Source organism: Gossypium hirsutum, chromosome D10, assembly GCF_007990345.1.
Source record: "Gossypium hirsutum isolate 1008001.06 chromosome D10, Gossypium_hirsutum_v2.1, whole genome shotgun sequence".
Taxonomy (NCBI): domain Eukaryota; kingdom Viridiplantae; phylum Streptophyta; class Magnoliopsida; order Malvales; family Malvaceae; genus Gossypium; species Gossypium hirsutum.
Genome location: NC_053446.1, coordinates 53,770,120 through 53,914,298, shown reverse-complemented (window position 1 = coordinate 53,914,298; position 144,179 = coordinate 53,770,120). Strand labels below are relative to the sequence as shown.

Genomic DNA, 144,179 nt, shown 5'->3' with positions numbered 1-144,179 from the left:
GAACAGGAAAACATTATCTTCCGAATTTGAGGATGTTGACTCTGGGAATGATCCAAGTGCCGATGCTCCTGACCAACCCATATATGGTTCCAAGTCTTGTACTGCTTCAGTGGAGCCTGAAGTTGCTGGTAAGGTCAATTCCACATTGAAACCCATGATATGTCGTTATCAACTTTAAAATAATAATCAAGCACCCTAAAACACGGGTCTTTAGTACTTTATTTTAGCAATCTTTAAAATCATGTAAAATCTTTGCTGATCACCCACCATTTTTCAGGTTTTCCAGAATCAGGGAGGAATCCTCCTGGTTCATGGCTTGGAGAATCTAATTTTAATCACAACACTGTGTATGGGTCATCTTTCTGGCCTGGCAGCCATCACTTGGCCACCAATAACATTAGTATGCTAGATCATAAGCTCTATGTTGAACAGCCTACGACATCTGACTTTATAATTAAGGAAGCACAGGTGAGACTGCATGATGTCTCAGATGCTGTAACATGTGGAGATAAGTTAATCAATGATGGAGATGTCCAAGCAGTTGGAGAATATCCGGAGAAACTAATCCAGGTCTGTTATGCTTAGTATATAGGACATCTGCATTATAGCATTGGGTCTTAGAACTTAGACCTATGTATGACAAATGCTTTACAGAAGTATGCAATTTGTGCTTGGAGTTGTATAGCATGTAAATGCAAATCATGCCTTTTGTAACTTTTTGTAGCTTCAGTTTTGAAGTAAACACAAATGACTAGTATAATACTGTTCTTCTGTGTCTATTAACATAAGCCATCATCTTATCAGCTATGATATTGAGATGATGTCTAGAATCAATCCAATTTCCATTGTATGTTTTTCCAGGTATGTTGAAAATTTATCAATTGATAGTTGACCTCCTGCAGGAGCTACAGGGGCATGATTTCAATTTCATAGGTTTGCAGTCTCAGAATTATTCTGGTCCTCAAAAGGTAGTCTCCACTTCCATGCAAAACGAGAAGGAACCCAAAGGCATTGATAAAAATAATGATGAACCAGGAGAGCTGAAGAAACTTGATAGCTTTGGAAGATGGATGGATAAAGAAATTGGTGCAGATTGTGATGATTCCTTGATGGCTTCTGACTCTGCCAATTATTGGAGTACACTTAACACTGAGACTGATGACAAGGAAGTATCCAGTTTATCACGCCATATGCAGTTGGATATTGATTCCTTGGGTCCTTCTCTTTCTCAGGAACAGTTATTTAGCATTGTTGACTTCTCACCTGACTGGGCATATTCAGGTGTTGGAACAAAGGTACAGAAATATGATATGCATGTTTTGTGAAAGCATCATTTGTTTTCAGGAAATCATATTTATCCGTGAATGCTTCTTATGTTTTAGGTTTTACTTGTCGGGAATTTCTTGAAAAACAAGGAGCTTCCTAGTGCTGCCAAATGGGGCTGTATGTTTGGTGAAATTGAAGTTTCTGCTGAGGTTTTGACTAAAAATGTTATCCGTTGTCAAGTTCCTTCTCATGTGCCTGGACGTGTTCCATTTTATATCACCTGCAGCAACAGATTGGCGTGCAGTGAGGTAAGAGAGTTTGAATATCGTGAAAAGCCACCTGGATTTTCATTTTTTACAGCTGTTAAATGTACAGCACAAGAGGAAATGCACTTGCAAGTTTGTTTGGAAAAATTGTTACATACTGGCCCAGGGAGAAAGTGGTTGGATTGTTCTGTTGAGGAGTGTGATAAATGTAAGCTGAAAAGTAGCATATGTTCGATGGGAGAAGCAAGTGCAAATGATTGTATACAATCTAAAGAGGGTTTGATTCTGAATTTGCTAAAACAAAAACTTTCTCAGTGGCTGATAGAGAAAGTCCATGAAGATGGCAAAGGTCCACTTATTCTGGATGACAAAGGTCATGGAGTTATACATTTGGCTGCTTCTCTTGGTTATGAGTGGGCAATGAACCCTATAGTTGCTGCAGGCATAAGTCCTAATTTTAGAGATGCAAAAGGTAGAACGGCGCTTCACTGGGCATCATATTTTGGAAGGTCAAGACTTGTGCAATATCTTTCATATATCTAATTCATGTTATATGTCCCTGTATATTCAATTACATATATAATCAGGATAAAGCAAATAATGGTTTTGGTGGCTTCGTATTGATTGTCAATTTTTTTAAAACCCTTTCTCCAGAGAAGAGACTGTCATTGCACTTATTAAGCTAGGTGCTTCTCCTGGTGCTGTTGATGATCCTACACCAAATTTCCCTGGTGGAAGAACGGCTGCTGACTTAGCATCAAGTAGAGGGCACAAAGGAATAGCAGGATACCTGGCTGAAGCTAATTTGACCACCCATCTTTCTTCATTGACCGTTAACCAAAATGTGGTAGGCAATGATGCTGCAACTAAACCAGCACAAGAGGCCATTGAGACTCCTTCTGAAGTTGCTCCGTCTAATAGGACATTAGATGACAATTGCTCATTGAAAGGGTCCCTTGCTGCTGTTAGAAAATCAGCTCATGCAGCTGCTCTGATCCAAGCTGCTTTTCGCGCTCGCTCAGCCCATTTCAGACAATTAACTAAAGGCAATGATGATATGTCCGAAATATCACTTGAATTAGGTATTCTTGGGTCTTTGAACAGGCTTCAGAAGACAAGTCATTTTGGAGACTATTTGCACACTGCAGCTTCAAAGATCCAACAGAAGTATCGTGGCTGGAAAGGAAGGAAGGAATTTTTGAAGATACGAAATCGGATTGTGAAAATCCAGGTACTTCACATCAACCTTTTCTTTTTCATATTAGGTAGGGTTACGGAAAGTTTCAAGAAATATTCTTTTACTCAGTGAGGTTGTTAATGATGTCTCTTGAATAAGTTTTCCAAGCTGCTTTTTGTGTTTTCCTTTCTTTTGGTAAGTTCATTCTGGTTATCCTTAATTTCAGGCCCATGTGAGGGGACATCAAGTTCGCAAACAATACACAAAGCTTGTTTGGTCTGTCGGTTTAGTTGAAAAGATAATCCTACGATGGAGGCGTAAAGGTGCTGGTCTACGAGGATTTCGGGTGCAAACTGCAACCAATAAGACAGTAGCAGGGATTGAGATAGATGACGAATACGAATTTTTACAAGTTGGTCAACAACAAAAAGTTGATGGGATTGAGAAAGCTCTAGCAAGAGTGAAGTCCATGGCTCGTGATCAAGAAGCGCGTGAGCAGTACATGAGGCTAACTACAAAATTTGGGGAATCAAAGGTAAATTTTCAGCTTTTGTTGTAACAAAATAAGGGTGGTTTGAAGTTTGACTGTATTTGTTGTAATGGTGAACACTGAACAGGATGGTGACTGAGGAAGCAGTGATAGCAGCAATGCGATTGTCAAGTCGAAGAGATAGCATAGAATTAGCATTAGCATAGCATAGCTACTCTTGGTCTTCATCTTATATAGATGGGAATTGTATCTTACTTTTAACTAAAGCAAAGTGTATCAGGATTTTTCTTTTATTAAAAAGAAATTATTTCTACTCGAATACCGGATTAGCAGATGTAAAGAATGTAGTGACATTTCTGTTGCAATGACTTAAGTTGGATATGAAAAATACAAGCAAGAAAAGGAGCAAGCACAATTAATGAACCGTTGTTCTATACTGTCAGCATTGTTCTATACGGCCACAAGTGGCTAAAAAAAAAAAGAACAGTCGAGCATTTTCTGGTATCGGGGGCGCCAAATGGGTAGTTCTATTTCAATGGATTAGTAAAAGAACTGAAAAATGCAGGGAGTAGTGCTACGAAGTGCAAAGATGAGGTGACGTTTTGGTGCAGGCTGCATATCTTATGTAAGCTATATATATGATAAGCCATGTTAAAAATTGGGGTGGGTTTGTGTTGAAGGATGATTCACTATTTTTAAAGCAGAGAGCTTGATTGTTATTGTTACATTTTCGCTTATTAATTCCATTATCAAATTAATCAATAATTTAATCAATAAGCGTTTGTAGTCCAACGGTTAGGATAATTGCCTTCCAAGCAATAGACCCGGGTTCGACTCCCGGCAAACGCAGTGAAAAATTGATTTTATCCAAGTACAACTTTTTTATTATTATTTAACCGAAATTGCAAGCGGTGCTTACATAGTAAAACTTGAAAGACAAGTGTTGCAGTACAAAAGTTCTTAGCCATCATATATGTAATTCAGACGTTAGTGAAGCGCAGGTAATCCTTCCCTGATGGGAGGTTTTTGGTCTCAAAACCTTGAGGGAACATTTTTTTGGCTTCCTCGTTGGGCACCGATGGCGAAATCACTACCGGCTCCCCTTGTTTCCAGTTCGCCGGTGTCGCCACTTTGTACTGCGATGTCTTCTGCAGTGAGTCCACTGCCCGCATCACTTCATCCATGTTTCGCCCTGTGGTTGCTGGATACAGAATGCTCAGCTTTATCTACATCAACACCACCATTATTTATTTGGTTAATTTCATTATAAGTCCTGAAACTATAATTAAAATTCTAATTTAGTCCTCAAATGAAGATGTATAATCCACATATTTTAAAAATATGTGGCACCAAATTTGTAACATTTAAAGTTTAAACTGACAGTTAATTGGACGAAACCCTTTGATTAATAAAATATTGATACTTTTAGAAAAATTAGACTGTTTTGAAACTAAGACCAATTCAAAATGAAAACCAGACCAAGTTTGGGACCTTCGATGTAATTGACCATATTTAGTTTGAAGATGACTTCACCTTGTTATCAGAGCCCACGATATGCAGAGCTCTAGATGGGAGCTCGTTCCCTGAAGAGTCTTTTTCATTTGGGTCCACCATGTTAAGTTGCTTAATGATCCCTCTCTTGGGATCTGCCACGATTGGGTATGCCACCTTGCACCCAGGCTGCCATGCCAGAAGCAAACAAACAAACAAACAGCTTCCATTTTTACAACCTTCTTACACTTCCTAACTTCAAATTTAAAATAAATAAATAAATAAATAAATAAACAAAAGGTTACCGTGTAGGCTTCAACATCTTTGATCCACTCCTTGTGTGACTGCACATCATCGCAAGAGAAACCTAGAAGCTTAACCCCTCGTTTTTCAAACTCCGGCAGGTAAGCCGCCATCTTCCCCAGTTCCGTCGTACACACAGGCGTGAAATCAGCTGCATGCAAAAAAAAAACCCATAAATTAATGAAATGAAATTTCAAGACAAATATAAAAATAAAAAAGAAGAAGCATATATAGGTGCAGTTACAAGGATGAGAGAAAATGATGGTCCACCCATTGTTGAAGTAGTCATGAAGCTTGAATGTCCCGTGGGTGGTTTCAACTTCAAGGTTGGGCACTGTGTCTCCAATGGTGAGGCCTGGCATTTTTCTTTTTTAGACAAAATGAAGAGTGCTGCAACTGTTGGTGTGGAAAATGGGAGGAGGAGAAATGAGTATTTATAGAAAGTCAAGGGCTGCTGCATGAAGATTACGTGGCGACAGTGTATACACCCTATTGAAATTCACTTCATTGTCCTTCTCCCACGTCTGCTTTTCTTTTTCTGTCTGTTAAAGTTTTTTGTTTTCATTATGATTTGTTGACATTATTTTATTTATATATATTTCTACAATTTCTCTTTGGGGTTAATCTAAATGTGGGTTTAGATGGGTGATTAGGTGCGGTGCGGTGCTTTTAATTTACTTTTTATCTCACGCTACAGTATCACTATAATATCTAATTTCACCGCTATCGTTGTTTTTACACTAACCATAAGTAAATGCACCTCCCATCTAAACTCACCCTAAATACAGATTTTATTATTTCACTTAATGGCTCCGTACATTCATCTTGCAAAATTTGTCCCACCAGAGACCATGACAAAGTTTGAAAGGAATCATGGACCCAATTTTCTTTTTTAAATTTTCTTGCTGTTAATTTAAATAAAATATATTTCATTGATTTAATGTAATTAATTTTATATTGATTTAAATCTTAAAATTATACATTAATTTTAATTTAACGTGTAATTATATACATAAAATTTAATTTGATACAATTATATACGTAAAAATCTAATCGTAGTTCAAATATATATATTTAAAACTTTAATATTGGTTTAATCATACACATTTAAAGAAATAAATACATCAATTTATTTTTATATTAAAATAAATATAATTACTTATGTACGCAATATATAAACATAAAATGATGTTATATCAATAATTATATTAATAATTTATATGAACTGGATCAAATAACAATTTTATATATAAAATTGTACATTAAACCATAGTTCATATATAATTTTAAGATTTATTCCTTTTATATTTGATTTTTATCAAATCAACCCTTTAATAAATCGAAATATTAATTTTTTTATACCAATTGAAAATTTGAATTTATATAGACCTAATTCTATCCAATTTTACATGTATCGCCTAAAAGATGCATTAATAAAGTTGAAAAGAAAAACTAGAAATAGTTTTGGGTCAGTCAATTTTTTTCACATTGGGATTTGAGGGTTTTTTTTAAGTTAAGTATTAAATTTGGTAATTATTCTCGTATTAGGATATAGGCTTGACAACTTTTTCTATATTGAGGCCTGAATTTTTTTGGTCAAAGTTAAGTTTTAAAATTGGTAATTATTTTCACATTTGGGTTTAAACTTAGTAATTGTTCCTACATTAAGACTTGAGCTTTAGGATTTTTAAAGACTAACTTAGATAATAATAAAAAAAGTTGAAGGCTCAACATGGGAACATTTGTCAATTTCAGGACTTAACTTGGATAAAAAAAAGTTTTAGATCTCAATGTGGGAACAATTGCCAAGTTTAAGACTTAACTTGGATAAAAAGAACTCAAGCCTCAATGTGAGAAAACTTGTTAAATTTAAGTCCCAAAATTGTGATTTAACCCTATATTATTGTCATTTAAACTTTAAAGATAAAAAAAGTAACACATAATAAAAAATATATATAATTGATGAGTATATTTTATATTTGTGAATAATGAAATTTTATTTATGAAATTGATTGATAAATATCTAAAATTTATTTAATTTCATTTATCATATAATTGTAAATATTTTATATATATTAAATATTTAAAAAAGTATCTTTAAATTTTAAACACTTTATCAAAACAAACCAATATTATTATGTTTTAGTTTTAGTAAAAAAAAAATACGTATCTTAGTATGCTATTGATTTCCTTAGTCTGGTTTCTTTCTTTTTTCTTTTTTCTACTATCTTAAAGTATAGATATACGGCTAAATTTGTCAAATATGCAGTTTTTCTTTTTCAAAATATGCCTCTTTTTTTTTTGAAAAATTAAGGAAATAGGTTGATTTTGGGTGAGTGTGCAAAAACGCGTCCAGCTAGACGCATTTTCCTCTCAGTTGGCAGGAAAGCACGCCCAACTGAGCACGTTTTCTTCTAACGATAAATTCTCAACTGTCAAATTTCAAATTCGGCCAACGGTAAAATTATAAATGGCTCAACAGTAACTTTTTTCCTATATAAACCCAAGCCATTTTCCATTATTTTCACTCAAATCCAATTCTCTCCATTCTTTCCGTTCTCTCAATTCTCTCATGATTAGTCCAAATTTTCTAATAAATTTCTATAAAAATATTCTAGTTTTACTTTATTGTTTCCTAAATGGTTCATTTTAATTAATTTCTCACGAATGACAAGTTCTCTTATTCGTTTTGACGACAAGTAAGGGTATTTAAACGATTAACCAAACCGATTTAGTATTAACCGAATTAACAGAACTTTTTAATCCTTTAACCATTAATCGAACCAAAATATTTCGGTTAATTCGGCCAGTTAATCGAAATTTTTATGTTTCTGGTTTTTTTAGTTGAAACAAGTATAAAACATATCAAAAAAATAAATTGATAATGTTCATTTGACTGAATTATCCGAATTAAAATTACATATAATTTGTATTATTAATTATTAAGTTCGGTTAATTCGATTAATTACCCGATTTCAAACTGAATTAACTGATAATTGAACTTCCAAAAAATCAATAACCGAACTCTGACCAAATTAGATCAGTGCGGTCAATTAATTTAGTTTAAACCGAAATTTGAACACCTTTAACGACAATCATATTTTCACCGCACAATTGGCAATGATAAGGAAAAATTTTTATTTTTATTAATTTTAATTAAGTTAATTTTAAAGTTTTTAAATTTTTTTTAATTTATAATTTATTTTTTATAGATATAAATAGGCTGATGATCGGGTTTTGGAGGGGTTCATACACAATCTATCAAAGAGCGCACCCAATGCAATTTGTTTTCATTTGCAACATGCGAGATTCTTATATGCATCTCATATGCTCGGGGGTTGTAAATTGGATTCCACACTTATCAGCGCATTGGTGAAAAGATGGAGACCCGAGACACACATATTCCATCTTCCATACGATGATTGTACGATCACACTAGAAGACATGACTTTACAACTGGGCTTATCGATGGATGGACGAGTCGTTATGGGGTGAGTTATCATTGTTGGTAAGGAAGACCTTTGCGAAACACTATTAGGGAAGGTGTTGAACAAGTTTCAAAGTGGCCGAATAGAGATCAAATGGTTGGAAGATAATTTCGGTGAACTTAATGAGTACACGATTGCCCTTGAAAAAGAATAATACGCCCAAGCATTCATCCTGAGGTTAATCGGAGGCCTTCTAATGCCTGATAAATCTCAAATTTTGGTACACATTATAAGGTGACTACTATATCTGGTCGACTTTAAAAATTGTGGTCAACTCAGTTGGGGATCAGTCGTGTTGGCCACATAGTACCGGGAGTTGTGCCAGGCGACAGAACTATATAAGATATCAATCGGTGGTTGCCTACTCCTGTTGCAGTCATTGGCATGGTGGCGGATACCATTTTTACATCCCTGGGTCAACGCGCCTTATACATTCACACTAGTGACAAGGTAAAATTCATTTGATAATAATATAGTTATCATAGTAAATGTTGTTTATTTTATTTTTATATGTTTGAATTAACATAATGTTTGAGTAGGTGGAACTTTAGGCCAAGTTATGTGGGATTACCAGAACAATTCAAAGATATCCGGCTACTATTAGATCAATGCTCGAAAGTCGAGGTTAGTTATTGAATTTTCCAAACATATAATAATTACGTAATGATTTGAAATTTAAAATTTTGTTGATAGCAAAATATATAATTGTGTACTACAATTTGAATGGATGTCATACGCCAATCTGACAATCGTAGAATGCATCCCGCCCGAAAATTTGGTTAATTGGAGTATGTAAGACGCAAAGATGTCATTGGTAGTTTACACGACGATAGAGATGCACGAATCTGATCGAGTGATGCAATAGTTTGGATGGAGGCAAAATATTTCGCCGCCACCGCAAGACATTGAAGCACTACACAAGCTTGATTTGTAGAGGAAAACTAACAAAGATTGGCGGAATTCCACAAGGAATATATCGACATTTGGGAGCGTAGGAATGATTTCATACCCATTACAAATATTTTTTCGCACCGAAAATGGAGACTTCTACAGAGTACATGCCATGGTTTAGACTTCACAAGAAGCCATATCTGCTGTCGGTGGAGGCGAGGAGTAGGAAAATTCATCCAAAGAGGTCACGATGACCGCCATAGAATCCTAGGTTCAGACCACGTGGCGTGACAGGTTCATTATCGGCTTCAACCCAACAAGGGGCACCGATGTCTGCATCACATCCCGGTGAAATTCCCTTCATATTTTCCTAATCTTTTCACTAGCCCATGTATTTTACACAAGCACTACATTATGCACTACCGCAACACCCTGCATCTACACCTCTTCTAGGTGTGTTTTTCGTGGCACCTCCATCCGCAACACATTATGCCCCGATGACGACGTCGATACCAACACCGATGTCGATGTATCTGCTAATAAATATAATTTTGAGATATTATCCACAACTGGCTTATGCGACATTGTACACTTATCCGTCGGTAGTGTCGGAAACACCCTCTGCGTCATTTTTTTACCAAGTGGTTCATATTCACAACCACCTTCTCATAAAATAGAGGAGGCACGATGGGAGGCTAGGATGACACTGCGCTTAACCATGGAGGAAGGAGAAGAAGATGAAGATGGGGGTCACGAGTTCAAGCTTTTTAGATACCCGAAGATGATGCCTTAAAAATACCATACATAAGTTTGAGGGCATAATCATAGGGAAAAGCTAAAGGGCTTCTTGATATAATCAGCTTATTATTTTTCCCCATCTCCACTAAAGGCGGTGTCATTAACCTTCGTCATATCCGAAACTCGAGATTGAGTTCAAGGCAAGAGGACTCTCAGAAGGGAAGCAATTGTGATGGTGGAGTAAAGGTAAAGCTCTTTTCAGTGTGACAACATTTGTCATTATTAAAAAAACTCATTAATAACTACAGCCACTATCGTGCCAACTCGAGTTTTACCTCTACTTCGTCGAAACATCCACTCTCCCCTTGAGAGTCCTCTTGCATCCAACTCGGTCTCAGGCTTTAGATAGGAAGGAAGGTTAAAGATACTCTCTTTTGTGGAGATGTGAGAAAAAAATTACGTTGATTACACCAGAAAGCCCTTCGTTTTTCCTTATGATTATGACCTCAATCTTATATATGGTATTTATAAGCCACCATGTTTGGGTATCCAAAAAGCTTGAACTCATGACCACATAACGACTGGCAATTGGCCCCAAGTTATACTCCAACCCGTGACCGTCTAACAACCGCCAACTGAGACCTTTACATACACTTCAACTTGTGACCATATAAAGCATCACCACCCTAAAACCTAACTTCCATAAGATGAGCTTCTAAGGTAATGGTCCCATCTTGACATGGCATATGAAATATGTGTGTCTTCGAGTGTTATTGCATCTGTAGCAACTCAAACCTACCATTAAGCTTTCAAAATGTCTACCTCAAATCCCAAAACTGTAAAAAACCATGAACCATAAAAAGCCCTAAACTCGTAAAAACCCCTAAAACTTATAAAACAAAAATATTCAAAACCCTAAAACCCTCAAACCTTTAATCCCAACACCCCAAACCTTAAAAATATCTAAACCTTAAAATCATAACCTTTCAAATACCTAACCCTAAAAAACCTTAAAGGAAAAAATTGAACAAGGAAAGAGAAACTGGACACGTTTTCCTGCCAACTAAGAGGAAAATGTATCCAACTAGGCGCGCTTTCTTGCCAACTGTGCAGAAAATACGTCTAATTGGATGCGTTTTCACACACTCTCTCCAAAATCAATTTATTTCTCTAATTTTAAAAAATGGCCTATTTTAAAAAAAAATTGGCATTTTTAGCTAATTTAGCCTAGATATATTGATGTTTATCCATCAATATTTTTTCTCATTAGTGAATTATTTAGTTTCAAATTATAAATTTGGTAATACTTTTGGTCTTTTTTTTATAAGAATTTTTTGTTTGGAGCTCATTTGTTCATATTATTATTTTTATCAATAAAGTACCTCTAATTATATTAATTATTAAGTTTTGATATAAATTCTATTACTATCCATAAATTTTTAAGTCTTTAAATTAGAGGAGATAATATGTGTTTTAACATATTTAAATTCACATCCTTCTTATTATCTCATTGTTGGTGTTAATTGAACTAAGTTATTACTAAATAATTTATATATAATTTAATTATTTTTGTTAGATTCAATCAATTGACATGAAGGTATTGGTTTTTATTAAAACTTTTATGTATAATGTTCTTTATTTCAACTAATTTTTATACTTTTAAAAATATTTTTTTAATTTTTTTAAAAATATTTTTTTAATTTTTTAAATTTTAAAAAATAAATGAATTGCTAACTTGACATTCATGTGGCAATCCACATGTATGCCATGTCAGCAAAGTTAACAAACATTAACTTTTTTATAAAAAAAAGAGAAAAAATTAAATGAAAAGCTAAAATGAATTTTTTTTTTAAAGTTAGAGAGCTAAAAAAGTTATTTTGCCAACAAAAGTGCTATTAAGAGTTAAAAGGTTGATTTTAGATATGCTATTAAGTGTTACAAGTTGATTTCTAGGTTAAATTATATTCAATTTTATTAATATTTTGATAGATAAAAATTAATTTCAAATAATTAATATAAATTATTGTAAAATTTTATTTGAATATATAAATCATATTTTACCTATTAAAATCGCATATAAATATAACCCTTACAAATTTTAAAAAAATTCATAGTTGATGGAATCATTAATTTAAATTCAAAGTATCCATTTTCAAAATATATATTTAAAAAATTAGGTAATGATATGACACAATATTCAAGTGTCATGTTATTACATGAATTAAAATTGAAAAAAATTATTAAATTCTAAAACTAATAAAAAATAAAAAAACCAAATTTAAGAATTAAATATTACATTATCTTATAAATAAATCATTATTTTTGTCTTCCTGTAACACTGATCAAAAGTAGTGTAACGTGACCATTGGAATTGGACTGACCTCTCGATCAAGGGCATAATTAGGGGGTGGCAAGGGTAAAATTTTTAAAATTTTAAATTAATAAAGATAAAATTATACTTTGGCCTCTCTAAAAATAATAAAAGTTTGATTTAACCTTTAAAAACTACTATTAAAATAATGAAATTATATTTTTACTATTATAAAAATTACAATTTAAGTTGTACCTAAAAGATTTTGTAGCTATACCCAACAATCGATAAAATCTCTCCTCTCTTACTTATTATTTTCAAATATTCTTAATCTTATATCTTTTGAATGTCGAATCTATGGGTGGATGGCACAAAGATTTCATAACATATCCTCATCTTAAAATAAATTTTTAATGTCAATATGTTCTCCAATTTGTTTAGAGGATATTCTCAATTTGAAAGATAATACCTGTGAATCTTTTTAGAAATTGAAAAAAGAAAAATCATATGATGCATGTGATTTTCTTTTAAAACATTGTGTATAAAAAAGTATCATTGAACTTTTACATGGACGAGAATAATCAACCACAAATATTATTTTTATAAAGTATATTTTCTATATATTTTAAGTAATAATCTATAACATATATAAAATCACTTAGTTATGCAAAACTCGATAAAATTATTTTTTATCGTTCATTAATTAAATTAACAATTAAAGAAATAATTTTTCATATCAATAAAAGTGATAAATTTTAAGTCCATTAGATTAAGGAGGATGATTATTTGGATTAACTAATGACATGGTTTTTTATATCATTATAAAATGATGGTAAGTTTGCTGCTTTAATCTTTCTACTATGCTCACATTTGAGATTTAGTCTTTATATTTTAATTTGACATAATTTGATCGTATACTTTTACAAGGACATTAGTTAGTCCACATAATTAACATCTTTAATTGTTGTGATTAAAATAATAACGTGAATTTCTCTTAAAAACACCTTTCTAATTAACACAAATAAATATATTTCTTGCATGAAGTTGGGATCGAATTAAGAGTATCAACTATTTCGACTTACAAATGATATTATGTAAATGAACTAAACCATATCAAATTAAAGTATAAATACTAAATCTTACATATGAACATAGAGTAGAGGGACTATAATCATAATTTGGTCTAAAGGAATTCATGTTTAACAAAATCATTTGTCATTCGATTTAATAAAAAAATTGACATTTAAAAAAAGATTATTTTTAAATTTAGGGAAAACTAAACCCCAAAGTCATTAAACTATTAGCAAATTTACGTTCTAGTTACTCAACTTCAAAAGGTAATAAAATAATAACTAAAATATTTAAAATTAAATGATCAAAACATAGTTATTAACAATTTAATAAGCTTGAGAGTAATTTATAAGTGATTATGTTTGATGTAAGCAAAAAGGAAATCCAAACTAATGATTTACAAAACCAAACAATTAAGTTTTTATAATAAACATTTGTGTAAGAGCTTAAAAGAAAATGGTGTAAGTTAAGCTGTTGATAATATCTCCCACTCAGTTATTTTATCTTTATCCATCGAATCGAGAATTTCAGTCTGTGGGCAGATGGTACACAGATTTCATAACATTTCCTCATCTTATAATAATTTTTAATGCCACTATGATTTCTCCAATTTTTATAGATTACTTTTAAAGACAATATTGTAAATCTCTGTTTTTTTTAGAAGAAAAAAAACTCATGCTCGATAGTTGACTTAGGGCCAGTTCTTCATTACTTAAAAAAAGTACTTCTGATTCCATAGTACTTTTGAAAAAAAAGTTCTGAAGAACAAGCTGCTTTTGGCTGAAATTTTTAGCTTTTCAGGAGTGCTTTTGAAAAGCACTGGGTGCTTAATTACTTTTTCACCCCTCCAATAATATGTTTTTTTCTAGGTGCTTAATTACAATTGTGTTAAAATAATTAATTAAAAATAAAAAAATATTTTTTAAAATACTAATTACAAATATTTAATGGTTATATTTAAATATTTAAAATATAGTTTATATATTCTAATTAAATTTTATAAATAATTAATATTTGTTGCTTAAAAATATTTAAAATTTATATTTCATATATTAAAATATTAACAACAAGTTATAATAATTTTTTATATTCTTACTAAAATATAATAATATTAACTAATTTAAATATTATTTAAATGCATATTTGTTACTTGATAATAACATGTCTAAAATGGACATTTTATTTCTCAAAAGCACTTTTTGATAGCAATGCTAAACACTCAAATTTTAAACCAAACTTTTCAAAAGCACTTTTCAACAGCACTTTTCAAAAGCAAAGAAGAACTGACCCTTATTTTAAAAAACAATCATTAGCAAATTCAAACATATTCGAACTTTTACATGGATTAGAATAATCAACCAAAAATGTGTTATTTTATTTTAATAAGCCTAAATTGACAGGCTTAAGTAAGGTGTTTTTCTTTTTTAAATTTTTATATCAATTTTATTATTTATATTTGGGGTTTGTGGTTATCTCTCTCAATAATATTGTGTTCAAGACTCAAACCTGTATTCTTTATATGAAAATATAATTTATTTTACCATTATACCCAACACTTAAACTTGATAGCACTTTCTATCACAAATATTGTTTACAAGATTTAATTCATGATTTAACGTTTAAAAATATACTCATTTTCTCACTTTGGTATCAAAATACTCATTTCTCTATTATAGGTTTTGGTCCACCTACAACTATTGGGTGTAGTAGTAAGAAACATTGCACTCCCAAGAGTAGAACACGAATCTTAGAGACGACATTGTTGACAAGAGTAGTCATAAACCCCGAACATAAATCTTAAAACAAACTATGGAGGATAAAAATAAATAAATATTGGTCCAATTTTATAATGCCATTTTTTAAGAAAAAATGTTAGGCAATAAAAATACGGCACATGATAGTCTTGTATCAAACATTTTAGGACGCCTGCGACACAAGATCGCCAGTTTGTCTCCTTTGTCCAAGCTCATTTTAGGGGTGGAAGAATTTATATATATATTTATATTTTAAAACCATTTTGTATATTTTAAATTTCAAAGTAATAATATAAAAAATTGTTTTGAGGTTGTTTTGTTGGAAATCAGTTTATGAAAACATAAAAACACCCAAGAAACTAATACTAAATGATAAGGACGTGTGTAGAACAAGATTGCAAGTTTATCCAAGTTGCAGATTTGACTTAGGGCTCTAGACGATCAGAAAGAAATTTAAAGTTCGACTCAACCTGAAACACAAACAATCCAAGGATACCAACAAATCAAGTAATAAAAGAATAAGGAGGCCGAATTAAGAATTAGGGTTCTTAAAAGAAAGTAAACCAATCAAGGAAACATTTGTTCTGAATGAATTTTAAACGAAATAAGGCTGCCAATTAAGTGAAAACAAAAAATTTGAACAAATTTGAAGAATAAAGACTAAAATCGAATGAAATTAAAAGAACATATCAAAAATAAGGTTTGGCAAGCCAAGAACAATCAAGAACCCAATATTTGAAGTGATTTGGGTCGTCCTTGATAAAGAAGAAGTTGTCGAATTGAGATCTAAACAAAAGAACCAAAACAAATTAGAAATTGAAAGAAAATAAATGAAAAAAGAAACAAACAACAAATAAAGGTAGGGTCGACCAAAAGGAGTCCAAGAATGAGTAGAATAAGATTTCTTGGAAGAGAAGAAACCATTCTTGAACTCTAAAGAAGCCTCCAATCAGATCTAAAATGAAAATAACAAAAACAATTTAGTAGAATGAAAAATTAAGCCAAAAGCAAATTGTTTTGTAACAAAAGATTTCAAACAACAAGAAAAGCAAAGAAATCCTATTTTTAGATGATCCTTAATGAAAGAAAATAGGAGAACACCACTCTTGATTGAAAGAAGACCTAGAATTAAGTAAAATCAAATATTAAATTCAAAGTAACAAGAACAAAATAGAAAAAACAAATAAAAGAAAAAAAGAGTGATGGAAAAGATGAAGATGGCATGTGAAAATTCCTAATGAGCCTTAAAAACAAGATGAATGCACAACCCCCTTCAAAAGGCTCTATTTTCCTTTCCAAGAAAGAATCTTTGGCAAGAAAAAGCTTGAAGATAATTCACACAAACTAAAAAGATTGTTAAAACTCTTTTAAAAGAAAACTTAAGAGAAATTCTTCAAAAGAAAACTCAAAGAAAATTTTATTAACTCAATGTGAATAATGAATGAATGAATAAGTAGGAGCCACACCCTATTCATAGCCTCTCAACCCCTAACGAATCTCCTAAATTTAAGTAATGCGATAATTATACCGACTAAGTATGACAACTTATCAACTAACTAACTAACTAACTAACTAATTAACATGAAAAGATGTCTAAGTGTGGAAATATGATAGGGCATTTGTCCAAGGGTATAAACGAGCTCATTGAGCCAAATTTTTACACGTCGATCCACTTATTAAATAAAATTGGATAGAAAAATTAAAATTTTGACAAATTAGGCCTATAAGAGTCTAATTTTTAGTGGTGCCGAAAAAGGTGATTTCGGAACCCCATTTTCATAAACCGGGTCCATAAATATTAAATATGAATATTTATAGGGTTGGTATAAATTTATATTAAAGTTTGGTCTAGTAATTTTGTTGAATTAATAGTTAATTTAGGTGTAGGGACTAAATTGTAAAAGTCCAATCTTTACAGATTTTTAATTGGTCAAAGGCTTAAGGACTTACATTGCAATTAGCCAAAGGTAAAAAGTGGAAATTAAACCATTTTGGAATATGTGTTAGTGGATGATGATGGTTTATGCACTAAAATGTGATTAGTAATTAATTAAGTTAATAAATTAAGGTTAATTAAATCCTAATTACACTATATATATAATAAGTTAGTGGAAAGCATGAAAGCTATTACTTCATTTTCTCCTCCTTGCCATAGCTTGAAGAAGAAAACCTAAGGAAAAAGTTCAAACATTCGGTCCTTCAATTGGTAAGCAAATTAAGTCATTTTCTTGTAATCTATATTTTTTTTTGAGGTCATGAAAGCTTGATTTAGCTAGCCCATGTACCAATTTGTAAAATTTGTAAAATTTTTAAAAGTTTTCATTGTTAATTTCTTGAAGAATTTGGTATTAAATTGATAGATTTTAAGCTTAGATTATTAAAAGGGACTAGATTGTAAAGTTGAATTGTTAGTTTTGTACATAGGGACTAAAGTGAATAAAATGTGAAATTGTATCAAACAAATTGGTTTAATAAATTCTAAATTTATCATTAATGTCTATTTTATAATGTCCTCATTGGTTTTTGTACGCAAAGAAAAATGAAAGCAAATATTAGCTCATTGATTATCTAATGTTTAACTAATACTAAGTTGCATCATGTGGTTGGATCATAATGCGAGAAAACAACTTGTGTTAGTAGAGTTAATCAAAATTGAGCAAGTCGATAAAAAGACTATTATATCATCTATCGAGTCTAATTGGAGAGTTACCTTGTCTTGGTTATCGGAGTGAATGACTTCCAAAAGATAAAGTCATAGATGTGACTGATTGGACTGGTAGTACATCGGACATGACCCAAGTAAAATAAATTCTAGATCCGTTTATGGATTTTTTTTTCACTTGTGACATTTATGGTGTGGCTTACCTAATCCAAAGTAAGTGACAGGCTATATGCGCATGACTCGTATACTTTGATGTATTAAAAGCTTGAGTTCAATTGGTAATAGAGTCGAAAGTTGGTACATTGGGTATACGACTTTTGCATGGAATAATTCACTTGCAGTTGTGGAATTCATAGTCCAATAAGAGATAAATGATATTCTTTCATTGGTGTTATATGATATATGGAAAACTAATATGATCACAGTTTATTTCTCATAAGATGAATGATTTAATTACTATCTGCTAGTAATTGACTTTTTCATGAAGAAATATGTAATGAATACCATTAGATAAACTAAATTCATATTGGGAGAACATATTTTATCCCAAAAAATTAAGGATGTCCTATGAGTGTAACACACATATGACAAGGTCATTAGACAAACACTTGATATAGTAGCTTTCATAATAGTATATAATGAGGAGAGCTCAGTCATGGTACTTTAGTGGAATGACTCCATAACTAAGTAATTTTGTAATTAATGGACGAGGAGATGGAACTTAATTACTAATTATTTGAGCCCTAATTATATATGTTCAATTGGTCCTCGCTAGCTTGGCATAACCTTGATGGTTTGCAATAGAATCGATGATATGAAAATGTGAAATAACAAACTAGAAAAATAGACCACATGTATCACTATTTGTAGTGAATGTGTTTTCTAATTATGAATAAGAGATGACTTGGAATTAAATTAAGTTATTTGAGAAAATAATTAAATAATTGAAGTTTGAAGTAGAAATTAAATTAATCAAGCCATCATAGTTTTGTGAGAACAAGATTAATTAAATTAATTTACCCATAAATTATGGTACGGTAAAGTCTTTATGACTCTAAAGGAATTAGAATTGGGTTAAAAAAATAATTTTATTAGTTTAATTAATTAATTAAATTGAATAAATAATATTTTGGGTATAGGGAATGTAACGACCCGATTTCCAATAATGTTAGAAAAGACGATTTCGAGACCTCGTTCTCGTAAATCGAGTCTGTAAATATTTAATAGAGATATTTATGGAGTTATTTTATTGATGAATTGAAATTTAGTTAAGTGATTTAACCAAAATTATAAGAAATTATGGCTCAGGGACTAAATTGTAAAAATTAATTGCTATAGATTTTTAATTAGATTAAGGCTTAGGGAGTTAAAGAAAAATTAACCAAAGGTCCAAAATAGAAATTAGACCATATTTAAATAAGGATTAGTGGACAATATGATGATATTGGTTTAATTAAGCAAAATAATGTTAATTATAATTAGCATATGATTAATTAAAGTTAATTTAATCTTAATCCAACTATAAAAATGACATTAGGGAGCAAATTGAATAAAATGTAATTTTTTTAGAAAATTTTGGTAGTAAAGAAAATATAATGTCTATAATGAATATATGTGAAACCATATTTTAATACGAAGGTCTAAATCGAAAGTTATGCTTGTCTCGAGTTTATGGACTAAATTGAATAAATTGAAAAATATGTGTGACTTTTTAATGTGGTGTATTTTTGGATTATTATTCATAGCTAAAAACGGAGTAGGGCCGTCGAGAGGGAAAGGAAATGCGAGAACGACGACGAGTAACTCGAGTCTTTGATTTGTATTTCTATGATTCGAATCGCTTTAATTGTTACATTTTTATATTGTTTTGCATGTAATAATATTGAGGTGAGTTGAAAATGGTTAATTGAATTGAATTGGTATGATTATTATTGATTATCGAGATAGAGGACTAAATTGAATAGAATTGAAAATAGTGTAAATTGATGAATTTATGAAATTGCCTTTGAATTGGGTTGAATCATGTTATGTTATGTAGTGAAATGATGAACTGGTTGATGAACTGAAAATGATGAAATGTAATGTGATTTGAGCTATATGATGAATTGGATAATTGGTAACCCTATTGATAGTTTGGGTAGAGTTGGATATAGTTGGCATGCCATAGGATAAATTAAGTAAGGGTTACTTCGATTATATGTCAATTAGCACTAGGCACATTTTCCTTTAGACATTTCGATGAGTGCAGGGAACAACTTTTATTTCGATTATACCAATGAGCGTTGAACGTAATTTATTTACTTCGGATATTCCGATGAGGCACTGAGTGTCAAATTGATGTGTTGGTTGAGATTCGTGTATCTATTTTAATCCGAGTCATGTTAATAGAGTATATAATGTATTAATTGGTTTATTGGTATTTGATCAAATGTTAAAAATTTGTACTACATGTACTTATTTACAATATTTGAATATCATAGCATGTGAAAGAGCATACTAATTGGTTAAATGAACTTGAAGACCGATATAGAAAGATAATGGTTTAATTGTTTTCTGTTTGAAAATTATATGTAAACATTATTAAATGCATAAAATTGAAAGAAATGTGAATGTAAATCAAATCGGTATAGTATGTTCATTTAGTTGTTAATTAAGACAATATGCTTAGTTGAATCAATTAGCAGAACTAGTGTATTTTTTACATTTGCATATTGTTGTATGTTTTGAAGATTTGCATTGTATGTGAATTAGTTCCATTTGAAATTAGTTATATACAATTGATTCAGATTTTGTATTATAATGATTTGAATCATGGAAATACCATTAAGCTCTATTACTTAACTGAAAGCTATCGCGTGCGCACGTAAAACCGATTGCTTTTATAAAAAAAACTATTTTAAGGAGCAATTTTAGCTGCAAGCGTACAGTTTTAGTTGTAATATTTATAATTCTGATGGAACACGAAGTATTTCAAGGGGTCAAACCCAAAGGAGTTAACGGTTTAATGATTTATATTCAATTAAACATACAAGAAAGGAGTCTAGCTAGCTACTCACTGATGTCTATATTACGACAAAACATAATTTAAAGGTTAATTAAGCTAATTAATTAACTGAAACAGAAAAGGACTAAATTAAAGGTTAATTAAGCTAATTTAAAGATAATGTTTGAATTGTTTTCAGTTTAGAAATGATATGTAAACTTTATTGAATGCATAAAAGTGAAAGAAATGTGAATTTAAATCAAATCGGTATAGTATGTTCATTTAGTTATTAATTAAGACAATATGCTTAGTTGAATCAATTGACATAACTAGTGTATTTTTTACATATGTATATTGTTGTATGATTTGAAGATTTGCATAATTTATATGTGAATTAGTTAATATTTGCATTTGAAATTAGTTATATGCAATTGATGTGGATTTCGTATTATAATAATTTGAATCATGGAAATAACATTGAGCTCTATTGCTCAGTTGACCGCTATCGCGCATGCACGTAAAAGTAACTGATTTTATAAAAAAAACTATTTTAAAGAACAGCTTTAACTGCAATCGTACAATGTCAGTTGTAATATTTATAATCCCGATGGAACACGAAGTATTCCAAAGGGTTGAACCCAAATAAGTCAGCGATTTAATGTTTTCTATTCAATCAAGCATGCAAGAAAGGAATCTAGCTAGCTACTCACTAATGTCTAAATTACAACAAAACATAAGTTAAAGGTTAATTAACCTAATTAATTAACTAAAATAGAAAAGGACTAAATTATAAATAAAGTAAAATATGAAACTACCAAATACGAAAACAGACAACGGTTGGTTGATTTCCATGTTGTTAATTAACCCTTGAAATAGGGATCTAAATCATTAACACTCCTAAATTGGCTCCATTGTACCTCTCGGTCTCAACTTTACCAAATTAGACAAACCAGTCCAGTTTATCTCTCGATCTCATCGATAAACTTGGAACTAATGAATTGGTGCCCAATAAGATTACTTCTCTATCTCACTTATCTTGATGTTCCCTTAGGGGCGTCAATCCTAAGTTTTGATGTTTATTTGATTTAGTCCAATTTTACGATTTAATCCCTAAACACTAGAATCAACTACTCGACATTTCCATCAACCAACCACCTAGGGTTTAGTTACTCATTATCATATTAAAGCTAACAAACATGAAAAAAACAACAATGGGAACCATTAACATAAACTTGAACAAAAAAATGAAAGTTTTGGTTTTTAACTTAATAAACTTAAATGAAAAGAAACTAACACAAAGATAAAGAAACGAGAGCAATAAAGATGAGATCTTTAATAGATAAAAATAAAGAAAATTGAAATACATTAACCCAAAGATGAAAGTGTCATACAAGTAAGTAAAGGTCCTAAAAATGAAAATAAACCCTAGCTACAATGATAACTAAATTAACTAACTACCATTAATACAAAGAAAAACAAGAAAATGTGTAGGAAAAGTAAACCTTAAACTATGTAGAAGAAAACTACTCTACTCATAAGCTAAAAGATGAAAGAAAACCTAAACTAAAAATCTAACCCTAAAACTACAACTTCCTTTTCTCCAGCCAATTTTTGGCTTTTTAAAGTTGATTTTGACCCCAAAAAGTTTCCTAAAATATCCCTCTCAATCTTTTATTTGATTAGTGCTTCGGGTGGACAAAGACTATCCACAATATCATTTTTGTCCTTATACAATAAGGTTATCGCAATACCCAAGGAAGGGTATCGCGATATCCCCATCAATCTACTCAATGGGTGTCATTGGGGGTGGATATCACGATACCCGATGGTGGGTATCGCGATACCATTGTAGATGGCTCCTTCTTTTCTTCATTTTAGGTCTGACGAATGTGTTTTGATATCCAAGCTCCGATGCCACGATACCTCTGCTTGTGGTATGGTTTCCACTCAATTTTGGTCAACTAGCATGCTCTTACAACACTCAATCACTCATTAGGGTCCAAATAAAACTCTTGGCCAATTCGGGTATCAAAATATCACAAAATAAGCATAAAAGGCATAGAAAGCTTATTAAAGCTAAAGAACAAAAATTCAACGAAAACTATGAAAAATCATTAAAATTACTCAAAAACAAGCTCATTAAGTACAACGAGGAGCCTAATTTGACGTATCTAATTACGACAGATCATCAACATACAGTTTTATTTTTTGTGCGCAGGTTAAGTTCATATTGAGGTCTCGAGCATCAACTTCAAGATCGAGATAAAGATCCCAAACTCAACAATGTTTGTATAGTTTTCTTTTGCTGCTTATACAGCATGTACCTAGGTTGAGTCGGTTTGGTATTTTGTTATGTTTTGAGAATATTGAATTGAAAGTTGATAAATGGTCTTAATCATATGAATGAAAAATTTGTGTATGAGTTTATCATATGGTTTTGTAATCTATAAAAGATGTATTTGCAATTGGTTCTTATGGATAACATGTATGTATATGATTTCAATGAATTATACTAGATAGTTAGCTTATAGATATTAAGGTATTGGCATATTGTTGAATAAGGTATTAACGTGCTTGAATTGATTCTTGAGGGGTATATGTATTGGTTGTTTATGATTTGAATGTGCATAGTTATTGATAAGAAAAAAGTTACAGGTTGATGTTTATTTAGAAAGTGCAAAAATAGTATATGACGTCATAACGTCTAGCGAGCGTCGTCGCGACGAGATCAGGTCACCATGCCACGATAGGATGTCGAGTATGGTTGTTGCAACGAGGCCTAAATAGTATATTACGTCACGACGTCAACCTAAATTTTAGAAATATTGTATTTTAGTCCTAATTCAACCATGGGTTAGCATTAGAGTTGTAAGCTCATGTAAGACCTGGGAATGATTGTATGTCGTATTTTTTGCCTATAATACTCTTACTTACATGTACAATTGTCACACCTAAAATCCTTTAAACCTGAAATTAGGAGCTTTAGGGGGGTTGAGAAAAAGGCCAAAAGTTGGTAGTCTCTATCGAAAAAATAGGAAAATTTAGGAACAAAATGGGGTGTGCTTGAAAAACAATGTTGGTTCAGTCTCTTAGTGGGAGATACAATAATGGTTAATGTGTGGATTCTACACGATTAAAGATCATGCAGGAAAGGCTATAAATAGCTTAGAAACGACTTTCAATGAGACTTCTTCTCCAATCTAATTTATTTTTTTCTTCTTCCTCTTACATGGTTACTTTTAGAAAGCAATGGTATTGGAAAGTTCTTCATAGAGGGGTAATCGTGAGGGGTAAGTTGGTAAAATAGAGAAACCAGTAAGCCGGTAAGCCGGTAAGGTTCTAAGTCCTTCATGGTATGTAAGATTTAGAAACAAAGTTAAGAGTTTCCAGAAACCATTTTTAAGGGTTTTGCATGTTTCTTGAAACTAAATTTTAAAGTTGGTTTGCTATGTTTAACCCATGATTTGGTTGTCATGCTTAGCTGCGAAGAGAATGGGAGCTCTGGCATCTAGAAAAGCTATACTGAAGAGACTAAGTGTACCAAGTGAGTTTATGTACTCAAACCTTAAACTGTTAAAGCATAATGTATAATTGCCTGAGTTGTTTAGTATCCTCCATTTTAAATGGTATGTATAGTGTATGCATACAATGAAAAGAGGTAAACTACTTGTGGGTTAGAAGAAGTTAGGAAAGGGAAAAAAAATTCTATTAGATACCGCCAGATTGTATTGCTAAGTGCAAGTCATGATGAGTAAACCTCCAGGCCTTGTAGAGGGGAAAATGTGGTGTTCGAGCATCAATGTATAGAAAGAAAAATGAAGGAATGGATGGAATGTGATGGGGAGAGCGAGTAAAGGATTATAGCTAGGCCCTAGAACCGTTGGAGGCTATACACCTAAAAATGAGTAAGACCGTAGCTAAAAGATGTTATGGCGTCATGAAATAAATGAGTAAGACCATTGCTAAAAAATGCTATGGCATCCTTTGACAGTCTGTCTGGACATTAAACACGGGGAATATGAGGTGTAACACCATAATTGGACTATGGCCACCAATTTAGTCTGTTGGGATAGTAAATACGAGGTTATATTGTGCAAGACCATAGATGAAAGATTTTATGGAATCAATAGATGATTTGACGGTAGAATGAGTAAGACCATGCTGAAAGACACTATGGCATAGTTGATAGTCTGACGAGATGCTAAACACGAGATATTATGATGGGACACTAAACACGGTATAGTCTGATGAGACGTTAAACACAAATATTTTGAAGTGAAGGACCATAGTTAGGCTATGGCAACAAATAGAGTTCGTCAGGACATTAAATATGGGGTGTTCTGTGTAAGCCTATAGCCCGATCATGGCAGCATAAAGAGAGAGTCTGCCGAGATAGTAAACACAAGTGGAAAATCATAATAGAATTCATGGGATAACCTCCGAACAAGGAAAAAGGGTTAGAAGCAAAATGAAAGTATGGACATGCAATAGTCGAGTAGCGGATAGAAGGAATCCGAAAATGAAAGGGAATATAATGAACCAGAGAAAGGGCTACTGAAATAGTAGTCGTGAAATTTAGAAGGGCATAAGGACGTTAGCCAGTATGAAAAAGTCACTAGAATTGACGTACTAGTGGAGTCTAATATATGGGAGAATGAGAAACGGTTTAAACGAGAATTGTAAATAAGGGATTCCAAAAGAGATCCCCTGTTAAGAACTGACGAAACACGTTCAACGATACAGGAAAATAAAGTTAAGATCATTAGCGTCGCAAAAAGAGACTTGGAATAGAGGGGTTAATTAGGACCTGATATATAAATGTATTATGTGGGAAGATACAAGTGACAGGTATGACTTTCCAAACTATTCCTCGTATGGAGGATAACAAAAATGTAGCGTCAACCAAAAAAGACTAACTAGGTGAGAATGCGATAAGAAAAAAAAAACTCGTGAACTCAAATAGTCACTCAGTGACGGCGACTGAGTATTATTGGCCATAGTGGTCTATAGCAGAAAAATGTAGTACGCTTAAAAGTAAAAGGAATAAGGAGGATTACAAAGAAGTAATCTGGCTACTATATAGAACAAGCGAGACTTGTTCCACCAGACTGGCATGTGATATTGTTAGTCATACTAACAGATGAATACGAGCAAATTAGAAGGGGTTAATATAGGAAAAAATTCTGTCATGGAACAAACATATTTGAGAATGATCACCAAAGGGAAAATACCTCAGTACCTTAAGATGGTAGGCCTAAGGAGGTACTTTGTAAATAAATGGTGGGAAGAAGAAACCAATATTGGAGATAAGTAAAAGAAAAGAAGAAGTTCACGAGAGCGTTGAGGTATTCAGAGAAGTTGTTAGAATGGCTTAAAGGCTGATAGAATAGACATGTAGGAATCACTCAATAATCTATCTGCCAGTGGATAGGATCGGAAATAGGGAAGAGTCCACTACGAAAACTTAAGAGAAATGTTCCCAAAGAGTAGGGAATTTGTTATATATTAATAGTATTATTATTTATTACAACCCCAACAAGGTGGGGTATGTTTTGTGTAATGTTGAAACTCACTAAGTTCATTTGAACTTACAAATGGATTGACCTGTGGATGCAAGATACGAGAAACAAAGAATTTAAGGAAGGACTGAGCCAGATCGTATGGAATCAATGACTTATCGTTAGAATAGAGTCATGCACATAGGAAGGGGATACCTTTAGAGACTTTACCAATGGGCCGAATATGTTCTAATCAGATATCTTACATAGAGACTAGAGCTGAGATAGTAAATCCTTATTTTAAATTTTATAGGCTCTATTGTACAATTTATAAATAAATAGGAAATGTAGTTTGACTTTTAAATTTAGTGAATTCTGGATACGTACAATAACTTGATTCTGTTGTGACACTTGCACCCGGATCCGACGAATGGGTCGGGTGAGGACATTACAACAATGGTATGAATTAAATGTAACTTGATCATAATTGTTCTGGCAACGAATGTAACACCTCGTAACTTGGACCCGACAATTGGGTCGAGTAATAGGGTGTTATAGGAAATATATTTTTTAGGTTGGATAAATTATATAAGTTGGTTTAAAGACCAGGTAACATATAAAATTGACCCAATACACAATGAAACCCAATTAGGACCAATTTTGGAGGTATGAGTAGCAAATCTTAGCCCCAAAAGGGGTGTCATCGCCCTTATAATGTACTCTATTGAGACTCTTGTTATCTTCTCTATAAATAGAGACAAAAAACACACATCACTTGTGCCGATATTTTGTCAAAATATAGTCGCGTTATTTACCCAAAATAAATTCTATATTTTTATAGAGTTAGTCTTCGTTTCTAACCCTTACAAAGCTCATATTGTTTTCATTGATTTGTGATTAGAGCCCATACTCTTGCAAACCGAGGTTGAGATTAGAGGAGAAAATCGAGTGGTAGAAAGCTAAGAATCATAAAATCCTCCAAATTTAGAAACACATGTATAATTTGGGTAAAGAGTTTATGGTTATAAATATCACAATTAGTCGATTTCAAAAAAAAAGTTCCATTGTACTTGGAATCATTGTTTTCAAACTGAATTTTTCAACACATACTACTCTTGGTCTTGTAAATGGATATTATTTTTTGTCATATTTTGAGGCATTGTTAGATTAGCCTTGAGCATAGGTGATTTATGCACATATTGATTTTGTGTTTTTGTTTGGATTGGATTGGGCTTTGACTTGACTTGGATGTATTTAGAAAGCCATAAATTGTTTCTAAGGGTTGCCTTGATGTTATGTGAGTATAACCTAAACTAAGATGTATTTCAAGTATGAAATTGCATGGCTCTAAATGATCCTTTAAGTATTCTATGCATCCACTTGAGTATGAGGTGTGTTGGAGTGGTTTTAAAGTGTTTTTAACTTAAATTTTCATTCCCAGCATCAAGGTTTTAAAACCTTGCTTTTACATATCGATACATGGTAGTCAAAGAGCAATTTTTTGCTTCAGGAAACTTAAGTTTTAGAACATTCAAGTCAGTAGCTAAAAAGCTATAGTTCCAGGCTAAAGTATCGACATCTTTCCCCTAGATAGACGTCACTGCACTGTTTTGGTCGTTTTGAGCACTTCAAAGCTCATATTTGATCTCAAACACCTTCAATCATGTACAAATTGATTCTAAATAATTTCAAAATATTTTCAAAACCCGCTAAATAGTCTCAAACTTGATTTGGTGGTTTTTTTAAATTGTTCTAAAGAATAATCTTTTGAGATTCGCAAGTTATGAATGTTTTTTGCATGTGTTATTATAGCATCTTATATCCATACTGATCATTGGGATAGATAAAAGGTGTTACACCTAACATCCTTCATTGTCTCAATGAAAAACTTTTTTTTTCTGCCTAATGCCATCCTATGAAAATTGGATTTATTATGATCCCTATTTTGAAGCCAACCCTGAACCGCTGTTTCCAGAGGATCTCTTTATCTTCCAGTAGAGGGTTGATGCTCACTTCCAACTTCTTAATCTTGACATCACGATCTTTATACGATACGAAGCTGTACAAGTTATCTAGCCAATATTGGTTAGATTGAATTTTCTTCTAATATTACGAGTATTTATGTTCCACCACTTCAAATTTTGGGCGTAAGAAACAATGTCCTTTTAAATACTACGAAATTAAGACTCTCTCCATGACCTCAACATCATGTCTCACAAATAATTTTATAAGACTCGTCATCCTTTTTCCAAAACCTTTCATATTTGAACTTTTTTCTACTTTGAGGCATCATTTATCTACGGTCCAACACAACACTAAACACACAATAATGTTCATTCCAACATTCTTTTGCTTATAACTCTTGCAAAAAAAGTCTTGGGAAAAAATTATGTAGATGATGTTGAATGGGTATGGAGAGAAGAAAGGCCTAATGAAAATGAATGGGCAAATGAGATGTTAATGTGACTGTGCCTTTTGATGCTTTCATGATGATGATATTAATCATATTTAATAATGATATCCAACTAAATTTAAAAAAAAACTCTTGCAAAATGCGAAAATCAAGTTTTATAAATTCAAACTAAACCATGATTTTTTTTTAACATTAGGTTGGTCGGTTGAATTGGAAATCGGTGGTTTAATCGATTTGATCATCGGTTCGATTCTGAAAATCATGAAAAATAGATAAATATATTTGGCCACATTTAACTTTCAAACATAAGAAAATTAATGTTTTTTTATACAAATATGATTGCGACTTAAATTATTTTTGAAGAAGATAAACATCAGGTCAATAGACAATAACTTAAAAGTTCATAAGAAAATTAATTATTTACAAAAGTTACTTATTTATGAAATCTATTAATTAATAAGGTATGAATTAAATATTTAGTTTTTATAAAAATATTGTTTTCATAAATAAATATTTGGTACAGCTTTTAGAATTATTTAAATAATTGTTGATATCTTTATCTTTTGTGACATTTGGTGTATTGAATTTTAGGGATCTAAAGATATTTGCAACAAGTCCATATCTCGAATAAGTAGAAACAATGTCATGGGAAGGATGAGCCCATGAGTTTGATATTGATCACGAATGTATTTAACTCTTTATTTTTTGTTTTAAAAGTATGTTTTTGATATTTAATTACATAATATGAACTTTAAATTTTTTTTAAATAATTTCAAGTTATGATTATATCTGTTCTTTTTTATATAATATTTAGAACTACTTATAACTCCTACTCAACTCATAAATAGAAGAATAATGCGCTTCAGCGCGCTCAAACCTATATTCTCCTATATTGACAACAATACTCTTACAAATCAAGTTATAACTTAATCAGTACCTTTAAAATTATGTTAAATATATAAAAGAGATTTAAAAATTTTTAACCATATTCATAGACTTTCAAATAACATAACTCCTAACTACAATCTAATAAACATTTTAAATCATGAAAGACTACCTGACCAGATGGATATGCAGAGTCTTTATACAACCCATGCAATCCTCGCATACATGTTATGATATATCACGTGTTAAAAAAATTCGATTTAAAAAATAATTTTCATTCACATCCAAAAACTAAAATTTTGAAATTAAGTCAAATTGTAACATTTATAGTAATAATTTTTTTCGAAAAATACATGTACTTTGAGCAAGACGGATCTTAAGCATTCCTGAGTTTCAACCAAACGATCTTTTTCACTATTTTTGTACTACGAATTACTTCGAGTGTGGACTCGAATAATCATGAACCAAATATAGAACTAGTAGAATTTTAATTCCCGAAAAATAGAATTTATTCTTAAAAAGTAAATTATCACTACTTTCTGGCAAAATAACAATATATCAAACTTATATAAAACTTGTGTAAATAACTCTACCAATGTCACCTATTTATAGGGAGAGATATGAGAATCCTGGTTTAATTAGTAAAACATAAATAATATTTATTTAATAGAAAATAATATTCTACTCTAAATAGATGGGGTGGGTGGCACACCCTAGTAAATAATACTAAGGATGCCGTCCTTCCCTTTTATGATTAGAGGATTTGGATCTCTCTTGTATTTGTTCCAATTATATGTGTGTGTTTTTACTTTTAACCCAACACTTTAAATTTTAATTCAACCAAACATATGTTTTCTATTTTCCAAAATAAATATTAATTAATCAATTTAATTAGATAAATTAATTTTCTAATTAAATATTTTTCTGAATCTAATTGTAATATCATTAAAATCATGACAACTTTATCGTAAAACAATTTATGAGGAAATTTGTTTAACTTTCATATTCAACGAATTCACAATAACTAATTAATTTAATTCTATTTTCAAATTTCAATTATTTAATTAAATAATAATTTTAAAAACTTAAATTAATTCTTAAGTCATTCTATACTTAGTGAGGAAAAATCATTTATTTGTGAATGTACTCATTTCTCAAACTTCATCATTTCCATCCATTTTTGTTCATTTGGTTCTACATGCAATTCATTTCTGGTTTCAACAAGCTAAGAAGGGATCAATTGGACATATATAATTAGGGCTCAAATAATTTATAATTAAGTTTCAGCTTTTGGCTTACTAATTATAAACTTATTTAGTCACGAAGCTATTCCACTGTAGTATCGTGATTAGGTTCTCTCTAATTACATACCATTACGAAAGCTACTTAATTAGTGCTCATTTAATGACCTTGTCATCAGTGTGTTACTCTCATAGGATATTTTTAATCTTTTTAGGATGAATTCGTTCTCCCAATTGTCGAAACCATTTTTATTTTTAAAAACGGGGTCGACTTTTAAAACGAAAATGGAGTTGCCACCAATCTTTTTTCGAAGTGTAATCGGGTCACCTTGAGATTAATCATTTTAATAAAACATTTTGATTTATTAAAATAATGATTTTGGTCTACAAAATTCAAGAAAACGGGCTCGAGAGTTGATTACACACGAGGAAGGATTAACACCCTCGTAACGCCCAAAAATTGGTACCTAATTGATTAATTAACGTCCTAATGTCGAAAATTTCAAAAGATTTTAAAATACGATCCTCTTTAAAAACCTGAATAAATCAAATTTGATGTTAAGACCTCCTTGTCACGAAGTAATAAGATGTCACATCCAGTAAGTTAGGATACGACATTTTAACCCTCGAAACTAAGCTTGTCTCATGCATTAAAGTTTAAAAAGGATATTCGGTTATTTGGATAAAAAAAATCGAAACCCAGTAAGTTAGGGGACGATTTTCTCAAAGCTCCAAAGTACCGAATATTATCTTATTTTTTAAAGTTTTCTTTTTTAAAATTGGGGAAAATTGACGCAATATTAAAACGATGCGTAAAAACTTTGATAAAAAAACGGCAACATGAAAATACAAAAAAACCATTTTATAAAACACATAATAGCAATTATTTAAATACTAGCATCAATAATTAAATACCAATGAATTTAAAACAAAGGGTATAAAATAAAAAAAATATAAGGAAAAATAAAATGTAAACAAATTTAAAAATAATGAATTTGAAAATGAATAATAAGGGAAAAAGAAATTTGAAATCAACAATATACAAATCAATAAATAAATTATATATAAAAAAAGTGGGCAATATATGTATAAGTTTAGAATAAATAATATATAAAAAATGAAAATAGGTAATATATAAAGTAATAATGTATAAATGAGTTTAAAAATAAATATTGTGTAATAAGGAATTTAGAACAAGTTATACACAAAACATCTTAAAAATAAATGGTATATAAAATAGATAGTATAAAAAAATTTGCAACTGATAATATATGGAAAAAAATTTAAAGCAAATAATCAAACAATTTAAAATGGATGATTTATAACATGAGTTTTTAAAAAACAAACAACATGTGTGACATAATATTAAAAACAAATAAAGTATATAATTAATGGAAGAAAATAAAATAATGATAAGAATGGTTAAATGAATGAACAATATGTAAATAAGAAAGTTGATGGATAAATAAACGAATAAAAGTAAAAGAATATTTAATGATTAAACAATTAAATGGATAAATAAAAAAAGGTTAAAAAAATGCGTAAGTCAGCTTAGCTCTCAAAATATGAAGATTCAACGAAATTCCTCCACCAAAATCCAACTCAAATGAAAGCAACTTAAAAAGAAACGAAGATTAACGAAGAATAAAATAAGAACAAGCCACAGAAAATAAGAACGCAAGAGAGGGAGAAATTTGAGTGAATGCTCTTAAGAATTATTATTGCTCCCAACTTAAGTATTTTACAATGAAGGGAGAGGCCTCTATTTATAGTTGAGCCTCCCCAAATCCAATGGTACAGATCAATACATCAACGGCTAAGATTAAATGGTATCTACAACTTAAATCTCTAAGATTACAAAATCATATCTTCTAAGATTGCATATCATATCTAAGATTGCATATACTTGAAGATTATGTTTCCATATGCGTCAAGCTTGTAGATGGACCTTCAATCTTTTCAAGTAATAGGCCATTTCGATCAGGCCAAATGATATAATTTTGGACTGGACTTGGACTTTGTTTTATTATTTTGGGTTTATTATTTTTTTGTGAGCCCAGGCTAAATTGGCCTATTACACCAATATGATCATCTTTTATCTCACGGTAACCATTACATCTTCCTTCATAATAATTCAATTACTACCAAATAGTAATCTAGTCATTTATCACAAAGATAAATGACTCGTGGTCGTATTTCTTTTTCACTTATCATGTAATATCGATAAGATGATATCATTTACCCTTCAATTGGGCTATGAATTCCACTATTTTGGAATGATACTACATATTGTAAAAGTCGTATACCCAACACACCAACTTTTTGTTCCTTATCAATTTGAGCTTAGGCTTTTACGTATAGCAAAGTATATAAGTCACACATACATGGTCTATCATCAACTCAGGATTAGGTATGTCACACTGTGAATATAACAAATAAATAAATCCATAAACAGATCTAGGATCTATTCTACTTGGGTATTGTCCGATATACTATTAGTCTAGTTAGTCACATTTATGTCTCTGTCTTCTGAGAGCCATCCGCTGATGCCCAAGACAAAACATCTTACCAATTCGACTTGATAGATGACATATTAATCTTTCAATTGGTTTGGTTATTTTTTTATTTGACTAAGGACATATTTCAGTTTATCTACTAATACAAATTGTCTTTCCATATTACAATCCGACCATGCAATACTGCTTAGTATTAGTTAAACATTAGATAACTAGTGAATTGATATTTGCTTCCATTTTGCTTTACGTGTAAAAATATTGAAGATAATATACAAAGGGTATTAATATAATTAATGGATATTATTAAACCAATTTATTCGAAAAATACAAATATATAAAACGAATATACTACACTTACGATACTAGATCCAACATCACAACACATTTATAAGGACATAACAATTTTGTACTATTCCTACTTATCAAAACCCAATATCTCCAATTATGTATTTACTTGTTGTTATTCAACAAGTGGCATTCCAAATTGTTTACAAGACTTTTTGTTAGACACTCGAGAATAAATTACTAATAAACCTAATGGAAGAGAAGTTAAAAACAACTTGGTTTCTACATCTTCAGCCTCTTTTAGAGCCTTGACTAGTGTTTGATGGACAATGCAAGTATGTTATTGGAAAACATTATTGATAGTTTTACCCATGCTTCAACACACTCACATTAGATATATTTATTTGGTCATTAATTAGACCTTTTTTTTTGTTTGATTAAAATGCTATAAGTTGGCACCAAATATCATATTTGAAGCTTCCCATATGTTAATTAGCTTTGTCTCTAGTTCTATTTTGCATATTTATAACATTCTAGGTGGGGAACTTGCATTTCATCATAATTAATTGAAAATGGCCCATCTTATTGGTGGTGCCTTTTTTTACTGTAGATTATATTCTCCTTGGCATAGTGTACTAGATAAGTTTCAACCAAAGGTTCATGTTTGGCATGGTTTTGAATGTATTCTCAAATACAATGGGTGAACAAAGTGGAGGCCCTAAAACAAGTAAAGCAAGAAATAATGATGCTAAAGGAAATATGTTTATTAACCAACATAACAAGGATGATTTTCCAATTGACTATGATGCTAAGTTTTGGTTTTAAAAATAAAATCATATACTGAGGATGATGTACATGAGCACAAACTATAATGTTTAGTCCTCTACATCACATGGGAAAAAAAGATGGTGGGTAGTTTTGCAAGGAAAATAGTTGCAGATTTGTGGACTTGTTCACCAGTAAGATATTGTAGACTTATGAATTGTTGTACATATTACACGTTGCTATGAATTGTTCAGCCTGGTACAGTTGAATTCCCAAGTTGGGTTGAGTGTTTAGGTATTACTAAAAATATTGCTACTGAGATTAAAAGCTTAGTTTTGTTATCTGGATCCTATCTATATGCCTTGGAATCTTATCAATCTTAAAACAACCAACAGTACTTGAGGCATTGTCCTTTGGCTAATTGGTTGTTTATTCTTAATGATGGTTTGTAAAATTTTGTAGCATCAAGCTTGATGTTTCTGTGGAAAGTCTTAGTGACAATTTGCCTTCATTACTAAAAAGAATATGAATGTGGTGAAGATAATTTGTTGCTAAAAATATCTACAGGATGGATGTTTTAATATTTTATTGTTGAAAATGTATATAATAGTGATATATATAGTGACAGAAAATAAATTATTTTGGAAATATCTATACTGCCAATTGTTTTAGTGATTGCAAATGTAATGAGTAACAATTGATTAAATATTAACTACTTGATAAAAAGAAATGTGTTGTAGAAAGTATCTATAGTGACAATAATTTTATTGACAAGCTAAAAATGTACGATTTTTTTAGTCCAATTATGAAAACTCAATTAAGTATGAAATTATATGAGCAAGATAAGAGTTTTACTTTTAATAGAAGTGAAATTTTATCTATTCATTTAGTTACTTGATGGACGTGCCTGATTAAAAGTTAGATCATTATAAATTGATCATCTTTCTACCTATTAGGGTCACACACACAAGATTATAGCCTCTACCACTTAGGGTTTGTGTGATTAAAGGAGGAAATTGTTAATAGAAAAAAATCAATTTATCTAGTGTTCTTCTTCGTGAAGTCTAATGATCACTTCTAATTCCAAATAAGATATTTCTTAAACTTGTGATAATATCAGTATTGAAGTTTTGAAAGCCCATGCTCAGTTCATTCAGTTACGTGTTCGAAATTGAGTGGTTATGTTTCTTTTCTTTGCTCTATTATTTATGCAAGTCTACAACAAGCTTTGAGGATGCAGTTATAGGAAGCATGGGTCGAGTTGCGGAAGAAGTGAATGAGCTCTGGATGGTGGTAGGGGATTTGAATGCAATTTTGTGTAGTGAGGAATGAAGAGGGGGTTCAAAATCCCGCAGAGCAAACTGTAATAATTTCAATTTCTTTGTTTTTGGATATGGTTTTTATGATATGGGTTTTTATGGACCGTGTTTCACATGGAATAGATGGAACCTTTTTCAACATTTGGATCGAGGCTTTTGTAAAGATCAGTGGCAATCCTTCACACAAAATTTAGAGGTGTGACACTTGCATAAGCTTAAATTGGATCATCGTCCAATACTTTATCGATTGATAAGGTGAAAATGGGGAGAGAAGATAGACCGTTTCGTTTCCTCGCTAACTGGCTATTGCACCTAGAGTTCAAGGATATGATGAAATAGTTATGGTCAAAAAATGGAGTTTTTGGTAATTTGGAGAATTTTAGCCAATCAGTCTAAAATTGGAATAAAATGGTGTTTGGAAATATTTTTTCTAGAAAAATATGAGCTATATGAGAATTAGAAAGGGTATAAGGAGCTTTAGAAAGGCAGAATACGACAAGGCTTAGAACTCAGGAAGCAGTCGTTCATTTTGGGAATAGAGCATCAAGGATATCTGATTGATGCTACGAACCTCTTTTTCTCTCTCGACTGGGATCAGGTATCTCACATCTTTTCTTTGCAGATGATCTGGTTCTCTTTAGCAAAGATGATTTGAAAAATGTAGAATGCCTCCAACATGTTTTAATGACTTTCTATCATTTTTTTGGACATCGGGTTAATTGCCAAAAGACCCAGGTTTTTTTCTCAAACAATGTTACATAGGAAGAATCAACTAATTTATGTAACAGTCTTGGATTTACAAAGGCAAGGGATCTAGGTATGTATTTAGGTGTTATCAACTAATTTATGTAACAATCTTAGATTTACAAAGGTAAGGGATCTAGGTATGTATTTGGATGTTCCTTTCTTTCACAATTGAGTTGGTATTGGGACGTTTCAATTCATTTTGGATAAAGTTTACACTCGACTTAATGGATGGGAATCAAGGAAATTATCTCTAACGGATCGTCTAAGATTGGTTAAGTCAATGTTACTTGCTATTCCAAATTATTTCTTGTCAAGGACCAGAATTCCTAGCTCAGTTTGTAATGAAATTAAGAAACTAGCTCATAGATTTTTATGGGGTTTAACTTCTTCTATGCGGAAACTGTCACTTGTGAGTTGGAAGGATTGCTGCAAACCTCAAGCGTAAAGAGGGATAGGTATTCAGAGATTACAAGACCAAAACAAACTTTTTCTTATGAAGTTGGGGTTTAAACTAGTTACTAGTATAGAGCAGTTGTGGGTTTAGATCTTGAGAAATAAGTACAAAGTACATGGATTACTGCCAATAGACATTAGTCGTATCGGCTGCACCTATATATGGCGTTTTATAGCCAATATATGGAGTGAGGTGAAAAAGGGTATATATTGGGTTGTTGGTGATGATAGGCTAGTAAATTTTTGGAATGATGATTGGTTACGGAACTTGGGTATTCTATGACACTATTACATTAGTCATGAGGCCCTTCAAGACCCACTTCATGATTGTGATATAGTGACAAAAGAGGCGTGGAATGTTCATTGGCTAGTTACGGTTCTTCCACAGGTGATTGTTGAGCATATTTTGTCTTATATACCTTCATTGGCGAATGCAGGCATGGATCACTGAAGTTGGAGATGGTTTTTAGAGCATAATTTATTCATTTCGAAATCCTATAAACATATATTTGTTGATAATGTATCAGTTAGTATTGTCAATGATGAAATGACATGGAAAGTTAGGGCGCCGCAAAGGGTTCGAACCTTTCTCTGGCTATTGGCTCGTGGTAGACTTTTAACAAACGAGGAATGAACTAGGCAAGGTGTGACGACTTTTTCTTTCTACGATTGTTGTGGTTTGGACATTGAATCTATAATGCATGTAGTTAGGGATTGTGTCTTCTCAAAAGTAATTTGGCATTCTATCGTACCTAGACGGCTCTAGAATGGTTTCTTTAGTTTACTTGTTGTCCAATGGATTATTTGGAACATTAGGAATGAAGGTAAACTAATGTTAAAAAATGGTGAATGGCTTACCTTCTTTTCCATTGTATGTTGGTTTCTTTGGAAGAACCGAAATGATTTCATTTTTACACAGATTAGTAGTAGTAATCAGTCTTTGCTAAATTCTGCGGAAGCTTGGACGAGATCTTTATTTGATACAGGTGGGCCTCATAATTGGAGTTGTACTTCAATGACTAAAGGTTGGTGGCAACTTCCGCGTCATGGATAGATTAAGGTGAATGTGGATGGTTCTGTGTCAAGTACTAGGCCAAGGACAACCATAGGGGGAGTAGTGAGAGGAGCGAATAGAGGATGGATGGGGGTTTTAAGATGGTAATAGAATTGTCTGATATTTTTCAGGTTGAAGCTCAAGCACTACTCGAGGGCTTAAAGTAAGCTTGGGCAAAAGGATATTGCTAAGTGGAGATTAAGAGCGATAATGCTATATTGATTTCCGTCATATAGAATGGGTTAGTAGCAAGCAACATTTATAATGAGTTCGACTTATACATGATTGGTGGTTTAAATATTGGAATGTGACTTTCAGTCAGATTGTGCGAGACAACAATAGGGTGGCAAACTATCTTGCTAGAGAAGCTCAAGGCGACATGAAGGAATTATTCATTCATGTGAATCTACTAATATATGTAAGGAACTTACTTGAAGACGATATCTGCCGTGCAATGAAAATTCTACCTGCTAAAGATTAAGTTTAATATAATTAACCTTAGCTAATTTTTCATATTTACCAAAATAAAAATTTCATGTGTTATTATGAGCCTAATTGAATAACATATGATTTTTCGTATTGTGTTTACCATAAATCGATGCGATAAGAGCTGTCAAGTTTTATTAATTTTCAAAGTTTCATGTGGTTAAAATAAGTATTTATGGTATATGATAGAAATAACCTCACATCAATTGTTTAAGAAAGTGAATTTACTTTATTTCTAAAGAATTGCGTTATTTTGCTTTTAAAGATTTACATTTTGATTTCTTGATGTGTTCCATCTATGATTTGCACAATTTATGTTTGAGCTTTCTAAGTATAGATTTTGAATTTGATGGATATATATTTATACTATTATTTAAATATTTTATTGAATTAGTGTAATCGTTAATCGGTTCATCAATTCAATTGTTAAATTATGAAAATATTTTTCTGTAATGAAATTAAATTATATTATTCAAAGGTAATTTAGTTTTTTCAATTTAAAAAATCAAATAAAAATATGTAAATGATAGGGTTTAAATCTAAACTAATTTTATTAGTAAAACATTTAATTTACCACTCAATTAATACTTTATTTTAATATATTTATATATTTTAATTTTAAATATTCGCACTTTATTACTTTCATCAATTGTATATCTATACTATTAACTAAGCCATTGACTGAGTTAGTGTCACTCTTAACCGGATCACTAACTTGGTTAGAAAATTACATAAATGTCATTTTGTAATTAAAAAAAGTTATATTATTTGAGGGTATTTTAGTCTTTTCATTTTAACAGAAGCCAATTAATATATATATATGGTTGGATTTGAACCCACACCAATTGAATTATTAAAAATTTTAGATTTACCAATCAACCAAAACTTCATTTTAATTTATTTAATACAATTTTGTTTTAATATAAACATTTTATTATCTCCATCAGTTGTATATATTAATAATGTTACTTTTAAACATGCATTTGTACTTTAAATTTGTGGTTTCTACATGCATACATGTTTGATAAAAATTTTAGTATACATAAAGAGCGTCGAGATTGATGACCAATATAAATATACATACCTTACCCTCACGACTTTTGGTTTTAGTTTATGAAAGGCAATAGCATGAATATTTTTTTATCTATACTATTATTTAAGCTCCTAATTGAGTTGGTGTCACCCTTAATCAGGTCACCCTTAATCAGGTCACCAATTCGGTTAGAGAAATTACATAAATTTTCTTTTATAATTAAAATAAGTTATATTATTCGAGGGTATTTTAGTCTTACTTAAAAATAATAAAAATATGCATATGATGATATTTGAACCAAAACTAATTGCATTAGTAACACATTTAATTTACCACTCAGCTAAAGCTTTATTTTAATATTTTCATATATTTTAATTTTATTATGTGCATTTTATTACTTCCAACAATTGTATATATATTAATAATGTATTTAATTGAGTCAGTGTCACAAGTTAACTCGACATCGACTCAAGATTGATGACAACACATTGATAAACAATTTAATCTAATTTCTTAATTTTAATGTCATACATATTTCATATTTTATTATTAATTAATTTCAAGCCATATTTTTCATTATTTATTGTTTGCTATTTTTAGACACACATTTATGTTTTATATTTGTGGTTTCTACACAAATACATGTATGAAAGAATTTTTAGTATGTTTTATGAAATTGAATACTATTATAACTATTTTACATTGATAGCATCAGTGTGTTTAATTTTTGTTTAAAAAATTAAGTATATAATATTATGTGGCTTTTAAGCATTTTATATAATTAATGAATTATATTTTGATATATAAATTTGAGGATATAACATATCATGAGTATTTTATATAAATGGGTATTAAAAAGTTTTATCCCCTAAAGTTGAATATTTTTTAATTTGATGTCTATATGATGTATATAATTTGTTAGTCACCAAAGTGGTCAAATTAGAAACTTTTATAGATGCCAATTAAGTTATGTATATGTAAATTGTCAATATTCATGTAATTAATTAATTAATTAATTAAATGCTTATGATGAAAAAGTGGATAGTTGATTTTCACTACTCATTAGAACTTTGAAATTTGTCTAAAGGTAAATCATTTGTTCTATGAATAGTGAAAATTATGGTGACAAATTAATATTTTTGCTATATATATATATATGAATGTCCAAAGGCTACATGTATATTTGGTGAAAATTATTTATTTGTCCATTAAGGTTATTAACATTTATTTATGATAGTATATTGTAGTATCTACTAAAGAAGAACTAGGATATAATTGGATTGTTTACATATCTTAATTCAATATTTGAGAATTTATGTATTGTTTTCAGCTATTTCTCTTTATTCGCAAGCTTCATCTGTTACTTTATTTAATCGGTTAAACTTCTCTGAATGGAGTGAACAAGTAAAGTAACATTTAGGTGTTTTGGATCGTGGCTTGGCATTTTTAAAAGATAAACATGCTTCTATTACCGACTCAAGTAGTGAGAAAGAGATGTTATACCATAAAAAATGGGAACAATCAAACATATTGAGCCTTGTGTTTTTGCGAATGACTATTGTCAGCAACATTAATATCACAATTCCACAAATAGAAAGTGTGAAAAAATATCTTATGCTTGTGGAAGAATGTTTCCGTTCTACGGATAAGTCACTCGCTAGTATTTTAAAGACAGAACTCACGACCATAAAGTATCATGGATCAAGAGGAAGGCAAGAACATATAATTGAGATGATTAATATTGCGACAAAGCTAAAGACTTTAGAGATGATGGTGTATGACTTATTTTTAGTGTAGTTCATATTTAACTCACTACCTTCAAATTATGGGTCATTTCAAATTAGTTGTAACACTATTAAAGATAAGTTGGATGTTAATGAATTGGCTAGTAAGCTCATGCAGTAGGAAGTAAGATTAAAGAGTCAATGAAGTAATTCCATCAACCTTGCGGGTAATGAGCTGGCAAAGGACTCAAGGCAAAAAACAACAAGTTTAAAAAGAAGAAAAACTCGCTTGTCAATGTCTCTAATGGTGAGAAAAAGGAACGAATGGCATATAGGCATCACTTCTATAAGAAATGAGGACACTATCAGAAAGATTACCAAAAACACAAAGTTTAGTTTAAAAAAAGAAAGGTAATTTTTATTTTTCTGTATGTTTTTAATCAAACTTAACTGAAGTTCCAAATAATATTTGTTGGTTTAATTCTAGTGCTACTACTCATGTATCCAATATGATGCAAGTATTCCTTTTAATCCAAACTACAAATCCAATTGAAGATTTCCTATATATGGGGAAACATCGATTAAAGGCATAGGGACTTATCATTTGGTATTAGATATTGGTCTTCACTTAGACCTATTCCAAACTTTTTATGTACTTTCAATTTCTAAAAACCTTATATTTATTTCAAAACTAGATGTTTCTAGGTTTAATGTTAAGTTTGGACATTGTTGTTTCAATTTATTTAAGAATAATATTGTTTTAGTTTCATGAAACTTTATTGATAGTTTATAGAAATTGAAAATTGATAATATTTTTTGCGAAATCCTTACTTGTTGATCATCGAAATGTTGGAATTAAGTGCAATATGCTAAATGAAAATTATGCTCACTTGTGACATAAATGTTTGGGTCATGTATCCAAAGAAAGGCTTGAAATATTAGTAAAGAATGAAACTTTACTGAATCTAGATTTTACTGATCTTGATGTATGTGTTGATTGCATTAAGGAAAAACAAACCAAATATACTAAGAAAGTTGCCATAAGAATTACCCAATTTCTTGAAATAATACACACCGATATATGTGGACCTTTTGATGTTCTATCTTTTAATGTAAAAAAAGTATTTTTATCACATTTATTAATGATTTTTCACGGTATTGTTATATCTATTTGCTTGATGAAAAATCTCAATTAGTAAATGTCTTTGAGAACATTAATGACGTTGAAAGGTAATTAGATAGAAAGGTGTAAATAGTAAGAATTGATAAAGGTGGTGAATTTTATGAAAAATTTATTGAATTGGGATAATGTCCTAGTTCATTTGCAAAATTCCTTAAAAGTCGTGACATATGCGCATAGTATATTGTGCCAAGCACACCTCAAAAAAATGGTGTTGTAGAAAGATGTAATAAAGCTTTATTGGATAAAGTTAGGAGTATGATGAGTAACTCCTTACCTATACCATTATGGATGCATGCACTTAAAATCGTTATATACTTATTAAATAAGGTTCCCAATAAGGCAGTTCCAAGAACTCTTTTTGAGTTGTGGACCGAAAGGGAACCTAACCTAAGGCACCTACATGTTTAGGGTTATCAAGCGGAAGTAAGAATGCATAATCCCTATGAAAGAAAATTAGATTCTCACATGAAAAGTGAATATTTTATTGGTTATGCAAAGAAATATAAATGATATAGGTTTTAAATACCAAATCATAGTTTGAGAATTGTAGAAAGTGGTAATGTTAGATTTTTTGAAAATGGTGAAGTTAGTAGGAGTGTTTCAAAACAAGTTATGGATATAAAAGAAATTAGAGTAGAATTTCCTACACCTATAAATGTTCCTTTATCTACAACTACCATAAATGTTGTTTTAGCAATTAATGAAAGTCCATGAAGCTCATATAATTTGACCCAATATAGCAGAGACACAAATCCCCACCATAATACATATGAGGGGAGACACACCCTATTGGTCACTCTTCTCTCTTAGTTCAACTAGGGGATGAGTTTTTTTTTCTATTATATAAATATTATTTGTATTCTATTAATTCAACTAGTGTTTCGCTTTCTCTCTTATAAATAGATGCCATTGGTAGGGCTAAAAAAGAAAACAAGTTATACACAACTTTGAGATATTGTTATTCTGCTAGAAAATAGTCTTAATTTATTTCTAAGTATAAATTTTATTTTTTGGGAATAACAATTCTACCAGTTTCTATAAGAGAGAGATTTATTTTCCTATTCAAAGTAAGAAAAATTATTTATGATTTTGTGTTTGATTCGAAATTGTTTGATCCCACACTCGAAGCAGTTCGTGGTACGAGAATAACAAAGAATGTTGTTCAGTTAAAGTCGGGAACGTCTAAGATCCATCTCGCTCAAAGCGCATGTACTATTTATGGAAAAAGTTTATTACTATAAATATTACAAACCGACTCAATTTTTAAAATTTTTATTTTTTTACTGTGCAAGAAAACCATTTTCGAACAAGATTTTTTCCAACATAACTCATATTTGCAATTCACTATAATGTGGTAATTATGATGAGTGTTATTTTATGCGCTCTCAATACTTGTGCTAGTAAAGTTTATGTTTTATTGCATTGGGCCAAGTGGAAGAATGTAAGATTTTTTAGCCCAATTATGTTAATCAATTAAGTTTAACATAATATGGTCCAAGCTAAAGGGGATAAGAGTTTTACTTTTAATAGAAATTAGAGTCTATCTGTTCATTCGAATTACTTGGTGGACGTATTGGGGTAAAAGTCTTATCATTATAAATTGGGTTACACACATACAAAATTATAGTCTCCATCGCTTAAGGTTTGTGTAATTAAGAGGAAAAAGTCAAGAGAGAGAAATCAATTTATTGAGTGTTCTTTTTCATCAAGTCTAATGGTCAATTCTAATATCGCATCATATATTTTTTAAACTTGTGAAAATCATATCATTCTAAAGATCTTAAAATCATTATTATGCAATATTAACAATTTGATTTGCATAATATCTAGATCTAATAGATTTTTCTTTTTATAAAAAATGATATAAATTTTATCTAAAAGTTTCTTAAACGTGTGACTCAATAACTTTTTAAAAAATTGTGAGTTTTAAAATACTAATATTTTAGATTGCATCATCAGCATGTTTGATTCACTGTAATAGGTACACCATTACGCCCTGATTACGCGCTATTACATTACCCACCTATTCTGGCGTTTGGTTATTACATTGATTACGCATAATAGGCATTACGCCCCCTCAGCGCCGATTACCCATTCTGCGTCTTTCCCTTTTTTTCTCTTCCGTTTTCTGCCCTCGTCCTCAATGCTCCAATTCTTCCACGCTTCCTTGCACAGGTAATTTCTTTTCCCTCATCCTCGACGTTTCTCAATTTTTTCCTTTCCAGATTTCTACTTCTTCTTCTAGTACAGTACGCTTCTTTTCTTCTCACATTTCTTTCTTTTCTCCATTTTCTTTTCTCCAGATTTCTGCTTTTCTTCCAAATTTTTTCCCTATTTTTCTTTTCTTTTCTGTAGAATCGATTTTGATTTTATTTATAAACTTTGCAGTAGCTCATATTATACATTGTCCTAAACATCTCTGCAAGACTTTACAAACCTTGAGGCAATGTTATTTATAAGTTGACAGTGTAAGCATCTTGGTTGGGCTGTTTTCTGAAACTAATTTACTTCTCTTTGTGACTCTTCACAATGAGAAATTAGCTCTTGTGTACTTCTTTCTGAGAAAGTTATATTGTACAAGCTGCCGTGATGTAGTGGCTTGGTTATCCTGCATCTGTTTTGGAAATTGTGTTACTTGTACTTAGGTGCTTCTTGAAGTAACATTTGTTGTTTCTCATATGCTATCGCTTCCTAGAGAAAATATGTTGAGAAGGTATTAGGGAGCTTTTCTCAAGGATTTCTCATGTGCTTTATTTATCTGTTCCTTTTGTTGAGGGAAAGACCTGGAATTATGTGAATTCCCTTGCACCTTCAACCTGAAAATTTTCTCACAACACCTTTTTCCTCAGAAGGATAAGGATATTTGAGTTTACAAATTCTAGTTATATATGAAGCCTCCTTGATGGAATAAGTTTGTGGGATGTTTTATACCCATCGTGCAGAAGTTTTAGATAAAAACTCAACCCCTGTTGCAATATATAGAATACTGTCCCTTTCTTCTTGAGGAGTTGTTCTTCCTTGTATCCCTGGAATAGAAAACTTAAAATGGTTTCTAATGCAGTTAAAATTTCTTGTTCTAATCAAGAGTTCATCACTTTAGGTTATACTTCTGGCACATGTAACTAACTAATTTTCAAGATCATTCATCTCATATTTGATTTTAGTAGAATATTTCATATGCTTGATGCTTGGTCTAATTTCTCTTCATATTTGCAGGGTGAAGTTTTGAGACCCTTATCAGAAATTGATGATCTTTCCAGTACATTTTCAAAGGTAAGTCCACTACATGATTTACTATATTTTAGAAATAGTGGTATACTCAAAAGATCTTTTCCTGTCCTAAGGGTTAGCTTCTAATTTCATTTGTTAACTAATAATGTATTGTCTTCTTATATGTGGGGCTAAATTAGTTTAATCCTCTCAACTATGCTAGAATTGTATCTGTTGAGAGTTCTATCATGCAATAGTTGGTGCAGATGCCTCTGGAACCAAATTTACTATTAGCTTTAGGCCTTATTTCCATGCTGACTGAATTTAAGGATGAAATCTCGGTATTTAACTGAAGCCCCACCTTACTTTTAAGCTTGTTCAGAGTCTTAAGATTGACAAAAAAAATGTTTCACCAACTCCTTTCCAAACTCTACCAACAGTGTTGTAACGAGATTGGTCCTCCAAACTTCTATTATAGCTGTCAAGTAAGAGCATTGGCATTAGCATTAAGCTGTTTTTATGATGAACCTTAACTTTGCTTTATAATTTGGGTTAATTTTCTTATAGTTCTTCAAAAAGATAATTTCCTTTTAATTTATATCTTCTTGTTTGCTAGTCTCTAAATAAAATCTTTTGTACTATTAAAAAGCCATAATGGGATAAAGTTCCTATTTTTTTCCTTGACGTTTCTGGAAATCACAGTTCACCTCTGGCAAGTATGGAGATGCATGATTCTTGGTGGTTAATTCTGGTCTAGCATTGATGATTAAGAGTTTGCTTATGTTACCTTGTGATTTTGTTGCAGTTGAACACAACCATCAATGGACCAAGAGGGTCAGGGATTGTTGGTGACCGGGGATCTAGAGAAGGTGAGTTTGTTTATCTCATTACTTAATTTATGTTTTTGAGGTCCAATCATTTTTGGTTTTGTTTCTTATAGCTCTTTATATGTTATACTTGGTATCAATGCTGATAAAATAAGATATCAGGGGATGAAGTTGAATAAATATCAAGAAAATAGATCAAGATAACTGTTTTCGGAGTGTTTTAGGTTGTTGATTTCATATCTAGATAAAATAAATGGAAAAATATGGGTTGGTTATATCCGGATTATGATCAATTTATTTGGTGTAACGTCATTGCTTGTAACATTTGATAAGACTCCTATACAGTTTGTACTATGCATATAAATCCTTAGGTGCAGTGGATATGCTTTCTGTAATATAGTTGAGTAGAAGATAAGATGATAGATAGTTTTACAAAAATTCTGGGATGGATTCCTTTGGTGTTTAAGAGGTTGCCTATTGAGTAGGTTGGGTTATTACAAAGTAGAATTTTAGTTCAATTGGCTTTATCCCCACCCCCACTTGTTTCTTGTGTTAAATAAATCATGAATTTTTGCATATATTCAAGTATCTTAAGCATCTAAAGTCTGAACATCATTGAATATCCAAACGTTGGAACTGAACAACCTTAATGTGTATGCTGAAGAACTTTTTATTATATCAAGAAGCTTAAATTTTAAATGCTTTAACAAATGCTAAAGAATTCGGTCCCTTCCTTTGCTTAATGTGTTCCACGATGACACATTACTATCATGATCAATAATCATCATCTGACACTTTTCAAGGTTTCCTTTAATACCTTTTAACAATCATCATACCCCGAGCTTGGTTTTCTCCTTCAAGGTTCATCTGTTGCTAAATGGCCACATGGGGAGGAAGTACCTTATTGGCTTGGTCAGCAGGCTCTTGAAACTGAAAGTGTTCCCAGAGACAAGCAGTGGTCATCACAACTGTCACCCAATTTGGACTCAAAGCATCTCTGCAGGACATCCTCATACCCCGAGCAGCAGCAAAACCAACATTTTTCTAGTGAACCAATTCTAGTTTTTGATTTTGATTTTCTTTTCTTTTCTTGTGTTTGATTTTGATTGGGGAGGTAGTAGTAGGGGCATCGGGTATGATTTTAATCCTTCTGTTTTTTTCCACTTGTTAACTTTTATATAAACCTCTTGAGTATTATCTTCTAAACTTTCTGGCTTATATTATTTTTGGTATATTTGCTTGACACCTCTGGAGTAAAGTACTTTTTCGAAATCTCAATGTTTGTTTCATTTCTCTTTTCAATTCCAACATTGCAATGTGTTTTTCTCGTCTTTGTTTGCCTAATAAAGCAAGTACCTTTTTGTTAAATGTTTTCTTGATCTGTTGGCCAAGAGTTTGTGCTAAGATTTGCATTTCAACTTTAGGTATTATTCTTGTTTATGCTGTGGAGACTCGTATCTATATATAAATTAAACTATTGAACCACTTCTGAGTAATTTGCAAATAATGAATGAATCAGCTTCTCAAGCTAGTATTAAGCTGTGTCACTTTCATCTGCGCATAATGTGATGGTTTGATAGTTGAAATTATGGATGATCTGAATCTAGCTGTAGGTGATAGTTTAAGATTTCACTGGGCAACAAAGATGAGTAAATAAACAAGCTACAGAACCATGTATATTAATGTCCTCTTTCGAAATTAATGCGAGATCTATTAGATCTTCCGTCATAGCCATTTCGCATGGTCGAACCTCTCAGTTTAATTCTTAAATATATGAATATTTATGTTTATGCAAAATTTAATTCTTAAGTTATTTATTACTTCTAATATTTTTTTAATTGTAGAATAATTAAATTATTTGTTTCATTAATGATATTTTAGCACATTAAATATGTATTGCGGTTTAAAATTAATAAAGTAAGTTATATATATTTTTATATTATTATAATATCATGATTTTAGTAAATTCATATAAGAATAATTATATTAAGAATTTTATTAAATTATATATTTTTTATTAAATTATATTTAATAATAATTATGTTAAAATATGATTAAAATATTTATATTATATTATTTTAATAATCTTATTAAAATTTTATAACAAAACAATAATCATCAACTTAAAAAAAATTCTGTTAAGGGTATTCTAGTCATTTTAGTTTTTTCCCTTATGCTATTACACCTCCATTCAATTCAACCAAACACAAGAATACTATTACGCCCCTATTCTATTACATTCAACCAAACAATTGAATTGCTATTACGTCTCTATTCCATTAAGCCTCTATTCTATTACGCCTCTATTCCATTATAGCGAACCAAACGTGCTGTAAATAATTTTTTTAAATTTAAGATATTAGAGTTTAATGAATTAAAATATAATTATAAAAAAGACAATGATATGAAAAATATGAAATATGATACATTGAGTCTTAATATGAAATATAATTATAAATTTTTATTTCTTTTATTAAATTGATTTTTTAGTTAAATTTGACCTTTAATCTTTTAAAAAGAGTTAAATTTAATTATTAATATTTTAAAAAAAATTGAATTACTATCTTCTAATGAATAAAATATTAAAATTTTAAAGATGACAACCGACGTAGCAATTCACTATACTCCATACTATTCTTTTTTTTTTAACGACTTGTTTGGTTCGATGTAATGGGTTTACCATTAGGCGTCGAATCGGTTACCTACGTATTCCTCCTTTCTCACCGATTTCTATTCTCTGCCCTTTGTTGAGTTTAGCTCCCGTTTAGCATTCTTATCTTTTCTATGCCCTGTTTTACCCTCATCTTCCCAAGCCGAAATCCACCTCCAGAACTCTCCCTCCCAACATCAAACAGGCCAGCAACCTCCACCGCTCCCGTTTCACTATCATTTGTTGTTTTGTCGAACCAAATGCACCCGAACTGTTCTTCAAATGCAGTGAAGGGAAGTCCAAAAACAGACTTCTGTTCTTCAAATCCCAACAAGGTAAACATTTTATTTCCAAAAAAATCGTCAAGAAAACCTTTCCAATTCAATCAAGGTAAACATTGTCTGCCCTAACATTTTTCTTTCAACGTGTTTTCCCTTTTATGTTTTTAAAATGTCTATGATGGAAGATTCAACATTTCTAGAAATTGAATCATGCATTAGTTTCAGGTTTTAGAAAGTTTAAGACTTGATTCATCAAATTAGTTGAATCATGTAACTATTGTTAAAAATTGGCATCTATCTATTGCACTGCCTACTGCATTGGCTTTGGCTGCTGATCCCATTGCTTCACTTATTGATACAGCCTTTGTTGGCCATTTGGGTGCTTGTTTTTCTTTTTTTATTATTAATACTATCATACCAAGCTTGCTTTTGTAGCTTTATCTATTAATCACACAGGTAACTATTGGCTGATAAATATTAGTTTTTTTGTGGTGAAGGGTCGATTGAATTGGCGGCAGTTGGGGTATCTGTATCGATATTCAATCTGGTGTCGAGATTGTTTAATGTTCCTTTACTTAATATCACAACATCCTTTGTTGCTGAAGAGCAAGCATTGATTAGTAAAAGTAAGGATGGTGATTTTCAGTGAAAAGATTATACAATAACTGCAATACTTCATGAAACTGATCGTTTGGTTGAACTTTTAATTGACTCTGGGGTTTGGTATGATTAAGATGGTGAATTTGAGCATCAAGGCAAGAAAGTTCTTCCCTCAGTGTCCACTTCCTTAGCACTTGCTGCTGGACTTGGCATTGCAGAAGCGGTTGTACTCTCAGTTGGCTCGGGTTTCTTAATGAATATCATGGGTATACCTATGGTATGTCAGGCTAACTAATGATGTATTTGTAATTATATTTTGGAATTGTAATGCTTTAATTTCTTATATCTTATTACTTTTATTTTTCATAGGATTCGTCGATGCGTGGACCAGCGGAGCAGTTTCTGACATGGAGAGCCTTTGGTGCCCCACCAGTCGTAATTGCACTTGCTGCTCAAGGCACTTTTCGTGGATTTAAGGATACAAAGACACCTTTGTATGCCATTGGCAAGTATTACAGCATGCTTTATGTTTCAAGTTCCCTCAAGGGGTCTCTTTGCTGCTTATAGTTAATTTCTTGCTTGAACTAACAGGTGCAGGCACCTTACTAAATGCAATATTGGATGTAATCTTGATATTTCCCTTTGGTTTTGGCGTTGGTGGTGCTGTAGTTGCTACTGTGATTTCTGAGTATGTCAATAATGTGGTAAACTTAATAATTCTAGTGTATTTGCCTCATAACATTTCTGCTAATTTTGGATGTTCTATTCATTTTTTTTAATTTTTTTTTTGAAACTAGATATCTGATTGCTATTATACTTCTGTGGGAGTTGAATGGGAAAGTTGAACTGATCTCTCCTAAAATTGACTGGAGTAAAGTTTCCCTCTACTTAAAATCTGGTACATTTCTTGCTGATCTTAAGTATTACTTTCAGTATCTGCTTATTTTTTCTTATAGTTAAGCTTCATAAAATGAAAATAACAACAAACAATTGAATTTTAGTATTGAAATTGTGATGGTACCTGCAGGTGGACTACTTATTGGTAGGAACAATAGCCACTCTTGGAACTCTCACACTTGCAACATCACTGGCAGCTAGGCAGGGCCCTATTCCTATGGCTGGTCATCAGATTTGTGTACAAATTTGGTTGGCTGTATCTTTGTTAACTGATGCTTTAGCACTCTCTGGTCAGGTAGCATGTCCTTTGGTTTTTCATTTGGAAGACCCCAAATGTAGGATGTTTATGACAATACCATATAAAGTAGCACCAAATGAAACCTGTTGGATGTATTTTTGGTTTCTGTTACAGGCTCTTCTTGCAACTAATTACTCCCAAGCGAATTACCAACAAGCTCGCAAAGTGATTTACAGTGTTCTAAAGGTTTATAAAAGCTAGTTGTCCGATTCTTTGAAATTGATTTCCCTTGTATCTCTAACTTAGCCAGTTATATTTTGTCCTTGACTTTCAAGCAGATTGGTTTAGCAACAGGGTTTCCTTTGGCTGTCTTTTTATTCATTGGATTTGAAGCACTTTCTGGCTTATTTACCACGGATGCAGAAGTTCTCCAAATTGCCTGGTCGGGTACATTGGTAAGTGAACTCCTCATATATTGTATCAAGTGTTGTGATGATAGACTCGTCTAACAATTGACACTATTTTGCAGTTTGTTGCTGGGTCTCAACCAGTAAATGCCGTAGCTTTTGTTCTTGTGGACTCTATTATGGGGTTTCAGATTATGAATATGTTGCAGTGTCTATGGTAATATATGACCAAGTATATGCTATAATAGTATTTGGGAAACTGATATAAGGTCCCAAATGTGATTGTGTAGGTGGTAGTTGGATTGATCTCAAGTGCATACCTACTTGTAGCTGCTCCTTTATTCAGTGTTGGTGGAGTGTGGAATGGCTTATTTCTCTTCATGACCTTACGTGTGGTTGCTGGATTTTGGAGGTAATCTAATCTGCCTCTGTTCATTAATTATAGGAAGGGAAGAAATATCATATGAATATGAAATCTGATGAGATCAGTGGACTGTTCAATGCTAGGTTGGGCACAAAAAGTGGGCACAAAAACTGAGACAGCAAAGATAGCAATGCAATATTTGGCAGTTCTTTCATGGCTATTGAAGTGTACCTTGGTTTTAACTTAACCAATTTGCATAGCATTCAAATTTACTGAAATTTGATGGGATTTCAGCTACTAATAATTTGGGTTGATATTTTTCAGGTCTATGGTCTATGGTATATGCAGCAATCCATCATGTGCATTTTTTAGGCTATTAGTAAAAGATGTTGTTAGATTAAGCTGTGTTATGGATCCTCTGAGTTGTACATGTTGCTTTTGTTGAAGAGCCAAGCCTTTTTAATTTTCTGTGTTGTCATATTGCCATGTATTCACATACAAGCCTTCTATATTTTTCTTATTTCAGGGGCTACAGATTTTAGTAATTGATTGAACTTAATTTTAAAGCACAAGTTTGAATGAATTCCTTCTATTTTGCTTGTTTGTATGCATGTTACTTTGGTTTGGCTGGAATTCTTTGTTGTGAATGTAAGGGATATAAGAAGACGTTTGATACCTCTGTTATAAGCATTAGCTTAGATGATAGAGTGATAGATGTTGCTCCATTGAGGAGTTATATCGACCATGATGAGTATTTAAGGGATCATGGGCTCAATTACGATACTTCATCATTGAACTCAAGTTTCGCTGTCATTGAGAACTATATGTTCTGTTTTTTTATGGTTTACTCCATAGTAATGTTTTTATAGTTATATTTTGCAAGTGGTGATGTAATAAGTTGATTTTTATTGGTATTGAAAAATTTGAATTTGGGATCGAATTTCTTAAGTTGAGGTAGTTTGAAAATTTTAATCGAGCAATTACAAGACCTGTACGAAACTATAGGATTTATTGCGCTAGTGATTACTTAGATGAGCAGTTAGATATAATACAATGAATAAATTGTAAGTTGATTAAAATTGAAGGAATTAATTAGAAATATTTTATTAAAAATAAAACTAATTAAATGTGTATATTCATATACAACGCATTAATTAAAAATATTTTATAGTATCATATATTATGATTTTAGTAAATTCATATAAGAATATTTATTATTAAGAATTTTATTAAATTATATATTTTAATTAAAATATATTTAATAATAATTATTTCAAATTATATTTTATAGTATCATATATTATGATTTTAATAAATTCATATAAGAATATTTATTATTAAGAATTTTATTAAATTATATATTTTACTTAAAATATATTTAATAATAATTATTTCAAATTATATTTTATAGTACCATATATTATGATTTTAGTAAATTTATATAAGAATATTTATTATTAAGAATTTTATTAAATTATATATTTTAATTAATATATATTTAATAATAATTATGTTAAAATATGATTAAATTATTTATTTATTGATATTAAGAATTTTATTAAAATTTAATAACAATAACAATAATAATTTACCTAAACAAATTTCTGCTAAAGGTATTCTAGTCATTTTCTTATGCTATTACACCTCTATTCCATTCAACCAAACACAAGAATACCATTACGCCTCTATTCCATTCCATTCAACCAAACAGAAGAATTACCTATTACACCTTTATTCCATTACACTTCTATTCCATTACAGCGAACCAAACGTGCTATAAATTTTTATGAACTTTTTATAAATTTTTTATGAAACAACTTTAAAACTCGAGGCCGATGTCTACCCATTTATTGAGCTTGCAGAACATGAATGAGTTGTACTAGACTCGCTCTCGTGGATACTTTGAGAAATTTTTTTTTAACTCCATTTGAAAAATTAATGGTCAAATTTAGCTAAAATGACCAATTTGATAAAAGATATAAAGATTGAGTACTAAGTTTCTGATTATGCCCTATTCTTTTTATTAGCAAGCATCCTAAACGATATTAGTAATTTTAATTTCTCAATGTAATGTGATGATAATATAACAGCTTTATTTCTACATTTCTCTATTCTCTTGGAAAGAACCGTCCGCTTCTTCTGCTGTATACGGTGCAATCACTCAAAAGCTTTCACCGCTCTCCGAAAACCCTAATTCCATCACATACTTCCAAATCAAATACCCTGAAATATGGCTTTTATTGGACGTTCTCCGTCAATCTCATTTTGAATTACTCGAACCGAATCATCAAGCTGGAGTGAGTGAGGCACTCTTTCGATCATCGCCATGTTTGAAGCTCATGTAAGCTTCTTTTTCTTGCTTGACAGAATCAGTAATTCATGTACTGAGTCTATATAGCTTCGCAATATTTTGGAAGGTTATAAATTTTGTCAATTAAATTGTTATTGTTCGGTGAGTATTTGTTTAACGATTTATATCGGAGGAGCCTAATTTAAGGGTTTTTTCTTAGAAAAAAAGGGGTTTGTAGCCGTTGTAAATTAGAATGCAAAATGAGTTACGTGGTTATCATCACATAGAGCATAAAAAACAGCAGTGTTAGATGATAAGAGAGGAGCGACCAAACATACTTATATTAGGCATAAATTTATACACGTTTTTTAGTGGGGAGATTCGTTTCTAAATGATATCAAGGTATGTGAACCAGCTAACATGGTTAGTGATACGTGGATGTTTGGTTTCAATTCGATGTCTGCATTCATTCATTCATTCAATCATCATATTTCCTTGAGATTTTTATTTATTAACCGTTGAACCTTTGAGCTTATTATATTTTTATTTTTCTCATGTTATTACTTATTATCGTGGCTTTTAGACAATTGATCATTTGTGCAAATATAACTTGTTTGCACATTTCTTTCGGGGCTAAAGGCTACTGAATTTGTGCATATTGTTCTATGTTTATAGGTTTTGCATTTGCTTCGAAGATATTTGGGGGAGTATGTTCATGATCTCTCATTAGAGACTTTAAAGATCAGTGTTTGGAAAGGTTTCTTCAGAACTATTCTTTTTTCTTCATAGGAAATATTCTTTGTTCTTCTGTTCTTTTCTTACTGATCTTTTTACCATCTGTTTGAGCTACAACTGTTAAATGGCGGTTTCTTATGAAAGCGATCTGGGATGTAAACATGATGGCATATTTTTTACAAAATTTCTTTCTTTCTACAGGTGATGTTGTTCTCAAAGATTTGAAATTGAAGGCAGAGGCACTAAACTCTTTAAATCTTCCAGTTACTGTCAAAGCTGGTTTTGTGGGCACCATAACTCTGAAGGTAACTATGTTCATCATTAGTGTTCGTTTTATTTTCTACTAGGTTTATCTTCTGGCACTTCAGCCATTGAATGGTCTTGGAAAAACAAATCCTTCTTATATATTAGTTTTTAAATATGCTTGGACATATAAATTTTTGTTCTAATTATTTATGTTCTTATTCATTTTTGTAATTTACATTGTAGGTTCCTTGGAAAAGTTTAGGTAAAGAACCTGTGATAGTTCTTATTGATCGTGTATTTCTTCTTGCTCACCCAGCTCTTTATGGCCAGGCTCTTAAGGTAGGATGATATTTTGTTTGCTAGGATTGAATTCGTTATAAGGTTCTTCTATTTTGATTTGAGATCTTATTTCAATTGTGTATAGGAGGATGATAGGGAAAAACTTTTCAAGGCTAAAATTCAACAAATTGAGGTAAACTTTTTCATTCATATATGATTTAGTACGCTTAAAGCATGTGTGCAGAATATTATTGTGATTCCTCCAACTATGTTATTCTTAAAAATTTACCAGTAAGACAATAACATTCTTCTGTTATCAAGTTCATGACTAAATATTTGTCATCAAATGGAGTCCTTAAAGATCTGGATTTTTTATCTAATGCTTAAAACATTCATGATTTTGTTACGTTTCGTTCTTTTAATATTACATTTCTGTATAGACATATGTTACAGGAGCTATTATTTGTAGCACATTAGATATTCCTTAACATCAACTTTATTGACAACAGTTTGAGAATATTGTATTTTTCGTTACAGGTTTTTGCTGTGTTGTTGAGTTGAAAGATCTATAATCCTTTTGTTCTTTAAGATCAATAATGATTTCTATAGATTGTTATTACTTTATTCTTATTTCTCTCTTCCTCTTCTTACACCCCCCCTATATATGGAAGGGTAAAAACAGATGCTCAACATAACATTTTCAATAACTGAAGGCAACATGAACTAATTATCCTAAGCTTACATGGTCGTGCAGTCATGTAGAATTGTGCACACAAGATGCCATATCATATAAGCATTTTTGTAATTTGATGGCTTGCTGTATGAGAGTTTTCATTTCTGGTCGTGCATGAGGACATAATTATTTTACACTTATTCTATTGTCTGCAGGAGGCAGAATCTGCAACTCTTGAAGCAATAGCTGGGTCAAAGCTGGGAAATGTATGTCTATGGATGCTAAAAATGTTTTACTTTCTCTCGTACTGTTTTGTTCTGTTTTTATCGATTAACTAAGATACTCTGAAATACATTTTTTTTATCTGCCGATTGCCTAGTTCACTTCTTGCTAATATGTTCTTCCTGGTAAAATCTTGATGGATGGCTCTTGATATGCTAATTGTTTTACTTTGTATCTTTCATAGTTAATTTATGCAGCTTATGTTAGTTTGACTATTTTGATAATGCTCTTTGTTTTTGCATATCAGCTTATGTATCTTGGAGAAAATGTGTTGCTTTTTGCTAATAATAGTCACTCATTGGTAGCTTTTTTTCTTCCCCTTTCTGTTTGTATATGCAGCCTTCTTCTGGGAATTCATGGCTTGGTTCTCTGATTGCTACAATTATTGGAAACCTGAAGATAACTATTAGCAATGTACATATCAGATATGAGGATTGCATCAGGTGGTGATCATGTGCTTTTTTTTTTTCTGTCTGTTTTCAGTTTGTAGTTTTCTTAACCTTTGTACGCTAAGATAGTTTTTTTCCTTCTAATCTCTCAGTTCCATATTTGTCTTTGTCTTTACTAACCGGTTTACTTTTTTATAAATGGACTGTAATCTTGTAGCAATCCGGGCCATCCATTTGCTTCTGGTGTTACACTGGCTAAGCTTGCTGCTGTTACGATGGATGAGCAAGGAAATGAGACCTTTGATACCAGTGGTGCTCTGGATAAGTTGCGTAAGGTTAGCTCTGTTTTGTTTCCTACCATATTAGATTATGCTACTGTCCTTTTGAAACAGTTGAGACTTGAGATGGGTATAAGTAATTGATAAAAGACGTTAATGGTTAAACACTATGGTTGTTTCTTGATATAGAGGGTATTGCGTCAAAATAGAGTGTGGCATCTAGATGCTTCTCAATTTCTCCTTGCTTTGAAGCTAATAATTATTCTTGGATTTCTCAAGAGAGGATGACATGTATTTGAATAAACAAAATTCCAGTTTGATAAATGGCTATCTGCTTTTCAAGTCTGATGGTAAAAGATTAATTCTGATGTTTCAAATTTTGTGTTGTATGTATGCATAGAACTTTCACTTGAATTCGAAACAAGTATATGAATCAATTAATCTATGATTGGGGCTCCTTGAAGTTGTGAAGTTAAATGCATTATTATTATTCAACATTAGAGAATATAGTTTTCATGATGATGATACGAGTCTTCTTGAATTAGGAACTTTCGTTAACCCTCATTGGAACTGAATTTTATCAGTAAATTTTGGGGTTAGAAAAACATTGAGTTGATGAGAAATTTGTTTGTCTTTTCTTTGAGTTCTTGCAACCTCTGATGCTCGGGACTCGGCAAAATGACAGCCATACTCATGTCGACACGACACAACACGGGATATGGGTCGGATCTGTCAGACTCTTGTGACTGGGTGAGAAGCAAAGAAGAAGAAGAAAAGAAAAAAAGTAGAAGAACTGGGTGGGATGAAAGAGAAAAAAGAAGATTGGAATCTTGGAATCCAAGAAAGAACATGAAAACCGAAAAAATAACCTTTAAAAAAGGCTGGAAAAGTAAAAAGATAATTAAACAAAAGGTAAAAAAGTATAGTTAAAAAAGAAAAGGTAAAATGTTGAAAAACCTATATATTGATTTTGGGTCTTTATTTATTTTGGATATGAAAGCCCAAAATATTTTTAATTGAATGTATAAATTAATTCCAAATAATATATTATTATACTGTAAATAATATTATATTTTTCCAAAATTATTTATAATTGATAATGGTTGAAAAAATTGTTTAATTAAATATTATATATTTAAATACATATAAAGTGAGTCCCCGTATCTGTATTTTCTACTCGGATCCTTTTGTGCCATATCCCTGAGTCTTGAGTTTAACTCAATTGACGAGTCAAACCCTTAGACACGTACTTGTATCCAACACCTGTTCCTGAGGTTGAGCAACATAGCTTGCAACTGAATTCAAAACCATGATTTGTGAGCTGGATGTCATACCATATTGGAGAGGACAATTTGTGAATCTAGGTTGTGGACTTTCATGCCAAACTGAAGATTTTATTTTAAAAATTTCACATTTAATTGAATGAGAGAAGATGGGTCCATGCTCCTTTTGAACTTTTGAGTTTTTTATGCTTTCCCTTTTAGGTTTCTTTTGTTGATTTGTCAATAATTGCTACTGCTGCCTTTTGTTTTTGAATGACATGCAAAATATTCTTGCTAATGCTTGTGAAATTTGTGCTCAGTCTTTGCAAGTGGAGAGGCTTGCTATGTATCATGATTCAGATAACCTGCCTTGGAAGATGGATAAGAAATGGGAAGATCTTAGTCCCAAAGAGTGGATTGAGGTTTGGCTCTTATGTTGCATTATAATCACATTCATTCCCATAGTTCCATAATTTTCGTTGTGTTAGCGTAATGATGATTAACTGAAACATTCACTAAATTTTAAATGTCTCATCTTGCTAAATTGTTGTATATACAGGTATTTGAAGATGGTATTAATGAACCTGCTACTGGATGTGAAGTGGTGTCGAAATGGGCTATGAATCGCAATTACTTGGTGTCACCAATCAATGGAGTACTTAAGTATCACAGGCTTGGCAATCAAGAAAGAAATGATCCAAATATTCCTTTTGAGAAGGCTTCTCTTCTCCTAAGTGATGTCTCCTTAACCATCACTGAGGTCTTATACTTATTCTTTTTCCATATATATAGTATGTATTTATTTAATATCTCCATTTCATTTTTCTCTAGAGAATAAGATAGATCTAAAGTTCAGTCTTCTTTGCATCTCCAACCAAGAAACAATAAGGGAAATGCTTCTTCTAATCAAGTCTTGAAATGAACCTTTTTTCCCTTTCTACAGGCACAATATCATGATTGGATAAAACTTGTAGAAGTTATTTCAAGATATAAGACACATGTTGAAATTTCCCATTTAAGACCCATGGTGCCAGTTTCAAAGGAGTCTTATTTCTTGTGGTGGCGATATGCAGCTCAGGCTGCATTGCAACAGAGGAAAATGTGGTATGGAGTAATCCTTATATAAATATTTGCATTTGATAATTACTCTGAAGAGTACCTTGTCTGATAATCTGAAGATTTACATTTGAGTTCAACCTTTTTCTTCGGGATTAGTTGTCTCTTTTCCATCATCTGTGTGAATAAATGTATCCCCCCATTAAAATGTATCTTTATTTCAGTATTCGGTTCTCGTGGGATCGAATTTCACATATGTGCAAGCTTCGTCGGCGTTATGTTCACTTGTATGCCAGTTTGCTACAACAGTCATCAAATGTTGACAAGTCAGAAGTTAGAGACATTGAGAAAGATCTTGACTCAAAAGTAATTCTTCTATGGAGGTAAGAATGTTTAGCTTTGCCTAAACTCTCTGCTCCCCCTCTTTGAAATAAAGCACAACTTGGTCATTGCTTGGACAAATGAGCTGCATGCTGGACGTCCCAATCTTTTACTAGTTCTGGGAAGACATGGTTTAGTTTAGTTGAGGTATTGTTTGGTAACTACTGCACAAATTTACTTAAGCTCAAGTGGAAACTAGATAGGTTTGCTTATTGTGAGCCATCATGATCATGCATAATTTTAGTTGTTAGTGCATGAAGTTATAGTCTTGCAGGCTGATAACTTTAGGTTTGTTTTAGGTAATTAGTTTTCAAAGTCCTGTATTAATTTCGACTTGCTATTTGGTGTATGATGTCAGTAGTAACCTCCACTGCTAAGGATGAAACATCCATAGATTCTGACTGCTTTTGTGATTGCTACATGAACATTCTTGTCATTTAGCCGTATTTAAACATCTTTATCTCATTGACAATGGAAAGATTTTTAGCTTAATGATTTTAAGGAATTAGATGATAAACTAGCGGTCGTGTTCTTGCCATTTAGCCGTATTTATGCTTCTGTATCTCTTTGAAAATGAAAAGAATTCTAGTTTAATAATTTAAAGAAATTAGATGATAGTGAAACCAGGAGTCATGTTTTCTGCTTTGAAAGTTGGACTTGGCTCCACTTGCTATGTACCAGTACATGTCCTACTATAGTATGGATATGCATTTGGAATGGATGGACATGTATTAGATGCCTCCAGATCCACCAGCAAAGTTGTTAACAAATGATATTAGACTATGGACAGATATGGTCAGTCAAGATACAGAACCTATCATGGCTTACTAAGGAGAGAGAGGTGCACTATTATGAGTGTCTTCTCTTGGCCATAATTTTTCATTATGTTCAAATACTTGCTAGGATTAGAAGTTGTTGGATTACCATATTTGTTCCATTTATATGATGAATTATTATTCAAATATTGAATAGACTGCTCTAGGTAATAGATGCATATATGTTTATATATGTATGCGAATCTGTTTTTAAAAGTGATCCAGGATATTAATGTACAACATAGTTCAACGATGTTGCTTCTTCACTGGTCAAATGTTTAACATTTTCCATTTCTGCTTGGACCAATTAGGTTACTTGCACATGCAAAGGTTGAATCTGTAAAGTCAAAGGAAGCAGCTGAACGGAGAAGGCTTAAGAAGAAAAGTTGGTACTCATCAATATGGTATGTGGAAATATGAAAAGATTAACTTGGTTTTGGTTATGATCTTGTTTTTAGTTTTTCCCCTAAACATTAACTTCTACAAATTGTATTCACCTATAATCTCAGGCGCACACAATCTGAAGATGCATCTGATGGGGAGGCTTTGGATGGATCGCAGTTAACAGATGAAGGACTGAGTAAAGAAGAGTGGGAGGCAATCAATAAGTTACTCAGTTACCAGCCAGCTGAGGATTTGATGTCACATTCAGGGAAGGACTTGCAAAGTATGATCCGGTTTATGGCTACTGTATCTATTAGTCAAGCTGCTGCGAGGATCATCAATATAAATCAGACAGAGATTATTTGTGGTAGATTTGAACAACTTCATGTGTCTGCGAAGTTTAAACATCGCAGTACCCATTGTGATGTAAGGTTAAGATTCTATGGTTTGTCATCCCCTGAAGGTTCGATTGCTCAGGTTTGTTTGCTTAGCATGTTTGAGCTGTTTCTTTCTAAAAGATACTTAGTTGATGATAACCAAAGATTTAAAATGAATACCAGGGAGAAGTTTATACTAACCTTGTTTTGTAAATATGGCTTTAATAGATTCAAACTCTATGCTATTGCCAGATTGGATGATGATATAATGATGTGCATTGCCTTATGTTGGGTTTTTCTGCAGAGTGTCTGCAGTGAGAAAAAGGTGAATGCGTTAACTGCTAGTTTTGTCCACTCACCAGTGGGAGAGAATGTTGATTGGAGGTTGTCAGCTACAATTTCCCCCTGTCATGTTACGGTAATTTCTTTGATCCTAGAAGGAAAAGAGGATGGCTTGGTCAGCATCAATTTACAAATGGAATCTCATCCTGACTTGTGTTTTGCATCTTGTACTATAGATAGTATCTTGTAGATCTGTTAACTATGATAATGCTTTTCAATGATCTCCAAAATTGGCTCCAAGCCTTTTTGCTTAGGAGGACAACAACTAGTATAAGGTAGGAATAATCCCATAGATTTATAGAATCTCTCATTTTGCATCGAGGAAGGACAAAATGTTGCAATGAAAAGGGTAGTGCCTGACTGATATGAAAGGTCTAGCTGAATGCAGGCTGAGTGACATGGTTTGTGTTCAAATCCCATTGGGGGTAATGGAGCAAACTTGGTAACCCCACTAGATTTTGCGAGGCCTTCTCTGGAGGCCCTTAACCTTCCAAGCTATGAAAATGTCATTCTAATTCTGGTTGAAAGTATCAAGTTCCTGGTCTTTGTTGTCAACTATTTTTCTCCCCCGGATGTTTTATACTGTAGTATTTTGACTTGTTCAAATCCATCATTTGCACTTCATCTGTTAACATTCGGCAAGTGATCCTTTATTTACTTTCTCTGCTCTCATTTAGTTAGTTTTATCACCTCTTAGCAGATGAGGCTGGATAAATTCTTATGGCTTTTTGCAGATTTTGAAGGAAAGTTGTGATCGATTTTTTGAGTTTGTGAAGAGGAGTAATGCAGTTAGTCCAACTGTTGCTTTGGAAACTGCCACTGCATTGCAGGTAATGACATTAATAGAACTAGAATTTTACAGATCCACTATGTGGGTGAAAAAAAGATAAAAGTTAAAAGAACTGAGAAAAATAGTTTAAGAACAGGAATTTATGATAAACTGTAAAAATAAGGGGTTGTTTTCTCAAAACAAATTATTCAAAATATGCTTAAGTTTGATATTATATCTTTTATTATATATTACGATATAAGTTGGATTTTGTGTCAATGCATGGCGTCACTTGACTAAATGATACCAAACTCAGTCAGTCTTGGTCACTTTGTAGAATAATGAGCATAGAAACAACTTCTTTTATCCTTTGTGCTGATAATTATTTAAAACCAATGGTAGACAAAGATTGAAAAAGTAACTCGTCGAGCACAGGAGCAGCTTCAAACAGTGTTAGAGGAACAAAGCAGGTTAAATTCTTGTTTCTACTTTCAATTGTGTTCTTTATATCTCATTTGTTTGATCATTTTGTTGGTGCCTTTTTTTACTTGATATTATGTTTTAAGCTGTGTTATCTTATTTGATATACCAATTGGAAGATCTACAATGGGCAGAAGGCAGGTGATACATTCTGGTGAAAAGGGCTTGAAGTTGAGGAACATGTCTATGAAATGATTGTTTATTAAGGGTTGGCTATGTTATTCATGTCAGTACAGGTCATGTTGCTTGGAGGTTGCTATGCCATTAAATAAACTTGATGCAAGTGAGGCTAAGGTTTATATGATTGAAGTGAAAACTAAATTGATGCATGGTTTGGTATTGTTGTCTTGTATTGACCCTGTATCTATTGAAATATTTTGGGCATTCAAAATGACATGAAGTCAACGTCAGTGTAGTTTGGTAAAAAAGATGTGTAAATATAAAACAGTATTAAACTAGCCAAACAATGAAAAGGAAGGTAACTAGGTTTTGTGCAGTTATAATTATTACTCTAAAACAGAATGGTCTTTTAAAATCCCCCCAAAAGTGGAGTATCCCCATGTCCTTTTTATGCATACCTTCTCTCTCTCTCGCTCTCTCTCTCCTTGATAAGCTTGGGTTGACATTTGAATTTTTTTTTCTGCAAACTTTGAGATGCAGGATGGTTCATTCTTAATTTCTGTTCATTATTTATTGTCATGGAGGGTAAATAATTGAGTTTATGTTTTGGACCAATGCTTGGTTTATTAGTTTGTTACGTCTTGTTTTCTTGATTTTAAGCTTGGATTACACAGGAGAAAAATTTCTGTATGGTAGAATTCAAGTTGTTTTCTTGGGAAATAACTTAAGAGTAACTATTGCAATCCTGGATTTTATTTCTTCTTCCTAGTTTCAGCTTAAGAGAAAAAGCATGATAACTTTTTTATGGTTATTTACTTTTCTGCTTTGTTTCTCAGATTTGCTCTGGACATCGATCTTGATGCTCCAAAAGTTAGGATTCCTCTAAGGACAAGTGGTTCTTCCAAATGTCAGAGCCATTTTCTTTTGGATTTTGGTCATTTTACATTGCATACCATGGTACGTGTATTAATTATTGACCTCTCAAATTGCCATTAATTAAATTTATTTGCCTAAACAGTTAATCATTATGGCAGGAGAGTCAGTCTGATGAACAGAGGCAGAATATCTATTCTCGTGTGTACATATCTGGAAGGGATATTACTGCTTTTTTTACAGATTGTGGCTCTGATTGCCAGAGCTGCACTTCTGTTGAACCGAATTCTAGCAATCGATCAATGGTGATGTCTCCTGGGTTGGAGAAGTTCGGCAATTTCTATTCTCTCATTGATAAGTGCGGGATGGCAGTAGTTGTTGATCAGGTATGATTTATCTATTTTTGGTTGCAGCAAGTAAAACCTATCACTAGATCATTTTCATTTTGAATTTCTTGAATTACTCACATAATTTCTACTTGTGTATTGGAACTGCAGATTAAAGTTCCTCGCCTAAATTACCCGTCGACCCATGTGTCTGTTCAAGTGCCGAACCTTGGCATTCACTTTTCACCAGAAAGATACTGCAGACTTATGGAACTGTTAGACATATTATATGTTGCTATGGATCCTTGTGGTCAGCCTGGTGGTGTTGATTTCCAAGCTGGGGTGACTCCTTGGAGTGCTGCAGATCTTGCTACTGATGCCAAAATCCTAGTTTGGCGGGTTTGGTTTTAACTCCATTGTAAAAGCGAGTTCTAGAATTGGTACTTCGTCTATATGCACCTGATTTTAACCATGATTAACTTTGTTGGTTCAGGGTATTGGAAACTCTGTTGCTTCATGGCAGCCCTGTTTTATTGTGTTATCTGGATTCTATCTTTATGTCTTGGAATCTGAAAAATCTCAGAACTACTCGCGGTACTTGAGGTGTGGGGCCTTCTTTATCTCTTTGCCTTTGTTCATTGCCTAATTGGTGGTTAATACGTAGGATAGTAGTTTTGCAGCCTCTGTCTTCTTGAATTTTCACTGATTTCCCTTTTCTATTTGATAGTCCCTATGGTATTTTTAGGAAATCTAATCTATATTTAATTTTTGGAACCCTGCAGCATGGCTGGAAGACAGGTGCATGAGGTTCCATCAACAAATATTGGTGGGTCTCCATTATGTATTGCTGTGGGTCCAAGAGGGATGGACACTAAGAAGGTGAGCTATTTAATCTTGCAACCAAAGTGATCTTTCATTGCTAGTATGGTGTTTTATTCTAATTCTTCTAGATTTTTAAGTTCATGGGTTAAGGATCGAGTCACCAGGCAATTCATGGGAAAACCATCTTGGATTGATAAAGCTTTAGCCTTGTTTCAGTTCCTATCTCGTGAAGAGCCTATGATTATTAATATATAGAACTTGTTGAAGGGAGATCCTAACCTTAGAACTCATCAAAGAGGGCTGCTAACCTTAGACTTGTTAGAAAGAGAGAGTATAGGGCTTTATTCTTGTAGACTAAAAAGCTAAAATTAACTTGTAGAATAAGCAACTAAAATTATGTACTTCTAATGCAGTAAAGTACTTAATGAATTATTCTAATTAGGAACATTGCTAAAATAAAGTTGTTTATCTTCTTTCCATCTTTGGTGCTTTTGACTTCTTGTCTTGCCTAGAATGGTATCCTTAACACACTCATGTTAAGTTGTGATTGCTTTGAATATCTGCTAGCCTGTTCATTCATGGTAACCTGCAAAACAACATTCTAGTCACTAGTTATTAAAACTCACAGATTCTCAGTTATCTCCCTGGCATTTATCAGTTTTCATGAAATTCTACCATTTCTTTAAACCTTAAACCTCAAGTATTTAACTTGATAGCGAGAATTGGTAATGATGAACTTCGTTAAACAACATTCTAGTCACTAGTTATTAAAACTCACAGATTCTCAGTTATCTCCCTGGCATTTATCAGTTTTCATGAAATTCTACCATTTCTTTAAACCTTAAACCTCAAGTATTTAACTTGATAGCGAGAATTGGTTGGTAATGATGAACTTCGTTACCCGGACTTGGCTTTTTGGGGTGCCGTACCTGTGTTGACACGATTTGACATGGGTTACGGATCAGATCCGTCGAAAAAAGGTGGACACGGCTGTGGGTTATTACTGAGAAGAGGAAAAAAACTTTGATTTGCTGAAATGAAAGGAAAAGATAAACAGGGTAGAAGATGACGAGGATAGAAGAAAGAGAGAAGAAAACGTTTGAAATAAATCAATAAATAATAGGGATAATAAATGCCATATGACTTTTTGCCTTTATAACAGAATAATATATAAAAATAATGTCAGGCACAATTTTTGGTGAAGGTCAGCGAGAAAAAAAGTAAAAAGGAAAGTAGGAAGGTGGAGAGTCTGGCAGGGAAAAAAAGTAAAATAAAAAAGAAAGTAAAAGAATATGGGTATAGTATTAAACCAGTTAGACCATATATAATATCATAAAAACCTTTAAAAGCATTAAAAAGAGATTTGATATTTTAAAAATTCAACATTAAAATCATTAATTTGGTTTTTTTTAATTAAAAATGGGTATTATAAAAAATCTGCACTAAGTATCCGTGTCCAAATTTTGGACAGTGTCCCCATGTCAGAAATTTTACCACTTCACGAATCTGACCCTTAGATCCTTACCCGTGTGCGACACCCGTGTCCCGAGTATGTTAACATAGATGATTAACGAATTATGTATCAATTTCCAGTTCAGAACAAGTGATCAATTTTGATTGGAAATGATATACAAGGAAATGAGGAGGTATGAAGTTCAATTCTACTGTCTTTTCTTGGAAAAAGTTCATTGTATGTTGCCGCTATTTTACACTAAAGAATTTGTGGTACATTTCATTTCTTTTGGTTGTCACTAAAGAGTTTCCTCAATAACTAGCATGTCTTTTGGTAGTAAAGATTAATTCATAATCAGTATCTACAGAAAATAGATGGTCCAATTTGACTATTAAAGATGGTAAAAAAAGGGAGTATTTAAGAAGTATTAAACAATCAAAAGTCAAGGCCACAGGAAGCACCGGCTTAGGTCATAAGATTACTATACATTCATAAGTGCTTCGTAAAAGGAGACTTTCTGGTGTGTACTGGTTTCTCTCATTATAGGAGGGGATTCTTATATTAAATATTGCCATTATATCAGGTAAAAATATTTATTCATTATCTAAGGTAAGCTTAATAATTATGATTCTTTTACAAACCAGATGGAATTGGTATTTATTTATCTATAAGGAAAAGCATTATGTTTTTTTTCTTAAGTTTGATTAGGTAAAACAAACACTCTTGATTTTATATAAAGCAAACTGTTAAATTATACTTTATGTTATTATACTTTTGCATGGGCTTGAATAATTATTTCTTTCCTTGTTTCAAATGAGTGTCTTTTCCAGGCTTTAGAGTCTTCAGGTACCTGGGTTATTGAATTCCGAGGGGAGGAAGAAAAGATAACTTGGTTGAGAGGACTTATACGAGCCACGTATCAAGCTTCTGTATGGCAATGATATAAAATTTCCTTTTCATTCTTTTCATTTATATATTTTCATTTGGTTTTGATTACTTCATATTGATGTAGGCTCCTCCATCTGTTGATATACTTGGAGAAACAAGTGATGGTATAAGTGAATCTGATGATCCTCAAACAAGAAATTCAAAAGCGGCAGACCTTGTTATTAATGGGGCAGTTGTGGAGACAAAGTTATACATATATGGAAAGGTTATGGTTATACAATTCTTAAAAACTTGTTGGATTTCTGGCTAGAACTTACTTCAATTCTTATACAATTCTTCGTTTTAATGTCTCTTAAAATATTTACTTATTGAGCAATCAAATTTTACACCATTTTGCAGACAGGAGAGGGTGTTGCTGAGAAACTAGAAGAGCAACTTATTCTTGAGGTTCTTGCTAGTGGTGGAAAGGTTTGCTACTTTCTGTTGCTATTTGGTGCTAAACCAATTTGGAAATGTTAATATGAACAGTTGCGTGATATTTTATGCTGGAAAGCAACACAAATTTTTTAAATTTTGTACTTTATTTTAAAAATCTGTTTCTTTCCGTTTTCCAGTTCTTCATCATGGCATGCATGTGTAGCATTAAAATATTTGAGAAAATTAGGTTTATTTTATTTATTTTCTGGGTTGCTGCATCTTTGAACTGTACTGATGATTGAAGAACACAGGCTATTCCTACCATCCCTTCGGATATGATAAAGATGAAGCTTAATTTAGTAAAACTTCCTGCAAATTTATTTACAACAATTTGGAGGAGATCTCTTCTTTTGGTAATGTAAAACTGGAAACAGTAGCAGTAAACATCCTGTCATCTTGCTTGCAAGTAACTCTTACTGAGATGAGAGGTGCCAATGACATCTATATCTGAACCCTATTGTTCTGAGAATCTCAGTCATAGTGCTGCTGTTACCCCGTGGTAGAATTGCAGTGGAACCATTTGTTTTTCATTTCAAACTCTGACGTGGATATTTTGTATGTTTCATTGGTGACTTATAGCTTACCATCATACTTGAAAAGGGGTTCTATTTGTCTCTCTCTACAAATTTCTAATCTGGAATATGCTCTTCTGGTTCTCTCTTTTTTTGAAAAAGGTTCTCTCTTTTATGTCATGGAGTAGGGATATTTATCTTGTACATAGAACATGGTTTCTAGGTTAAACATTTGAACGTACCATTTAGGCAATATAACTGTAAATTCTGTCTCAGCCAATCATCCTAGAGTTCAGTACATCAGCTTTGCTTGTGGTATTGTGCAAATTGGGCTTGCCAGTTCAGTCTCACCTTGGCATCAGTCTTCTCTTACCCTTATTGATCGCACACAAAGAAACAAAAACTTTTTGAAGATTGTCATGAATGAGGTGCTTATATGGGTTGTCAAATTCCACTCATGGGATTGGAAAGAGATATTTCCATATGATTACTTGTATACAAATCTAGTCTTGTGAGAAAGCACTATAACATTAAAACTAGATGTTTTTAGTAAATGAAATACCAGTAATCTCCATATAGGGAGTTAGCTTTCTGTATTCTCCAAAAAAAGATCAAGTGACTGGTTATTTCTTTCAACAGTCTCAAATAAATATTCTTGTGTATTTCTTTTATTCTGTAAAAATAAATATATTTCAATGTTCTCAAACAAATAGAAGATATCGTGCCTGGCTTTCTATATGATTTATTTTATTGAGGGTGGGTATGTCTGCTTGCCTTTTGGAATCTCCAGCAGAATTACCATTCTGCTAGCTTCTTATTTAGATTTTTTACTACTGTATATCGTCTTCTCTCATTAAATATTTTATTTATTTATTTATTTATTTATTTCAACCCCAAGTAACTATATTTAATTCCATTGAGTTACCTATTTGTCTATTTGTTGCTATTAATATCTTTTTACAGGTGACAATGATTAGTTTGGGGAGTGATCTATTGTTGAAGACAAAGCTGCATTCTTTGAAAATAAAGGATGAGCTTCAAGGTCGTCTGTCAGGCGATCCACAGTACTTGGCCTGCTCTGTGCTGAAAAATGACACTTCACTTCAATCCCATCAAATTTGTGGTTCACATGGAAACCAGATGTCTGAGTTGCACCTAGATGACGATGATACTTTCAAGGATGCTCTGCCTGAATTTATGTCTCTGACTGATCCTGGTGCTCTCTCACAATATATGGATATGCAGGATGCTTCTGGGTTTGAGTCTTCTGAAGTGTTAAATCATGAAAACAGTTTGTTACAAGGAAAGAGACTTTCTGGAGAGATATTTTATGAAGCTCAAGGTGGTGATGATTTGGATTTTGTATGTGTTACTTTCTCAAAGAGGGGTTCTGGTTCACCTTTTTATGATGGCATAGACACACAGGTATTTAGAATATGCATCATTGACATCCATTAAAATTCCTTCACTTGACTGAATTACACAGCTAATTGGTTCAATTGAAATTATCAGATGAGCATTCGCATGTCCAAGCTGGAGTTTTTTTGCAACAGACCAACTCTAGTTGCTTTGATTGGGTTTGGCTTGGATTTAGGCTCTATGAGTTATCCAGCAAGTGTTATGGATGTACATGAAACATTGGATGATAAATCTTTGATGAATAAAGAAAAGGCTGAAGAAAGTGGTCGTGTTGATGGGTTGCTGGGGCATGGTAAAGCTCGTGTTGTATTCTATTTGAACATGAATGTTGGTAGTGTCACTGTGTTTCTTAACAAGGAGGATGGATCTCAGTTGGCAATGTTTGTGCAAGAAAGTTTCCTGTTAGATCTTAAGGTGAAGATAAACATCTTGTTAATCACCTAATAATGTTTGTCTCTTATGGTTTCTCTTTTGCAATTTGAATTTGATTCTCATATTTTATTTTGATTTTGTTATATCTATAAACTCCAGGTCAGCTCAACTGTGGTTTTAAATTTCTTGTGCATATGTGACTTAGGATTTGGTTTCATAATTTTCTACTTTCTGACTATTTTTTAAAAACTTTTCCTACTAAGGTCCATCCGGCATCCCTTTCTATTGAAGGTACATTGGGAAATTTGAGACTTTGTGATATGTCACTTGGAACAGATAACTGCTTAGGTTGGTTATGTGATATACGTAATCCTGGGGTTGAATCCCTTATAAAGGTACATCAATGTTTATGCTGATATACATTTGCTGGCATATGAGGCATTTAGATTACTTTTGATTGTATACATGTTTGTTGGTTTCACATTTTCCTTTTTTCAGTTCAAATTCAATTCGTTCAGTGCTGGAGATGATGATTATGAAGGGTATGATTACAACTTGTTTGGGCGACTTTCTGCCGTTCGAATTGTTTTCCTCTATAGGTTTATTCAGGAGGTATGCTGGGATACAGTTTGAATTGTGTTCAGTTTTAGCATTCGCACATTAAGTTATGGTTAACGTTTTAACATTTGAAGTTCTCGCATTCACAAATAGCCAACATTTGATCATTTTTGTGTTGCACTAAGTCTAGTTGTTCACTTATTCTTAGACTATTCCCACCTTTCTTGTTCTTATCACAGTGTTTGTTATTTTGTATCTAAAAATGACTGGAAACTCGGTTCTGCAGATAACAGTTTATTTTATGGAGCTTGCCACCCCACATACTGAAGAAGTAATAAAACTTGTTGATAAAGTTGGCGATTTCGAGTGGTTAATTCAGAAATCCGAAATTGATGGGACTACTGCTTTGAAGCTGGATCTCACACTTGACACTCCTATAATTATAGTTCCAAGGAATTCACTGAGCAGAGAGTAAGTTTATACTCCGTTATCCCATGTTATTATTTAGTACTCATTTGGTTAGCCAATTTCTCTAAAATTTTGCATTAAACAATTTTGAGATTGTATGGTAAAAACTCGGAAGATCGAGAACTGCTTTCCTTGTATTCATTTAGTTTATGCTTGAATGTTAGCAAATCACATGAGTGTAAATTTACATGGCATATAGCTAACTATTTCTGTCAATATGATCAATGTTTTCTTGAACTGTAACTTCTGAAAAATGTTTCAACTTTCAATTAGCACAGTTAACATAAGTAGCACATTTCTAGGTTTGCATCTGTTTGCAAAGTTCTTTCTGTTTGTTTCTTTTTGAATGTCATTAGCCTTGTTCCTGTTTCCTCTACTTATTCTTCATAGACCTTGTATTTGGGATAAGATGCTTCGTTTATCTAAATATAAGCAAAACTGTTTGCTACATTTATGAACTGGGAAAAAAAACACTATGAAATGGTTACAGAATCACCCAATATGCTGTCAAAAACCTGCACATTACGTTAATTATCCGATCCCAATTAACAAAAATCTTATTAGGAACAAGTCTGAATTTGCACTGAGCTGAGAATCTGTCTTGAACTTTAATTTTGATCTGAATGAATATCGGGAAACTGCCTTCCTTGCTTCCCATGTAACCAAAAGTTTTGTTCCTGCCAATAAATGTAGATATGGGACTTCCTAGCAAATGCTGGAATAGGATACTTTTTAATTAGAAATTGAACTTCCCAAGATGTTTATATTACTGAATTGTGTGAATATTATTAATATATTTTCTTTTTGCAGCTTCATTCAACTTGATGTGGGTCTGCTAAAGGTCACTAATGAAATAACTTGGCATGGATTTCCTGAAAAAGACCCTTCAGCTGTTCATCTTGATGTTCTTCATGCTGAGGTATATTGCTTATGTTTATGCAGTGTCTCAACTTAGTATTAAGTTATGGTTGAAATTGTGTTAAATTTGCAGATTCTTGGAGTAAACATGTACGTGGGAATTGATGGTTGTATTGGTAAACCACTGATTCGTGAAGGCCGAGGGCTCGATGTTTATGTTAGACGGAGTTTGAGGGATGTTTTCAGAAAAGTCCCATCATTTGCTTTGGAAGTTAAGGTAATTTTTGAACTTGAAATTTTGGTGTTCTATAATTGTTAAAGTACTATAGTGGCTGCTCCATTTTGTTAGGTTGATATAGTGGGTAATATTGTGTGCATGCTAGTTAGTTGTTCCTTCATACTGAAAACTGTGGAAACTACATCTTGCATTTAAGTCTTTTCCCCTTTTATCTTTTTTCCCCTTAATAATGGCTGCAAACCTTTGTACTGGGCTAGATTCAAGTTCTTTCATACTGAAAACTGTGGAAACTACATCTTGCATTTAAGTCTTTTCCCCTTTTATCTTTTTTCCCCTTAATAATGGCTGCAAACCTTTGTACTGGGCTAGATTCAAGTTCTTGCTGTTGATACTTGTGCACAGTTACCCTATCAAAAACACGTTGGTGGCATCTGAGTCCTTCAAATTGAAGTTGGCAACCCAAAAATTAATCTTTTGTTTAGCGATTATATGAATACATAATAGACTGTCTTACACTGCCTAACTGGTTTCAGTTTTAGCACTATTAAGCACTATGACTGAACATGGACATTTCTCAGTTGTTTTCTTTAAGAACTCTCATTTTCCTATACTTTGTAATGCTGACTAGATTTGATGGCCAGCCTTGCAATAATGGTGGCTGCATTGTTTCCAAATATTTTTTTTTTCATTATTTCTTGTCATATATCAGGGGTTGTATCCCTTGCTCTCTTTTTCTTAATTTTTAACTCTTAATAGTATTTAGTTTCATTTCATAAGTTCATATTATATGAAATCTGGCTTTGTTGGATTGGAGTACCTTGCTGGTGATTCCTTTTTACAATAAAATTCTTCAGTTAATTCCTTTTGATGCTATTCTCTGCAGGTTGATTTTTTGCATGGTGTAATGTCTGATAAAGAATATGATGTTATTCTGAATTGTACAACTATGAATTTCAATGAAACCCCAAATCTGCCTCCAAGTTTCCGTGGCGGCAAATCTGGTTCTAAAGATACAATGAGGCTACTGGTTGATAAGGTCAACATGAATAGTCAGATGCTTCTATCACGTAGTGTAACTACTGTGGCAGTTGAAGTCAATTATGCATTGTTGGAATTGTGTAATGGCATTCATGAGGAATCACCTTTAGCTCGTATAGCTGTGAGTATTGATATTTATTTACTATTGTTATTGCTATTGTTTGTTTTTGAGGCTAGATATTTTATTTTCTTGTTTAATGTTTTGCTCTTGACTAAGCATGTATTGTTTGTAATAAGTAAAAAGAAAATAGCCTTGATTGGATATTTTTGAATTAGTTTGAAGTTTTATGCCTTCACTTACACATACTCTTGCTTTTTTCTAGCTAGAAGGTCTTTGGGTATCATACCGAATGACTTCATTATCAGAAACAGATTTGTATCTGACTATTCCGACCTTTTCTGTTCTGGATATCCGCTCCAATACAAAGCCTGAAATGAGACTCATGCTTGGATCTTCTGCTGATGCTTCGAAACAAGCTTCCAATGGAAACTTTCCACATTTATTAAACAAGCGTAGCTCGAGCAGAGTGAATCCTGAAGCCTGTTTTGAAAATGTACCCATTTCAACGATGTTCTTAATGGATTACAGATGGCGACTATCCTCCCAATCATTTGTGCTTCGGGTTCAGCAGCCTCGAGTACTTGTTGTGCCGGATTTCCTTCTTGCTTTGGGTGAGTTTTTTGTACCAGCATTGGGGGCAATAACTGGAAGGGAAGAAACGATGGACCCAAAGAACGATCCAATAAGTAAAAATAATAGCATCGTGCTTTCTGATAGTATTTATAAACAGGAAGATGATGTTGTGCACTTGTCACCGAGTAGACAGTTGGTTGCCGATTCCCATGGCATTTATGAGTATACGTATGATGGTTGTGGAAAGACTATCATTTTAAGTGAAGAGAATGATGCTAAGGAGTCTCACTCTACAAGTTTTTGTCCTATTGTTATCATTGGATGTGGTAAGAGGTTGCGATTTGTCAACGTGAAAATTGAGGTATTTGTGCTTCTAAACTTTTGTGTTTTGTTTGATATTGTTCAGCTACTTTGCATAAATGAATATGCCAATGAGAATGTCAGACATGAACTGGAAATATTTCTGAGTACAAGTGTTCGAATGTCTGTTTTGTATTGCATTTTTTGTCATCATATAAAATAGCCAACCACATAATCATTATGAATAAAGTCCATTGCATTTCACAACTAATTCTAAATGATCACACTAAAATGGTAATAGTTCCAGCTAATGGTCAACACCTGCGTGACCAGGATATTTGTGGGCATTGGCAAAGTGATCTTAGCTGTCACTTCTCATTTGGTTATTTGCTTGGCATACCTATTAAGTATGAAATTGGTGAATTTTACATACTGGAAAATATAGTTTGGCTTCAAGAATATGTTGTTCTAAAAGTGTTATAATGTGGAATACTGTTCCCTGTATAATGAGAGGTTATTATGGCTTGTCTTATGGTTGAGTTATTCATATTCATACTCTCTATAAAGAGCAAAGCTTATATGTTATGTTTTTGTTATCGAGTATTTGATGGTCATGATCGAGAATTTCTGTCATGTAACTTTTATCAGAATTGTCTTTATTTTATAAACTTCTTGATTGTATTTTTAAAAATATCTCCATCAGAATGGTTCACTTTTGAGAAAGCATACATACTTGGGCAATGATAGCAGCTATTCAGTCTCACCAGAAGATGATGTTGATATATTGTTGATGGATAATTTAAGTTCTGATGGAGACAAGAAGAATGTAGATAGTATGGAGCTAATAAACGCTTCAAAGGCTTCTTCAGATTTAGAAGACAACCAGAATTCTGTGGAGAGTTTCACTTTTGAAGCTCAGGTATGTATAATTCCTTCAAAAGTTGCATATTTTAGATAATTCTTCAAGGTGGAGTTTTTTAAAGTGAAAAACCTGTAGTTGTTGGCTTTTCACATTAAAGCCTATATTGTTATTGAGATTTTCCTGCTCACAACTCTGGTTTCACTTTGCTGCCAGCATGTACTTTCCACCCTAGCCCTCTTCTAAAACAATGGATTTTATGATCCTTTTATTTGGTTTTATGCTAGATTTTGTGTTCTTTGAAGTCAATAATTAAAATAGATAAGTTTTTCTCTTGAATATTCTGAAGGGATTGTGGCAGTCTAAATTTCAAGCTGTTGAACGTTTTGTAATGTATTAGCATATGAATGTTTGTGCTCATCTTGGTTTCACTCTGTAAATTGAATGTTACTAAAATATCGGTTTGACATTGCCTCTTTTTTTGGGACATGGTTTTGGAACATTGTTGTATCTTATTAATATTTCTTGCTATGCTGAAATGAGGCAGTTAATGGGAAAGATTTCCAATAATTAGCATCTGCATACATCTTATATTGTTTTGTCTACTCTCTGCTGCAATCATTATTCTATCAACTTTTTCAACTGTTGCTTCAAAGTTTGAACGTGCTCCGTTCCTGAATCCTGTCTCTGGTGCTGCAAAATGAAATAGATTGTTAGGAAACTAAATGAAACAAATACTAACTTGATAAAATATGCCTTGGAATGAGATATGCATTTCTTAATAATTATGTAAATTGCACCTCCTCAGTAAGAGTGGCAGTGGTTTACAGAAAGCTCCTTGCTTGCTTATGCATATGGAGCTGAGTTTGACCAAATGTTAGCATGCCTGTATCTGTGAAAGTTTGCATTTATAGTCCACTGGCAGTATAGGCTTGCTGTCTACCTAGTTTTAACATCGGGCTTTATTTAAGACCTTTCTTAATTGTCCTTGCTGTTGCTGTAGTTCTCAGCACAATGATTCTTGCATCATATAAGCATTGTATTATCAAGAGTTGACAAATAGGGATCTAGAAGTGGTTCATTCATTGGTTTGAAACTTTGGAAAACATTTATATTACTTGGCTAATTGGGATCCATCTCTCATCATTCCTGAAATCTATTTTTTTCTGATTTGACAATACCTGATTAAACTTTCTCATCTGTTGTTAGGTTGTTTCTCCAGAGTTTACCTTTTTTGATGGTACAAAGTCTTACTTGGATGATTCGTCTTACGGTGAAAAGCTTTTACGTGCAAAAATGGACTTGAACTTCATGTAAGAGCTGCACCCGATCTGGTTTCTATATTTTTGTATATTCTCATGGTTATTTTCATTTTGCTGGTGTGTGATAAGAGGCAGCAAATGATTTCTCAGAGGATTTTTTCTTTCTGCTGTTTAGTGTGAAAACTGGTACGAGAAAAATAAGTAGGAGCGTTTGGTTTTTAAGTTACAAATAAAATTGACATAAAATATAGTTGCAGTGAAGATTTGATATATGGTTGCAAACATGATCTAAGCCACAGAAAATTTGCTCTCTCTCTCTCTCCCTCCCTCCCTCCCTCTCTCTCTCTCTCTAACATGTACACTTCTGTGACGTCAGATAGGTAGATAAGGATATGTGTATATGACTAGCCCATAATATGCGTATGCTTGTCTTGATTTACCCACGTATGGATGGAATCCATGCAATCTTATATCTTATGTCTGTGTATGTATTGATTCCTTACTGTTTGTGGAATGTTAATATGGAAATCAAACTAGTACACATCGATGTAATTATTCTTTATGTTGACATTTATTTGGTCAGTTTGAGTTTTATGCTAACTTAAAAGAGAAGTAACTATAACTAACCGTATTACAATCTTATTTATTTTTCCTTAACAGAACATAACATGTAAGTTGTCTGCAATATCTTGTGTGGAACTATTAATATACATGACTAATGATAGGTCCTATTGACTTTAATGTTGTTATGCTATTCAGTAACTTCTCTCTGTTGGTTTTTGTTATTCTCTATATTAGTGTAAACATTCTCTCTCTGTCTCTCTTTATATTTTTCCCTTCTATTTTTCTGAATGTTCATGTTTATTTCCATACATGGTTTTTGAACAATATTCTTTTTGGCATTTTAATGAAAATCAAGCTTTTGGTCAGAATAATGTAAATGTTTTCTCTTGTATATTTATCTTATGAATAGGTATGCATCAAAGGAGAATGATACCTGGATTCGTGCTTTGGTGAAGGATCTGACTGTTGAGGCTGGTTCTGGTCTTATCATTTTGGATCCACTGGATATCTCGGGGGGATATACTTCCATCAAAGACAAAACAAACATGTCTTTGATGTTAACTGATATTTGTATTCATCTTTCATTAGGTGTAATTTCTCTTATACTTAACCTACTGAACCAAGCAGCTGCAGCATTACAGTTTGGAAATTCAATTCCTCTAGCTCCTTGCATCAATTTTGACAGAATTTGGGTGTCGCCTAAAGGTTTTCTTCAATTTAGTTGAAATAGTATGATGCTTTATCTTAATTATTTTTTTTTTAACATTCTGTTTCTTTTTGGTTTTCTCTTTCTGTCTTGTTTTAATGTCTGCAGAAAATGGATCTCATAACAATCTTACTATTTGGAGGCCACAGGCTCCAGCAAACTATGTTATATTGGGGGATTGTGTGACATCTAGGTAAAAGATGATTTTCCATGTTTCAACCATGGCATATATCCAAATTAAAACGAAATCCTGGTCTATGCTGTTAACTCCTACCTTTATGGGAATGATGTACGGGCTTTTTTCTGAGGATGAGTTGGGTGTTTAATGGGCCATGTTTTTGTTTTTAGTCTGAATATCTGTCTTTGGGTCTTTTTTGATTTCTGGGGAAATGTTTTTTGGCTGAGATAGATTATGACTGGGAAGTGGGGCTAGGAAGATGTCTTTGAAGAGAGTATTTATTTTTCTTTTTGATATTTTAAGATGGAAATGCTTGACAGTTTTAGTATTATTTACTACGAGCCTTAGGTTTAGTAAAATTTCAAGATTTGGAACTAATATTAGTCGTCTCTTTGACATTAATGCTCTTCCATGTTTCTGTTGACTCTTCTTTTCTTTTTCTTTAATATTTAATGGCTCTTTTTATTTCTGCACTTTGTTCTGGCTATTGCTTCTTTCACTGAGTTTACTTTTTGAAGAAAGATATTATCCAGCTTTCCTGAATGTAAATGGTGTTTTTAATGTAATTACTTGTATCTGCTACATTTATATTTTTTTCATTAATATCTTAAGCTTTTACTATTAATATGGTTTTCCTTCTATTGTTCTCTAGGCCAATTCCTCCTTCACAGGTTGTACTAGCAGTAAGTAATACATATGGCCGTGTGCGGAAGCCAGTGGGTTTTAATCTTATTGGCTCTCTCTCTCGTGTCCTTGGATTGGAAGGAGAGGATGACCATTCTGATGTTGACAGTGACTGTTGCCTTTGGATGCCAGTTCCGCCCCTAGGGTATACTTCAATGGGTTGCATAGCAAATATAGGCAAACATCCACCACCAAATCATGCTGTATATTGCCTGCGCTCTGACCTTGTAACATCTACAACTTATTCAGAATGCATGATGATCATACCATCAAATCAGCATTTTGCTTCTGGATTTAGCATCTGGCGTTTGGACAATGTTATTGGATCATTTTCTGCCCATTCTTCAACCACATGCCCGTCCAGAGAAAATAGTACTGACCTGAGTCATCTACTACTATGGAATTCAGTTTTGTCCTATGCATCTATTAAGGAATCTATTCCTGGGTTTGCTGTGGATAATGATCGTGCTAGTCAGAAAAAAGGTGACCAGAGCGCTAGTTCATCTGGATGGAGCATTCTCAGGTCAATATCAAAAGCAAGTAGTTGTTATGTGTCAACCCGTCACTTTGAGAGAATGTGGTGGGATGTAGGCAGTGAACATCGTAGACCGGTGTCAATTTGGCGGCCTATATCTCGCCGTGGTTATGCCACAGTGGGTGATTGCATTGTGGAAGGGTTAGTTCTCTTTATATTGGAACGTTTCTTTGTTAAGCTCTTTATCATAGATATCTTTTGGTCTCTTTATGAGTTTCTGTTGACATTTGCCATTGTATTTTTCCCCCTTTTCCAGCTTAGAACCCCCTGCTCAGGGTTTGATCTTTAAGTCTGATGATCCAGAAATCTCTGCAAAGCCGGTAAAATTTATAAAAGTGGCCCAAATTACAGGGAAAGGTCTTGATGAAGTTTTCTTCTGGTACCCAATTGCTCCCCTGGTTATGCTTCTTTGGGGTGTGTGGTTTCCAGAACAGATGAAACCCCATGCGTGGATTCTTTGTGCTGCCCAAGGATGGATCTTGTTAACCCAGCCAACATTCCTGAAATGCCAATTTCAAAATCTTCAACCTCAAAGGCACACCAGTGCTGGAGCCTTTGGAAAGTTGAAAATCAGGTAAATAGAATGCTCGTTAAACTCAGTCCGTGATTGTCTATCATTTTTAAAAATGAAACAAATGTCTATTAAAAAGTACGCTTTTTTATTGAAGCTCATATCTGATATAATCTTAGTCTATGCCTGTTTATTGTCTGAATTTTACTTGGAAGAAAAAAATAATAATGATGTTTTGCTTCCTGTTTCTCTGTAGGCTTGTACTTTTCTTGCATGCTCTGATACAAAAAAGCCATCAACACGGTTGGCTTACACTATTGGTGATTATGTGAAGCCGAAGACACGGGAAAACGTTACTGCTGAGATTAAACTAAGATACTTCTCTCTAACTGTTTTAGACAGCCTACATGGAATGGTATGTTTTCTAAACTAATGACCTGGACCTTTTGACATGATTTGCCTTATTTTTATGATGTATTTGTACTGTTTCAGATGACACCACTATTTGATGTGACTATTGCTAATATCAAGTTGGCGACACACGGTCGGTTGGAGGCTATGAATGCAGTCCTCGTTGCTTCTATTGCTGCTTCAACCTTTAATACGCAACTAGAAGCATGGGAGCCCTTGGTGGAGCCATTTGATGGCATATTCAAGTTTGTTTCTTCCTCGTTCTAGTTACTATTTTTTCCCTAATGAGAGTGGCAAAAGTGCACAAGCTTTTAATGAGTTTGGTGTTCTTTGTAATAATTATTTCTCTTTTTCCTTTTTAAGGTTCGAAACATATGATGCGGATGTGAATTCACCTTCAAGACTTGGGAAGAGGATGCGCATTGCTGCCACCAACATTGTGAATGTAAATGTCAGTGCTGCAAATCTTGAAACTTTAGTAGGGACCATTCTATCATGGAGACGACAGTTAGAGCTTGAACAAAAAACGACCAAGCTGATTGAGGTCAATTGGAACTTGCATCTTGATTTTGGTTTAAGAAGATGCTGAGCTGATTTCTATACTGCACTTTCAAACATCTGACTAGTTATTCTTTTTCAGGAGGCTCGTGCTCATTCTGGACATGAAGATATGGCCTTTTCTGCCCTGGATGAAGAGGATTTACAAACATTGACAGTAGAGAATAAGCTTGGTGATGACCTGTTCCTGAAAAGAATTGAGCAAGATTCAAATGTGGTTGACCAACTTCATCATGGTGACTGTGCTTCAGTTTGGATTCCTCCTCCAAGGTTCTCAGACAGGTTAAATGTTGCGGAGGAATCTAGGGAAGCACGCTATTCTGTTGCTGTGCAGATTCTTTTTGCCAAGGTTCTATTATGATTGATGCTTTTGCAACATCAGTTCTCTTCTTTTTTCTTTGTAGCCTAATTACTTGTAAACAGAAATATGACCCGGTGTATTTGGCAGGATTTACCTTTAATCAATGATGGTAATAGCCATAACTTCTTTTGTGTTTTGCGCCTTGTCGTTGATGGTCAAGCAACAGATCAGCAAAAACTTTTCCCTCAGAGTGCGAGGACAAGATGTGTGAAGCCCTTAGTTTCAGACATGGAGCATCAAAATAAAGGCATTGCAAAGTGGAACGAAATTTTCATATTCGAAGTTCCTCGAAAGGTCTGTTTTGTTTTTGTTGTTTTTGCTTATTGACTGTTACAGTAGGCATGGTTTAGTTTGTGGTCTTCAGTAAAAATTGCTAATATATTCATATTTCTGGAATTAAGGTATGTTAGCTAATTAAAAGTAGTAAAATATTCCATCATAGTAAAATATCACGTTATGATAGGCACAATTAAGGGAAATCTGCAATGTGGTTCTGTTTCGCGAGAGCTGGTAAGCACTAGCTGTTAATTTCCCAATTGCTAAGGTATTTTTGCATGTGCTGTTGTAGGGGGTTGCAAAATTGGAGGTGGAGGTAACAAACCTTTCAGCAAAAGCTGGTAAAGGTATGTTTTATTGGTGCGTGAACTTGAGTTAAAATGGAATTGACATAAAACTAGATATTGAATTTTTTTTTTCTGGTTTTTGTTGCTTGTGATGCTAAATCTGCGTGACTCTTATACTTTTATGAGTTGATGCCTGTTGCATTTATTTTCATGTATATTTTGGTAACAAGAACACTATTTATATAGCCGTAGAAATTTGTATGATGATTTTTTCTATTCATTATAGTGTGGTTCACTTGTTATTCTTCTCTTCCTTTGTTCTCTTCTATGTATTAATTTGTGTTTTATTTAGTTCTGTCTCATGATCTTTCTAGGTTTATAATTTCTTGTAGGTTTATAATTTTTTTTATAATACATCAAATAGTCGGTCATCCTCTTTACTCAAACTTGAACATGTATACGTTTGTTCTCTTGATCTTGTAATTTAATAAAGCAGGTGAAGTTGTTGGTGCACTTTCTTTTCCTGTTGGACATGGTGCCAGTATTTTAAAGAAGGTATCTTCATCAAGGATTCTGTCTCAAATAAATGATATTCAGAATGTTGAATCATATCCCTTGAGGAGAAAGGTGAGCCCCTCTTTTCTGCATCTTTGGTCTAAAAGGTTCTATATTTCTTTGTTTCAATGGATTTTAGTATCTGACATATATTTATTGTCCCTCTGTTACTGGTTCAGTCCAACAATACTGAAGATACTCATGACCATGGATACCTCTCTATTTCGACATCTTATTTTGAGAGGAACACAACTGCAAATTTTCAAAGAGATGCAGAAAGCAAGGATGCTTCTCCTAAGGATATTGGTTTCTGGATTAGGTTTGGAAAAGAGGGTTCATGGGAGAGCATTCGTTCGCTGCTTCCGTTGTCAGTAGTTCCCAAATCATTACAAAGTGAATTTATTGCAATGGAAGTTGTCATGAAAAATGGAAAGAAGCATGCTATTTTCAGGGGCCTTGCAACAGTTGTAAATGATTCTGATATTAATTTGGATATTTCAGTATGTCATGCATCAATGATTCAGGATTCAGGATCAAGCAGTCATAACATTTTGGTGGAAGAAATCTTTGAGAATCAACGCTATCAACCAAATTCTGGTCAAGGCAATGATCCCCCGCTCTGGAGCACCAAAGACTTCTCATATTCTTCAAAGGTGAGTGATTTTGCGTGCTAACAGTTGTCACATTCTTGGGATTTATTTCTTGTGTAACTGTCGATATGTATTTGTTTCTTATATCCTCCTTTATCTTGAAGGATTTCTTTGAACCTCCCCTTCCCAGTGGGTGGGAATGGATATCAACATGGAGTATTGATAAATCCCAATTTGTTGATGAAGACGGCTGGGCTTATGGTCCTGACTATCAAAATTTGAGATGGCCCCCAACTTCTTCGAAGTCACATGTTAAATCTAGTCATGGTGTGCGCAGGAGGCGTTGGATCAGAAGAAGGCAACAAATTGCTGAGCGCGGAAAAAGTTGCATAAAGAGTGACTTCACTTGCATAAGTCCTGGATGTTCTACTGTTTTACCATGGAGAAGTACATCTAAAGCATCTGATCAATGTTTACGCATTCGTCCTTGTGTTGATCATCCTCAGCCCCCGTACACTTGGGGTCGTGCCATTGTTGCTGGTGTCAGTTCTAGTTTCGTTAGTGGAAAGGACCAGCCTTTCTTGGATCTAGGTTCACTATATAGACAAGATTCTTTTCCACAAGGAAACAAAATGCCCAATTTTGCTCTCCATTTGAGTCAACTTGAGAAGAAGGATGTACTTCTTTGTTGTTGCCCTACTGTTGGGAGTAAACAGATATGGCTCAGTGTAGGTGCAGATGCATCAGCCCTGCCTACAGAGCTTAATCAACCTGTTTATGACTGGAAGATATCTGTCAATTCTCCATTGAAGTTGGAAAATCGACTTCCTTGTCCTGCTGCATTCACAATATGGGAAAAGGAAAAAGAAGGGAACTATATTGAGCGAGAGCATGGTATGATTTTTTCACGCAATAGTGCTCAAATATATTCAGTGGACATCAGAAGACCTGTATATCTTACATTTCGTGTACAGGGTGGTTGGGTTTTGGAAAAGGTAATGAGTTTTACTTTGTTTGGATAGTGCATTGTGTTTGCTCATCTGCATGCCAATGTGTATTAAAGCTTGTGGTCAATGCATTATTATTTGCAGGACCCAGTTCTTATTCTGGATCTTTCTTCCAGTGCTCACATTTCATCTTTCTGGATGTTCCACCAGCGAAGTAAAAGGTTTGTCTCTTTTTCTTTTCATGGATGGGAGCTCCTAAAAGTTTTCCTTCCTACATCTCTTATTGATTTGTCAGTATGGGAGGATACTGCATAAATTGCTACATTCTTTTCCTATGCTGCTTACTTGCAATATTTGGGTCCTTTTTTCCTTAATTCAAATACTAATTGTTATGAATGAGGTTTAATACAAACTGGACTTAACCTTCTTTCAGAAATTTTATTTTGGTTTGACAGATTTTTTCCCTCAGAACAAATGCATATTTAAGCAGTTTAGATTTTATATACACCTATTTCAATGCACAAGGTATCAGAAAGGATACTATGGTTTCATTTTAGTTTCTACTTTGATATTTAGATCGACATTTGGTTTTCACTACATCCTTTATATATATAAAGAATCCTAATTCGATATTGATATAGAAATTCTGCATAATGTGTTTGTTGCTTTCTACTTATATATATATATATCCCCCTGCTAAATTAGTTATAGGTTTTTGTCAGACGTAAATTTGTTGTGATCTTAAATATGTAAGAATCCTTGTCTGATTGTTTATGCATGATATTTTCTGGTGCCCCCTTTCTTCACTAGGTGTAGTTCGCTACTTATGAAAAGCAATGGAAGTAAACTATATTTCACTCATGTATGTTTGCTCCTTGATAATGGTTAGTTCAAAGTGTACAGAAACCTGAGCAAATGGTGTTAAATTTGATGCCATGTTTCTCTATATCTTTTACTGACATTGGAGTCATGAGATAAGTGAAAGGAATATATATATATGATTCTTGATCATGCATGTTCATGATCAACTTTGTTGGAATTTATTTACTGAAAGAAAGGCACTTTGATGAAATTTTCACGGTAAAGGGATAAATTAGTCACTAATTGTGTGAATGGTAGGCTGTAAATTCTCTTTTAAGTGTTTTTTCTTTCCTAGTAAAAAAACCCTCAGACTTATGCAGTACGCATGATCTCATCACATGGTTTTACAGGAGATTGCGTGTGAGCATTGAAAGTGATATGGGGGGTACCAATGCTGCGCCAAAAACAATAAGGTTTTTTGTTCCATATTGGATCATCAATGATTCATCTCTGCCTCTAGCTTATCAAGTGGTAGAAATTGAAGGTTCAGATAGTGCAGACACTGATTCACACTCACTCTCTAGAGCAGTTAAATCTGCAAGAACAGTTTTGAGGACCCCTTCTTACTCGATGGAAAGGAGAAACTCTGGTCTGAGGAGAAACATCCAAGTACTTGAAGCTATCGAGGACACCAGTCCAATAGCAAGTATGCTTTCCCCACAAGATTCTGCTGGTCGTAGTGGTGTTATGTTGTTTCCATCACAGAAAGATACATATGTGTCCCCACGGGTTGGCATTTCTGTGGCTATTCGTGATTCTGAAATTTACAGTCCTGGTATTTCTCTTCTTGAGCTTGAAAAGAAGGTAGGTCAAGAATCAAAATGCTCAAGTACTTAAGAATCTTGTTTCCTCTCTTTTGTGGGGTTGGTGGAGAGGGGTACTGCTTCTGTTAAATTGTTTTGTGGTGTTTCAGATATTGGTGTTGCTGACTGATATGTAACTTCTATTCCAGGAACGTGTTGCTGTAAAAGCATTCGGTTCAGATGGGTCGTACTATAAGCTTTCAGCTATAGTGAATATGACCTCAGACAGAACAAAGGTGGAAACCTGTCTTTAAAAAATTGCTGTTGCTGGATTTTATTGTGGTTCTTGGTTCCATTCTCTGGCAATACTATAGTAGTTTTATTATTTTATTTCTTAACACATTTTTTCCCTCATTTTGGCTTCTTCTTTTGCATCTCTGTCTCTCACTCCAAAATAATAATAATAGTGTAATAGTGTTTCTACTTCTGAAAGTTGTAGCCACCCGTATAAACTTTGACCTTCATTTGTTTCATGCTTAATTGAGATTTTTATAATCTATGCTATCTTTCCTTTTCCCTCTTCTGGCCTAGATATAATTGCCGATAGGCATTAAGATCATTGCAGCCTCGATCTCAGAAACAGTTCTTGCCTTGTGTATTACTTACTTTATCCCTGTGTTGGCATTTACTGACCCGGAAATTCTGGGTCAGACTATGTTCTTTACTGTAGATTATCTGAGTAACCTATAGTTTTGTAAATCATCACTATTAAGCGTGCTTCTACTAGTATTGAATTAGAATATAAAGGATGTTATAATAGATTTGTAAGTTTATATTGATTTAGATTTTGAAACAGCTTTAAAAATAGTTAATGTTTATTTATGGATATACTGTTTGGTGAATAACTACTAAAAATGGTTGATGTTCAGGTCATTCATCTTCAGCCATACATGCTGTTTATCAACAGGATAGGTTTAAGCCTTTGCCTGCGACAGTGTGATTCTCATACAGTGGAATGGATCCATCCCACTGATCCTCCAAAACCAATTGGGTGGCAGGGTTCTTCAAAACTTGAGCTTTTGAAGGTTGTGTAAATCAGTCATTCATCATCATCATCATCATCATCATCATCATCATCATCATCATCATCATCATCGTCGTCGTCATTGTATCCACTTTAACTGAATGGACTTTTTCTTTTTTTTTTATTTCAGTTGCGTGTAGATGGATATGACTGGAGTACACCGTTCAGTGTTTCTAATGAAGGCGTGATGCGTGTTTCTTTGAAAAATGGCAATGGAAGTGATCAGTTATTTTTTAAGGTTGAAGTTAGGAGTGGAACAAAAAGCTCACGCTACGAAGTTATTTTCCGCCATAATTCCTCATCCAGTCCTTACAGGTTACATGATACACCTATGTTACATACTTTTAAAATTTACTTAAATACTCACAGAATGGTTGATGGGGTAGAGGATTTTATGTTTCCCATTGTATTCTCTTTACTTTTTCCCATTTACTACTCTTAATTACCAAGCTTATAAGGCTGGCAATTTGGTGGTTGAGTTGAGTTCTAGTTGGAGCAGCAAGTTGAGTCATTTTGGGGTTTGGTTATGGTATGATCATCTTATCTTTGGGTTCAAACTGCTCGGTTCTGGGTTGTGACTTTTTAAAATGATTTTGTTAAGCATCTAACTAAAAACCAATTGGCGATAGGTGGTGGGGCTGAACTTAATGTAAGGCAATAGGAAACCTAATGTTTAACAGGTATGGGATAACACCAATTAACACTTCTCCCCAGGTGTATCTCTCAAGGCCTACATGTGAAGAACCTCACCAAGGGTCATCAACTTTACATAGGATTAGGTAGGAAGAACAAAACAAACATGGGCTCTGCTACCATGTTAAGCATCCAACCTAAAACTAGTTGGTAATAGGTTAAGGGGATAAATTTTCATATATGACCATAGGAAACCTAATACTTAATGGGTGTGGGATAACATCAATTAACTGATTTCAAACAGTGCTCAAGTCCTAGTGACGCAGGAGCTTTTCTTTTTATTATAATATTTTATTATGTCAGTTTTATCTTATTATATTTTATTTAAGCATGGGATATATATTATAGAGGGCTAGGGTTATTAAATATCATTAGGATTTAAACCTAGGGCTAGGGATAAAATTTTGTTTACATGAAAGCCTAGTAACTTTACTTGCAAGAAAGAAAGTCTATATAAATAAGTTGTAGGCTTTACAGCCATAATAATTATCATCATTATTATTGAATTAATAGAAAAACTAGAGGCTTTCTATAACCCTAAGTTTTCTAGGGTTTCATCTTCTTTCCTATTCATTTGTTCAGCCCTAATTCGTTTAGTTAATACTGTTTTCTCCCCTAAACCACACCACCTTGTCATTTTTTAGATTATTTATATTTTAGTATTGATCTTCCAATGCAAAAGCAATTGGCAATAAGCCCAACTTGAATATAAGATCATAGAAAACTCAAGACTTAACAGATGCGGGTTAAAACCCCCATCACATGTAGTTCAACAAGCATTTGGACAGCCTCACCTGGGTTAATAGGTAGTAAGAGCAAAACACACTATACTCAACTTGGATATAAGATCACGAGAAACCCAAGACTTAAAAATGTGTGATAGCACCATTTGACATATATGTTATTTCTTAAGTTGAAGTTTAGAAAGAGAAAAGAATAAAAGTTATGCTCAATTGAAGTTTTGGATTATTCAGGTCCATTTGCGTCAAACTCGTGTTCAAGTTTAGGTCATGAATACCAAATCAAATAAGGTTGGATCAGGCCTTTTGGATGTGTTCCAGCACAAATCTCAGCTTGGGTCGGATTTTCGTGTTCTGCATGCTTAATCCACTTTCTCAAATTCTTGTGTTTCTTTTATATTCATTTGTAATTTATCGTCTTGGGACAGGATTGAAAATCGTTCCATCTTTTTACCAATTCGCTGCCGGCAAGTTGATGGTACCAGTGATTCATGGCACTTTCTTCTTCCCAACACTGCTGTTTCTTTCTTATGGGAAGATCTTGGTCGACAGCATTTGATGGAAATCCTTGCAGATGGGACTGACCCATCAAGGTCAGAAAAGTATGACATTGATGAGATTGCTGATCACCTACCAGTTGATGTGACTGGCCCTGCCAGAGCTTTAAGGGTTACCATCCTAAAAGAAGAAAAACTAAATGTTGTTAAGATCAGTGACTGGATGCCTGAAAATGAGTCAGCAATCACTGGACAAAGGATTTCGTCCTCATTATCAGATTTCTCTAGAAATGAGTCCTGGCAACAACAATTGCAGCCTGCGTCAGAATGTGAGATTCATTTTATTGTCGAACTTTCTGAGCTTGGGGTGTCCATTATTGACCATACACCTGAGGAATTATTATACCTTTCACTGCAAAATCTTCATTTGGCATATTCAACTGGCTTGGGATCTGGTTGTAGCAGGTATGTCTGCTTTAATAAATTCTGCAATGCTGCAATAGAGAGATTTATGTAATCACAACACAAATTTGCTTGTACCTCAAAGAATTGCTCTCTTAGAAAAAGAAAAACTGTAAATTTTTTATTTGAACCATTCATTATATGCTCTATATAAAAATTTCAACTTGGTTTTATTCTTGAAATTATTGTGTATCATTGAGTTAATGATGCTCTGTTTTTATTGGAAATTCTATTTCAAGTGATAAATTGTCTATTGACTCATTGTGGATTTTCCTTGATCCATTCAATTCTTATAGGATACTTATTGCTAGTACAATTATGTATAAATTACACAGTTAAATAAGTTCTTTTAAGCATAAATTTATTTATCTTCATGTTGAGCGTTAAGAATTTCTAAGCTTGCTTGTGTACATTAAATAATTGGGGATACCACACCTTGTTTCACCTTTCACACCTCAACCTCAAAGAAGGCTCTGAAGTTTTTAGTTGAAACCTTAGATTTAGCAGAACTCTTCTTTTTTGCACACTGTTCTGCAGACAACCTAATAAATCGTCTACTTATTATGTAGGCAGAACAGATGTCCAAAATTGTAATTTCTTATACCAAAACCTTTCTCTGTTTTCTAACTATTTGTCAATGTTTATGGAATTTCGCTATTTCAGGTTCAAATTAAGAATGAGAGGAATTCAAATGGATAACCAGTTGCCGTTAACCCCAACTCCAGTTCTCTTCAGACCACAGAAAATTGGACAGGAAACTGATTATATTATGAAAATTTCTGTGACTCTGCAGACAAATGGATCACTGGATCTCTGTGTCTATCCATATATAGTTTTTGATGTGGGCATGGTAAATCTCAATATCATGAGTAGACTGTATTAGTTTTTGCCATCTCTGTCTCTTGTACCGTCATATTCATTTTTATTGGCTTTCGACCAGGGGCCGGATAATTCTGCATTTTTGATAAACATACATGAACCAATTATATGGCGCTTACATGAGATGATGCAGAAGGTCAATTTCAGTAGGTTATATGATGCTAAAGCTACAGCTGTATCAGTTGATCCAATTATTCAAATTGGGTATGCGAGGACCTTTCTTCAATCTACGTTTTAAAAAATGTGCTTTGCTCTGTACATGATTACTTGGCGCTTACTACCTGTATTTAACTGGAAATGCAGGGTTCTCAACATATCAGAAGTTCGACTTAAAGTGTCAATGACTATGTCACCTAGTCAAAGGCCTAGGGGAGTACTTGGCTTCTGGGCATCCCTAATGACTGCACTAGGGAACACTGAGAATATGACTGTAAGTTTTACATTCAATCCCCTTTTGTTTCCTCATTTCTATATCTCTCAGTAGTTTGACCTTCAATTCCCTGGCTGGATCTGAGAAGCCACTTATTTAAGTATATGGAAGCTAGAAAATAATTTGCTGTATAAATATCTCTTATGAGTCATGGCCTCCAAATGCATATCTCTAAGTTGCAGTAAATTTGTTGATAGAACTTATTCTGGTAATTACAAGGGTTTGGTTGCGTAACACTGAACTGTGACTCTATTAACTGCTATGTTTCAATTAATTAAGTAATATTTTATGGATGAAGTAGCACTGGCAACTCTTTGAGCTATGCCTATCTCGAGATTTTCTAAATTTTAATGAGCTATTTGTGGTTAGTTATGCATGTTGTGATAACAACCGTTTGAATAAACAGGTCAAGATAAATCAAAGATTTCATGAGAATGTGTGCATGAGGCAGAGTACTATGATTAGTAATGCTGTTTCAAACATCAAAAAGGATCTTCTTGGTCAACCACTTCAATTGCTCTCAGGCCTTGATATATTGGGGAACGCAAGTAGTGCTCTTGGTCATATGAGTAAAGGAGTTGCTGCTTTATCAATGGATAAGAAATTCATTCAAAGCCGACAGAGACAGGTGCTTCACAAACCCAAATTTTGGATGACTATTCATTGTTCTAGATTGTGCTCTTTTGTCTAAACATCTGTAATTATTTGCAAACTGTATAAAGCTATTGTGAGCCTTGTTTACTACTTAGTTGCTTGATCTAATTTGAAAGGTGTGTGTAATAGCCCTAAACCTTGAAAGATGACGTGTATGACGTGTGTAATAACTGTTGAATAACTGGGAAAAGGGATGTGTCTATGTCAATTTTGAATGGGGTGACTTTCCCTTGTAGATTTCTCCCTAAGACAATATATGATCATCCAATTAGTTGACTGTCAACTTTTTTCTTTTTCTACTCATGCTGTTGCTAATAATCTTCTGTCTATTAAAGTCAATTGTCATCCAATGGACCTCTTCTTGGGTAATACTTGTCCCGGAACATTCACATTTTCTTTTCCATTTGTTTTTTTTCTGGCAGGAGAGCAAGGGTGTAGAGGACTTAGGTGGTGTCATTAGAGAAGGGGGTGGAGCACTAGCAAAAGGCCTCTTTAGAGGAGTTACTGGCATATTAACGAAGCCTCTTGAAGGTGCAAAAACTTCAGGTGTTGAGGGCTTTGTTCAGGGTGTTGGAAAGGGAATAATTGGCGCAGCTGCACAGCCTGTGAGTGGGGTTCTAGATCTTTTGTCAAAAACTACTGAAGGTGCAAATGCAATGAGAATGAAGATAGCATCAGCTATAGCTTCAGATGACCAACTCCTCCGCAGGAGACTGCCTCGTGTGGTTAGTGGTGATAATTTGCTTCGACCATATGATGAGTATAAAGCACAAGGACAGGTACTTTATTTTTTGTGTCCCCTCATCTCAGGGGTATAGTTGGTTCTGAGTACATTAATTAAAAGGGCAAGTGGAAAAGACCCTTTTTCTAATATAATTTTGTCCTTCCATTTCTGTTATGGTTTTGTATTTACCTTTTATGTGTTGTATTTAAATGTGAAAATTCTGTTGATGATCACGTGCTTACGTTATAAGTACAACTCTTCTAACCTGCTGGCCTGTTTTGAAGGTAATATTGCAATTGGCGCAGTCAACTTCTTTCTTGGGCCAGGTTGATCTATTCAAAGTACGCGGGAAATTTGCATTATCAGATGCATATGAAGATCATTTCATGCTACCAAAGGGAAAAATTATTATAGTTACTCATCAAAGAGTAATATTATTGCAAGTAGGTCAACTAACGTTGTCGGAAAGACTTTATGGTTGACTGGTGCCTTTTTTCTTATTATTGAAGCTGGAGATCAAACTAAAGGATCATATTCTATTTTGTCTTTCTCAGCAAAGCTCTAACATAACTCAGAGGAAATTCAATCCGATGAGGGATCCATGTTTAGTATTGTGGGATGTACCATGGAATGATCTGGCAACAATGGAATTGACTCAGGGAAAGAAAGACCAATTCAAAGCGCCACCTTCACAGCTCATACTCTACCTAAGGACTAGACCATCAGATACAAAAGAACAAGCTCGTGTCGTAAAATGCAGCCGAGATACTCATCAGGCTCGTGAAGTTTACACTTCAATAGAACGAGCAATGAAGACATATGGACAAAACATTTCAAAGGTTAGTTTCCAGATGATTTTTTTTCCCTTCATTTTGTTTAGATACACCATTTGGTTTTTTGCACCATATCATATTTGGACTTCTTTTGCTATTTTTAAGGTTTGGATATTGAAAACTTGAAATGGGTGCAACATAGATTGGAATATCTCTAAGCATGGCCTTGGATCATCCTTATTAAGATTCAAGTTTTATTCCTGGTAGTAAAAGCTTCTTTCAATGAAACAGGAGTTGCTGAAGAAGAATGTTACTAAACCATATTCACCAGTAGCACTGCCGTTGAAATGAGTCTGAAAGAAGGGGGTCCCACCTGGTCTCCTCAACAGGTGCCTACATCGAGACCAACTTTTGGCAGCAGCAGCAACAACTAACTTGGGAATGAGTGCCAACAGACACTAACATCATTTTCAGCATCCATCTTGGATCATTGAATCAGCGTTGGCTGAGTGCTACAAATTTTGCATGCTTGCATTGTTGGAGCTGTAAATGGCATTAAAGGAAAACGGTTAGTGGAGTAGTATATATTTGCAAAGCCCATTACAAATATTAGGTGATCGTTCTGCTTGAATATAAATTCAATAGATATTTCTTTATACATAGCATATGTTAGTATATATTATATAATATTATATAGTCAAATCTTTAGATTATTAAGCATAATTAAACACAATTTGGTATTAGATCCACCATGCAATCATGTCAAATCTTCATCCAATAATTTCGCTCATAGTCTCCAAGGTCCAAGCTTGATTGATCTTCCATCACACTTTATGATCCATTCGTTCAAATGAGAAATTTAATCTAACAAATGAAAGAGAAACTCAAAATCAACTAGAAATTTAATCTAACAAATGAGAGAATTACGTGTTTATAAGATCTAGAGATCCGGTTAATAGAGACTAACAGAAGTTCGAAAGTCAAAAATAAATCAAGGGCTCTATTGATGGGTAGTGCAATTAGTTTTGCTAGAGATTAAAATTATTTTGGATTCAAACCTAGTATGGCAGTAAAATAAAGATGATGTTTAATACTCTTTTATAATTTAACATAAAAGATAATAATTAGCTCAAAAGTAATAAAATGAATTAAATTAAAATTTAATGGTTGAAAAGACATAGAGCTACAAAACGATTAAATATTTAAAAAGCTCTCCTGGAAAATCTTTCATTGGAGCATACCAGCCCAAAAACTGAATTTATCTTTTGTTGGAGTATACCAATTAAAAAATTGGATGTCCGTGTGAAGTTTCAACTGAATTGAAGCTTATCAATCAAATAGCTTGTTTTAAACGTTTGGGCAATAATTTTTTCAATACATACCGCACTGATGATAATTTTAAATCCAAAGATAGCCTAAAAATTTAAAATGAAATCTAATTTCTTCGTAAAATCTCATTCTAAAATCTGGTACAAATTCAGTTAAATACATGGCTATTTGCAGGTGGGAATCTCAGACTTGGTGAAAAGATCAAGTGCCACTAGAAAGTCTAAAATCACAAGATGCCGAGGGGTGCTCGTGGTGGCACATGGCTTCCTGATGATAGGCACAAGTGGCAAGTGGTGCTTCGGCTAGGAGGTTTGCGTCTCGACCCTATGCTCTCGCGCATGGTGCATCAAATTCCTCCCGGTAGCTTGGTGTCCCAACGTTGATTATAGCGTCCCAACGCCATGGCTTGAGCCATTTCTACCAACTTGTTTCGCTTGATTGCTCACTCAATCTTCTACGGGTTTTACCTACAAGCAGAACATTTAAACAGAAAAAGTAGGCTACTAAAAGTATTAAAATAAGGGAGGTCATTTATACTGGCGTAAAATTATTTAATTTTATACACTTCTATAATTTTTTTGTACAATTGATACTTTAACAATTCAACTTTTGAATTTATCAATATAATTGTATTTGTTATGCATGTAAATTTTTAAATCGATTCGGTATCTCTATCATGTCGAACGAAAATATCATCTATATAAATATATGTTGAACGATTGAAAGTTTTTTGCATAAAATGAATTGTTAGAGTTTTCTAATTTACGCCAAACTTAATGTGCATGATTTAAATGATTGGAACATAAAACATGATAGTTGAATTGCTAAAATATGAATCGTATAAAAAGTTACAGGATGAGTAAAACTACTTTAGTTGTATACTACTGTAAGGATCCCTTCCCTTAAAATAAAACTAAACATATACACCTCAAAAACTTACTAAATAACAACAAAAATACCTAAAACACTAAAACCGTAAAACAATTAATTGAGCTAATTATATAAGTCCAATTGGTCTCTCTACTAACGCAGTACAACCTTGACGGTTTGCATTTGAATTGATGAGATGAATTAGAGAAATAGATCGCATGTATCACTATTTTCAATGAATATGTCTTCTTGCACGAGATTAAATTAATTCCTTCAAATCATTATTTAATTTATTATAATTAAATAGTTGAAATTCAAAATAAAAATTAAATTAATTAGTCATTATAGATTGTTGAATAAGACAATTAAATATATTTACTCATAGATTTAGTACAATAAAATTGTCATGAAAATAATTTAATTAGGAAAATTAATTCAATTTATTTCCATTAAACAAATGATGCTTGGAAAATAGTAATTTGTTTATTGAGTTGGTTAATTATATGAGTTAGTTAAAAGACCATATAATACATATAATTGTACCTAATATACAAGACCGACCCAATGACCCATCTTGTAGCATGATGGGCAACAACCTTAGTTCCCAGAACGCCCCTCCCCATTCTTAGTAAGAAATTGTGGTATTTTCTATCAAAACATTATTATTTTGTTTATCCTTATTTAAGTAAGACTCTTGTGATTTTCTCTATAAATAGAGACCATAGGTTAGGTTGAACATAGATCATTCTAAGCATCAACACTCTGTCAAAATTCAATGAGATCTATTCTTCTAATAAAATTCTAATTTTGAGAGAGATTATTTTTTAGTTTCTAACCTTTGAGAGCTATTGTTATTCTCAATGAATATCAATAGAAAGGTTTTATTGTGTTAATCAATTTCTGAATTAGAGCCTACTCTCTAAGCAAGTTGAAGTTCGAGAATAGCAGAGAAGATCGTGTTGGTTAAAAGTTGAGAATCGACTTTAACCACCTAGTCCAAAACACAAGTACAAATTTGGTAAAAAGTTTATTGCTATAAATAACACAACTACTTGAGTTTTAGAAAACTTTTAGTTTTTTGTTATACAACAAAATTATTTTCTAAATCGAATTTTTTCAACAATTGGTATTAGAGCCAAGTTGTACCGTGTTAATAGTGCAAATTGGTTTTAATGAATTTTCTCCTTTCTCTCTCTCTTGATTGATTAAATTGATGACAAGTGTCATTATTGCATTATGAGCATGTTTTGGATTTACATATGTGAATGTATGGATATTAATTATTTTAATTTATTATAAAATAATCACCAAAAATTGTGGTTCTTAAATTTTAGATCGATTGTAATTTAGGTTGTTAAAATTTTTTAAATTTGAAATTAGATCATGGAATATCATCTCTACGCAGGTTTTTTAATTTTACTTTTTGTAAAATTAGAAAATCATGTGAACCAAAAATAGACTAGGAATTTTTGTAATCTCAAATTTTTGAACAAAACCCAAAAAAGCACAGTAGACTCATAACTCAAACTGAAATAAGGTCAAACCATCAAACGGATAGGGACTCGTTGTAGGCGACGAGCTATTGGAAAAATTTGATTCGAAAACGGTTTTATTGCATAGTAGAAAATAGAAATTTTAAAAACTAAGTCGGTTTGTGATATTTATAACAATAAACCAATTACTGAATTCGCATTTGTGTTTTTTGTTAGACGAAACCTTGTCGTTCCTAACTTTCAACTAAACGGCCTTCTCCGCTATTCTCGTACCACGAACTGCTTCTAGTGTGGGCTCGAATAATTCGAATCAAAACACAGAACTAGAAATAGTTTTCTCTGTTTAAGTGTGAAAACAAAAAATCCCTTTTCAAAACAAAAACCAGTAGAAATTATTATTCTGGAAAATAAATTTAATAGTTGAGAATAAATTCTCTCTATTTTCGAGCAAAGTAACAATATCTTTAAGTTGTGTAAATAGCCCTACTAGTGCCAACTATTTATAGGGAGTGGAGTAAGGAGGGATGTGACATAAAGAAGCTATGCTGACAAGGATGAAAGAGCTCAGGTAAGTTTCTGTGCCCCACCTTTAGGTGATCAATAACATTGAACTGCTGAAATGATATGTATCTTTGTTTGTTCTAAGTTGTTTGTATTCGTGGTTGTGTATGAACATGGTGACTGAATACGCTTGCATGTATGTTTGTTGGATGTTAATTAGTTATGAATGGAAGTATTAATGGGTGGCATACTGTATGCTATAGTAATAAATAAGTACAATCTATTTCTTAAAATGCTTGTATGTATATTGTAATATGCCATTTTTGCCTAGGCCAAAACCAAACCAAATAAAAATAAAATAATTACTAGTCCAATTACAAAAGAGGCCCAAATGGCCCAAAATAAGAGAAAAACCTAACGGCCCGTTGGCCCAACAACTTAAACATTTTCAGAAACTAAAAAACCCCTAAGCCCCTCTGTGCCGCTTGTGCCGCCCGAGGCACCTCGTCCCGAGGCCTGACACACCCTCTCTGTCGCTGTTTCACCAAAATAGCAAAGGGATCTGCCCCTCAGTGCCGTTAACTCCGCCACCTGTAAGAAAAGAGAGAAAAAGGACTACGGAAGTAGAGAAAGAAACATAAAAAATTAGTGGCTAAATAGTAGCAAAAACAGTAAAATATAGTATGTAAATCGGCTTTAAAAGCCCCAACAATCAATGTATTTTGACACGGAGAAGATATATACAAAAAAAAATTGAAAAATAGAAATCGAATACAAAATATAGAGCAAAAAAGGTGATTTTTTTATCTTTTTTTATTTGAAAAGAAATAAAAAAAATAAAACCTTTACCTGTCTTTTCGTCTCTGCACCATTGTCGGCGCCCTTTTTCTGGCCTGATGGCTGTCGAATTCTTGGGGATTCGGCCAAGGCCGCAACAAAAAACGTCGGTAGTTGAAGGGTCTTTTTTCTTTTTGGGGGAGTTTTGGTTTAAATCGAGTATTTTCAACTCCGAATCAAAGTTCTATGCAAAAAAATAGGGTTTAAAGGGAGTTTTGGGCAATTTTTCAGCCATTGGAGACGGTGGTCACCGTCACCGCGACTGGCATCCACGGCGAATGACCACCGACCCTAGGCCAGACGTGGGGAGACTTTGAGAGAAAAAGATGAGGCTTCAAGGTTTTTTTTTTAAATCCAAGCAGAATGAAATTTTTAAAAAAAATTGATTTATATAGAGATGATTAAACGACATTGTTTTGGCTGGTGCTTAGAATCCCCAAAACGGCGTTGTTTCGAAGTAGGATTCGATTGCCCGACCCAGATCTTTGGGATCCACGTGTTTTTGTAAAGTGGGCTATTTTACATTATTAATATTATTATCATTATTATAGTATTCTATTATTTATTATTTATCATTTTAATATTCTACCCGTATAGCTATTTTACATTATTTTATTATCATCGTACTATACATTACGTTTAAAAATATTTTTTTGTATTTTATACGATGTCCAAATAAATTATCTATATACCATTTTAAGTGTTACATTAATTTTTGCACGACGCATAAAAAAGGGAAATTTTTAAACCGAAGCAAATGTTCATTATTTTGGAATTAGAAAAGTTTTGTTACTAACTCACGGAATATGGCTTCCTTCTAAAACCGAGATAGTCGAATATTTATTTTAAAATTAAAAAAATAAGATTTAAGTAATGATCAATCGGCGTTTATTCTCGTTCTCAAGGATTTAAGGCATTGTATCCTAACTTACGGGATATGATCCTTCCTTCTCGATTAACTTGAAATAAGTCATTTTCGTGAATTAATTTAGTTAAGTAATGTTTTAATAATGGATTGTATTTTAAATTCTCTTCAAATTTTCAATTTTCAACACTAAAGATATCAAGTAATCAACTAGGTACCAATTTTGGGCGTCACGAGGGTGCTAATCCTTGCTCGTACGTAACCAACTCCCGAACCCATTTTCTAAATTTTGTAGAACAAAAATCGTCATTTTAGTAAATCAAAGTTTTTATTAAAATGGTAAATTTGCGAGGTGATTCGATCACACCTCACAAAAAAAGATTGGTGGCGACTCTCATTTTTGTTTTCTAAATAAAAAGTCGATGTCAAAAAAGGTTTCGACAACTTGGCGACTCCACTGGGGACAAAATAAAAGAGTCAAACCACGAGTTGATTACTTTTGGTCATTTTTGTTAAAAATTGATAATTTGGTTTAAATTTATGACCCCTTAATTGCATTTTATCATTCATTTTTATGGTCTTCATCATTTTGTTACATAATGATATGTTTGCTTTAATTGGTTCGAGTATCTTAGTATGTTTCCGCATATTGCATTGCATAATCGTTCGATTTTGCCCTTCTTAAGTGGGAGTGAGAAATTATTCCTTCAAGAAGTGGTCACCTCTGTATAAGATAGTGGATCGCTTTCGAGATACATCCGTACCTATGTTTTCGTGATATCTTCATCTCTGTACAGCCATAAGGGAATGTATTCCGCTGAGCCGAACTCGGTCCATATAAGCCTATAATGGGTGAGGATCGAGGAATCTATTAGTTCAGGTACCCTTACTTTAGAACCGAACCACATGTAATGAGCCCTAAGAACTTACCCTAGATAGAACCATACCGAACCTCTAGTGGTCACCCGAATAGGTGCTCTATGTGTTATTTCTTACTTGCTTTAAATTCTAGCTTTATATGAAATGTACTGACTTGTTTCGTTTTGTTTTGGCTGTGATTACATTGCATTTTCATAAAAAAAAGGTGTTGATTCGTGTTCGGTTGCTAAATAGAGAGCTTGTCATAGAAAAATAGTTTTTTAATAAAGTGGAAGACAATATAGTCGCACGAATATGGCCCGAGAAAAGGCAACAAGAGAAAGGTGACAGCATGTGAGAGGGTCAGGTTAAAGATATGGACCACGTTATGAGCAAAGTTTTGGTCCGAGTATGAGAAGTGGTTGACCACTAGCAGACCCCAGCCGTTCAAAGCTTGAGATATGAACCGGAGTCAGATCGGGGCCGAGAATTAGCTTTCTTTCTCGGGAAAGTTAAGGTTTTGAATGTGAAGGCGATGTCGTATATGTATCAGCTTTATGTAAAGAAACTTATTTTCTAGTAAAGTTGTTCTAATGAAATTGAACTAGAATCAACTCCTTTTTGCATTCATTTCATTCATAGCATTACATTTCATCATATGCATTAAATTTCATAAAAAGACCCTAATTAATCAAAATTATGAAAGTTACCATGGAAACCAATAAGAATCTACCAACTGAATATCGTTACGGTACTCGTAGCAAAACCAAAGCAATGGATCTAAGATTAGAGAGATTATAACAGATTCAAGAGGACATGCAAGATCAATTGCAAGCACAGCTGCAGGAACAATTAGCTAAAGTACAACAAGACATGAGAGATCAAATACAAGAATCTCAATGAAGCATGATAAGCTAGTTGACACAGTTGCTAACCAGAGGGATTGAAAAAGGAAAAAACATTGTGGTTAACTCGGGGGATGATAATGAAGACCCTACCTACCCCCATGCTTTACCCCAGTAAATGTCCAAGCCCAACCATAAATATATCCACGAAGGGTACCCGTTACCATAAGACCTCAACCATATCAAGCTGGTACTTCAGCATCGGTTAATTACCTAACGGGTTTAGGTTCCAACCCCGGGGATAATCTGACCAACCCAGTTGTTTCCGATTTGGACGACATGGCTGAAATGGATAGGGCAAAGATTGAATTGCCAAAACGACTAGAAGATTGGTGCAAGTGGTTGGAAGAGAAATTCAGAGCTATAGAGAATGTCGATTACCTTTGTAAGGTTGATGCTAAGTAGTTGAGCTTAGTCCCTGATCTAGTGCTCCCACAAAAATTCAAAACTCCAAAATTCGAAAAATATAATGAGACTAGTTGTCCTGAAGCCCATATCACAATGTTTTGCCAAAGAATGACGAGATATGTCAATAACAAACAACTGTTAATCCGCTACTTCCAGGATAGTTTGATCGGGTCGGTTGCCAAGTGGTACAACCAACTAAGCCGTGCCAAAATCAGTTCATGGAAAGATTTGTCACAAGCTTTCATGAAACAATACAGTCATATAATCGACATGACGCCGGACAGAATTACGCTGCAAAACATGGAAAAGAAACAAAGTGAAAGCTTCAGGCAGTACACTTAGAGATGGAGGGAGATGGCAACGCAAGTTTAGCCACCTCTTTTGGAGAAAGAAATGACAATGCTTTTCATAAATAGTCTTAAAGCCCTGTTCATTAATCATATATTGGAAAGTATTACTAAGAGCTTCTCAGATATAGTAATGTCTGGAAAATGATTGAAAACGCAGTAAGGAATGGAAAAATAGACGTAGCGAAAAATGTCAAAAGATCAACCCTAAGGAAGAAGGAAAATAAAGTGAACACCGCGAGCGTGTACAATAAAGGCTATTCAAAATCGATTATTGTAGGCCAATCAAGGACCATGGCAACGAGCCACCAAAGCCTTTCGAGGTAAGAATCCAACTCAAGACCAAACACAGAAAAAATTGAGTTCACACCTATCCCGATGACATATAGGGAGTTATATTAAAACTTGTTCGATGCGCATGTGGTATCCCTGTTTTACTTAAAACCCATGCAACCTTCATTCCTAAAATGGTACGATGCGAATGCTCAATGTAAGTACCGCGCAAGAATAACGTGACACTCAATTGAAAACTGCACCACATTCAAAAAGCTAATTGAAAGGTTCATCAAGATGGGGATCGTAAGGTTCGATGATCCACCAGGACCTAATGAGGCAAGAAATTTGTTACCCAGTCATTCAGATCATGGGGTAGACGTGATAATTGAGAATGGAGAAAAGATGACCAAAACTAATATGGCGGAAGTAGAAATCCCACTAAAATGGGTTTGGCAAAAGATGATAGACGTGGGATTAATCATTCAAGATTCGGAAGAGTTACATAAAGAAGCGAGAAGTTACTATAAGTTCTACGCTGAAGAAGGTCATGAAATCCAAGAGTGCACTGAATTCAAAATTTTGGTACAAAATCTAATGGATAACAAAGAGTTAGAATTGTTTGAAGAGGTCAAAGGCCTAGAAGGAATGTTGGGAAATCTGAGCATCAACGCCATATCCGAAAAAAGAATTAGGGAAGAAAACCTGTTAGGCAATCGTCCTTATATCCCCGGAAGTGTTCTGAACAATTGGACTGTGGAAGAGATCCCTGTAATTTTTAGACCTAATTCAGAGTAATGTTTAAAACACACTTATTGCCTGGGAGCAATAAGAATCCTTTTGTGAAATAGGCATAGGTCCAATATATTTATTTCAATAAAATGCATATTTGTGTCTCATTTTGGCAAATATTATTTTATTTCTTCCATTTTATTCATACTCATACCATACAAATAATTATTCTTATATTCATTTTTTCTTTGGGTCTTCCTTTGTTCATATAAAATGTCTCCGGATATCAATAATATGAGAGATACTGCTACTGACTCAAAATCTCCGTTTGAGCAAGATATGTGTCCAAAGGAACCTCAAGACTTTAAAGATGATCGAGATTGTAACCTATCTCCTGATTTGTTAAGAATGGTAGAACAAGATGAGAAACAAATCTACCTTACAAAGAGTTAGTAGAAATTGTGAGTTTAGGAGAAGAGAAAGAGGTGAAGATCAGAGATTGCATCACCGCAGAGACAAAGCGACACCTCATTGAGTTACTCCAAGAATTCAAAGATGTCTTCGCATGGTCATATCAAGATATGCCCAGGCTAAGTACTGATAACATGGTACACCGGTTCCCCATAAAAGAATAGTGCAAGCCAGTTCAACAGAAACTCCGAAGAATGAGACCCGACGTCTTGCTGAAAATTAAAGAAGAGGTCAAGAAGCAATTCGATGCTGATTTCCTACAAGTGGTCAAATACTCGGAGTGGGTAGTTAATATAGTCTCTGTCCCTAAGAAAGATGGGAAAGTACGAATGTGTGTAGACTACAGGGGTTTAAACAAAGCCAGCCCGAAAGATAATTTCTCGCTGCCTCACATCGACACCTTAATAGACAACACAATAGGTTATTCAATTTTCTCCTTTATGGACGGCTTATCCGGATACAACCAGATTAAGATGCATCATAAAGATATGGAAAAGACCACATTTGTAACCATGTGGGGAACATTTTGCTATAAAGTTATGTCATTTGGACTAAAAAATGCGGAAGCGACATATCAAAGAGCCATGGTAACTTTTTTTCATGATATGATGCACAAAGAAATCGAGGTTTATGTTGACGATATGATTGTAAAGTCCCAAACAGAAAAAGAGCATGTACAAGTCTTGAGAAAATTGTTCTTGAGATTGAGAAAATTCTAGCTGAAGCTCAATCAAGCAAAATGTACATTCGAGGATAGGTCGGGAAAATTGGTAGGATTTGTAGTTAGTGAAAAGATGATCAAGATCGACCCAGATAAATTTAAGGCTATACAAGAGTTACCTCTACCGTGCACTCAAAAATAAGTCCGAGGTTTCCTAGGAAGACTAAATTACATCGCTTGATTCATTTCACAACTAACTAAGAAATACGACCCCATATTCCGTCTCCTTAAGAAATACAATCCAGGTGTATAGGATGAAGAGTGCCAGAAAGCTTTTAACAAGGTCAAACATTACCTATCTAATGCCCCAGTGCTAATGCCACCTAGCCTAGATAAGCCACTGATACTGTACTTGGCAATATTTGAGAATTTGATGGGATGCGTTCTCGGATACACGGTGAGTCATGAAGGAAAGAAAGAAAGAGTGATATACTACATTAGCAAGAAGTTCACTAAATGTGAAACACGATACTCGCCGATTGAAAAGTTATGTTATGCTTTAATCTGGACAACCCGAATACTAAGACAATATATGTTGTACCATACAACTTGGCTAATCTCAAAAATAGACCCTCTAAAGTACATGATGGAGTCGACTGCTCTGAATGAAAGAATGACCTGATGGTAAATTCTACTTTCTATATTTGATATAATTTATGTGAACCAGAAGGCAATAAAATGGAGTGCAATAGCATATTTTCTAGTCAGTAGAGCTCTAGAAAATTACGAGCATTTGAACTTTGATTTTTCAAATGAATATCTGATGTATGTTGCGACCACTAAAGAAGATGCTCAAGAAGGACATTCTTAGAAACTAAATTTTGACGGAGCGTCAAACGCTATAGGTAATAGAATCGGGGAAGTTTTGGTATCCCCAAACGGAGATCATTATCCCTTTACTAGTAAATTGGATTTTGATTGTACAAACAATATGGCAGAATACGAAGCATGCATCATGGGTATCCGTACAGCCATAGAACGTAAGATCAAAGTACTGAAGGTATATGGAGATTCTGCACTAATAATCTATCAACTCAAAGGTGAATGAGAGATGAGATACCCCAAATTGATCAATTATTGAAGGCTGGTTCTGGAGCTAATTGAAAAGTTTGATGACATCACCTTCTGCTACCCCTGCGAGACAAAAATCAAATGGCTGATGTCCTGGCTACATTAGCTTCCATGGTCAAAGTGAACAAACAAGAAGATGTAAAACCTATCCAGATGAGTATTTATGAGACTCTGGCTTATTGTTACAACATCGAAGAAGAAGAAAAAGATGATCACCCTTGGTACCACGATATACTACGGTATGTGAAGAATCGTGAATACCCTGACCAAGCAACTGAGAATGATAAAAGGACGTTGAGAAGACTGGCTAGTGACTATGTCTTAGATGGGGAAATCCTGTACAAAAGAAGAAAGGATCAGGTGCTACTAAGATGTAAGGACGCTGTTGAGGCTAAAAAAATTTTGGAAGAAGTCTATGAGAGCATTTGTGGAATGTGTGCTAATGGTTTTACAATGGTCAGGAAAATCATGAGATTCGGGTATTATTGGTCCACCAAGGAAGGGGATTATATTAGTTATGCCAAGAGATGCCATCAGTGCCAAATTTATGGAAACAAAATTCATGTACCCCCTTCACCTCTTCATGTTATGTTTTCTCCATGGCCTTTCTCTATGTAGGGCATGAATGTAATTGGGTCGATCTCGCCAAAAGCTTCCAATGGGCATCGATTCATCTTTGTAGTCATTGATTACTTCACCAAGTGGGTAGAGGCCACTTCTTACGTCAATGTCACAAAGTCGGCAATCAATAAATTCTTGAAAAAAGAGATCATATGTCGGTATGGGATGCTATAAAAGATTATATCTGACAATGTATTGAACTTGAACAACATCACTATAGCGAAGGTCTGTAGTCAATTCAAGATAAAAAATCATAACTCGTCACCATATCGCCCAAAAATGAATGGTATGGTGGAGGCGACCAATAAGAACATTAAGAAGATCGCGGGGAAAATAACTGAGACTTATAAAGATTGGTATGAGAAATTACCATTTGCCCTCTACGCTTATCGAATGTCTGTTAGGACATCCACCAAGGAAATGTCTTTCTCATTGTTTATGGAATGAATGCAATTTTGGCCATTAAAGTCGAGATTCCTTCTCTCAGAGTTTTAGCGGAGTTGAAGTTAGACGAAGCAGAATGGATTCAATCCCAATATGGTCAACTAAATTTGATTGAGAAGAAGAGGATGAAAGCTATTCGTCATGGTCAGATGTACCAAAAGCGAATGATGCAAACTTATGACAAAAATATTCGCCCTAGAGAATTTCATGCGAGAGACCTGGTATTGAAAAATATCCTTCCTATAAAAAATGACTTCAGAGGAAAATGGATACCAAACTGGGAAGAACCTTATGTGGTAAATAAGGTCTTTCCTGGAGGAACGATGATTTTGACCGAGATAGATGGCAAAAACCTGCCTAATCTTGTGAATTCAGACTCAGTCAAGAAATGTTTCACCTAAAAAAAAAAGAAGAATGAGGAGTAGAGGCCAAGGCGAAAACCCGCAAAGGGCGTCTTGAGACCAAAGGGGTTTCCAGTAACGAAGGTAAAATTGTGGTGTATTGCGAGGTGGTTTTGTTCGAACATTGGGTACTTGAAAACAATGGGGCTCAATTGGGTTCCATGGAAGAGCTGGTTGAGTTTTACACTTGTTAACAAAAAGAAAACGAAGAATAGGAATTTTGAATGTCCCTTTTGGGGACGATGAGGATTAACCCATAATTTGATTTTTAACTAACGGGATGATGATGGATGTTGCTCTGAGGTGAATCTAGAAATTATTTTAGAGGAGTTGAAATTTAATTATAAAATTTTGATAGGTCAAAACATAATTTATAAATTCTACCATTTTTAAGAGATTAGAAAGAATTTTTATTTTTTTATGAAGGATTAAAATATATGTTTTACCGTATTTTAAAGTGGATTAAGCTAACAATTTTCTATTTTTGGAGCCGCCAAATCCCCTATCTGCCCTCCTTTAAATTCCCCATAAAAAATTTGTTGTTTTGTTTTGTGTGTTTTCTAAAACAAAAAGTAAGTAAAGATTTTTTGTTTTAAAAAAAAAGTAAATTTTACGTTTTACATCCACATCTTCTTATTTAACCTTTAAATATTTTTAATATTTTTAAATTTAAATTTAAAAATTATATTTTGAATTTAAAATTTAGGTTATAACTTAAAATATAACTAACCTTTTATTTCAAATTTCAAATACCAAAAAATATATATTTTTATAAAAACAAAGAAAAAACATATTTTAAAATATGATTATTATTAAACAAGTTATTTCTATTCCTTCAAATAATTGTTTTAAAAATTAAAAATATTAAAAAATAAAATAAAAACCTAAATAGTTAGTTATAATTCTTTAAATAATAATTTAAAAATAAAATGTTGTTAAATATATATTTAACAATTTAAAAGTTTAAGATATTGTTAAGAAATTAAAAATAATTAGCCTTTACTTGATTTTTTTTTGTAAATTTTTTTACTTCAATATAATTAAAAATGCTTTAACGAGTGCTAATACGAACACGCATACATGTTTATTATATAATTTTTTTTAAAAAAAAACCTATAATTTTCTTTTCAATGAAGTTAACTTTATTATCGTTTCTATTTTGGAATCAATTTTAATTTTTTTAAATTTGTTTCACAATTTAATTTTTTAGATAATTTATTTGCTAGTAAATAAAGAGTTGATAGATAAATGAATTTTTTATATAAATATATATTCTTTAAAATTTAAATTGTGAAACATATTTAAAAAATTAAAGTTGATTCCAAAATAGAAACTTTAAGGAAAGAATCGAAGTATTTGGGTAAATGGGCTAAGGAAAAATAAATCCAACTCATTTAATCCAATAAAGAAAATTAAATTCCACATCAGCAGTTAATGAAATAATTAGACCAAAGTTTTAATTAGTTAGCTTTTTGCTCCTTTTTATATACTTGTTTATTAAGTAGAGAGACTGAAATATAATTTAAAGTATTGTCTGAAATATTTTTATCCATTATTTTTCAAGTCATTTAGTCTAATAAATCAAATTAAAATTCCATATCAACATAAGTTCAAGAATTTAAAAAAAATTTAAAATAAATTAATATGATTTTAAAAGTCTGAAAATGAATCAAAAGGTTAGCTACTATCGCTTTGCTGCTCTCCTAATTAAGTGTAGTATATTTGTATTTGTTTAATACGTAATGTATAAATTATAGATATATTAATTAAGTCATCTTTCAAATATCTAATCTTATGATTTAAAGCTACCACATCTACTACATACTGCATTTATTATCACTTCACCTCCTTCTTCTTCTTCTTCTTAAGCTCAAAAGATATCCATTCATACTCATTCATTATTCCATGTAACTTAATATATTCAATCAGTATCGAATTCTTTATCACTCGACTCAATATGTATAGGTATAAAGTGATATTAAATGTAAAAATTTCAATTTCAATATTTATAACTTTATTTCTTATCTCGAGACTTGACTTATTACAAAGTTTCTTTTTTTTTGTTTCTTCAATCAATGTTTTGAATAAATAATTTGTCAATTTCTGTTTCAATTTAAATCCCAGTATTTGCAACAAATTGTTGACAGTTTAATTTTTAATGATCTGTTTGATGAGTCTCATTCATCTAGTATCTTGGTTTTTACCTGTGCAGTGAGGGTGGTCGTTGATATGATTGCGCATATAACCCTACAACAAAGGGCGAAATCATAAAACTTTTTTAGGGGAAACCAAAATTAAATTATAATTTTTGCGATAGCAAAAATGTAGTTTCATTATTTTAATAGCCTACATCTTTACAATTTTTAAAGAATTAAATCAAATTTTTATATTTTTAAAAGGTCAAAGTGCAAATTTACCATTATTTTTAGTACTGAAATTGTTACGCATTTAGCCAAAATGATAAGAGAAAATTTATATTTTCTTATATTTATTTTATGAAATTTTATATGGAATAAATCTTTAAACTATACATTAATTTTGGTCAAATATGTAATGATATATATCAATTATGACTTATGTAATTTTATACATGAAAATATATTTTGATATGATTTTCACAAATCACTAACACGATTATCGACATTGCATCATTTTGTGTTTACATATTGCACATATAAATAATTTAATTTAACTAATATAAAAATAAAGTAATGTATTTAATTATTTATTTTAAACATGTACATTTGAATCATAATAAAAATCAAAAATAAAATATCCAAACAACTAAATTACTTTCTGTCCCTAACAAATTTGAAGAGATTGTGCAAGTCCTCCAAGTACAAAATTTTCGGAATCTTTTATCGTAACACTTAATCTACCGTTACAATCACTCTCAAAATAGGCGCCATCCACGTTGATTTCAATAACCAAACCAAGTGGAAGAGCCTATCTAACCAGCCTCAACTTCCCCAGGACAATAATTACGCAAGTAGGGGACAAAATTCGTTACCAAAAGCGGGGATAATACCATTTATAATTTGGTAGAGAAACCAAAGCAAAGATGGAAAGTAAAGGGAGGAAGGAGAATATTCAAAGCAAAAACGTGTTCCATACTGTAAAGAGTTGGAATCAAACTTAAATACCCAACCCATTCATCATATATATCTTGATAAGAGGTAAAAGATAGAATTTGGAATTGAAAATGGGAATACAAGCCTTTTATTACTCTACCAGTAATGTAGACAGATGCTTAATACAACAATGGCATGAAAGTAGATTTGATCTGTATTTTTTGGTGGGACGTCTTCTGTTATACTAACAATATTCTGAATGGACACCGATATTCATCTCAGTGATGCGAATGAGTGACATCTCAATCAATACTTTCTGTTAATGGGAAAATATTTCTTTTTTCTTTTCAAAGACAAGATTGAATGACATTTATAGCGCTTTGGACTTATACTTTCCTTTTTCTTTTTTCCTTCTGTTAATCAATATATATTTAATCACTATTTTTAAAATTGGACTACCCGGTTAGATTAAGAACGGATTTCAATACCAATCAAACCAGTTGAAAAGATGATTGAACCTTCTTTTTTTTCTTTTTCTGTTTTTTTATATATTTTTAAATTTTTTTAATAATCTTTTCAATTAAACTAGTTATAACCATCCATCCAATTTAAAATCCTTGGATATAATATCACCTTAACCGAATCCATATTTATGGATCAACTTGAAAAAAATTACTAAATTTTAAGATTAATGTAAACCATAAAAAGTTTAAAACCCAAACACAAAAAATGTTGCTTATTCCTTATAAAGATAATAAATATATATATGGTCTCATTGATTAGGCAACTTTTTTATAGTATAATTAAAATAACTACAAATTCTTCCCCTCGTCGTAAATTTTATTTTTAAAATTTATATTTCAAGTACCTTACAATTAATCTCTCGAGTCTGCTACAGTGACATTTAAAATTAAAGAAATACTCGATTCGTAATAACAAAATAAAACATCATAATAGAAAACTTGCACTTTTAAATTTGAATAGTTGCAATAAAACTAAAAAACCTAAATTATAAACATACAAGACACGATCACTTTTTAACCTTATGCTTTTTCCCAGTGTCTATGTAAATGCATATTTATTTTTTAATCAAAACCACAAAAACAGTTGTTTTAATCTATATGTTAATTAATAAAATATTCTTGATTTCTCAAAAAGGAATCTACTAAGATAATAATTCTTTAACAACAAAATATTTCAATTTATTCAATAGTTTTTTGTTTCAAAACAAATATCAGCACAATTTATTATAATATCAAATAAAGTTCTTAGATATACAAGCAATAATCAAGGCAAACTTAATTTTATTAATAACAGAACACGCACGAACAAACATGTTTATTTCATTTATTACATAAAAATATTTTTTTAATCTATAAACTATTCTCACAATACCTTTATCTTAATAAATTTATTCATCTTTTAATATTAAATATTTATAAAGCAAATTAGTAACATAAAAGAATCACCACCTGTGCATAATTCAACATTTAAGTTCATTGAGTAAAATATTTACGCCTAAAAAGTCATTACAACAAACAAGATTTGTGGCCAACCACTTTGGCTTGCAGTCTAATTGATTTCGACTGAAAAAGAAAACTCGGTTTCTAATCAAACTATTTATTTATGAGATTTTAATATTAAATTATTACCCTTATATAAACTTACAACCCTAAACCCTAAAATTTGAGACTTTTAATCCTAAATCCACAAGCTTCTATAACAATATTTGATTAAGCTCCAGCCAAGTTTTGAACAGCTAATTTCAAATCCAGCTCGAGCTCAAGCTTCTCTGTTCAAACTTGGCTTATCTCGCCTACTCTAAACCTAATCATACTATGTAAAAGCCAAGGGAGGATAGAACATTATCAACCATCACAAAATGTACCCAAACCAAGCAATGCTTAATATTTTAAATAGCATAAAGCTCAACTATAAGGGGCGGGGCAGGGGCGTAGAGAGGGGGGGTATTACTCATAAGTTTGAACAGACAATTATGTTAAATGTTTATTCATATACAAATGATTATACAAGAAATTTATCTATTTATTTATTTTTATGTATATATTTGACTTGCATCAAGAACACCTTGACAATGACAAAAGACCAAACCTGGTAGTTTTGATGAGCCTTGCTGCTGCACTGCACGAGTGATCTTCAGAAGTTCATAAATATTGCAGATTCCATATCTGTTCGCTTCCCTCTTTCATATGTTTGCTTAAACCTTCACAAAAGAGGAGATGAGAGAATACTAAATGCAGATGTCTCCACGTTTGTACATTTCAACTAAAGGAGCAAGCTATTTATCTATACACTGTTATGCTTAGCCATCAGCCTTTGGCCCAGCACTCATTGATTCTCCTTAAGGCTCCTTGCTTGCATCTCTGAAACCACTAGGAGATTATCATAGCATGTCCTCCCAACCTTTAATATAACTGAAAAATGAGTGTTCCCAACCAGGCAACAGCAGAGCCTGGCATTGTGTCGGACTGGAATCCACAGGATACATCAACTCAAATCAAAACCCGCATCTGCATTTATTGCATACATCAATTTGGCTTCCAGTTGCTCTTTGCTGCACCATAAGCACACATCATATGGAAGTTAACCATAATTAATATCTATCTATCTATATATATATATTAACATGATAATGATGAGCAGCTTTATAATCAGATTTCTGGAGGTAGTAAGCAGCCAAGATGAAGTTAGTACAGGCAAAATGACAAATGGTGCACAAGAGAATGGCTAATCCCATTCTTTTGCAGGCTAATTTATCCATCACCATAAATAGCAATGCTATTTTCATGCCAAGATATCGACTTAAACTTTTTATCTCAAAGTCTTACTCTATTGTAAGCTATTCAAAGAGACAAACCTTCTATATGGTGGAAGCTTTAGAAGGTTCATACAAGTAGCTGATGTTGGTAATCGGTCCAATGCTTCTTCAGAGGCACTTCCAGCAGCTCTGTAAATAAGTCCACAGCAAATCATTAATTTCTGATTGGAAAAGGTTTTAAAGAAAAAAAAGATAGTGTACAAAAGAGAAATAAGCAGTCTCTTATAACGCTTATGTTCCTGTTAACCACCTGACTGATAAGTTTATCATATTTGGAGAGTACATTTAGTATGATTGTTACCTTTGTATGCAAAATAGAGGTTCGAGATATTTGAATCCCAGCAAAGGTCCTCGAGAACAACCAGTCACAAACCTAAAAAAAACCTCGTATAGTTTAATCCTCTCTCAAGTTCATTATTCTTGAAGCTAACAATTGAAGTAGCCAACATGAGAACAAGCACAGATCACGGATGATGCAACTCACTTCAAAAATTTCTTTTGATTTTCCAGTGAAAAGCTTTTGAGGACTTCCCAAAACATATCAATGACATAATGCTCCTGTCAAATAAAGAAGTAAAAATAAGCTTTTGAAAGCAAATAACCCTTGATAATAATATCAGATAGGGGAACAAGTCAATTTAGTAACAATTTGCACTCTCCTTTCAACTGAAATAAAATTAGGAATCAAAGAACACTCGTGGGATAATAAATCATTCTAAACCAACAAAAAAGATATCAGGAGAGGGTAAATAACTTACGCCATGATAGCCACCAGCGTAATTGGTGTGGCATCGAAGGTCATCAACATCCAAGCTATCAAGTGAACCTGAAATCAGAAGCTGAAACCAAAAACAGATTTCAATGATTTATGTAAAGCTCAACATGAAGATTGCGCACTCGAGTGATAAATACTTTCAAGACCTTAAATCATCACGAAAGATGTTAAATCATAAGAAATTAGAACAATGCTTAAAGGCATTTTGGCACAAAATAATTACAAATCTCAACCAGAGACTGCAGTTCACAAGGCATAACAATTTGACGGCTCATCATCAGGAAGACATAAGCAAAAACACACTGTTTTTTTCCATAAGCAAAGAAAAGAATAGAGAGAAGTAATTGCCTATCAGCCTTTTGACATTTGAGAGATTAATGATTTTTGTGTTTAATTAACTCGTCCTAGCTTTTTTATTTTTAATTTATTCTATTAAGCCCAAAAACATTTTTCCTGCTAAAAACGGTTTATGGAATTTCATTTTTTACAAAAACTTTAAGCTAATAGGTCAGACAAGCTCAAGTGACTTGAAATATAGTCTCTTTTTTTCTTTTTTCTTTGTTCTTTTTTTGCACTATTTACTCATTATAGTACATTTGCTTAGTAAGAGAATTAGTGACATAAGACTAACTAACTTCAGATTAGTTTTTTTTCCTATAAATAATTAAAGTTTAATGTTTGGAAACTATTTATTTTATTATAAACTTACATAAAAAAAATTAATTTATTCCAACATGGCAATCCACATGAACAAACTTCTGTTACAGGTGGAATATCCACATTATAGTATTGTTCTATTCAAAACTTATTTTATATATATTAACAAAATATTCTATGAAATATAATTGGCCCAAAAATTACGAATAAAGAGTACATTGGCAAAACCCAACCTTATAAAATGATAAAATTTCCCTTTATAACCTTTAATTTTTTTAAGAGAAGGAATTCCAGAGGATAGGCATTAAAGACCTCAAGTAAGATTAGGATACTATATTGACCACAAAGTAAGCACAAGCTGTGAGATATGAAGTAGAAGATAATACCTGCAATTCATGTTCATTGAACATATCAATCCAATCTTTCTGCATAAGCTGCTGAAATCCCCTAAGGAAATGAGAACTTTGCTGACGTATCTGCAACGATGCCATCTCATTGCGTCACCATCATGAAAATTAAAATGCAGATGCATTGAACTATTTTGAAATGAAGGTTCACACTACCTGAAAATTCAAACGGTGGTTAGATACAAGGTGAATAAATGTGATGACATTCTCATTTGTAACATGTATGTTTTTGCCTCCTGGAAGCAGCTCTTCTTCTGTTTGTTCGCCGTATTCATTATTCACAATTACAAAGTAGAGCTCCAACTCTGATATGTCCCCTTTATAATGCTGAAAGTCACAGCAAAGAAGGTGGGATAAATAAGAAGGCTACATGTAGGCCACGTGGAAGTATGACTATGAGAAATAAAGTCAAATATTTTTCCATTAAATATGAAAGAAAGAAAAAGGGAAATGGAGAAGAAAGAATCACCTTTAAGAAAATAAGGTGGCGATATAATTCTGGATCCAAAGAAGGCAAGTCATTTAAATAATTGTACCTAATCAGCGATAGGAGAATATGCATTTATTAGTATCTCTAGAATACAATCGAAATAAATGCCATCCAGAGAGGAGGAAACCATTCAAAGCATTACTTTTGCTTCAATTTGCTCAATAAGAATGTCGCAAATGGTATATCCACAAGAATCCCTTCAAACATGGCCTACAAGGAAGGTGACATTAAGCCTCATCAATAAACCCTATAGATACAGATTAGGCTGTGTAATATGATGACATACCTTTGCAAGTAGTGTTCCCAAGAAATGGAAAAATTGGAGATGCTGTTCATGTATCATCCCAGATCCAGGATTTGGATATAGGAGGTGATCAGCTGTTTCCTAGGTAAGAATGCCAAGTATGTCAAGAAACATGTGTTATTATACATAACAAGCGAGACAAATTAACATATACAACAAAATGGATCTCTACTAGTGAGAACCAAATTTGACTTTAAATGAATAAAAAGAGAAGATTATGAACTTTCCATAACAGCCATACTAGTCTGTTTGGATTCCACGATTCCTCCTACATTTTATACCAACTTCAGATTTCAGTAAGTGTTAAATCCATCTTTATCATTGAAATATCCCATTGAGAGAGCATCACTCTCTTGGTCTACAAATCAAGCCAAACACATTATTATTCGAAAATAAATAAAAACAACGATTACGAAAATCTGAGTATTCTTCATCTTTCCCTTGTTCAGAAAGAATTGCATACTGATGTTCTCTCTCAACCTGCTCAACCCCAAAGAAGCATACCATCTTAAATCCTACCAATACCATCATAGAAGAAAGGTAAGGATGACACTGCTGGCATCTTTACCATGATTGAAATTAAAAATAAAAAATACATGGACAACGTCCTAACTCCCAACCAGCTTATTAAGAAACCACTCACGCATACGGAAAGAAGATACCAATTAAGCATTAGCAGAGATTAACAACCTTAAATAACCCATATTGCACATCAAATGCAGCCCGAGTAATATTCTCCATAAAATCTTTGAAAATTCCACCACCATCAATGCCAGCCTCCTCCACCCCAAACTCATTGACAAATGTTACTCGAATCTGTAGGGAAGCAAATAAAAATGATTATATCATTCTTCACAGTGTCAAGAGGGAAGACAAGACTTGCGTAACGTATACCAGTCCTCTAAGATCCTCCTCAGACAATTGACTCATCTGATTATAAGCATCTTCTAAAATATGATCCCTTCGTATTCTGAATCGGTTCCTGGTAAAAACTCCATGAGCCCAATGTCTCTGCCTAACTGATGCTAGTTGAGACTGGTAGGTGGAGTTATAGAATCAAGATATAAAGCAAAGCAAATGGTAAATTAAATATCAGTGAAAAAGAATCCAAATGTTAGACTAATGTTCCAGGTAACTCCCAACCTCCCAATCCAATGAATTCAGATAAAGATAGTCATGTCAACTGCTTGTTCTTCAAGATCCAACAGTTTCCAACTAAAGGATCAGAAGCAAAATTTGCTAGTTACTCACAGTGAATATTTTAACTCTGCTGGTGAATGGAATCAAAAAAGGTGCTTGCTTCAATATGTCATGTGCTTTGCTGCCTTCCACCGCAGCCTGCTAGGAATAATTGAGATCAGAACAAACATGCTGCATAGAAAAATATCAATACTTGGAAAACTGCAATGGAGTTCCTATTACCTGAGAAATAAAAAAGTCATTTACACCATCAGCATGAAAGTCACTGGGCGGAGTAAATTGCTGCCGGTTATTCCAATCTTGCAACTGTAAGACCCATTTAAGAAAAAAATCAGAAAGGCGAAAAGAGAATAATGTTTTCCTGCATGCCATTATCCTCAAGAAACATTGTTTTTATATTTATAGAGCACAAGCCAGAGTGTGTAATATCACACACAAGACAAATAGCCAACATATGTGTGTAATATCACACACAGGCATCTACCTGGGATAGGAGCTCTGAGACCACAGTACCAACCCTATTTTGAATAGTTTCAACAAGTTGCCTCTTATGAGAAGAAGTATTGGAGATAGATTTCCCACAGGTAGGGTGAACAGAAGGAATCACCCATAGGAGCTGCCATAACGCCTTTACATAATAAAACAGAAGAATTGAAGCATATCAATAGGTCATGTCCTTAATCTAATGAAAGTCCAGCAAATACAAAATGCTTTTCAGAATGAAAAGTAAAAACTGCTTCACAGTCTAAGTAACAGTCTCATCAACTACAGTTTTACAAAATGAAACACCTGTCTCAGAATGACAATTAGGCATCTGACATCCTTCAAAGACAATGGCTTCTCCTGCTCATAAAACTCCTCATTATCAACTATCATAAGCATGTGCCTAATCATCAACCACCAAGAAGCAAGACTATTCAATCATCAATTTGAAAACACCATTCAAAATTTTAAAAACAAAAACGAGTTAAGGTTGAAAAGAAAAAGAAACAGGAAGTGCATAACATCTTTCTGCCAGAAATCAACCAATCATCTTACTTATACACTGGACAGAAAACGGCCAGAGGTAGCAGCCAACCAGGTGCATCTCCCAAGAGATATGAAAAACGCTCAGGCAAGGGTGACCACTTTTGATTATGATGACATCGCTTAATAAAATTCCAAAGCACTGGAACAAGTTCAGTTCTATAGGCCAGTACAGTCATGATTCTCTCTAGAGGTAAAGTATTGAAAGTAACATGCAGAAAAGCACAAGCAGCAGTAACAGCTGCCACCTCCTTATCATCTGGTCCTTCATTATGTGGATCACAAGCAGCGGAAATCCCTCCAAACAACACATTAGTCTGCTCAGATGAATCAAATTTTGAACCCTTTCTTTGATATTGAAAATAAAAAACTAAATTCATGAGGATAGCCAAAGTCATTTTCATACTAAGAGTCAAGACTGCTTACCAATTGCAGCAGAAAGCGTGAATCAATAGCATTAGTTATCTGCTGCTCCAAATTACTATCCAAAACTATTTCCTCTATTTCATCACCTATGATCATACCATCCTCTGCAACTGTAGGACCTGAAGCCAATACTTATGCATGAGAATTTTGATGAACCAATTAAAAGAAGAATTGATGCGCAAAAAAATCAGTCATTGTTTCTGTACTATAACCAAATTTATAGTTTCCATGTTAAGAATGCTTGCAAAAAGCCTACATTGGCAAAGAGGAGGAAAGAGAGAGAAAGGTAGCATATCAAGAGGCAAGGCATACTTTCTCTGCTTGATGATTTTATAGGAGGAAGAGCATCCAACAAGAAAGTTGTAACAGCTGCAAGGTCCATGGCCTGCTCGAAATATTAAAAATATAAAAATAATGAAAAAAAAAACTACCTTCAAAACCTAATTACATTAAAAACTGAAATTTTTTAACACAAGAAGCAGTTTCGATGCAAGCATAAGAGTAGACAACAACACTAAATGCAAGCATAAGCACAGCTTTAGTGGAAATACTAAAACAAAGATTTAAAAGAATTATTAGAATGGAAGCTACCTGGCTACAATATCTCAACTATGTACTTGCATTTACAGCTGCACATATTCATTGCTTTCTATCACATTAAAAGGAAAATATTTTTCTAGAGAAATGCATGTAGGACCACATTTAGCTAATGATATACAGAAAAGCTCGTAGCAGAAAATCATACAGTACCATTAACAAAAGTCATCTTCCTACCATTTCAAATGAGCAGTCAGGCTGAGATAAAGCAGCACCTGCTGTTTCTAAAATATTACCAAGGAGGCAGGCATAACCAGGAAACTTATTTGATATATCAGTGGGAAGTAAATTAGCGTGGTTTTGCACACACAAGACCATCTTATTAGTGTAGTGCAGAGTCAATCTCCAAGAAGCAAAAACCTACATAGAGAAACATCATAAAATTATAATCTGCAACAAATATAAAATGAAAACAAAAAATTATGTTGCAACAAAAAAATTGCTATGAAAAAAGATTTGGGTGCTTTGCAACACTAAAAAGGAAAGGGAGAAAAAGGTAGTTTCTGAAAAGATAAAGTAGAAACAACCAAGTAGGATACAAAGAATATGCTTCGAAGTTTTCAATGCAACATACTACCAATACCAAGATTCAATTAGGCTCAAAAAACCTACTTCTAAAGCCCCAAACAAGAAGAAATTTACCACTTTTAAGTATGGAAAAAGTTGCCATATGAAAGGGATTGTAAGAATCTGGGATGAGAAACTCCATTGTGAATCCACATTTGAGCAAACACATGTACTCTGACCAACATGAGAAATCATAAGAGCAAGCACACGCTCCAATGTAGATATTTTCCCAAAAGAACCTCCAGCACTTATATTTTCCTTCACCACAAAATTAAGCTGGTATCAGGAAAGAAGAAGGCAATTACTAATTACAGATTTTAAGATGCGCAACTATGGAGATAGGGATATCAAAATGGCTACAAAAATAATACATCCAAAAGGAAGAAAACAAAACCTAAAAACAGGGAGGCAGAAAAATGTACCTTTACCATTAGAATAACTTCTCTAAACAGAGAGAATACATTTCTTTGCATGAGATAACCAACTGCCTTACATGCCCATGGCAGTTTAGGATCTAAAAACAAAAGCAATGTTTGAAGCAAGATGGTTGTTGATGCAGTGGCCTCCTCAGGAGCCATCAACAGTTGATCTTTCAATTGATTTCTATACAATAAAAATTAAAGTAAAATAACCTTTAGAAACAACAAAGAGATATACAGAGAACATATGAGTATATTAAATTCCAGACAAGAGCACAAGACACCAACAACGAGAAAGGGGAGAAGAGATAGGTATGACTATACATAACATCAAGATCAGGTGTTCACTTTTTCTTCTTGTTTCTGTTTCTATTTTATAAACCTGAGATTCTACAGAACATATAAAGCTAATTACATAAATAAAGAGCACAAGCTACATAATGTGATGCAAAAATAAAAATGAAATATAAAACAAAACCAGCAGACAAAGAAAGATTTGAGGCACTAACCTGTTCTGATGTATAGCCTGAATACAAGCAAATGAGAGCAGCTTCAGTCTGTAGGCAACTAAAGAATGATTGGGTGAATAGTCCATACCTGCAAAGAGTCCAACGGTATCCCCTGTTTGCATATATATTGAAAAGTTAGGGAAAGAAAGAAACAATACCAATAATATACAGAACACAAAAAAGACACACACACACACTCACACACTGAAAATTATACATGATACAATATGGAAGAAGGGATCCTGATAAGAATACCGCTATCTCGAACAAAATTCTGAATTAATCGGCAAGTCTCAACAAGAACTGAAAAATCATTTAAATTGTGGGCATCAAAAAAGAAAATTAGCTGGCGGAGAAAATCTGAGTCTGGACCAAAACAATGCCTGTTTAACAGAGAAAATCTGAACTAAATCAGAAAATCACATGATAGACCAAGTAAATTAGAAAGCACTGAAACAGGCTAAAAATATAGTATATCAATTCACTGTATATGTTAAACAGAATTCTCATTAACCTGGAAAGAGCTTAAAGACACTAAGGATGGAAAAGAGTGAAGATGGAAAATTGTTAATCAAAGGGTCAATATTCATAAACAGTTTACTATGTAGTTTAACCATTAGATTAACAAATTTTCCATCATCGCTTCTTTCCATCATACCAAGCAAATCCTAAAGAGTCCAGATTTACCTATCTACATTTCGGCAGTGCTTTCCGTAGGTTTGGTAGAAGTGCTCTCGGACCTTGGCATGTTCAGCTTCCACAACCTTTCTCCCTCTGAAGTATTTCTGTAGCTAGTAATTAGTCAACACTTTGCAAATGAAGGCCAACAAGTTCTTAAAGATAAATCCAGGTAACCAATTTTTCCGCAGAAATTGCCTAATAGAAAGATATAGCTAAAAGATTCTCATATACCACCTTAGCAAGAAAACCCAACAACATGCCAAACACAAGGTCACAGCAAAGTAAAAGCTTAAAATAAACAGTGTGCCGCTGTGATTTAAACAAAACTTATTTATTGCATCACCTTGCTAGATTGGAGGATAGTTCAACAAGTTAATAATGTAAAGACCATTTGGTTTAGTTGGACTATTTAAACATGATGACTTAAAACAATTCAAACTTATGTTTGAGTATAATAAGTTTGAATTTAGAAAAATAAAATCATATTGGAGTATAAGTTCTTTGAGGTGTTCAAAAATGAAGGAAAACCATCCACCTATTAAGGAACAAAAGCAAATTTTAGATATTCATCTTCTAGTCAATCAAATAACAAAACCATTTTTCTTCAACATATTATAGAATATTTTTAGTACATGTTAAAGCGCATATTTTCCCAAGTAAAACTTGATGATTACCGTATTCCTTCTTTCAACAACCAACAACATCAATTAAGGTTCCTATTTCCATTCAAATACCAAACATACATCCAATGCCTTGGTATTGAATCCGTTTCCGTGGAATCATATGAGTTAATTCTATCATTTTCCTTTCCTTCTCATTACATTCTAGAGCCTAATGACTACATCCACCTACACTTAAGCCCCAAAGTTACATTATCTACAGCATGACAGAAGAACCTGTGCATAATAGTAAAGACCTGTGCATAATAGTAAAGCAGTGCAACATATCCAATGTAACCAGTTTTTTCCCACACCCAACTAAACTACAAAATCTATATAAAAAACTTGAAGTATTGTTACTCGAAGTTGTTCATTGCTACTTGTGTTAAAATTAAACACGCATGGAAAAGTTTTCAAGAAATTAAATAACTCAATGCAAACAAAGTTGTTCAATTGTAAAAGCCAAAGCAGCGGATTAACTCAAAATGAGAACAAAAGCAAACCTGAATCGTGAGAGCTGCGGAATTCTGGCGACGCAACCAGAGGCGGCGATTCCGCTCCAATCGCGTTTGTTCTAGAAGTTTCTGCCTATCTCTCTCCTTGGAGCTCCGACCACCCAAATCAACTCGCTTCCGACTGGAAGGATCACCGGTGAAGAACATTCTCGAACCTAACCGCCTTCACAAGAAAACCTAAATCAGGTAACCAGTCAATACCCTTCCAAAGGTTTTTCCTTGATTGGATCAATGAAGAGTTGCCCTAAAAATGTTCTCAGTGTGGAATTCAAATAAGGGATGGGGAAGGTAATAACTAAAAATAAAGAGAGACTTTTGGTGTTTGGGTGGAAAGAAAAGTGGAGAAACTGAATTAAACATAAAGTGAGAAAGAAAGAAAGGAAGCAAATCTTTTGATTCTTTGGGCTGTGGAGTGGGAAAGTTAAAACCAAATACTTCATTAAATAAAAATTAAAATTAAAATTAAAATTAAAATGATTACTGCAAGTACTGGTGTTATCGTACAACGTCGACACCCACTACGTCCAAAAACCCATGAAAGCCGCCGTCCTAGTTTTTCAATCAAACGTGACTCTTCCAAGAAAAATGTGATTCATGACAATATTATTATATGATGAAAATTATATTCATTTATTTGGTTAACTAAACACTTTTTTCATCATATCAAGATCACTAATCAACTTAGTTTTATTTTAATATTTTTCATTAATCTTTATCATTAACATCAATATTTAATAATAATATTTTCATTATTATTCTCTAATTGTCTTGCATATAATATGTAAATATTTATATATTCTAAATATAATAATTTTTGTATAAAAATCATGTGTTGGTACTTTGAGATGTATTTGGCTTCGAGAATAATTTTGTAATTTTTTCTCTTTAAAAAATTCCTAGGCGCTAAATTTTCTCAAACTAAATCTTAACTTTGTTAGTGATGGAGTCAAGTTTCAGATTAGTTACTAGTCACGGCTTCTCTAATAATATTCTCTCTTTTTTCTCTTTGGTTTTTCAATTCAGTCTACATTATCCTGATTTTTGTTTTATCCACTCTATTTTCTCTAAAAGCAATGGTGGTTTAATTTTAATTTTTAGTTTCTAATTGAAACATACATAAATCTATTGTCCTATCCAAGAAATCGCACCTAGTGAACTGGCTTTGGTAAACATCTATTGTAGGGTGCAACAAGGGTAAAACTTGTAAAGTTCAATATACTCTAAAAGGGGGTTAATTGACGTTTAAAAATTTTGGGAAAAAATATAACAATTAAAATTGACATAATGATTTATAAGGATTCAATCTTAATTCCCTACCTCCACTACCTTAACTTACCACAACTAAGGATTTCTTAAATTCACTAATTTGAAACCTTTAAAGAACAAGGTTTAACTTTTACAACACTATCTTTTCAATAGGCAACCTAAAACCATTTTCCTTGAGGTTATCTACACAAAACCTTAAGTAAACCCTCATAATTTTGAGAATTGAGTAATCAAAGAAAAATTGTTTTTAAAAGGTTGATTTACAACAGTCGAGCTCACTCAATTGAATTTGCAATACTTCAAAATTAAAAGACAGTAGAATCTCGAGTGTGTATAAGAAAAGTACAAGAGTTTCTTGTGTTCATTTGGGAGTCCTTGAACCATATTTATACCCTATAACAAGCTTGGGGACGTTTGGAGTCGTTAGACACAAATTGGAGTCGTTGAAACATTGAATATGTGCATTAATTACAGACTACAAAGGACTTGTGTTGATACAACTATTTTACTATTGGTACAAATGCTTGAAAAGTTTAGCCGTTGGAGCCTATAGTATTGCCACAACTAGGTTTGTATCGCTACAAGTTCTAGGAAAAGTTGAGAGAGCTTACTATCGAACTTGTTGCAATACAACTCCTGTAACACCCCTAACCCGTATCCATCGCCGAATTAGGGTTACGAGGCATTACCGAACAAACACAACCATTTTTAAAACCAAACTGATCACAAACATGAAAATTTAATCATTTTCGCATAGTTGTTTATAATTTACAATCAAAATCTAACCAACATCGTACTCAAACCTATACATGCCATAAGATCAAGTTCAAATATTTAACAAAATACCAAAAGAAGTCGATAGTGTTATAGACTATGCTGATGATCCCCGAGCTCGTAACGCGTCTCCAAAATCTATAAAAACAAATGGACAAAAACAATCAAAGTAAGCTTTTATAGCTTAGTAAGTCTATAGCATATCTAAAAATACATATAAAAGAATCACATAATTCTTTAAGTAAATTTATTGAAATCACAAATATCAAATATAATTACTAACCAAACATTGCTATATTAAGTCATTTTGTTTAAATCTAAAAGAAAGTATATTTAACTAATATACATAAACGGACAAAGGTATATACATTATATGCATATAATCAAGTTACTAACATAATCATTAACTGCATATACTGATTTCTAGAGTACTTATTGTTCGCACTTCATCGGATCCATTTATATATAATTATTCAATTACATATACCAAAAACATAACTTTTATACTTATCAACTATAAGTGCCGAATGCACATATTCACTTATACCCACCTATGCCGAATGCATACATATATACACTTATATCCACCTATGCCGAATACATACATATACACATTTAAATATCCAACAATTTCATGACAACCGATATATATATATACATACTCACTAATCACAAAGATTCGAACGATTATATACTCATCAAACATCTTGAAACAATGTTCATATATTTATCCATTTCATTTAATTAAAATCATATATATATTTATACCCAATGCTTAGAATCACTTAATTTAAACAGATTCACTGGCACTTCACCTGATAGACTTATAGTCTAATTTCGTTCACCGGCACTTAGCCTGCTAGGCCTATAGCCTGATTCAGTTCACCGGCACTTAGCCTGCTGGACATATAATCTGATTCAATTCACCGGCACTTAGCTTGCTGGACGTATAGTCCGATTCAATTCACCGGCACTTAGCCTGCAAGACGTATAGTCTGAACAATTTCACTGGCAATAAATCCGATTGATACTGAGCTTTAACAAAAGAATCTCAATTCACAGAAGTTGTATCTCTTATTTGTATATAAAATCCACATAAAATTCAGCTCAATATTCATAACTTATGTCTGTAAAACACATGGATAGATATAAATCCCAATCATCAAATCTAGCTTAAATAATTCAATGATTCAACCGAAACACATTTATGTATATATAACCTCATACTATAGATTCCACTTCTAATACCATAAAATTTAACTTATAATATACTAGGTACCTTAAACATTTGAATTCCCTATATACCTATATAGTTTCATATACCATTTCAATACAAGACCTTATACATGTACATATATGCATATTCGAATCTAACAACCACATATTACTCTATACTTATTTTCGGAACAAGAACATATACCTAAATACTCATACATATTCGAATTTAACATATATATGTATATATATAATTGAATATAATTTCATACTTATACTCAATATAATTATTATTCATAAGTACACATACTTATTCACTTCAACTTATACAAATGTTCAAATATATCTCATACCTTTGAAATTTCATACTAAATTCAATACAACAAATTTTACACATATATATATACATGTATATTCGAATATAATTTATACATATATGTTCATACCTAAATTTATTACATGGACATTCATATGCATATTTGTATATTCATAGCCATTCGAATCTAACATATATATGTATACATAATTTCATACTTTCAAATTCCAAATTTCTTTCTTTTATACTTTTAAATTTAACTCAACACTCATACCATTGATATACATACTCATATGTTGATTTAATAAAATTAAATAGCTAATAGACTTACCTCGAATTTCAGCGGACACGATCGACTATTCGATTACTTTCGTTTTTTCCCGATCCAAATTCGTTTTCTTCGTTTCTTGATCTTAATCAAGCTTAGACAAGACCGAACCCTAGGAACTCTTTTTCTTTTCTTTTTCTTTTAAGTTTCGGCAATAGTGATGAAAAAGATGAACAAGTGAGGTTTTGTTTTATTTTTATTATCATTATTAACATAATTACCAAACTATCCTTAATGAAATAATATAAAAGCTAAAAAATGATAGCCCACTACCGTCCATACTATCATTTAGTGGCCTAATTTCATTTTAAGGCCTCCACATTAAAAGAACATAGCAATATAGCACTTTAACAAATAGCAAGTCACTTTTATAATTTACGCGATTAAGTCTATTTATAAAATTAAATAACCAATCGATAAAATTAATTTACGAAAATTTCACACATGCATTCTAACATGCTTTTAACACATAAAATATAATTAAAATATTTTTAGGACTCGGATTTGTGGTCCCGAAACCACTATTCCGATTAGAGTCAAACCGGGTTGTTACAACTCTCCCCCCTTAGGGATTTTCGTCCCCGAATATCTTACCGGTGAATAGGTTTGGATAACGCTCTTTCATTGTATCTTCTGATTCCCAAGTTGCTTCTTCAACTCCGTGCTTATGCCACAATACTTTAACTAACGAAATTTTCTTATTTCGTAACTCTTTGATCTCACGAGCCAGAATGCTAATCGGTTCTTCTTCATATGACATATCAGAGTTAATTTCAACCTCCATCGGACTAATTACATGCGAAGGATCAGATCGGTATCTACGAAGCATCGAAACATGAAATACATTGTGAATCTTTTCTAGCTCAGGTGGTAACATCAATCTATAAGCAACCGGTCCGACACGCTCTATAATCTCATACGGTCCAATGAATCTTGGACTCAATTTGCCTTTACGATCGAATCTGAGTATTTTCTTCCACGGTGAGACTTTCAAAAACACTTTATCTCCGATCTGAAATTCTATATCCTTTCTTTTCAAATCCGCATAAGATTTCTGACGATCCGATGCTGATTTCAGACTATCCCGAATCACTTTCACTTTCTGTTCAGTCTCTTTAATCAAATCAACCCCGTGTATCTTATTTTCACTGAGCTCGGTCCAATACAATGGTGTACGACATTTACGACCGTACAAAGCCTCGTAAGGTGCCATTTTGATACTAGATTGAAAGCTATTATTATAAGCAAATTCAATCAAAGGTAAGTATCGTTCCCACGTACCTTCAAACTCGAGAATGCAACATCTCAACATATCCTCAAGTATCTGAATGATTCGCTCGGATTGACCATCTGTTTGCGGATGAAAAGTTGTGCTAAAATGTAGCTTCGTACCTAAAGCATCTTGTAATTTCTTCCAAAACCGTGATGTAAATCTCGGGTCTCTGTCCGAAATAATAGAAACAGGTACTCCGTGCAATCTCACAATCTGAGAAATGTACAATTCAGCAAGTTTATCAAGTGAATAATCAATACGAACCGGAACAAAGTGAGCCGATTTTGTTAATCTATCAACAACAACCCAATTTGCATCTTTCTTGCTTGGTGTTAACGGTAAACCGGATACAAAATCCATCGTAACTCTGTCCCATTTCCATTCAGGTATCATGACCGGCTGAAGCAATCTAGAAGGTACCTGATGCTCGGCTTTTACTTGCTGACATATTAAACATTTCGAAACAAAGTCAGAAATGTCTCGTTTCATACCATGCCACCAATAGTATTGTTTCAGATCGTTATACATTTTCGTACTACCCGGATGAACAGAAAATTGACTATTATGGGCTTTATTCAAAATCATCTGAATTAACTCTGGATTTTTCGGAACACATAATCGGTTTCTGAATCTCAAACAATCCTCAGCATCAACTAGAAACTCTGAATCAACATTTAAGTCACATTGAGTTCGTTTTGCAATTAAGTCATCATCGGCTTTCTGAGCTTCACAAATCTGTTGAACAAATAACGCTTTTGCTTTCAACTCAGCTACTACGCACCATTATCAGACATAGCCATATGTGCGTTCATTGCACGCAAAGCAAACAATGATTTTCGACTTAGGGCATCAGCAACAACATTAGCCTTTCCCGGATGATAGTCAATCATAAGCTCGTAATCTTTTAGCAATTCTAACCACCGACGCTGTCTCAAATTCAAATCTTTCTGAGTCATCAAATACTTCAGGCTTTTATGATCGGAATAAACATGACATTTTTTGCCAAACAGATAGTGGCGCCATATTTTCAACGCAAATACAATAGCGGCCAATTCCAGATCGTGAGTCCGATAATTCTTTTCGTGCGGCTTTAACTGTCTCGAGGCATAGGCTACAACTTTGCCTTCCTGTATCAAAACACAGCCCAAACCATTTAAGGATGCATCACTATAAATAACAAACTCTTTACCCGATTCTGGCTGAACTAAGACTGGAGCTTCGGTCAAAAGAACTTTCAACTGATCAAAACTTTTCTGACACTTTTCTGACCACTCGAACTTAACGTCTTTTCGTAGTAACTTTGTCATCGGGATCGCAATCATAGAGAACCCTTTCACGAACCGTCTATAATAACCAGCGAGCCCCAGAAAGCTTCGAACTTCTGAGATATTCCTCGGAGGTTTCCAATCAAGTATAGCTGAAATTTTACTCAGATCAACCCGAATACCCGATGCTGATACAACATGGCCCAGAAAACTGACTTCACGTAACCAGAACTCACATTTACTAAACTTTGCATACAGCTGCTTATCTCGCAAAGTTTGTAACACAAGTCTCAGATGTTCGGCATGCTTAGTTTCGTCACGAGAGTAGATTAAAATGTTATCTATAAATACTACCACAAACCAATCCAGATACTTTCTAAAGATCCGATTCATCAAATCTATGAAAATAGTAGGTGCATTAGTAAGTCCGAAAGGCATAACCAGGAACTCGTAATGTCCATACCTCGTTCGGAAAGCTGTCTTTGGCACATCAGAGTCTTTAACTCGTAATTGATAGTAGCCTGATCTCAAATCTATCTTCGAGAACACAGTAGCCACTTTCAACTGATCGAACAAATCATCAATCCGTGGTAGTGGATACTTATTCTTTATAGTCACCTTATTGAGTTGTCGATAATCAATGCACATTCTCATCGTTTCATCTTTCTTTCTCACAAATAGAACTGGTGCCCCCCAAGGAGAGAAACTCGGTCGTGCAAAACCTTTATCAGTCAACTCCTGCAACTGTGCTTTCAATTCTTTTAATTCGGTCGGTGTCATACGGTACGGAACTATCAAAATTGGATTCGTCCCCGGTATTAACTCAATACCAACTCTACTTCTCGAATAGGTGGTAAACCCGGTAATTCTTCAGGGAACACATTTGGATACTCACATACAACAAGTACTGATTCAATCTTCTTTTCTATCACTTTACTATCAAGAACATATGCAAAATAAGCTTCACAACCTTTTCTCACATACTTCTGAGCCAACATAGAGGATATCACTGCCGATAAACCATTCAGATCATTAGATTCAATCTGAATAATCTTGTCATCCAGGCATCTTAAATCAATAGTCTTCCTTTTGCAGTTAACCACAGCATCGTGTAAAGTCAACCAGTCCATACCCACAATTATGTCGAACTCGTCAAATGGCAACAACATCAAATCAGCCATAAAACACAAATCTCGAATCATCAACGGACAATTCTTACACACTTTGTCAACCAACACACACCAGTCCAGGGGGTTTGATACTTTAGTTATAAACTCAGTAGACTCAACAGGTAGAGTCTTACTGAATGCTAAGGTCTCACACACATAAGAATGAGTCGAACCAGGATCAATCAACGCAATAACCTTAGTATCATAAAGAGTGAAAGTACGAGTAATAACATCTGGAAAAGAAGCCTCCTCTCGAGCTCGGATAGCATATGCTCTGGCAGGTGCACGAGCCTCAGATCGAACTGTCGTGTCCTTTGTTCCTCTCTGACTACCACTTACATTACCCAAATGCCTTGGCGGTCTACCCCGTACTGACACATTACTCGGTCTGGTATTCTGCACAGTATTTTGATCAGCTACCATCGGACACTCTCGAATGAAATGATCCTTTGAACCACACTTGAAGCAAGACCGATCATGTAATCTGCAATCTCCAGGATGCCATTTCCCACAATGCTTGCACTCTGATCTATTTTGTCAAACACTACCAACGCTAGCAACTGAAGTAGCTCGTGAACTCACAGGGGGTCGATCTCGATCATAGTTAGGAAACCCTGCAGTAGCTTTAGATCGGCTATGATCCTCTCTGGATTTCCTTGAGGTCGACTAGAACGATTTACTAAATGATCATTTACGGGAATCTCGAGCTTCATGGTCAGCTTTCTTCTTCTCTTTCCCGAGCTCCTCGGCTTTACAAGCTCGTTCAACAAGTACTACGAACTCCTTTATCTCAAGTATGCCCACTAACAGTTTAATATCTTCATTCAGCCCATCTTCAAATCTTTTACACATAATAGCTTCAGTTGAAACACACTCTCGAGCATATCTACTAAGTCTCACAAATTTCCGCTCATATTCTGTCACTGTCATCCAACCCTGTTTCAATTCAAGAAATTCCTTACGTTTCTGATCAATGAATCTCTGGTTAATATATTTCTTACGGAACTCAGTCTGAAAGAATTCCCAGGTCACTCGCTCTTTCGGAACCACCGATACTAGTGTATTCCACCAGTGATATGCAGTGTCCCGTAGCAAGGATATGGCACATTTCAAGCACTCGTCAGGGGTGCAAGATAACTCATCAAATACTCGAATAGTATTATCAAGCCAAAATTCAGCTCGCTCAACATCATCATCATCAGTAGCTCTGAACTCTTTGGCCCCGTGTTTTCGAATTTTATCAATAGGAGGTTTAAGAAATCTCATAGGATCACTTACTCGAGGTATAACAGGAACCGAAGATGGATTAGTCGGGGGTGGAGGTTGTTGTGCAACTGGATTAGTTCGAACATATTGAGTAAACCAGTCATTCATCATTTGGTAGAAGGCTTGTTTAGCCTCTCCCTCCTGGTTACTTGAGGTCAGTCGAGAATTTACCGGTACTGTCCCTTGTGCGAGAGCAGGCGCTATACTCTCAACATCATCGGCTACGGCTCGATCGGGATCTATTACTATACGAAAACACATTTTTAGATGTCAGCAGTCATCACACTATCTCGGTATAAAATATGGCATGTATAGCTAGACTCATACATGCTACGTTAGTCCAAGAATCGACTAAACCGTAGCTCTGATACCAATAAATTGTAACACCCCTAACCCGTATCCGTCACCGAATTAGGGTTACGAGGCATTACCGAACAAACACAACCATTTTTAAAACCAAACTGGTCACAAACATGAAAATTTAATCATTTTCGCATAGCTGTTTATAATTCACAATCAAAATCTAACCAACATCGTACTCAAACCTATACATGCCATAAGATCAAGTTCAAATATTTAACAAAATACCAAAAGAAGTCGATAGTGTGATAGACTATGCTGATGATCCCCGAGCTCGTAACGCGTCTCCAAAATCTATAAAAACAAATGGACAAAAACAATCAAAGTAAGCTTTTATAGCTTAGTAAGTCTATAGCATATCTAAAAATACATATAAAAGAATCACATAATTCTTTAAGTAAATTTATTGAAATCACAAATATCAAATATAATTACTAACCAAACATTGCTATATTAAGTCATTTTGTTTAAATCTAAAAGAATGTATATTTAACTAATATACATAAACGGACAAAGGTATATACATTATATGCATATAATCAAGTTACTAACATAATCATTAACTGCATATACTGATTTCTAGAGTACTTATTGTTCGCACTTCATCGGATCCATTTATATATAATTATTCAATTACATATACCAAAAACATAACTTTTATACTTATCAACTATAAGTGCCGAATGCACATATTCACTTATACCCACCTATGCCGAATGCAGACATATATACACTTATATCCACCTATGCCGAATGCATACATATACACATTTAAATATCCAACAATTTCATGACAACCGATATATATATACATACTCACTAATCACAAAGATTCGAACGATTATATACTCATCAAACATCTTGAAACAATGTTCATATATTTATCCATTTCATTTAATTAAAATCATATATATATTTATACCCAATGCTTAGAATCACTTAATTTAAACAGATTCACTGGCACTTCACCTGATAGACTTATAGTCTAATTCCGTTCACCGGCACTTAGCCTGCTAGGCCTATAGCCTGATTCAGTTCACCGGCACTTAGCCTGCTGGACATATAATCTGATTCAATTCACCGGCACTTAGCTTGCTGGACGTATAGTCCGATTCAATTCACCGGCACTTAGCCTGCTAGACGTATAGTCTGAACAATTTCACTGGCAATAAATCCGATTGATACTGAGCTTTAACAAAAGAATCTCAATTCACAGAAGTTGTATCTCTTATTTGTATATAAAATCCACATAAAATTCAGCTCAATATTCATAACTTATGTCTGTAAAACACATGGATAGATATAAATCTCAATCATCAAATCTGGCTTAAATAATTCAATGATTCAACCGAAACACATTTATGTATATATAACCTCATACTATAGATTCCACTTCTAATACCATAAAATTTAACTTATAATATACTAGGTACCTTAAACATTTGAATTCCCTATATACCTATATAGTTTCATATACCATTTCAATACAAGATCTTATACATGTACATATATGCATATTCGAATCTAACAACCACATATTACTCTATACTTATTTTCGGAACAAGAACATATACCTAAATACTCATACATATTCGAATTTAACATATATATATGTATATATATAATTGAATATAATTTCATACTTATACTCAATATAATTATTATTCATAAGTACACATACTTATTCACTTCAACTTATACAAATGTTCAAATATATCTCATACCTTTGAAATTTCATACTAAATTCAATACAACAAATTTTACATATATATATATATACATGTATATTCGAATATAATTTATACATATATGTTCATACCTAAATTTATTACATGGACATTCATATGCATATTTGTATATTCATAGCCATTCGAATCTAACATATATATGTATACATAATTTCATACTTTCAAATTCCAAATTTCTTTCTTTTATACTTTTAAATTTAACTCAACACTCATACCATTGATATACATACTCATATGTTGATTTAATAAAATTAAATAGCTAATAGACTTACCTCGAATTTCAGCGGACACGATCGACTATTCGATTACTTTCGTTTTTTCCCGATCCAAATTCGTTTTCTTCGTTTCTTGATCTTAATCAAGCTTAGACAAGACCGAACCCTAGGAACTCTTTTTCTTTTCTTTTTCTTTTAAGTTTCGGCAATGGTGATGAAAAAGATGAACAAGTGAGGTTTTGTTTTATTTTTATTATCGTTATTAACATAATTACCAAACTATCCTTAATGAAATAATATAAAAGCTAAAAAATGATAGTCCACTACCGTCCATACTATCATTTAGTGGCCTAATTTCATTTTAAGGCCTCCACATTAAAAGAACATAGCAATATAGCACTTTAACAAATAGCAAGTCACTTTTATAATTTACGCGATTAAGTCCATTTATAAAATTAAACAACCAATCGGTAAAATTAATTTACGAAAATTTCACACATGCATTCTAACATGCTTTAAACACATAAAATATAATTAAAATATTTTTAGGACTCGGATTTGTGGTCTCGAAACCACTATTCCGATTAGAGTCAAACCGGGTTGTTACAACTCCTCTAACTCTCCTTAGGTATCAATACAATTCCAATATACCGATACATCCAACCCTTTACTGCGATACAACTCCCTTAAGATCATAAGGTTGTTTATTGTCTTCCTTATGTCGATACATAAGAAATATTTTATGAGGATATTTTTCAAAATGTTTTGAAAGTTTTAACTCATAAGAAATATTGTAAGGCAAATTGTATCATTTTATGAGTTTGAAATACTTTAATGTAATTTTCTAATATTTTTCCATGAGTTTTGCAAATTTGATTAAAGGAGATTTTTAAGTTAATTTTGTTATATCAAAACATTTGAAAACCAAGGCTAACAAAACTAGCTCGTTACCATGCTTTCATATAAAGACCATCAATAAAGGTTATGAGTTTTGTTTGGTAACTCTTTCCCCCTCAATCTTTCAAAAATATGCAAGATTTTTAATTAAAGGTTTACATGTATAATCAAATGCAAATAAATTTGAATGGCATATTCCTTAGTCTACATGACATGTTATCAAACATTTATGGCATGCTTATTCAATTATCATCCATTAATCATTACTAATAAATGAAATAATTAGAAGAGTTTTCCATGGTTCCACCCTAGGAAAAGAAAAATTGAAATTAGGTTACAAAGTTTTACAAGCTAGCTTTGTATCTTGAACTTCCTTAGATATAGATTATGCTATCATGAACTCATGTGAACTTGTCTTGAAGCTTGTAAGAACTCATTTTATCCCTTAACCGAAGGTTCACGAAAAATAATTGAGGTTTCGATTAAGTCAATATTTTCTTTTAGACTTCCTTAAACAATAAAATTAATTTGAAAACACTAACTTAAGGTTTCAACAAAACATATGAATTGAATATAGTAGAAACCAAGCATGTTATAACTTGTCAAATGATTCGTAATATAGATTGATGATAGAAATGGTATGAAACTATGATATTGAATATTAAATGATATGTAATTGGACATCGTATACCCTATTAACTATCTCGGGTAGAGTCATATATAGTCAACATGCCATAGGATTAGATTGGTAGAGTTATATGTCTATGAGCATTAGGCGCATATTGTTGGAAAAATTCAGTTCAAAAATAATTTTCTTGCATAACAAAAAATAAAATTTTGAAAATCGAGTCTGTTTGTGATAGTTATAAGAATAAACTTTTTCCTAAAATAGTATATGTGTTTTAGGATAGATGGATCCTAGACGTTCCTAGCTTTCAACCAAACGACCTTCTTCGTTATTCTCATACCACGAAATGCTTTGAGTGTGGGCTCAAACAAATTCGAATCAAACACAAAACAAAAAATTATGTACTTTACTTTTAGTAGGAAAGTAAAACTCTCTCTAATAGAAACCGGTAGAATTGTTATTCCCGAAAATTAAAATTTATACTTAGAAATAAATCCTCACTATTTTCGGCTAGAATAACAATATCTCCAAGTTTTGTGTAACTTATTGTATCTTTACTTCTACCGATGACATTTATTATAAGGAGAGGAAGTGAAACCCTAATTGAATTAGTAGAATGCATTTAATGCCTATTTAATAGAAAAATAATCCCCTAGTTGAACTAGGAAACAAGAGGGGCTAATAAGGTGTGCTTCCCCTAATATGTATTATGATAGGGATTCGGGTCACTCCTATATTGGGTCTAATTATATGTGATTCCTAAAGTTTTAACCTAACACTTTATAATTGAATTAAACCCAATACATGTTTTTCTATTTTCCAAAATAAATATTATTAATTAATTTTAATTAATTAATTTTTTAATTAAATAATTTTTTAACCCGATTTTGATTCCGTTAGAACGACAACTTTACCGTAAAAGAATTTATGCAAAAATATATTTAATTTTTCTACATTCAATGGATTCACAATGACCAATTAATTTAATTTCATTTTCAAACTTCAACTAATTAATTAATTAAATAAGAATTCAAAGAATCATAAATTAATTCTAAAGTTATTTCCATACTTAGTGAGAAAACCAAATTTATTTTCAAATGTTACCAATTTCTCTAACTTTATCATTTCTATTCATTTATGCTCAATTGATTTAACATCCAATTCATTTTTGGTTTCAATGAGCTAGTGGAGGGACCGATTGAACAAATGTGATTAAGGTTCAAATGATTTATAATTAAGTTTCAACGTTTCGCTTATTAATTATAAACTCATTTAGTCAGAAAGTCATTCCACAATAGTATCGTGACTGAGCTCTCCCTAATGACATACCATAACAAAAGCTACTAGATCAATACTTGTCCAATGACCTTGTCATAAGTGTGTTACCCTCAGAGGATATCCTTAATATCTTGGGGATAAATTCCTTCTCCTAATATGATCTTATTTTATCTCATGGTAATCATTATATCTTCCTTAATAAAAATTCAATTTCTATCATATAGTAATTAAGTCATTCATCACAAAGACAAACGACTCGTGGCTACGTTTATTTTTCATCTATCATGTAATGCCAATGAGAGGATATCATTTACCCATGTCTTAGGCTATGAATTCCACTATTGTGAATGATGCATATTGTAGAAGTCGTATACTCAACGCACTAGCTTTCGATTCCTTATCTATTCGAACTCAGGCTTTTACTTACATCAAAGGATATGATTCACGCATACATAGTCCATGAGTGATTAAGGTATGTCACACTATGAACATCATAAGTGAATAAATCTATAAACGTATTTAGGATCTATTCTACTTCGGTCCAGTTCAATGTACAGTCGGTTCAATCAAATGTCTCTATCTTTTGGGAGTCATCCGCTCCAATGCCCAAAATGACATATTAGTCTTTCAATCGGTTTGCTCATTTCTGATTAGACTAAGGATATGTTTAGGTTCGTATACTAATATAAGTTGACTTTTCGTATTACAATCCGACCACATAATACCGCTTAGTATTAGTTTAACATTAGACAACTAGTGAGCTAATATTTGCTTCAATTTTGATTTACATGCAAAAACCACGCGAGGACAACATAAAAAGGGTATTAATGGAATTCATGAATAATTTTATTAACCAATATGTTTGAAAAAAATTACAAGTGTATAAACGAATATACTACACTTAAGGCATCAAATCCAACACATATTAATTTGAACATTATGATGAGTGCTAGACACACATTTTACTTTGGTTATACCGATAAGCGTTGGGCACAAGTCATACTTCATATGTTTCGATGAGGCACTAGGTGTCAGATTGGTGTGATGATCGGATGATCCGTGAATCTATCTTGAGTCTGTGTTCGGTTAATAGAGACTATAAAATGTGAACTTGGTAAATAATATTAAATAGAAATAATGATACGAAGTGATACTCTATGTACACATATGTGAAATGTGATTAAAGATAGCATGTAAAAGATCATGCGAATTGGTTTATACAATACCTGAGGGCTGATATGGTAATGAAGCGAATAAATAGATTCGAGAAAGAATGAGAGATTAAAATGAACAAGTAGTATGAAATGAAATGGAAATGAATGTGATAGGTGATTATAATTCGTGACTTGATATGTGTATACAGTTTGGTAAATAGATTAGTGCATAAACTTGATCCTTGTGACTTGAATGGTTGAATTTAGATCATGTAATTAATGTGTTCATATATGTTATATATATTTGGTAAATAGATTAGTGCATAAACTTGATCCTTGTGACTTGAATGGTTGAATTTAGATCATGTAATTAATGTGTTCATATATGTTATATATATTGGTATGAATTGGTCAACTAGTATATGGCATGAAAATTTGGTATTTGAGTCATGGATGATGAATTGAAATTGTTGGAACTTTGAACAAGTTGAATGTAAAATTAGAATATTATGTTTGTCATATTATTGTCTCGAATCATTAAAGTACCACTGAGATTTATCGTTTAGCATACGATTTATTTATTTTTGTTCGTAGGTATTGGTAGGTCTTGAAGTCCTAAAAAGTCATTCAGCATCCAATTCCTAACCATTGGCTCAACAATGTTTGTAAAGTTTCCGCTATGTTTTCGCTATATAGCATGTACCTATGTTTTGAGTTGGTTTTGCATCGCAAATGATCACTTTGGAATTGTGGATGGTTAATGTCAATTTTGAATCAAGCATGTAGTATGCTAAATATGTATTGAAATGGTCCAATGTTGCAAAAATGGTTAAAATAATTCATTTGACATTTGTTTTATGTGTTGTGAATTGGAACCATATGAACCTTATGAAAACTGCAAGTCACATCACGATATTGGACCCTTAATGTCATGATGAGGAGTGGACAGTGAGTGACATTGCGACCTGGAATCCCCAATGTCACTACGTCAACCAGATAGTTTTGAAACATTACAAGTTAGTCCTAAATCGACCTCGAGTTATCAAAAGATCTTTCTTAAGCTCATTTTAACATCGGAAGCGATTATATAACATGTGTTAATGATTTTTTGAACCTAATAGTAGGTATAAACTATTAAATTGAATTATAATTTACCGTAGTTGCTCTGATAACTAATGTGACATCTCGTAGCTCGGACCCAATGATTGGATCAGGTATAGAGTGTTACACTCTTTCATCCTTTCATGTTCATTTATTATTAATAATATTAACATAACTTAATATAATGGTTAATATTAATTTAAAGAATGGTTAGTGGAAATTGTTTTGACAAGATCATCTTGTCCACTAAACATACATCAAGCTAAGGCTTAATTACATTTAGATTCTTAGTATAATTGCACTTTAAAAACTTGATTGAAATTCCAATCTAATTTCACTAGTTTCAATCATTTTCAAATTATTCCTTGTACTATTATTAATATCCAACATAATTAATTACTAAATCATTTTATTTCTCATGCAATTACTAATATTTCTATTTCCTAATCCCACACTTGCTTCGTAACTGTTCAATTAAAATTTTTAGATGGCTTGATTAAATAAATTTGATCCCAAAATTGACTTTTCTAACACTGAAAAAAATCGGGTCATTGCTTCTTAACCTTTCGTTCTGCATTTTTCTTATTGTAGATCCACTTACACCTTATGGGTTTTATCCCCTCCGTTAAGTGTACTAGTTCTCACACAAAGTTGGACTTCATAGAATTCATCTCAGCATTCATAGATACATCTCAAAGTTTGGAATCAACACTTTCCATTGCTTCATCAAATGTGAGTGGGTAATTATCTTTTTGTTTCGTAAATTCATTGTTAAAATCACTTTCACTAAACTAGAAGAAATTAGGCCCTTGAATACCCTCATACTACGAAAAAGCTCCCTATATTATTGGTTGCTTGTAGGTTTACTATTTGGAGTAGAATCTAAAATCAAAATTGGAGGGCTTTCTTTATTGCCCAAAAGTTCCTTTAGGAAAGTGTCGACACTATAATAGTTTGATCTTTTGGCATGTGTCTTGTATCTAGTATAATTATATGTGTTATCCAATAATCAAACCAACTCATATAATTTTACCAACCTAATAACTATTTTTCTATTCTCCAAAATACTATTTATTTAATGAATTAAAATAAATTTAATTTATTTCATAATTAAATTATTTCCTCAACCCAATTCTAATTCTGTTAAAGATACATCAACTTTACCAAACTAGAATATATGAGTAAATGAATTTAATTATCTTGTTCACTAAAATTATGATAATTGATTAATTTAATTTTTACTTCGAACTCCAATTATTTAATTACAATCAATTAAATAATAAATCAAAAAAATTTATTAAATCTCTAATTTGTCTCTTGAGTATGGTGAGAAAACGCATTCATTGTAGATAGCAATACATGGGATTTATCTCTGTAATTTGTCGTTTTCATTCATTCATCATATCATTTCAATAGCAAACCATTCAGAATTGTAACAAGCTAGCGGAGGGACCAAATTAACATATATAATTAGGGTTCAAATAATTTGTAATTAAGTTCTAACTCTTCATCTATTAATTACAACATTATTTAGTCATAGAATCATTCCACTAAAGTACTATGACCGAGCTCTCCCTTATTATATATCATTATAAAAGCAACTAATCAAGTACTCATCCAATGACCTTGCCATATACGTGTTACCCTTATAAAATATCCTCAATCTTTTTAGGTTAAATTTGTTCACCCAATAGAATCCTATTTTATCTCATGGTAACCATTATATGTTCCTTCATGAAAAGGTCAATTATTAATAAGTAGTAATTAAATCATTCGCCATAGACAAATGACTCATGGCCACTTTACTTTTCTATTTATCATGTAAGACCGATGAAAGGATACCATATACCTTTTTATTAGGCAATGAATTCCACTAGTGTAGGTGTCACGTACCAAACATACCAACTTTCGGCTCTATTTCCAATTGAAATCAAGATTTTAATACATCAAAATATATGAGTCACCCACATATAGCCTGTCACTTACTCAGGATTAAGGTAAGCCACACTATAAACGTCCCAAGTTAATAAATTCATAAACGGATTTAGGATTTATTTTACTTAGGTCTTGTCTAATGTATTGTCAATTTAGATAGCCACATTTATGTCTTTATCTTTTAAGAGTTATCTGCTTTAATATCCAAGATAAGGTATCTCCCTAATAGGACTTTATAGACAACATAATAATCTTTTAATCGACTTGATCAATTTTGATTAGACTATGGACCATTTAGATTATCTACTAATATAAGTTGTCTTTCCACATTATGATTCAACTACATAATGCAACTTAATATTAATTAAATATTAGATAATCAATGAGCTAGCATTTGCTTAAATTTTGTTTTACATGCAAAAACCATTGAGGGCATTATTCAAAATATATTAATGTGAATGATGGAATTTCATTAAAATTTGTTCGAAAAATTACAAGTACATTTAACAATATCACTAAACTATGGGCACTAGATCCTAACAACTCATACATGTAAAACCATTGAGAAAATATCAACATAGAGATAATAAATGACGTTTGTATATTTCTATGAATAATCATGTTAGCTTTTATTTTCAAATATTTTGATATAACAATCAATTAAATAGTAATTCAAAAAATTAATTTAATCTTTAAGTCATCTTTTATTGATAACTAAAAAACACATTCGTTGTAAATACCCTTAATCTCTTTGGGTTAAATCTGTTTACCCAAAATGATCCTATTTTATCTCGTGGTAACCATTACATCTTCTTTCATGAAAAAGTCAATTACTAACATATGGTAATTAAATCATTCATCATAGACAAATGAATTGTGGGCACGTTATTTTTATCAACTATGTAATGCCAATAAAAGGATATCATTTATTCTTTATGGGCTGTGAATTTCACTATTGTAAACAAAGCCATTCAATGCAGAAGTCGTATACCCAACATACTAGCTTTTGACACTATTACTAATTGAACTCAGGCTTTCAATACATCAAAGTATATGAGTCACACACACATAGTCAATTACTGACTCAGGATTAAGGTAAGTCACGTTATGAAGATCACAAGCGAATAAATCCATCAATGTATCTAGGATAAATTCAACTTGGGTTTTCTCCAATGTATTGTCAGTTAAAACAATCGCATATATGTTTTTATCTTATGAGAGTCATTTGCTTTGATACTCAAAACAAGGTATCTCTTCAATTAGAATTGATAGACAACATAATAGTACTTGAATCAATTGACTTAATTTCGATTCATCAAATTATGATCAATTAGGTTACCTATTTATATAAGTTGTCTTTTCGCATTATGATCCAGCCAAATAATGCAACTTATTATTAGTTAAACGTTAGGTAATCAGTGAGCCAATATTTGCTTATACATTATACTTTGCGTGCAAAAACCATTAAGGACAAATGCAAACAATATTAACGTGAATGATAGGATTTTATTAAACCATTCTATTTGAAAAATTATTAGTACATAAAACGAAATAACTAAACTAAGGGAACTAGATTCCAACACCACCATTCAACCTGTAAAGACTTTCAACACTATCGTATGAATTTTGTTTTTGACCTTTTCAATTTTACAAATTTTTTTAATAAAAAATGAAAATAAATGTTCCTTAAACCTTTTGTTTACATATTTTCGTTTTCATTTTTCATTTTTTTTAATTTCCAATCAAACCCTTTTTTTTCTCAATATTTTAGCATTTTCAGCATAAATATCAAACATAGAACAGTTAGTCATAGCTATCCTAATTTTTCTGCTTTAGCCCATTAATCAAACCCAACTAGTATACTGAATTAACGAGTTTGCCCTAATTCACATGGGCTTTGAAATAGGTTTTATAGTATTTAGGAAAAAAAACCCAAAGAAAGAAAAGTAAAAATAAAATATTTAAACACAACTGTCCAAGAAAATAAATAGAATAAAAAATAGTTTAAGATAACAGCAACTCAATTTCTTACCTGTACTCATTTTTCAAAATTTTTATTTAACTTTTTAAATTAATTTAATATTTAATTAATGTCACATCAATTAATAGTAAAATTTACGTGTAAATATTAAAATATCAACTTTTCAAATATATAAGAACTAAAATGCTCCTTTTAATAGTAAAAGGTTTAAACTAAACTTTGTGATATTATATTATTCTATTATATTACTTTAATTCTTAATTTTTTTACCTTAATTAACGTCAGAAATAAAATTGAAACAAGAAAAATAAAAATAAAGTTACTAAAATATAATGGATTTGAAGTGTATATAACACTTTTTTTAACGCTTTAAAATGCTTCCAAATTATAACTAAGTCTTGAACACTCTAAGCATGATAATAAAAATGACTAAAGGAAAAGTTTTTTTTATTATCATAAAATTGCACTTTACCCTCAAAAATGATAAAATTTTAATTTAATCATTTAAAAATTATAAAGATATAGACTATTAAAAGGATGAATTTATATTTTTATGATAATAAAAATATATAATTTAACTTCCCATCCTAAAAAGTTTTTGACTTCGCTCCTGATTGTTATGTACCAACATTATAAACGATTAACGCATATCGTAGATACAAAATAAATGACAAATCAATTTCTAAGGTTAGGACTAATAAGTTAAATTTTAGTATTTAAGGTTAGTTTTTTGGATTTAATTAAGATTTAAGATCTAAAGTTTGCTTTAAGATTTAAGTTTTGAGATTTAAATTTTATGATTTAAAGTTAAAATTTTAAGGTTTAATTAAAATTCAGGGGTTTAAATTTTATTTTATTTGGTTAAAATATTATTTGATTTTCAAGCCATCATTTTAAAAAATAAAAAGAACATGAATAAAGTAATAAACCTTTGTTTATGAGTTAATCAAATATTTTCAAAACTTTTAGACAAAAAAAAAATGCTATTAATTCTCGTACTTCTATAAAATTTGAATTCAATTATTGTACTTTAAAATTTAAAAATTAAATTTTCTTGCTTTTTCAATTTAAGAATCTTATCATTATTTTGTTGGTAATTTCTGTTAAAATTAATCAGTTTAATATGTTGTTTTTTTTTGTTAAAATTGATAAATTTTGAGAAAAAAGACATACTATTTTAGTGATTAGACTGAAAATTTTAAATCACAATAGTTGAAGAATTTAATTTCTAACATCTTAAGTATAGCGTTGAATTTCAATTTTACTAAAGTATAGGGACTAACACTATACTTTAACCCACTTAAAAAATGTAGTGCTTCAGTTCAGGGTGTTGGATCTAAAAATGGCTGATAACGATATTTTGACGCTGGAGGCAGACTTCACGTGAGCGCCTTTTACCTCTCGAATTAAACCATATAGGCTGCTTTTGGTTAAAGAAAAATAGATACTTTTAATAATAGGATTGGGAAACGTAAGATTTATTTTATTCGTTTGGATAAAATATAAGATTTTGATATTTGATTGATAACTAAATTATATTTATTATGGAATTTATTTTTTTAATAAGTTAAATTTTTTATTCTCGATTCCTATGAAACCATGATAAATTATAATTTTTTTTTAATTTTTATTGTAATTTATATATGAATAAATCAATATATGATGTTGAAATAAATTTATAAACCGAAATTATAATATAATTGATGAAAAATGATTGTATTATCAATCATAATTTATAAATCATAATAATAATCGTAATAAATAAATCTTTAAAGTATATGTAATAATTTTAATTTTAAAATATGATATATATTGTTTTCCTTTTAAGTATAAGAGAGATGTTATTTGAGGAAAAAAAAATACAGAATTGATTAAAATGATAAAAACAAAAGATAAATTAGTCTACAATTTCAAATTTTGCTTGTAATCTAAAATAATGTAAGGCACGAGTGGTATTAAGATTGCATTAATATATATTTCAACATTGTAATATTTTATAAATAATGAGCTTATTTTATTCTAAAATGCGAAATTAAAAAAGTACAATATTATATATTATTACTCAAACACACCCATAAAGCAATAATGACCAAGGAAAAGAGACGATGTTTCTATTACCTTTGACTCTTCCTGTTGACTAACTTACACTTTATTGGATCCACAGATTAAGGATGAAGACAAGTACGTGGGCTTTTTTTATAAATTAACCCACAAAATTTAATTAATTACATAAATATCTATTTCTTTAGTTTCACTAACTTTCACTTACGTGTTTAATTAAAAAAAAGAAATATTTATATAATTAATTAATTTTTTTAGGTTAATTTAAAAAAAAAAGCCCAAGTACGTGTCTTTGGTAATAAAAGTAATATATTGGATAAGTTAAAAGTGGGACCATACCCTAGTTTGCATGCAATCTTCCAACATCTCCTTTGTGTCTACATCATCACCTTGGTCCAGATAACACAGAGTCTGCAACTGTTGAAGCTAAACTCTCCACTTCCACTTCTAATGTTAATTCATTTTGAGAATCTTCGTCCATGTTAATTACAACATCAACGGAACCTTCAAAAAGCTTCACAAGTGAGGACATGGAAGGCCTGTTGGCATGTTCAGTTTGCAAGCACGATGCAACAACCTTCATCATCTCCATGACTTCGGTTGCATTCGAATGCATATCACCGTTGCACTCATCGACTAAATCCAAGAGTTTCCCCTCCTCTTGATATCTCCTAAAAAGTTCCAGTAAATGCCTATTTTCATCTAGTTGAGATTCGTCGATGTTTTGTCGCCCGCAAAGAATTTCTAAGACCACAATACCGAAGCTATAGACATCTACTTTCTCAGTTATGACTGAACTTAACCATTCGGGAGCCATATAACCCGGGGTTCCCCTCATACGTGTAATGACTTGACTTTGGTCTCTTTCAATTAGCTTAGATAATCCAAAATCTGAAATTTTGGCATTGAAATTAACATCTAAAAGGATATTTTGAGGTTTAATGTCTAAGTGAATTATCTTTTGGTTGCAATCTTCGTGAAGATAAGCAAGTCCCTTGGCTATATCTAAAATGATCTTCTTTCTAACTTGCCAACCAAGTGCAAGTTGTTGGTTGGTTTTGAAGATCCATTGATCTAGCGACCCATTAACCATGAACTCATAAACTATAAACCTATTGAATTTTTCAGCACAAAATCCAACCAAACTTACCAAATTGAAATGGTTGAGGTTTCCAATCGTCTGAACTTCCGAAATGAAGGACTTATTAATTGGACCGACGTAAAAAAGATGCTTCACTGCAACTTCAGAACCCGTAGGCAATGTTCCTTGACAAACAGACCCGAATCCACCTTCACCAAGCTTGTTGCTAAAATTCTTGGTGATGTTCTTCAAGTCTTTATAAGAGAATCTAGTTGGCATTTTCAGCATGTTGTCGAGATAGTTATCTTCCTCAGCTAGCTGGAACCCATTTTTAAATCTTCGAAAAAAGAAAATGGCTACAACAAGAAGGAAAGCACATAGAACTATCCAAAAA

At 32.7% G+C, this 144,179-nt stretch overlaps 5 protein-coding genes, 1 long non-coding RNA gene, 1 other non-coding gene and 1 pseudogene across 13 annotated transcripts in view; 5 read left to right on the top strand and 3 right to left on the bottom strand.

Moving 5' to 3' along the window:
• Positions 1–3,518, top strand: part of LOC107916247 (calmodulin-binding transcription activator 2) — a 5,920-nt gene extending 2,402 nt beyond the window's left edge. For both annotated transcript variants that reach the window (XM_016845405.2, XM_016845406.2), the window contains exons 6-12: positions 1–128; positions 278–570; positions 903–1,295; positions 1,383–2,041; positions 2,187–2,763; positions 2,936–3,244; positions 3,327–3,518. The exon at positions 1–128 is cut by the window's left edge and continues 149 nt beyond it. In XM_016845405.2, the coding sequence (XP_016700894.2) occupies positions 1–128; positions 278–570; positions 903–1,295; positions 1,383–2,041; positions 2,187–2,763; positions 2,936–3,244; positions 3,327–3,338 (2,371 nt within the window). In that variant the 3' untranslated portion in view covers positions 3,339–3,518. The remainder of the gene's footprint in view (positions 129–277; positions 571–902; positions 1,296–1,382; positions 2,042–2,186; positions 2,764–2,935; positions 3,245–3,326) is intronic.
• A 458-nt stretch (positions 3,519–3,976) lies between these two features.
• On the top strand, positions 3,977–4,048 carry TRNAG-UCC (transfer RNA glycine (anticodon UCC)). Its single transcript has one exon. It is a non-coding gene; the product is annotated as a tRNA-Gly (tRNA).
• A 12-nt stretch (positions 4,049–4,060) lies between these two features.
• Positions 4,061–5,561, bottom strand: LOC107916248 (1-Cys peroxiredoxin). The gene is made up of 4 exons (XM_016845407.2): positions 5,238–5,561; positions 4,996–5,144; positions 4,733–4,879; positions 4,061–4,425 (listed from the first exon to the last, which is right to left on the bottom strand). Exons 1-4 carry the CDS (start codon positions 5,353–5,355, stop codon positions 4,180–4,182), a joined length of 660 nt encoding a protein of 219 aa, XP_016700896.1. The 5' UTR covers positions 5,356–5,561; the 3' UTR covers positions 4,061–4,179.
• A 38,705-nt stretch (positions 5,562–44,266) lies between these two features.
• On the top strand, positions 44,267–47,775 carry LOC107916246 (uncharacterized). Its single transcript, XR_005919752.1, has 4 exons — positions 44,267–44,668; positions 45,710–45,766; positions 46,509–46,572; positions 47,392–47,775. It is a non-coding gene; the product is annotated as an uncharacterized lncRNA (long non-coding RNA).
• Positions 47,776–49,200: 1,425 nt separating this feature from the next.
• Positions 49,201–52,550, top strand: LOC107916245 (protein DETOXIFICATION 44, chloroplastic-like; annotated as a pseudogene).
• A 1,499-nt stretch (positions 52,551–54,049) lies between these two features.
• On the top strand, positions 54,050–92,843 carry LOC107916244 (uncharacterized). The gene is given in 65 exon segments (XM_016845404.2): positions 54,050–54,308; positions 54,933–55,014; positions 55,194–55,297; positions 55,482–55,577; positions 55,663–55,710; positions 56,406–56,456; positions 56,812–56,915; positions 57,079–57,196; positions 58,722–58,823; positions 58,961–59,161; positions 59,345–59,505; positions 59,682–59,840; positions 60,965–61,057; positions 61,163–61,514; positions 61,719–61,832; positions 62,491–62,586; positions 62,928–62,995; positions 63,962–64,082; positions 64,160–64,384; positions 64,496–64,723; positions 64,818–64,927; positions 65,107–65,203; positions 67,430–67,528; positions 67,612–67,752; positions 67,887–67,955; positions 69,440–69,901; positions 69,989–70,309; positions 70,531–70,662; positions 70,766–70,879; positions 71,112–71,296; positions 72,104–72,212; positions 72,285–72,428; positions 73,273–73,548; positions 73,751–74,422; positions 75,065–75,280; positions 76,430–76,533; positions 77,456–77,751; positions 77,861–77,945; positions 78,583–79,290; positions 79,406–79,539; positions 79,542–79,723; positions 79,917–80,075; positions 80,153–80,316; positions 80,435–80,615; positions 80,712–80,978; positions 81,078–81,284; positions 81,559–81,613; positions 82,050–82,180; positions 82,288–82,761; positions 82,863–83,693; positions 83,790–83,866; positions 84,857–85,310; positions 85,459–85,545; positions 86,179–86,334; positions 86,464–86,648; positions 88,195–88,728; positions 89,389–89,575; positions 89,666–89,808; positions 89,908–90,034; positions 90,441–90,662; positions 91,111–91,467; positions 91,697–91,855; positions 91,967–92,251; positions 92,477–92,519; positions 92,522–92,843. Coding segments are annotated over 65 exon segments (12,777 nt in total). The 5' UTR covers positions 54,050–54,293; the 3' UTR covers positions 92,620–92,843.
• Positions 92,844–110,397: 17,554 nt separating this feature from the next.
• LOC107916243 (E3 ubiquitin-protein ligase UPL6) lies at positions 110,398–121,062 on the bottom strand. 6 transcript variants are annotated; one of them, XM_016845398.2, is made up of 27 exons: positions 120,956–121,062; positions 120,463–120,651; positions 119,307–119,404; positions 118,875–119,002; positions 118,620–118,731; positions 118,114–118,294; positions 117,767–117,967; positions 117,302–117,484; positions 116,840–116,912; positions 116,528–116,646; positions 116,114–116,418; positions 115,865–115,961; positions 115,560–115,703; positions 115,298–115,381; positions 115,127–115,213; positions 114,770–114,910; positions 114,566–114,691; positions 113,858–113,956; positions 113,714–113,781; positions 113,551–113,617; positions 113,238–113,408; positions 113,061–113,150; positions 112,001–112,081; positions 111,727–111,800; positions 111,544–111,615; positions 111,282–111,371; positions 110,398–110,978 (listed from the first exon to the last, which is right to left on the bottom strand). In XM_016845398.2, the coding sequence occupies exons 2-27, from the start codon at positions 120,619–120,621 to the stop codon at positions 110,912–110,914; spliced, it is 3,117 nt and encodes a 1,038-aa protein (XP_016700887.2). In that variant the 5' UTR covers positions 120,622–120,651; positions 120,956–121,062; the 3' UTR covers positions 110,398–110,911. The 6 variants fall into 6 exon arrangements, with proteins under 6 accessions (XP_016700887.2, XP_016700888.2, XP_016700889.2 ...); XM_016845399.2 differs by having other exon boundaries at positions 120,979–120,995; XM_016845400.2 differs by lacking the exon at positions 120,956–121,062 and having other exon boundaries at positions 117,767–117,949; positions 120,463–120,893.
• Positions 121,063–142,675: 21,613 nt separating this feature from the next.
• The window catches only part of LOC107915634 (G-type lectin S-receptor-like serine/threonine-protein kinase SD2-5), a 1,640-nt gene continuing 136 nt past the window's right edge, over positions 142,676–144,179 (bottom strand). The window contains exon 1 of the mRNA XM_016844770.2: positions 142,676–144,179. This exon is cut by the window's right edge and continues 136 nt beyond it. Within this exon, the coding sequence (XP_016700259.2) occupies positions 143,090–144,179 (1,090 nt within the window). The 3' untranslated portion in view covers positions 142,676–143,089.

What these genes read in the sequence shown, in the direction of transcription:
- LOC107916248 (XM_016845407.2), bottom strand. Translation starts at nt 5,355, where the DNA reads ATGCCAGGCCTCACCATTGGAGACACAGTGCCCAACCTTGAAGTTGAA. An exon ending in CATCATTTTCTCTCATCCTT is followed by an intron (nt 5,145 to 5,237) that starts GTAACTGCACCT and finishes TTTTGCATGCAG; the next exon opens with CTGATTTCACGCCTGTGTGT. An exon ending in AAGATGTTGAAGCCTACACG is followed by an intron (nt 4,880 to 4,995) that starts GTAACCTTTTGT and finishes CTGGCATGGCAG; the next exon opens with CCTGGGTGCAAGGTGGCATA.
- LOC107916243 (XM_016845398.2), bottom strand. Translation starts at nt 120,621, where the DNA reads ATGTTCTTCACCGGTGATCCTTCCAGTCGGAAGCGAGTTGATTTGGGT. An exon ending in AAAATCATCAAGCAGAGAAA is followed by an intron (nt 116,647 to 116,839) that starts GTATGCCTTGCC and finishes TATTGGCTTCAG; the next exon opens with GTCCTACAGTTGCAGAGGAT. An exon ending in GCCACCTTATTTTCTTAAAG is followed by an intron (nt 113,409 to 113,550) that starts GTGATTCTTTCT and finishes TGTGACTTTCAG; the next exon opens with CATTATAAAGGGGACATATC.